Source organism: Pleuronectes platessa, chromosome 15 (genome assembly GCF_947347685.1).
Source record: "Pleuronectes platessa chromosome 15, fPlePla1.1, whole genome shotgun sequence".
Taxonomy (NCBI): domain Eukaryota; kingdom Metazoa; phylum Chordata; class Actinopteri; order Pleuronectiformes; family Pleuronectidae; genus Pleuronectes; species Pleuronectes platessa.
This window is the reverse complement of record NC_070640.1, coordinates 22,446,796-22,590,974: the sequence shown is the minus strand read 5'-3', so window position 1 is coordinate 22,590,974 and position 144,179 is coordinate 22,446,796. Positions and strand designations below refer to the sequence as shown.

Below are 144,179 nucleotides of genomic sequence, written 5' to 3'. Positions count from 1 at the left end.
AATCTACATATTGGGCTAAAATGATCAAAACACTTACTGTTGGAGAGGGACATGTAGTCTGTTGTCCGAATAGAACTTTAGAGCAGACTCCACAACCTCATCCCTGTCTGACATCGTTCTGATGACTGTCAGGGACCCCAATAGCGCCAGATTTGAGGCCGCACTGGCTATAGCAGCATGGACCTCCAGTATGGATGATGCCTGTTGGATCTGTAAGGAAAAGATAGTTATTGAGTCCTTAAGAAATAATGACACAACTCTATGACCATTAAGTTCCATCAAATGGGTTAAAATGTATTAGACAACCAGTATGTTCAAATTACTTGACATATTTTTGAAGGTGGATCCATTAATGATCTGAACTGTGCAAGCAAATTATTATATGGTCTTCAAAAGGAGGAATATTTCTTTCATTCATTTGTAACTTGCCCTCAGGATCTGACTCCTCAGTTCCTCGTCATCGATCTCCATCACATCAACAGGGGGAGCTGGTTCCCCTGTGAGCTGGCAGAGCAGTCTCGCTGAAAAGACATGGGGCCCCACTCCTCCATGGACAATACAAATGGCGATCATCTTGCCAATGGTGACATAGGTCCCCCGGTTAAGTCCTGAAAGTACAAACAACATTTTAAATATTGTAGGAAAGTTTCAAAGTTTTATAATGTACTGGTACCTGAGGTTGAAAACCAATATAACTTTGCTAGGATATCTTATTACCTTGTACATGTTTGGGCCATTTTTTTTATATACGTGTGTGTGTCTGCACTGTCCTGTCGTCAACATACCAATGGAATCCAGGCTTAGGTGCTTGCTGTCTTCTGGTCCTACGAAGAATCTGGATGCCAGAATTGCCCTCATAAGAAGGGTTAGGAACTCCCTTGTTGGTCCCCCAGTGTCGACGGAACCTTCTCTGGACCCGTCTAGTGTGTCCATGAACACCACATCTATTTTAAATGTCGGGTTAAATGCCCTCCTCTGTACTGTTCTAATTGCACTCTGCAAAATGTCTGACCTAACTATGTTAAAACAGTTTGCAGTTGGTGTCAGCTCGGCTACATTTGCACGTAGTGCCTGCAAGATATTTTTGATGCCTTGCAGGGAATCTGATCTGGGTTGTGGGGAGGAGCCGGGTGGAGAAGGGGATCTGGGTGGAGAAGGGGATCTGGGTGGAGAAGGGGATCTGGGTGGAGAAGGGGATCTGTGTTGTGGAGAGGAGCCGGGTGGAGAAGGGGATCTGGGTGGAGAAGGGGATCTGGGTTGTGGAGAGGAGCCGGGTGGAGAAGGGGATCTGGGTGGAGAAGGGGATCTGGGTTGTGGAGAGGAGCCGGGTGGAGAAGGGGATCTGGGTGGAGAAGGGGATCTGGGTTGTGGAGAGGAGCCGGGTGGAGAAGGGGATGCAGCCAACCTCGTCACTGCAATGGGTGAATGCTATAAACATAAAATAATAGTGTGTGGTCAGCAAAATCAGTCACATATATTTGAACAAACAAACCAACTACAGACACTCGCATCTTGACCCATGCAGCGTTGTATTTTTAGGTATATATACTGTATATGCTGTATATTACGGCTGTCAAACAATTAATAATTAATTAATCTGATTAATCACAGGGTAGCTGTGGATTAATCATGATTCATAATGATTAATCACCAGGTTATAGGTTATATATACTAGGTTATTATTGGCTGGGTAAAGTGTTTATAAACTCAACATCTTGTGATTGTTGCAGTATTTATCACTTGGAGCCGGGTGGTGCTTTTCTCCATCACCATGATATTAATAATAATGACTTGCCGGATGTGGGGGTATGGCTCAAACACTGGTGCCTGACTCCACATACGCGCCTTGATCCACAGTACTGCTCGTAGAGTTGGATGAAAAGTGCCTCAAACACACGATTGCAGTCAGGTCACTGTGCTGGGATTCTCCCTCCTGCAAAGTATTTGCAAAGGTATTGAGTAGCATTAGTGTAGTACAAGACATGATGTAATGGCTTGCCTTGCAGTATTGTCATGCTTGCTCAAGAGTATTCATTTAGAATATATTTGTTTGTGAATGTGAGCTTAATTCAAATTGTATTCATGATTGTAATCAGATACTCGTGAAAATCTGTTGATTCTTGGTATTGTACGGATAATAAATTGTTGTGTTGGTAGATCTATAGTCTCCTGTGTGTACAAGGAAATATGAAAACAGGCAAGAGAGGAGATTTAACGCTGGTTATGTTGGCTGCCATTGTCATCTCCTTTATTTTACACCACATCAGATATTCTTAGCATTGTTATCAAAATAAACTACTCAATCAATGAATAATCTACACAATTTCTTCTGTATGACTCTGATTAAATAAACCCAATAACCAATAACCAAAATAAACCTTCAAATCAAATTCATTTATCTAATTACATTAATATAAATATTAAGTATAAATGTGACTCTTAACAGATATACTGTAGTAAAAGATAACACTTTCAGTGGTGTTTAATGCCAAGTCTGTAGACCTACCCATTTTAATTACAGTAAATTACCCAAACAAATTAGCAATTTATTATCTCAACTAAAACAATAATAGGTCTACTTTGAGAGTGAATAACAGTATCAAAACAGGCACCATCAAAATAGCCTACATTTAAACAGCAGTTTATCTGTCCTACACCATTATACATTGCTGTTCCAAGTGATATAAATGTGCTGGTTGTATAAAACACTAGTTAATCGTAAACTACGTCATAAAATCACACTGAAGCGCTTTGTGGCCACATACCTAGTTCAGGCGTTCTCACGGCGACGTAGGGCAGCAGGCGTCTTAGTGGCGACGAACTTATCCACACGTCGAGAGTAGACGTACATTATGTCTGAATTTCCTACCCTACGTCGCCGTGACACCGCCGCCGGTGGGAGGATCTACCATGCCGTCGCCGTGACGTCGCCGCTGGTCTCTCGTCTGTAGTCCCAATCAATCCCATTCAAAATTTCACACGTTCCCACGGCGATGTAGGGTAGGCTGCTCCTTCGCCTCTTCCAGGGAATCCTTAGGTTTGGCACTATCCACTCGCCATACAGGACGGGGTGCAACTGCTCCCGTGCCAAACGTTCCACCGGAGTGCTGCTGTCATTTACTGATTTCTCTTATGAAACTACTTAAATTACTGTTAAAGTAATTAAATACATTATTTTGCACCATACCACATATAGAAGGGGGCGCAAAAAAACTCTGCCTAGCAAAAAAAAAATATATATATATATTTTTATTTTTTGGCTCGGCGCAGTTTTTGGTGCCCCCCTCTGAGTGGCTCCCTAGGCAACCGCCTATGTCGCCTGTAGGAAAGACCGGCCCTGTCCTTACTGTTTCGGCTGTAGCTTCAGCGTTGTCAGAGCTGTCAAAGCGTCTTGGTGTGACGTGTCTTAAAACAGCTGACAGGGCCGGGAAACCTTTCAAAATAAAGTTCCCCAGCCCAGCCGTGCCCGTCCTCCGCCCTCACGCCGCCGGTGGAGAACGGTGTCCCAGGTATGTGGGAGACAAGTTACACCAAGACGCTTTGACAGCTCTGACAACGCTGAAGCTAACTCACCTTCGACATGCAACATCAGAGCAATATTGTGTCCCGACGTCGACACCGAGCGACCGTCTTTTCCAAAGAGAGGAAGGGATGTTCGGATTTGATTGTGTGGTAGGCAGCATTGATGAAAATAAATATGTATGCGAGTTAAAAAGAAGTGGTCTACGTATTTCTGATTTGATTTGGCTTTTCGTGCATTTGGTTTAACACATGTAGTAACAGGAGAGAGAGACAGTGGAGCGAGAGAGAGAGAGAGAGAGCTGGGTGAGCGACATTCACTTTTAACGGGAGAGAGAGCGGCGCACCGCGCTGTTAAAGCTCGTCTACAGCAGATAAACACAAACAAGTCAGGCAGGGATCATATAATAAGTATTATTTTTCCTATTAAATAGTGGCCCATCCAAAATTGAAATCCTGGCGTTACCCATGCCAGTCACTGGCCCATTCGGAAGAAAAAAAATCCGAACGTCATCTCGTTTAAGTTCCACTTAGTTTATGTCCAATAAAGTCCGTGAATGTACACATGTCAGCTGTCTATTACTACATCTTACAGAAACAAACTACACCGATGGCATATAGAAGAGTTTAAACACTCACCGAAGCACCATTGTTGGACATGGCTAGTCACTGTGCTAGCTGACAAGTCAAAGCTGCATTGGTGTCGGTCACTCCCGCTCGCTCTCGTTGCTTGACGCACGCTCCCGATCTTGAATCTGGAATCGATTGCTCCTCCTTGGATCCCCGGATGTTGCAGTTGAATTTTTTGAGGTTGAATTTTTTGAGGTTGAATTTTTGAGGTTGAATTTTTTGCGGTTGAATTTTTTGAGCTTGAATTTTAAACGTTGAAAAACATTCAAATACATAATTTCCATGCATAAATATTCAGTGCTAGAAATTCAATATCTTTTTTGTTTCACATCCCGATGACACAGATTTACTTACATATACATATTCCTTACATTAACCACTTAAAAAAAATGTCCTTTCATAGTGAGTACTTCAACATGAGGAGGATCTGTCTGGGATAAACTGACTGGGTCAATGTTAAGTGGAAAGGCGGTGTTCTGGAACACCCATTTCAGAGAGACGGGAGTAGCTGCGGTGTAATTGTCATCAAAGTAATAAGAATATTTCTTGAAACATCAGCTTTATCTAAATGATCTACATTCATTAAGAATTTGGATCAATTTCTGTTTTATTGCAATTCCACGTCCTTTATTTTGCTGAATAGGAAACTTATGCAAACAGATGCTTTCTTGTGTGTTTAGATGGCAAAGGCAGTCATGGAGGCTTTTCCAAAGAAAGCAGAAATGTCATTTGGGACAGCTCCAAGATTGATGGCAGATGACAGAAAACACTTGGCTCTCGAGCTCCTGGAAGCCTCAGGTGTGTAACAACTTATCTTACATCTACAGTGACACGGTATTACAGAAAACACTTTGTAAACATATTCTCTATACACTAAAACAGGTAAATCATTATTTTATTTATTATAAGTACAGTTGTTAGTGGTGGCAGTAGTGGTAAATCTAATATTTTCAACTTTCTGTTAGTGTTTAACACAGAGACCAGCTGTGCCATGTGCTCAGCAGTCAAACAACCAATTAAAGGGCCTGACTTAACAAACTGGGTAAGTTGTTTAGAATGTTTTTTTCTGCACATTTTGTATGCCTTGTTTTAAAGTGGATGACAGCAAGCAAGAGCTGAAAAGGATGAGAAATGACGACAGACAATCATCTGTGCTAGGACAACCTGAGGTTCACTCCTCAGCCATAGGGATATGCATGTTTTCCTATCAAGAATTCCAAAAAGAAAGTGTGCATTAGATTGAGATTTCAACAATGACAACATTTTGATCAGGTGAATAATCAAACGAAGATAGTCATCAAAAGGTTGTAGAACAGTACATAATTACTTAGTGATTTCCATGAAGAAAGCAAAAACAACGGTTAAGTCAACCCTGTAATTTCATGTCATTCACATTTATAATGTCCTGTTTTACATGGTGGAAATGCATTTCTACAGAGTGAAATATTATGTTTGGACCACATCAACCAAAATATCACACTGTGAAGCCATCACCATTTCTAGAGAAAGATCTACAAATATAAAAAAACTGTATCTGTATTAAGAGTTTCAAAGAAGCAAATATTAGCTCAAAATATTACTTTGGGGATCATGATTATCTGGCTAGATATCAAAGTTTATTCTTGCATGTGCTTAATTTGCGCTTTTACAGATTCAGTGTGACACCTGTTGCAGTTGGTTCCATGAGTGCATCGACATGGACTCGGAAACAGAGAGTAGTGAATGGAATTGTGTTATTTGTGAAAAACGAATAAACAACTTCAACAATGATCTCAGACTATATCTACAGTCTATATTCACCCTGCTCCCACATCCACATTTTACTAGAGAATGATGTTATTTGTTCCCCAAATGTGGAGCTGTGACATGGAGGGTTTGTAATGATGTTTTCAGTTTTCAACTGAGTTTAGTTTTTCCTCTGTGTTTGGAGTTTAAACCTCTTGATTTGTTCAGCTTCATTCTAATTTTGAACAAATAAACAAAACTGATATTTAAAAAAACATCTCTGAGTTTACATAAAAATGTAAATCCACTTATAATCTACCCATCACTATGACAATGGAGGGGTGGGTGAAGTTTTTCTGTCCACAAAGTCTCCAGTTACTTCAATTGTATTGGATTTGGCTGGAATGGTGTTAACCACCGAAACTCCTAAATTTACTATCCCTTTAAACTCAGGCACAGCTGCAATATCCCTAACCTCCAGAATGGAACAGAATTTTGTTATTTCCTAATTTGTCTTGGAGAGTATAGTGGAACAAATATTCAGAGATCCCTGTGACTCTCTGTGTTAATCCTTTCTGCTTAAAGCCCCTATTAAAATAAAATATCAAACCTCCACCTTGGAACATTTTTGTGAAATAGAAGTTTGCCACAGGTGAACAGTTTGTTAACTTTTTAAGATTTTTGTGTGCCTGTAGGAAAAGTAATGCTCACTGCAGATGGTTCTGCAACTCTAGTTGCTTTAAATCGACTTATATATTTTATAATTGAACGGCGCTAATGGAAGCACAAATAACACTGTTGATTTCATATGCATTATAAAGTTGAATTAATAATCAGCTACAGCTCACTCTCTCAGGTTTGCATTTCCACTTTTTAAACTATCTATACAACTGGGTCAGAGTTTGCATAGAAGTTTGCAAGTTTGTCTTCATAGTTCCCAACTTTTGTGAGTACTAGTGTATGCATATTTCAGACCCCATTTTAAACGCAACAGTTATAGATTCTATCTCATTCAATTGCCCCTGATCAGTGTGATAAAGAGGCTTATTTGTTCTCTTTCCTATTCAAATATTTGTGTATATCTAAAAGTGTATGTTCCAGATGAGCGTTGAGTCGCTATCATAGTTGTTACTGATTGGGCCTGGGATTCTTGCTTGTTCCTTTCATTTCTTTCCAAATGAGAATTTTGTTCTGTTTTTCAAATCTTGTATTACTCCTCTTCTTTTTTCCCATTTAAAGTGGATCTGTCAGGGTTCCTTATTGTTTATTTTTGTCTGGGAGTCTTGTTTGGATGTAGAGCTGAGGGGCTGAAACCCTGTTGAGCAGCTGAGGCTTGAGTTGAGCACCCTGTTGATTCTTCCCCTGGTGGGTCAAATCAGTCTGCAAATACTTGGCCTGTCTGATCAACAGTAAATGAGACTGTTGATGTCTGGTCAGCAAAGGTGGTGGTTCGGGCTGCCTGGTGGAAGCCAGAGAGGCAGATTGGAAAATGTCTGAATCCAAAGGCCAGATTTCTCAACATCTAGAACAAGCTCGTACATTGCCTGGGTTTGCAGTATTGGGGGAAATATGCTGCCATTTGTCCGCTCTATGAAGTTATTCCAGAAGATGAGGAATTCCATCTCCTGCCTTCATCCAGAGCCATTACCAAACCTGAAAATGAAGAATATCTCCACATTTAAACTTGCTTCCAAGGAAATCCCAAACCATGACTGCAGGTGTTGACAGTGCAACTGGTATCCAAACTTCCTGAACTCAAAGCTAGTCAAATGTTCACATGTTGTACCCTATACATAATATGACCCCTTTGGGCAATCAGTGAAATCACAAGATGTTTTCTCAAGGCACTTTAGATAGTAAGGAAGAGATCTTATAATATTATTGAAAGACCAAACAGTTCCCACAATAAGCAAACACGCAATGGAGGAGAGAAAAATAAATTTATCAGGAAAAGAGAGAAATGCTCAGGACTAGCCGGGGCCATAAGCTATATCCAAAAGGAAAGTTTAAGTCTAACCTTAAATGTAGAGATGGTATTTAACAGGAGAGGAGCATGGAAGCTGAAGGCTATGAACTACAAACAACCCTACATATAAATAAAAAAGTATTTGGAAAATGAGATACAATGAGTTCTTTAATATATGATGTATGTAGAGACAAGACAAACCAGAGTTTCTTTCCTGATCTTTTGAGTGGCCTACCTTATTGTAAAGTGTCATAACTGTGTCGTTATATGAACTACAATCAGTATTGGCAACATCAAAAGATATTACATTTTAAACATCTTAAAATAAACGTTACAGTTGTGAAGACAAATATAAAATTAATTTTAAAAAAGCACTCAAAGAAAAGAAGTGATTTGTTCCTCCCAATGTTCCCAAATGACAAATCAGCTTTGCTATAAATGTACTCTGTAGTATTTCGAGGCAGCCTCCTGCTGATACGTACCAGTTCCCACCGCCTGTCTACCACACTCCTTCATGCTGCATTACACTGAGTTTTCTGAGAGAAAGAAGCTCCTATTTCATATTCTCTGCAAATCAGTTTGATCCAAACATAATCACACAGTCATCCCTCAAAACAGCCAAACAGGGTCAATACAAATTATTTACTGCTTCTGGGTTGCAGGTTGCTAAGAGACTGAATAATTAAATACAGAGGGAAATGGCACCAACAACAAGAAGAGGTGCTGTATCTTCCTGCTGAGTGATGATGATAACATGGTAATAATCTGCAACAAAAACATTCAAGCTTGAAACAGTGAGCGGAGGCCTGTTATTTCTTTTTTCTTACAGATCAAGTCTGTTTCTAAGAAACATACATTTCTTGCCTAATGACATCAAAAGCTATTTCTGGTGCTTATTTTAATCATAATTACAATCAACATTACCAAGTAGTTTTTGTGACAAAATCCAACTAAACCCTGACCATAAGCTGTGTCTCAATTTAGAGCAGGGGTCACTAACGGGCGGTCCGGGTCCGGACCTAGAAGCCATCCCATACGGACACGGACCTACAGCCAAAACAGAAGGTTATGATTTAAAACCTGACGGGGCGCTTCTATTTTTAACCAACGCAGCTTTTGTAGTAATTATGGTAGCAGTTTTGCAGATAAGGAAACGCATTGACCAATTGCATGCGAGTTAAGCCATCCCTCGTGATACTACTCCAGCCAATCAAAACTGTGCATTCCAGGCAGTAAACATTGCAACTCTACAGTGCAGACAGATGACAGAGTTAGAGGCAAGTTACTAGGGATGAGCGAGTACAGCATTATCTGTATCTGTATCTGTTAACAAGACATGGGAGTAAGTCACTCATGTGCAAGTCACAAGCAAGTCTCAAGTCATAACCTTCAAGTCTCAAGCAAGTCCAAGTCACTGTGGTTAGAATCAAGCAAGTCACAAGTCAAGTCATTGCTCAGGTCAAGCAAGTCACAAGTCAAGTCATACAAAAATCATATTATCTAACCCAGTTTCTACATTTAAAAATCAGTCAAGAGAGTGGTTCACAATCACAAGTTGTTTTATTTCAACATTAACAATCATAATGTCTACACATTAACAATAACTCAAACTATTGAGCAGCCTGCTTACAATTGCCCAACTTACTGAACTGCTTGCGTCCACCTTCAGGAGGGTCACGCAATTTCTCAATGGCCTGTTAAGGCATCTGTCTAAGGTGCTTCTCATTAACATTTCTGTGAACAAAAAAGTATTGTATCATCAACTAAATGGAACATAAAATTAAAATAAATATATCAAAATAAATAAATAAATATTGCCTGAAATGTAAACATTACTGAAATGAAAAAACATTACATCAAACCATGAAAACGTATTCACCATTCCTCCCAGGTGTCAGGCTCCAAATAACAGGGACAGCAGTGGTTGTGTAAGTGGCGTTGCATAAATAAGGTTATTTCATTTTGCACACTTAATAATCAATATTTTAATAATAAATCTTAGGTTAAAATGTAGATAGTGTAAATATGAACAGGACGAAATAACAAGAATAGCATGTGGCATACCAAAGCCATTATGTGAATAGTTTGAAAATGTTTTTTTTGATCATTACCTCCAACCTATGAACAGAATCAATTAGAACCTCTAGGTGGCTCGCTGTATACGAGAACAGATCAAGTCATCAGTCAATCTCCCTACATGTTGTAGAATATTATTTGCAATACATCGACTTACAATGCATTGCATTTGCAAAAAATTAAATTTGAGAGTACTTTGTCACTCAGTTGTGAACGATGGGGTCGCATTATCACCCCACCATGGCTGAACACACGTTCAACAGGTGCACTTGATGCAGGGACTGCCATGACCCTTACCGCCACCTTGAACAAAGAGGGGAGGGTGCGCCTGTTCATGGCCCAAAACTGAAGGCAGCTCTGTCCATCACAAATGTCGAGGTAGTGGTTCAACTGAATTTGGGGAGTGGAATTTGAACTCATCTTCATATTTTTGCGGTATGCTGAGAACAGCCCAGTCTGACGCTCTGGCTCTGACGGTGTAATTGGCTCATCGGTGATTGGACTGGTCGTGGTCATGGTCATGCCAGCATCTCTGAGAATCAAGCCTGATAAACAAGCAAAAACAATAGTCACAAAATATTTCTATAACAATTTCAATTTTGTCCACTTCATTAACATAAATGTGGGAGGGAAAATATTAGGAACACTTTTCAATATATTATTCTCTCCAGTATACCACTATCACCCACTACAACCTCAATAATAACTATAAAGTAGAATTATCACCTTTCTGACAATGTAAACAAAAACTGAAGTGCTCAGTGTGTATATATCAACATACTAAACATTCCTTTTACAGACTATTTCTTCTTAGGTCTGACATTTAAATTGGATTAATACGGAAAAAATAACATACTTTTTATCATCACAGACACATCCTCCTTGACGTTTTCAGGGGCCAAAACATCATGGGCCAACCACATGGTGCCGAATGAAGGATCCAGCAAAGCAGCTTTTAGGTATAGAGGGTCAGAGAACGGCAAGGTTGCTCCATCACTCTGGTCATCTGCCATCCTCACATGTACAAAGATCCCTCTGAATCTTCTTTGGAGTGATTCTTGCAGGCTACGGATCAAACCACCCATGTAGTGCACTCTCTCTTTTTGATTTTCCAAGTGATGATTAAGAGAAAGGATGCAGGGTACCACAGCACTTATAGTGACAATTTTTTCTCCTTGTGTGAGATCCGTGGCTTCTCCAAAGGGTTGAAGAACATCCACCAGTTCCCTTATCTGACTCCACTCTCTAGCTGTGAATACTGTCTCTTTGTGTCCCGCATCTTCAAGAACTGCAGACAGTTTCAGTTGGTCACAGTTAAGCACTGATTTCAGTTGCCTAAGTGTGGAATTCCAGCGTGTGGTTACAGAGGCAGGGATTCCACGCTGTCCAAACTCCATCTCAAATTTGTCTTTGAAAGTGGTGCTCGTGTGGAGCAAAGAGCTCAACCTTGAAGCTTTGGAGAGAGCTGCACTGATTATTTTAGTGTCTTTAAGGCCATCACCTATAGTCAATTGAAGGGTATGTGCAAAACATTGAAGTCTTGTCTGGGACTTTGCACTCAATACATTCTCAAACCTCTCCTGCTCTTCCACTGTCAGGTTGTTCCAAATGTTGAAATCATCATGGTCGTCATCTTCATCTTCCTGTCCAGGAAAACATGTACTGAACGCCTTTTTCATGTTTGCAGCGTTGTCACAGATGATGTGGTCGACCTTTTTCTTCATTTGATATTCTTCACATATTTGCTCAAATTCTTCACAAATTCTTTCCCCTGTATGGGAACCTCTGAAGCGGTTGCATGCGAGCAACTGAGATTTTAACTGAAGACTGTCATCTTCGATGTTGATCCAATGTCCTGTGACTCCAAGAAAGCCTCTCATCCTGCGGTCTGACCATATGTCTACAGTCACTGACACATTATCTGCCTTTGCTAGTTCATTTTTTAGCTTACTTTGTCTATCTCCCACCAGACTGTCAATCTTTGAAGTAATTGTTCTTCGACTGACTGGAGAGTACTTGTTGTCCACTATTGACAAAAACTGATGAAAGCTTTGATGTTCAACGATGGACAATGGCATGTTGCAATTTATTATGAGGTCCGACAGTATTGAGTGTGTAATGGCTTTCTGCTGGGGATGGTTGCAGTTGTATAGTGGCACACTCCTTGATTCGATGAATTGGTTGATTGAAGGCTGTTTAAGATCCAAAGTATCTTTGGTATGGATGTACTCTTCATATCTGTAGACAGTAAAAAGAAAAGAGGAATATATTTACACATTATGATTCATATATTATTCATTGCATAGTAAATCATTAGTTTAGTTCTATGAATGCAAGAATCAAATAAGATTACTTGTTATCCTGGAACTGCTGACCATATAGCTAGGACTCAATCAGTCTGTTCAATTTCTGTGAATTGGCTCTTTTAAAATGCACTGAAATGTTCATACATTTAAACAAAATCTGTTAATATGCAATGTGGGATGCAGTTTTTATAGGGCTTATGACAAGTCAAATTAAAATGTGAGTTAAATTTCCCGAGAGAAATATTGACTTTAGGATAAATGTATAATATTCATATATATATATTCTCCACTCCTCTTTCTTTCTTTACACTGTAAGGTAATAATGTGTTAATAACTTCATCTGCTTGTATTACATATTAAAAAATAAATAAATGTAAGAGTGAAAAGACTTTAAATAAGACAGAAAATAAAATAGAGCCTCAAATCTATCAAACCAAATTCCCTTAAATTCCCTGGCATACAGGATTTTCAATATCAGTGTTACACAACCATCAATCAAACACATAGAAATACACTCTCTTCACTCATAGTTTTTCTCAAACTCTCGCTCTCACACACACACACGCGCGCACACACAGACACACACACTCACTCACTCACTCACTCACTCACTCACTCACTCACACACACTCGCTCTCTCTCTCTCTCTCTCAAAAACTTGAAGTGACACGTTAATCTGCAGTGGCAATCCGCGAGTCGCGGCCGTTAATCAGCGTGCATAAATATGCACTGACTTGCTCGTAATGTTAGCTTAATAAACTACTGTGTTGGAATTCATGTTAGCAACCGTTACCTTTCTAGTTAACGTCTGACCCATTTGACCAGCCAATAAGTTAGCTAAAGACACTTTTACTGCGCATTTTATAGAGAAGACATTAGGTTATAGATAGCCTTCTAGCCACGGTCAATTTAAGATATGTAGGCCTAAGTGTTAGCAAACGTTAGCTTTGTAACAGCCGTACAGCTAGCTAAAAGACACAGTCACGTAGCTTACCTTTTTTTGTGGGTTTTGTAGTGACGGATGAAGTTGGATGTGGTGGCGATCGTGTCACTGATTTTTGAGCTGCAGACCTTGCATACCGCTGTCCTCTTTTTCTTATTCTCATCGACAATGTAATCTTTGAACCCAAATTTAATTATTTTTGGTCTTGCCGCCTCCATGACTGCTGCTCCTGTGTTGACCTGCTCACGCAGCTGCAGTTTGTCCGTGCAGCGCGCGATCACCCGAGATGCGTACATTCATTGCACTGTAAAATCACCCGATCATTTTTCAAAATAAAATAATAAATATATAGGCTAAATATATAAATAAAACATAATTTCTAACTTAATCTAACTTTTAAAAAGTCGAGTCATTTCGAGTCATCTGTCTCAAGTCTAAGTCAAGTCTCAAGTCATGAAGACCAAGTCTAAGTCAAGTCGAGTCTTTTATCAGTGTAATTCAAGCAAGTCTCAAGTCCTCAAATTTGCGACTCGAGTCTGACTCGAGTCAAGTCATGTGACTCGAGTCCCCCATGTCTGCTGTTAACCATATCAATTATCTGTATCCGTATCCGTACTCGGGATGGGCGGGGCCTAACCCGGAAGTGGGTGTGATTTAACCCGGAAGTGGGCCGGGTTGTCTTGAAATGGGCGGGGCTTTAACCAGTATGTTATTTTAAGCATGCAATTGATATGGGTTGATCAGAAATTGTTATATTTATTGCTGATTAGAAAACTATTACAGGACAGCATCAGCATTGAGCTTCAGATCAATGATTTTGATCACAATAGCAAACAAAGTATTTACAGAACAAGTTTTGTAACAATGAATACAACACATGCTGTTGCAATTATGAAGTGAAATGTAATAACAAGTGTTTTCATACTCAACATAACTTTCTTTTTTAACTTTGAATTTTTTTTAATTTATTTCCACACCAGGTGTGTGTGTGTGTGTATGTGTGTGTGTGTGTGTGTGTGTGTGTGTGTGTGTAAGTGAGTAAGAGAGAGACAGAGAGAGAGAGGGGGAGTGTGTGTGTGTGTGTAGCTTAATTTGTAATATTTTTTATACCACTACTACCTAGAACTTGTCAGACACTCAGTGCGTGAAGTAAAATAAAACTGGTTAGAGCCAACTGACGGTTTAAAAAAAGTTTAAACCGTTAAAGTAAAAAAAAAAAAAACTGTTTAAAAAAAAAAAAAAAAAAATCTCCGACAGGCAGAGACGCAACGCGAGTCGCTTTCTACCAGCACCACGTCTGAACGAACCCACGTTTAACAGAACTCTACTGATTAATAAGTAAGTACAAACTGAAATAAAAACAAACTTCAAGCTGAAGAAACCCTAAACGTTAACGGAAAAGACCCGCGAACCTGAGTGACTGAGAGACAGAGAGCTGTTCTTTGAGTGAGTGAGCAGAGCGGTGTGTGAAGGGGAGGAGCGCTGTGACGCTGTGTGAGGATTTTCATTCAGTCCGAGCACAGATATTGACTCGTATTACTCGTATAATACTCGTGCTCGGCAAAAGTGCTTTATCCGTACCGGATACTCGTTTCAGCCGAGTATCCGGCTCATCTCTACAAGTTACACACAAAAAGACGGTAGAAAGACAGCGATACCGGTAGAGAAAACACAGGGAGAGTTACACTGGAGTGAGACGGAGAAAGGGAGAGAAACGGAGGAGTGCCAATGTGAAACGCCATTATGTTGACTTTATTGATAAACTGATTACAAACTTCAGCATCCATTTTGACAGCTTCAGCTTTGGACAGCCGCTCACCATGTTCATTCAGAACCCATTTCTCATCACAGATGTCAGGGGGCTCTCAAAGGAAGTCACACAGCACTTTAAATGGGTACACGCGTGGTCTCTACAGATGCAATTGGTTGATCTCCAAGCAGATGTGGCCCAGAAAGAGCAGTTTGCAAGAACTGACCCTTTAACTTTCTGGCTCCAAATGGTCTCTGAGACAGCCTTCTCAGGTCTGAGGAACGTAGCCCTGTACATCTTGACCATGTTTGGCTGAACATACAACTGCGAGGCAGCTTTCTCCACAATGAACATTATCAAAACTAAATATTGTTCAAGGTGCACTTATGAGCATCTCCACGTGTATGAGAATGGCCCTGACTACATTCCGGCCCAGATTTAAAATCCTGGCAGGACAAGCTAGAACTCAATTCTCTCACTGAGCAAAACAGTGGGGGAGTGGGATATAAGAGGGGAAGAAAGTCATTCTAAAACTGTTCAATTGTTATTATCTGTGAAATTGGTTGGGACTGTTAAGTCAAGTTAAGCACTTTATTTATTTTGTTTTATTTTGATCTGCAGTCCTACTTTTATTTAGTTAATGAGATCGCATTATACATATCTGCAATCATACATATACGTTCAGTTCTATGTTGCGTGACAATAAATATTGTCAAAAAGTTTTTGAAACGTACTGAGTTCCTTTAATTTGACAGTCAGGTATTGAGTACATGCAGTTGCTGATACAACTACTATGCTACCTAAATATATATCACACTAAATAGTTAGAAATTATGATCTTCCGGACCTTTGCTTCAAGACATTTTTCTCAAAATTTTTGTTGAATACCCCTGATTTAGAGGCTGCATCCTTTGTCGACAGCATTCATAGACCGAGCGGGGCGACCAGACTCTGCCAAATCGAAGGCTCCTCCAGAAGTGCCCTTCCACCCTGAGCAACGGAGGCTCCACCAGGTGGATCCTTCCTGGGCCAACATATACCATGACTCATTGTACTGTAGTGACAAACTGTTTTTCAAAAGAGGTAATGCGGCAAAAAGCGAAGCGAAAACGTCATGACTCTTTTAAATGTAAGTACACAACAGTTAACAGTATGATACAAAAATATACATTAACATTTCTAATCAGCTGAAGGGCGTTTTCTCCATAGCTTTGTTGCTAGGTGACTGCTGTAACTGCAGGATAAGCTGGTGACTTAATACGTAGACCAGACCTTCTGATTTCGGTTCGGAGGCGGCCAATGTGTCGGATGCGAAGACAGGGTCCTCGACAGCAGTGGTGTCAAACTCAATCACAGAGAGGGCCAACATTATTATAATTATTATTATAGATGGATTCTCTGGAAAAATAATTTAATAACACAGAGGGCGAGGAGGGGCGCTCGCTCCGTGTGCGTCGAACCAGGTATTGCGCATCGTGGAATGGCCTATGGAGCTTTTTTTTCACAAAAAAGTGTGCCTCCTATTTACTGGCGGGCTGGAAATCAGCCGCTGAATTGAACTATAGAGAGAACACAGAGCAGAAAACCCACAAATCAAATCATTTTTGCTATGGTTGTGTAAGCCACTGACACACAATGCCGTTCCTTTGATAAAGCAGGTCATTTTCGAAAGCAGTAACAAAGCCTACAGTATACTGACATTTATATTTGGAGATTTGTTGTGCTTGGGACACATAGCTGCGTTGTCTGGTTGGTCTTTAACAGGACCAATCCAAGGCCAAACACAGTGGATTTTATGTTTCCTTTGGGAGAGATGGTAGTTTGTGTGAAATACACAAGAAAAAGGTAGAGAGAGTGCAACTGCACAGCAGAGATGTATTGTCCCACAGAAACTATTAAAGTAAATAAAGAAAGATTTAAGCTTTACAAAAGAGACCTTGCACGCGAGAACCTAAAACAAATATGTTAGCGCTTCAAGCAAGAGTAGTGGCAAATAAAGCAATAGAACTGCACTTCAAAAATTGTATATGGGCAATGGGCATCAACATATTTGTGGCTCAAAAGTACAATGTTTTTTTTCTGCACGTGTAACTGTTTCTAAAAATGAAATTATTACTAGGGATGAGCGAGTACAGCATTATCTGTATCTGTTAACCATATGAATTATCTGTATCCGTATCCGTACTCGGAGTGGGCGGGGCCTAACCCGGAAGTGGGTGTGATTTAACCCGGAAGTGGGCTGGATTTAACCCGGAAGTAGGCCGGGTTGTCTTGAAACGGGCGGGGCTTTAACCAGTATGTTATTTTAAGCATGCAATTGATATGGGTTGATCAGAAATTGTTATATTTATTGCTGATTAGAAAACTATTACAGGACAGCATCAGCATTGAGCTTCAGATCAATGATTTTGATCACAATAGCAAACGAACTATTTACAGAACAAGTTTTGCAACAATGATTACAAAACATGCTGTTGCAATTATGAAGTGAAATGTAATAACAAGTGTTACTCAACATAACTTTCTTTTTTAACTTTGAAATTTTTTTATGATTTTTTTTTAATTTATTTCCACACCAGGTGTGTGTGTGTAGCTTAATTTGTAATATTTTTTATACCACTACTACCTAGAGAGTAGTCAGACACTCAATGCGTAAAGTAAAAAAAAAAAACTTTTAAAAAAAAAAAATCTCCGACAGGCAGAGACGCGACGCGAGTCGCTTTCTACCAGCACCACGTCTGAACGAACTCACGTTTAACAGAACTCTACTGGTTAATAAGTAAGTACAAACTGAAATAAAAACAAACTTCAAGTGAAGAAACCCTAAACGTTAACGGAAAAGACCCGCGAACCTGAGTGACTGAGAGACAGAGAGCTGTTCTGTGAGTGAGTGAGCAGAGCGGTGTGTGAAGGGGAGGAGCGCTGTGACGCCTTGTGAGGATTTTCATTCAGTCCGAGCACAGATATTGACTCGTATTACTCGTATAATACCCGTGCTCGGCAAAAGTGCTTTATCCGTACCGGATACTCGTTTCAGTCGAGTGTCCGGCTCATCTCTAATTATTACCCTATTTTCATTCTTAAATATGCGTTCCCCTCCCATTTGCTTACAACCATCTTATTGAGCTTAAAAAAACTGATGGAGATGTAGTCAGGTTTATTAAGAAGTAACGGTGTTAGTTTAATTGGTTTAAATTTCAATTACACCTCATACTCAAAGTAGCGAATCATTACGGATTTTAGATAAAATGATCTGACCTCATAATGTATGGGGCAAAATTTGACAAATCAAATCCATGCATTGTTTTGGGTATTAATGCACAATGCTTCACTATGAGAGTGCAACACATTCATATGCACCGGCCTCACAGTCAATAACACATCTTCACAAAAGCCTCAGTCACTTGCTGTGGATTTACAAAGAATACACAAAAGGCACAGAATGTCAATTACATTCCTAGCGAATTATTATGTGCAATCATCCTGGCTTACATTGTGTTTACCTAACGTGATATGCCACTTAGCACAATATTTACAAGGAGAACAATGATAATACAGCCTTGCACTGTGTCTCACATGAGAACCTGGATTTCCAGTGTAAGAGATGAGAACAGCAATCTCTTTTTCTCTCCAGTGTTTGAGTAAGCATTCATCTTGGCTGCATATTTAAATGTTATAGAAGAGAAATAGACTGCACATGACAGTGCCAAGTACTCTGATATGTTCCATAATCTCCACATTAGGAATGGAACTGCCTTTACAAGACCGCAGAATTTTGCAAAGCAAGATTAGCATAAAAAAAGCGTGTATAAAATGCTTATAGACTATTGATTGTGATTAATGCTCAGGCTTAGGGGAATGAGTTCTAAAACAATAACCCATTACATTGGGTAATTGATCACTTGAAAAATCTATAGCAGTCCTTCCCCCAGGCAAGAATTAATGTTTCTGTGGACCATAATTCATTAACTGCTTGGAAAACTAGTTGGCATTTTTTCAAGACTGAGAAGTTAAAATGCATAAAGAGGTGTTACCTAAAGTCACAGGACTTTTACTGCTGTTTCTCAATGCCATCCTCTATATCCAGCTTTTCTGCTCTTTTCTAATAGTCAGTGATGTCTGAGTTTATTACTGCAAATATTATACACTATATTTATGAAATGATTAAGTGAAATTATGAACTGCAGGAAACAACTTGAGCATCGTCACAGTGATAACTTTGTATATTTAAACCCCTCTTGGCTAAACATTCCAGATACTGTGGTGTTATTTAAGGGTATTGCATCAAATAATTAAAGTATAATGATGCACAGTTTCAATCAGATTCGAAGAAACCTAAAATAAGTTAGTTAACCTCTATAGTGTGGTACCGATTCAACTCACTCAGACTGTGTGTTTGGAACACAGCGATCACATTACAAATGTAGGTCACATCCTTCAACGGGGCTAAAAACATGCTGATTACCCAGCATGTGATATTACGCTGCTGTAAAGAAGACCTTGTGTGTTGATGGTGAAGTGAGTTAAAAAGTTAAGAGACTGCAATGTATCGCTCCTGATGTGTATTTTAAAGTTAATTTACAATGGGAGGATGCTGCATCGGTGCAGGAACACCCCTGCAGACACACTTATCCTTAAGCTTCGAAAATCTACAAGCAGGCCAGACACTTTAATTATCAATCATAGACTCAATATCGACAGTCACTATTAAGTGGCTGTCAAAGGTTGGGTAAGTAATTATATTAATAAAACAATAATTGAGCATTTTGCTAGTTTGATGAATAGCTCAGGAGCCACTGGTTGGATTTAGAAGAAATTGTTTCAGGATGTTCTTGACATGATAGATAGATACATAGACAGACAGAGATTTCTGGAGTTATGAGCAGATGGAAATCTCTTATGATGTCTATTTAATCTACAATTTCCATATTTGAATTAATGCAAAATAATGTATTATAACTTTACGCTCCACAGACTACTTCGGAATTTGTCCTTGTCGTTAGTGAGTCCAGCTCAATAGATTTATTACATACTGTCACGTTTCATTCTCTGTTTAAGTTTAGGGCAAGGTTTGGGTTAGGTTGGTGTTAGACCAAGTAATAATGGTTAGAGAGTCTCCTTCTGTAATGATTAATATTCACCATAACATTGTCTGAAGCTAAGGTGGTGTGGGTGAGTGTGGTCGGCAGGGATGCTCCGTCAGCTTCCTTCTGGGACAGCTGAGACAGAGCAGCAGAGGAAAAAAATCTTGCCAACAGTACTTGACAACAACGCCAGACTGCATTGCACTGTGAAAGGCATGTGCTAGTTCTATATATAAGAGCAAGCAAATTAAATCTACACAAATCTGCTTTCAACCCCTCTTTGAAATTTACAGGCATATTCAAACATGCATCAAACAATTGGTGTTAATGGGCTGCGTCACTCGTGTTGGCCAATCAGAGCAAGCACTATGTAAACTGCCAGTATGACACACCTTCATCTAGCATGTTGTTCTTTTATATGTATATTTCTGAGTAATTCAACACAGATGAATTAATTCACGATTGTTTTATGTGTAAGCGCAATTTCTCAATGTCTTTTCTCTTCTTAATCTAAATCAATTCATCTTTTTATATCACCTCATGATGCATATAATTGAAAGACATAAATATTTTATTTACTTTATGATACTCTGTTAGAATCTGCATGGGATCTTGCAATGCAAATAATTCATCACAATTATTAATAATTTGTATAACTACCAGACTGCAGTTTTAACATGGCTGTTATCTGATGTAAGAACTATAAATAAAATAAAAACTCATCATACATTATTCTTTAGAATGTCTTTAAATATTTGCCCTATATCAACCCTGTCTGAACCATCATATTTGAACTTTGTCAGACTGGTTACACTAGACGAAAAGCAGAAGCAGCGGGGGGTCGCGGAGCGAAGGTGTGATCTTATTAGCATATGACTCGGAGCGAAGCCGCTGGTAAGAGCCTCTCTTGATTCACCATTGGAGGAAACCACAGACCCTTGAAACAAAAAGTCACTCGTGGAGTAAACCCCTCCCACACTATTAATAATAAAAATTAATATATAGTTGTTACTATTTATATATTAATTAATTAATTAATATATATATTATAATTTATTAGTAAGCCCTACACAGCACTACACATGTGGAAGGATGGATCCATGTCATGGTAAATGGCTTTGTATTTATATAGCGCTTTTTCTAGTCTTGATGAGACCACTCAAAGCGCTTTACAGTACAGTTTTACTTTCAACCATTCACACACACATTCATACAGTGCATCTATTCGCAGCACTCTGTTATTCTATGGGGGGGCATTCGGGGTTCAGCATCTTGCCCAAGGACACTGCGGCATGCAGATGACTGAACCTGAAGTCATCTGAAGGTCTGACTGGGGATCGAACCGCCGACCTTCAGGTTGGAGGACGACCATTCTACCCCTCAGCCACAGCCGCCCATCTGTCCCGCTTCAATCAGCTGTAAACACAATCAGTACAATTAGCACAGTTCAATGACAACATACACCTAAACATGTAACTGAAAAATTATTTAATGAATCTAACCTTACCCTCTTTCTTCTCCGACGACTCCTGAACTCCTCAATGCTGATGCAAGGTCCGGTTGAATGTACTGGAAGCTCCTTCATACTGGCTCATAGTGGGTCTTATTAGGTCATAGTACAGGCAGCTGGAGAAATAGCCTCGCAGCATCACCGTTGGAAGATCCTCAGCAAAAAAAAATCCTAAACAAATACTTACGTATAATGGCGTAGTTTTTTCGCACTGAAAATCCGTACTTTCAGCGAGTCTCTGCGTAATGTGCAGTGACTGCCTCCGTGTGTGCGGGAATCAGGCTGTGAAAACACAACGATGAAAAAGATCAGATAAAGTAAACTGGAGGATGTACTTTAAACAGCACATCTCTTCTTAATCTTACAGTCGCTCCGGTTCGTTGCGCCGCCATTTGCATCAGAGCTGTGAAGGAAAAAACAACCCGAAAAAAGTCACGTTTATGGAAAACTTACCGAGAATAAACTGTTGGATTTAACTTCTTGCCTAGCCATGGGACGTGGGCGACCCACAGGTCGGCTGTTTTACCAATAAGCGTCAAACATTGATATATACAGAACTGCATCGTACATCTAGGTAATGATTAGAGATGAGCCGGATACTCGGCTGAAACGAGTATCCGGTACGGATAAAGCACTTTTGCCGAGCACGAGTATTATACGAGTAATACGAGTCAATATCTGTGCTCGGACTGAATGAAAATCCTCACACACCGCTCTGCTCACTCACTCACAGAACAGCTCTCTGTCTCTCAGTCACTCAGGTTCGCGGGTCTTTTCCGTTAACGTTTAGGGTTTTTTTTTATTTCAGTTTGTACTTACTTATTAACCAGTAGAGTTCTGTTAAACGTGGGTTCGTTCAGACGTGGTGCTGGTAGAAAGCGACTCGCGTTGCGTCTCTGCCTTTTTTTTTTTACTTCACGCATTGAGTGTCTGACTACTCTCTAGCGTCTGGCTTCTCTCTCTCTCTCTCTCTCTCTCTTTGTCTCTCTCTCTGCCGGTCGTTGGAGTTTTTTTAATTTTTTTAAACCGTCAGTTGGCTCTAACCAGTTTTATTTTACTTCACGCAGTGTCTGACACTTTCTAGGTAGTAGTGGTATAAAAATATTACAAATTAAGCTACACACACACATTATATATATTATATTATATTATATTACATTTTACTTCATGATTGCAACAGCATGTGTTGTATTCATTGTTGCAAAACTTTTTCTGTAAATAGTTTGTTCAAAATCATTGATCTGAAGCTCAATGCTGATGCTGTCCTGTAATAGTTTTCTAATCAGCAATAAATATAACAATTTCTGATCAACCCATATCAATTGCATGCTTTCAAGACAACCTGGCATACTTCCGGGTTAAATCACACCCACTTCCGGGTTAGGCCCCGCCCACTCCGAGTACGGATACGGATACAGATAATTCATATGGTTAACAGATACAGATACAGATACAGATAATGCTGTACTCGCTCATCCCTAGTAATGATGCAACATATTCTTGGAAAGCTAAGGCTCTTCTGATTCGACTGATGTAAATTATTTCAAGATCCGATTACCACAGCCGGTACAATCAACGTCTCAGTCAGGCCAGCAAATTTTTTTTTATCATAACAAAACGGATGCCACTCACCTAAGAAGCGTCATCGTAATCCACAGAACGATAATATATCAACAACAACGGTCTTGGTACATATAAGGTCCAGACGATCCAATCCATTAAAATAAGTAGTCCAAGACACACTATTACATCAAAGAATAGCCACAGTCAGGTCGTTTCACGACAAAAAATATAATGAGACATGTAGAAAGTCACTGGGCAGCGGTGTACCCCTGGTCCCAGATCCTGGCGCGTCCGTGCGTAAAAGCCAGAGCGCGTTCCTTGTGAGATCCTTGCGCAGAGTTTTGAAGCTACGCTATGGCGAAACATTCAGAAAAACGGATTATTCTCGACCAAAGAAGCCAGGGATCTGTTTCTTTGGCATGACAGCGACAAGTCTGGGGACGACGTGTCGGAGGAAGACAGTGAAATGTCGTTTGACTCCGAGGTAAGGACATGACATTACTCTTGACAAGTACGTATTTTATTATAATATATAACTTATAAATTACTGTGTGTGTGTGCGTGTATTTGTGTTGTTTTTAGGTTTTACTGTTAATTAGTAGAACTGGGAATAGGTGTGGTTTTGGATGTGGGGAGATCCGCGATTGTCTATATTTGACTATTGGAATGTAATAAGGTGTGGTTAATCTGCTGATACATTCTGGCATTCTTCCGGGTGTGCCTTCTATCTCTGAAGGACTCCTCCACCTCATTATAATTAGAAAGGACTTGCTGCCGATGGTTTGTTTCAGTGTAAACTGCAGACCTGTGTCGCTTGGCAGCATCACGTCTGGGAGCCGAATCTTCTTCTGTGTCAGTCGTGAATGAGAGCCTATCTGCTCCGTGCCTAGCAGCAAAATTTGAATCCTGGCAGCGAGCGTCCTGCTTGACCCTGAAGTTCGAAAATGTTGTTGCTTTTGCTCTTCTTCTGTCGAAGCCCTGAGTTTATTCCAAAGGTCACTGTTCAAGTGCTGCTGCTTCCCTGCCTGGAAAGATGTCTGTCTCTTCCGTCCTAGTCTGGGAATCTTGTATCTTTCCTTCTCAGCTTTTAGCTCAGTCACCACCTCCATGGAGCTGGTAGTTCTAGGGTCCCTGTGCATCATCCTCTGCTTGTATAAGGGTGACCTAGATCTTCCTTTCCTACTGATGAACATTTTTCGGAAACTTTTCATGGGAATATTCAGCTCGGGAATTCGGGGAATTTGAAAAAAAAAAAAATACGGAAATTAAGCGCTGAGCAATAAAAACGTTGTTCAAAACTCTATTCTAAAGATGTATGGAATGCAGCACACGCTGCACGTTGAATTCAACCCTGCACTGTGCATTTATCCATCACAAGCACAGATAATTCCCATTATCCTGGACACTACAGCAGGGCTATTGAGGCCTGCTGTAGTGTGCAGGCCTAGTAAGATAAGTTTCGATGATATTACTGGGGAAAATATATTAGCATGCTGATTGAGGATGGTTCATCTGTTCATCTAGCCTATTTCTATTCATTTATCCATCAATTTTAAAATATTTTTTAAGACAAATCCAATTGTTTGGCCAACTATTTATATCTCTGGCATTGCTTTAGTGTTTTTTTACACGATTTTTTCTCATCTTATTCTACAGAACAATGCCACGTTCACTATCTCGTGTGGAGACATTTCACCCCAGCCAATGTAGAAGTAAAGGCTGTGTACATTTGCAAATACTGTGCAATGACCTATGTTAAGAAACACAAAGATGCAGAAGCATATAGTCAAGTGCCCAAAGTTTCCTCAGGGCTCAAATCAGCCTATGACAAAACAAAATGTTTATATTTATGTCTATATGACAAAGTAAATACAGTTAGTATAAATTACCCACACAATTTCCCCTTTTTTCCCGTATGGAAAGTTTCCAACTTTGAAATTTCCCGGAATTTTGCAATCCTTATCAGCACTGAGGAAACCAGATATTAAAATATTGTATACTTAATGTCATTCCAGTTTTACGGTGTATTTACGGCTACGATGGAGTGAACAATAAAGAGCCGTGTGCCATCAGTAGAGAAACTCTGCGTCATGTTTGGGGGAAGCGGGGGGGGGGGCTGTTACATTTACTGTTTCTCTCAAAAATGCTGATCGTGTTGGTAAGCTCTCCGTGTATCCTTAAATTATTTTTACAACCCCGGCAAAAATCGTTTTTACTGATCTTCTTCTACTTCTTCCAGCGTGCGTGCAGTTGAGTTCTGTTGACAACAACTATGCATCGCTTTACATACGTAACATACTACGTTGCTCTGATTGGTTGTAGGTCTATCCAATTGAGCGAAGAGGAATTTTCTGGTTCGGTTGAAACACGCCCCATAATCACAGCCCAATGGAGCGGTATCAGACTCACATTCTGACTAACATTGTGAGTATGACAACGTCAGGCTACCCCCACACCTCAAGGATGTGTTAAATTAAGACATTATATTATATTATACTGCATTACATTGCACATTGCGATTTGACACTGTTCACTGTTTTGCATTTTGCATTTCACTTTTTAATTCACTTTTTATATCTTATCTTTTATATATTTTATTTAGATATGTAATGTCTAAATAAATGTTACTTTGTATAAATATTAGAAAAAGTTAGTAAATAAGAAGTAAATAGTGAGTTATGTGTGTTGTATTTATTGTGTTTTTATGTTTCTATGTTCATTGTATGCACCAATAACCAGAGCAAATTCCTGGTAGGAACTCTACCACTGACTTCCTGCCAAAAGCTGAGATATGGTTTGCACTTTATCTTTATTATTATTTATGTGATTTTATTATGTATCATTTGAGCTGGGACCACAAAACTAGGACTGCGAAATTCCATGTGTGATAGACTACACTCATGCCTTTCCCTTAAAACACAAGTTGGAGACCCTGTTCAGACCTGGTATGAACATCCTTCCTCAGGGACTCAATCACAAGTTCAGGTCTGAACACATCAAAATTATTTTTCTTCAATGCATGTGGCCACATTATTTTCGTTGTGTGGACACAAATGCATCCTGGGACATATATGAAGGACCGCCCAACCAGTTGATGTCTCCGACCTGCTACAATTTCACTTTGAATCAAATTAATTTTTACTCTTTTCAGTGACCATACATTGATTTGTTTGTGGCTACATCAACACTGATCACCACACGATGACCGAGATTCCTTCAGCCCCTGGACTCGTCTCTCTCTCTCTCTTGCTCGTGCCAACACACAAACATTGTCGTCAAACCCATCTGTAAACTCCGACGAGTAAGAACAACTACATAAAGTATTAAGTATGATATTATACATATAAATCTGGGAAGTGACATCTGATCACAAGTCACACATTCAGGACTCATAAATACAAGGTGTGAACCGACAAACTATTCACTTCTGTTATGATCTCTCAGGACAAAGTTGCTCAAAAGAAAGTTAACTTGTAGCTCTTCAAGAAACAAACTTTATTATTTTATATATACAAAACTTTATCAGTGTTATGGAATGCATGAAAGACTTTAACTTGTTCCATTAACACATTAACACATGTTTTCAAATTAAGAGTGTGTATTTACTGCACACATAAAACCAGCATGCATATTAGAGTCACAACATAAAAAACAACAGGAACATATGAAGGTTTGCTACATAGGAAAAAGCTCTGAAAAGCTCTGACGTTAATGAAACAAAAACACCACGTTCCTCTTGTCAAGAAAAGAAGCTGATCTCAGCAAAACAAGGAGTGACATCAACATTTCAATCGATCATTGATAAAAACGGGGTGTAATTGTTTGCTAGGCCTGTCAATCACTTTAGGATCAATTAACCATGTTTTCAATATTAAAAGGGAAGCATCTTTTGATGTTTAAATTTGAATAACAGATTTTTATTTAGAATGTAAACAATGCCAACAAGATCATAGAAGAATTGAATACTCTAAGATTAAAGACATTCTGTGTCTTTGATGTGTAATGCAGCTCTTGACTTAATCATTGCCTATAACCAGCGTTTGATCATTCTGAGCATCTCACAGCTTTGAGAGAGAAGGATTTTTGATAAACAATATCAGGCATCTGCTCAACGACAAAATCGATAAAGATTACTGCTGATTCAACCTAATTCAACACCAGGAAGAAAGAGCAAGTTGTCCCACCATGTCACGATTCAAGTTGACTTCTGAAAAGAGAGAGAGAGAGAAATATTGGTACACCAGGAATGAGTACCAGGGCCTTCAAAAAGAGATCAGACATCTGAAAGACCTGTTGAACAACGAGAGGGACAACGCTCAATATGAACGAGGGTGGAGAGTCCAGGCCTGCAATGACCTGCTGGAGACCCAACAACAGTTGGAAAAAGAGAAATCCCTGAATGAACAGCTCATCCATAGGAAAGGAAGATCTAGGTCACCCTTATACAAGCAGAGGATGATGCATAGGGACTCTAGAAATACCAGCTCCATGGAGGTGGTGAATGAGCTACAAGCTGAGAAGGAAAGATACAAGATTCCCAGATTAGGACGGAAGAGACAGACATCTTCCCAGGCTCTTATCCCAACAGGGAAGCAGCAGCACCTGAACAGTGACCTTCGGAATAAACTCAGGGCTTCGACAGAAGAAGAGCAAAAGCAACAAAAAGTTTCGGACTTCAGGGTCAAGCCGGACGCTCTCTGCCAGGATTCAAATTTTGCTGCTAGGCAGGAAGCAGATATGCTCTCATTGCTGGAGACCCAACAACAGTTGGAAAAAGAGAAATCCCTGAACGAAAAGCTCATCAATAGGAAAGGAAGATCTAGGTCACCCTTATACAATAAGAGGATGATGCACAGGGACTCTAGAACTACCAGCTCCATGGAGGTGGTGACTGAGCTTAAAGCTGAGAAGGAAAGATACAGGATTCCCAGACTAGGACGGAAGAGACAGACATCTTCCCAGGCTCTTATCCCAACAGGGAAGCAGCAGCACCTGAACAGTGACCTTCGGAATAAACTCAGGGCTTCCACAGCAGAAGAGCAAAAGCAACAGAAAGTTTTGAACTTCAGGGTCGAGCAGGACGCTCGATGCCAGTATTCAAATTTTGCTGCTAGGCAGGGAGAAGATAGGCTCTCATTCACGACTGACACAGAAGAAGACTTGGCTCCCAGACGTGATGCTGCCAAGCGAAAGAGGTCTGCAGTTTACACTGAAACAAACCATCGGCAGCAAGTCCTTTCTAATTATAATGAGGTGGAGGAGTCCTTCAGAGATAGAAGGCACACCTGGAAGAAGGCCAGAATGAATCAGCACTGAAGAAACCAGATATTGAAACCCAGCCTAAGAGACTACGTCAATATTTGCATATGAAATTATATTTCATAATAAATCCTGAAAATGATTCCTGCGAGTGAAATCATTCGCACTCAGCTTCATCGTCTCAACCTCGTGTCATCTTTGATCGTACAATAAACAAGCTTGAACTTTCCATTCTGCGTAGTGCTCTGTGTTCTGTCTCTGCGTTGGGGTTTGAACACGCTCTTAAACACGACACCTGTCAAATGTACCTTGTCTCTCATAGTCAGGCTCTGATATGGAGGTACAGTTGTCACAGTAGATGGCGGTTATGCACCTCGACGTTAGTTTCCACCCGCCAATGAAGAAGAGATAATAAGAAGATGATTAATGTGGAATGGTGATCTTTGCTGGATCTTAAGGAACAACATTTTATTATGTCGATTTTTAGAACATTGAGAAGGAATAGGGGCTGGCTTTGTCCACTCTCCAGATCAACCTAGTATTGAATGCACCTTGAAGTTGGTTTCCATCCGCCAATAAACCGAAAGAAAAAGCAGAAACAGAAGACTGGGAACGGATCAAGCAACTGAAGCAGGATATCCGCAGTGGCCTTAAATGGATAGTTCACCCAAAATGAAAATTCCCTCATTATCTACTCACCACTTTGCCGATAGAGGGGGGGTTGGAGTATTGAGTCCACAAAAGATTTGTTCACTGGTAGACAGCGTTGCAGCCAAAGTAAATGGCAACCACTACTTCAGTGCCTGTAGGCCCCGACATTTAAATTGTAGTTTTTTGCCTAAATTCCCTGATATCCTCGACCTAGTAATAAAAACATCAGGCTTCCGTAGTTTGCCGCCGTTCTCAATGGCGGCAAAGGCAGCTTCCATGTTGTATGTGTAGTGTAAAGGGGTACCCCAATCTAACCTCAGCATTATCCCTATAAAAGGATAAGATAATAAACAAAACGCAAGACACAATTAACTGTAGGTAGTTATCCAGAAATTACCTACTTGAAGCCAAAAATTTGTGATTTTTATTGAGAAAAATCTCATAATTGATATTGTCAAAAGCCTATTCTTAAAAATGACACAGGTAAGACGATATATACTTCTTGTGAATTTAATCCAAGAAATTATTTTTCAATTATGCATTTTTTATAGGCTCCATGTCAACAGTTTATTTTGATAACCGGACGTAGGCCCACATGTGTTCTTTCTATTACTTTGAGTACTCCGTTGTCGTCCCCTTTCTGGGCAGTTTGGATGCGTTTACCATAAGTATCAGTATATGAGTGCAGTAGAATTTCTGTGTTGGCTGATTTGACCACAGAGATTTGAGTGTCGGCTGGCTTGACCACCACTCCGGAGATGAAGCGTCCTTCCTGGCCCTGCAGGATGGTTCACTGACAATAGTTCAGAGTGTGTTTCCAGTAGCTCCTGGTTGTGACACAGCGCCACTGACTGAAAATGTCTTTGTCTGATTGGTCTGTGAACACTTGATGCCATAATGTTTGTAGTATCAGTTGGGAGTGGGCAATACACACACGCAAACACACAGGCAAAATCAATACATGGAGTCCCCCATCAGATGGTCTTGGCCCTTAGAGTCAAGGGGTCAGTGGGAACATTTGAAGAGACACAAACACTGAACACGTATTTTTTAAATGTGTGCAAAGGAGAGCGGCTGGTCTCTTAATTACATTTAGTTTTTTTTCCATGACTGATAAATACATACTGTTCATGGCATTATTTCTAGAGGTGCTGAGAAGTACTGTAAAGATATATAACTAAATATAGTATTTGATATCAATTATCAAATACATATTATGAAATAAACGGGGGGGAAAGCTTAAAAGCAGTTAGTTAGTGTTTTATCTCTGTCTGTACAGGATGCCCTCAGATACTGGGCTGACTGTAGGTCATCTGCACTTTGGCCTGACTCAGAGCTCAGTGCACAGAGAGTTGAGGTGTAAATATATGGATGTGTATTTTTATGCAGCACACTTGTTGTAGAGTCACTGAACAAGAAGCTGATCTCAGCAAAACAAGGAGTGACATCAACATTTCAATTGATGGCCTGGCATGTGTGTGTGTGTGTGTGTGTGTGTGTGAGGGGGGAGAGGAGAGGAGAGGAGACAAGACGTGAATGTCGACAGTGGAAAAGAAGAAGAAGAAGAAGAAGAAGAAGAAGAAAGCTCGGAGTCGCCAGGTGCATACCGGCGGACAACCAACGAGAAATATCCAGCCGCTGGCTAGTCACGGCCACGTAACATAATGCAACAACAACAACAAACAAAGAAAAAAAGAAATATAAAGAAAAGAATAACAAAAAGAATAACCTCTGAATGGAACCAGTTGCTTGTCCACGGTCACTTCGGGCCCCGGGTTGTAGAGGAGCGGCAGCCGCGTCGCCCAAGCGTCCCAGACCTCTCGAACTACCGCCAATTTGTCAGAGACGCGTCTCGTCTAGCGGTCGTCGAAGTGCAGCAGTCTGGAGTACGTGTGAAAGACCTTGAGGGGCATCGTGGCGCGGGAGCTTTGATCAGTGTGAGGCTGTGTTAAATATGGCGACGCCTGCGAGCTAGTTCTGGCAGGCAACTCGAGCTGCGCTGCGCCAATCACGTGACATACATCATGTGACATACATCATGTGATATACCTCAATCTCCACAACCATCTATAATACACACCCACCTTATCAGGTGGTCTATTTAACCAGAGAGACATTTCCCATCAACCCCTCTTGCTCGCACTGCTGCTGCAGTATGGCTACCTGTTGCTACAGTCCCTCCACCACCCCAGCATCCACCTGTAGGCCCAGCATCCACCTGTAGGCTCCAATGGGGGGTTACAAGTATTTGCTCATCACTCCCATCATTCTTGTGTAATCATATGGGGGAGTGATTAAGTTGGAGCCTAGACGCCAAACACTAAATCTGTTGTAATAAATATATTACATGATCAAACGTGAGTTGTCTGACAGAAACAACATTTAGTGCATTTTGAGGACAAAGAGAAATGAGAAAAGTATCAGATAATATTTGTTAGTTAATAGATCTGCCAGTGCTAGTTTAATATATTTATTCTCAGTATCAATGCAAAAGAAATGAACAATCCATTCATTGGTTATAACTAGGGGTGCAACAATTAATCAACGTCGTTGACAAAAATCAATGACAAAAATTTTCGCTGACGAATTTACTGGTCGATGATTCGTTCGTTACATCATTCGTGCCGTGCAGCTGCACGAATGAGGAGGAGGCACGTTTGACATTGTAACGTAGACGATGCGGACTCGCCTTGGTAAGATGTTATATATAAACGTAGATAACTATATATACCTGTTTGCAGGATTTTAGAATCCATTTCAAAAATATTGTTTAAACTTTGTTTTAATGAGTTTAAAAGCTTAATGTTATCCTATTGCCTGACAAATGTATTTTTAATCACAATTATGCAGTTCCGAAGAAGACTGTAGTTTTGTTTGCTGATGTTTTTTTGCTGATACTTTCCTTGGGCTGGTCTTGGTTAACAGGAAAAAGGGAAACTCGATTTTAAATTTAATAAAATTATTAGCACTTTACCTGTCCTTCGTTTTAAATAGACAAATACTTGATTTTACTTTGCTTTTGTGTCAACAGTATCCTTATATGCAGCAAAGTTTATTAAAATACTTTTTTTTTAATAAAGTATCTATCTTTATTGTCTTTATTTTCAGTCATCACATGCCTCGAACAACCTCAAGTTAAATTTAAAAGCTGTTGGCTAAATAAGAGCAATTATAAATTTGTGTCATTCATAATCCGATTAGTCAATTAATCGATTATTAATCGACTTTCAGAATAGTTGTTAGTTGCAGCCCTAGTTATAACATTCAATGGCCTGGCTGTGGGTAAGGGGAGAGAGCTCACGTTCTGTAACTAGAAGGTTGGCGGTTCCCTCTCAGTCTTAACCACCTGCATGCCGAACTGTGTCATTGGGCAAGATGCCCAATGACACATATATTATAAAAATAATATATATATATATGTGACTGCATGTCTGAATTGTTAAATGGAAAAAAAACTGTACTGTAAAGTGCTTTAAGTTGTCATCAAGCCTAGAAAAGTGACCATTGAGAGAGAACCTAGAGAAAAGCGACACCATGTTACATTCATGGTGTCAGAATTTTAAATGATTTGGAAACATGGATTCTATAATCCAACACTGACATATATTGAGTGAGAACCTCTGTTCCAGGAGAACATTTCTTGATAAGACATCTACGTTTGAGAAGACTGGGGGGAAGGCTGGAAGTGGTATAAAGACAAACACCAAACCTGTTGCCAGCAGGGCTACTCTTTTTTTGTCCCTTGATAAATAGTTGGATTGACTGGAGGCAGAGCGCATGTTACTGATAGAGGAACACGTGACAGAGGCAATAAGTGCTGCCAGTGTCTGAAGGTAGAGCTTAATCCACAAGGCTAACAGCTGCCTAATATGGAAGACTTGTCGCATAATGAAAATGTGGGCTTCAGTCCAAACACAAGGATTCTACACTTTTGGTGTTTTGCTTCTCATGTTGGCTCAAACTGACTGCATCCCTCAGGCTTTGAATAGTGTCAGTAAATCTGTTAAAGTGTGAGAACTGAGTGAGAGGGGGCTCACAGTTTTTTTGGATGTAAACCGCAAGTTCTAATAAATATAGTGACACCTTTTATGTCTTTGGTAAGAAGCAACTACATTCACTCTTTAAATCATACCATCACTTTCCCCCTTGCATTCTTACTGTACGTTCTAACACAGGCTCTATACCTGCAGCATCGCTGAAGCCTTTAATGACCATTTATCCCATTGATGCACTGAGGAATGTGCTTTGAATTTATAGATAGGACATCAATCAGGGCACATGAATACATACCTCAGACTAGCTGTTTGTATACCCTTTTCAAATAAACACATACACACACCTACATAAGCACACACAAACACACATCTCGAGGGTGTGATGGATCAGGACTCTTGACAGATGAGATAGATGCAGATGGGCCAACACTTGGGCCAACACTTGGGCCAACACTTGGTCTTACCCTCGCTCCCTCCTTCCATTTCTCCCTCTCTTAAACAAGTCATCAGTCAACATGAAGCTTTCACTCTGCAGCATCACATAGACAGCCCTGATAATTATTGTATGGAGCCAATACACACACCAGCACTACATGTGCCCCCTTCCAGTCAGCACTGGAGCCAAACTGAGTTCTGAAGCCCATTCAATTTCAACCTCACCAGCAGAACCCAGTGTGCCCATAAAACCCCCACCACATCACCTGCTCCAACTGTAGATGAACCTGTCTGAGAGCATCTCATATAAGCGTTCCTCATGGTGAGTGTTCTAAAATACACTGTACAATGTGAAAATCAAAACTGGTAAATCACCCCTTCTTGTAAAAAAAGGAAAACTTCTATAAGGCACAAACTGAGCTTCTTTTATGTACAGATTATTCCAGGGGAGTTGGGCATTGTGTCATTGAGTTTGGAAGTGCAAGGAATAGATACTTTTAGAGGATGGGTCTCTATTACTGCACCTTTACTATGGTGATTGTTTGTGGTGTTTCAATCGCGGTTTAACTGAACTTTGTCACTTCCCTTTGAAGGAATCTGTGGCACCACATCATGCACAACAATGCATGATGTGGTGTCTGTGACACCACATCATGCATTGTTGACAGAAGCAGCATTACTGGATACTATCAAACTTTTCAAATATTCCATTGTAGTTTTGTATCCTCATTTGTATCTTCTGTATTTGAAATCACAGCGAATCAAATAAATACAGATTATTTCAAACATTGTTGAGGACGAAATTATGTACTTCAGTCATTGAACAGAAGTCATCACAGTCCGAAAGTCATACCAATAGCTGTTTTCACGATTTCACACTCAATAGCATGTGTGAAGGTTAAGCATATTACATTTTGTATTCCTGCCATTAGTTACCACTCGTGTGACTTATGGTCTTTTGTAATATCAAGTGCAAGTAAATGGAATCCAGGATGCCCAAAGGACCGGTTGTGTTTGGGACGAACTACAGCATTTGATACAACATCTTGTCCAGTGGCATCAGTAAGCTGAAGTGTTTAAAATCTTCCCACCTGTCATAGTGAAGCAGACGATGCAAAAGTCATTGCAAGCACGTGTGCAAATCATGATTAATTGCTCTCCTTTGATATTATCAGTTTCCCTTTTTATATATATATATGGAGATCTTATAATTGCACATATTCTACTTCGTTGTCAGATCCTGCCACCCACAGTGCAACTCAACCACTGACAGTTCAGTATGAGTTTTGGGTGTGTTATCCTAATCGCAGCAAATGTAGCCTGGAGCCTTTAGCCTCAAGCAGAGATGAGGAGCGGACCACAGAGGTCTGCTAAATTCACGTCTGACGAATTCCCCAGTAGATATAAATGTTATTTCATTTTCAGACTCTGTCATTGCTAGGGTTGCAAAATTCCGGGAATATTCAAAGTACGAAACTTTCCATGGGAATTAACGGGAATAAAAATAAAGATAAATTTAAACATTTTGTTTTGTCATAGGCTGATTTGATCCCTGAGGAAACTTTGGGCACTTGACTATATGCTTCTGCATCTGTGTGTCATTCTTAACATAGGTCTTTGCACAGTATTTGCAAATGTACACAGCCTTTCCTTCTAAATTGGCTGGGGTGAAATGTTTCCACACATGAGATAGTGCACGTGGCATTTTTCTGTAGAATAAGATGAGAATAAAGCTTGTAAAAAACAATAATGCAATGCTAGAGAAATAAATAGATGGCCAATTGTAATCGTCTTTAACAATATTTTACAATTGATGGATAACTTAATAGAAATAGGCTAGATGAACAGATGAACAATCCTCAATCAACATACTAATATATTTTCCCCAGTAATATCATCAAAACTTACCTGACTAGTCCTGCACACTACAGCAGGCCTCAATAGCCCAGCTGTAGTGTGCAGGATGCTGGGAATTATCTGCGCATGTGATGGAGAAATGCACAGTGGAGGGTTGAAATTCAACGTGCAGCGTGTGCTGCATTCCATACATCTTTAAAATAGAGTTTTGAATGATGTTTTTATTGCTTTTTCAAAATTCCCAATCTTAATTTTCCCATTGAAAGTTTACGCCCCTTTGCAACCCTAGTCATTGCTGATTTAAGTGGCATCACTCAAGGCAGCTCATCAGATTTGAAACTGCTCCCTCTAGAGACTCAACAGGGTTTACACAACTTATTTTCCACATTCGCAGTAGCACTGGTCAGAACTTGGAAACACTTTGTTGGAACAGGGATTATTTACAGTCTTTGCACCACAGATAAGAGCTTGTGGCACAGAAGGTCTTCAGCAAGACAAATACCTAGAAATGTGAATTCTCCACAGCTTCTTACTGGCTGATCAAAAGATGCAGACACATCCCTGTGTCCTCAGTGATTATTCTCATACATTCATTATGCTCACTCCTACACTGCTACTGGATACCACGGCGAATTACACCTGCAGCAACAATGTAGAGGTCAAACTGTTTCCAACTGTACCACTCATGCAAATGAGTGTAGGCCTCTGACACTCACTTGCCATCACACTCAACAGCTCATGGAGATCTGTACTATGAAGCAAGTTCAACATATCCCTGGATCTCTTTCCGAAATCCAGCTTAACTTAAGCTACAATCACAGTCAGGGTAAGCAGACACACGAAGCTGGTTATCAGCTCGTTAAGTCGACCCAGGGTTTCCTCATTAAGATCTTATGAATGCACATGAAAGGGACGTGTTAACTGCAGCATATGACCAATCACAGGCATTGACAAGTGTACTGAGAGCAGAGCATCATCTATCACAACGCGGTTCAAAATGTTATATTAGATAATATGAGGAGAGCAAACACATTATCCAGAGTAAAAGAAACTCAGTAAGAGCTGCTGGGTCGATAAAATAACGTGTGGGAACACCGTAAATAACTTTCTGCCACAAGATATGAAACTGTTCTTTACTAACAAGACCTGTGGAACTGAAGTGAAGAAGACTCTTGATGAGAGATGAAACATTTCATTTAATCATTTGATGTAGCCTCTATAATGAGCTTTTGTTTGACACACACTTTCCGCACTGACTCTGAGGACACTGTGGTTGAAACGTTTGCAATTACATGTCACTAGACACATATGGACCTATTTTCGTGTGCCATCTAGGTGACAGGATGTGCTTTCCTTATCCTTCCCTTTAAGAAGAATGTGAACTGCACAACAGTGTAGTGTCAATTTGTTCAGGGCTGACAGTCTCAGAGAGAGAGGGGGGGATGGGGGCTATCACAAGGTAAAACTGTAAACTATCTATTCCAAATTAACATCTAATTTCATAGGATAAACCTAGTTTAAGGAAAGAATAAATGTTTTTAACTGTCTAGTTATCCCGCCGCTAACACACCTAGTACATCAATATCAATAATTCAGTAAAGAAATGTAGATCAATGCTGACAGTTTGTGTTACTGTGTGAGCACGTTGCTACTTTGTGTCAGGTTATGTTGGGCTCCAGCAGCTGACAAAGGTGTATCATTCCCTCTCAAGAGAATCTATATCTTTCATTAAGATTCTCATCAGAGTATGTAAGAGGATTTTGTGGGTCTCTGAAGACCCCTGTCCTCCACACCAGCTCCACAGGATCCTCTAAGAACGGTGATGTCATGTGTCAAAGGAATGAATTGGTGAGTGGGTGGAGCTTTTATACAGGTTGATCTTTTATCTCCAACTAAACCTGCTCTGGAGCAGTTAGCTGTTAAGCATAAGTTAGCATGTTGATTTACCCCGATAACAAGTGAACAACCTTCTTAGGACCGGAAACCCTGAATTTAACCTGAAGTTACCCCAATAAGCGCAAATCCGGCTTCGTAGTAGAGGACCCTGGTTAATGATGTACCTGATTAAGCACCTCCGATGTGATGTACACTTTACGACACTGATTGGAAAAGTTCTCTGCTGTGTGTCTCTAACAGTGGCTTTAAATCCTACTACACAGAGTTCTGTATGTGTGATCTGTTAGACTTATTTGACATGTGTTTATATATGTATGCAGCACCCCCACTTCCATGTCCAGGCCAAAAATCTCCATGTTATAACAACAAACAATAACAGTAAGTAAAAATCAAAACATAAAGGGAGGGGAAGGGAGCACAGTGTATCTTATTTAACTGGGGTGCACACTTTGCATGTCGGCACCTGTAAAGATGATTATAAGTCGGGATAGCTAGATGGATACATACACATATAGATAACTAGACAAAAGGGAGACCTCAGGTTGGCGATGTGGAAGAGTGGAATCTTCAAGTATATAATGAGAACTCATTACACAGGGAAGAAACAGGTGTGTTCTTGTGAGTCAATGAAGGATATGTGTACCTGAGCTCACTTATGTCCTGGTCTGAGTCCCTAAGAATGGTGGCGGCCTTTTACATGCTCAAGAGATGTAGCAAGTTCTCCAGCCATCTATCTCTGGAGAAGCACAAGGGCCTTCTAACCTTCCAGTTCATCAAAAATCAAGAGATTGGCTGTAAGTTATACAAGAGCTATCATTCTTTGTTTTCCACAAGGAATATTTTCAGAGGGGGCCCCCAACAGCTATGTCTTGGGAGAGAACTGGAAATCCACTCTGGCCACTCTGACTTTTAAGGCTAGACTTATAACCCAGCTCCTCTCTCAGGCGTTTGACTGCCTTTGACTAAGGTCTTATTTACTTATTTGTGTTAAGCCTGTTTAGTCTATTTCTATGTCAATGTGTTTGATTTGTGAATTCATCTTAAGTGTTTATTAGGTGACTTTTACTATTCTTTCATTTAGTTTTCATCTCCTCTTATTCTTTAGGGTTAGGTGGCAGAGGGTGGTAGAGTGGTCGTCCTCCAGCCAGAAGGTCGGCAGCTATAATCGCACCCCATGCTGAAATGCCCTCGGGCTAAACCCCTCATAGATGTTGAATGCACTAATTGGAAGTCGCTTTGGATGAAAGAGTCAGCTAATTGCTGAATATATGTAATGTAATATACTAGACTCTGACCTACAAATCTGAGTCAAGGTCCCTCAACCTACACCAAACTAAATATTTGAGATGTATTAAGGTATTTCATGGTGTTTTCTGATCTTTTGACGTTGTGCATAGCCTCAGGAGAGACAACGCATGATTCTAATAATAGTAAGTAGTTATGGTGGTAGAGACTGAGCAGTGTGTGTGGTGCATGGAAAAAGTCTGAGTTTAAATGTGAATAACTAATAGAAATAAACTGTATTACTCTTGCGAGGAAGCTCATTGACCTGTTTGTTGGCAGGAAATATCAAGAAGTTCAAAACAGATTTCCAGGGGACAGATAGATGAGAGTAACTGTTTTCTAGCCATAATCATCAGACTAATAGAAGTAGGATTGAGAAAGATTTTATGTTTTCTTTATTTAGCTTAAAATGCATTTAAATAAAAATGAATTAGGCTGTAGAGCAATCCTCCCTCCACCAGAATTAAAAGTACTAAAAAGCAGCAGTATCATGCAGACAGCAAACAACATCAGTACCACAGCTGCTTAGGTCTGAGTGTGCATCTTGTCTCAGCACCTGCAGTTGAAATGCGATGCCAGCTCTCCTCTCAAACAGCCAGCCTATTATTCTGGTACGTGCAGTGTAAATAACGAAATGAATAACTGAGCTGAACTGATACACCAGTTGTTGCACAGTGCTCTGCAGAGGCGGAGAGAGGAGATACGTTTTCACCTTTCGGGACATTATCAGTGTCAAGAGATGACAGCACTGACTGAAACACAATGTCAGCCCCTTCTCCTTCTTTTCCCTGCGTGTCATCCCACATCTGTTCCTGCCGACAGCTGTACTTGACACTGACACCTGAGGTAAGAAGCCTGTCGGTGCTATGATTCAGGGTGCATTGGAGTCAGACTGGAGGTCAGACCTGCCCCGATGCTCTGTAAATGCAGTTTGAATTACACAAAAGGTTTGGAGGAGGGGTGTGCTTCCTGCTGCAGTCGATGATAGCAGTTCTGCCAAGTGAATGTGTGTAAAACATTACAAATTATAACCATAATGCTTATTAACCTAGATTACTTTAGTCGTAGTGAACTCACATTTGGGTCGGACCCTTTCTTCACGTGAAAAATGCTGCATGAAATTATTTTTCTGATTTCCGATTTTCACGTTCGGGTCTGTCGCACGTTAGAAATATCATCAACAAGCCCACATGCTTGTGTTGAATTCTGCAGAGGATCATCTGCTATAACACTGGCTCAGAGTTTTTATAAGGGGGCCGACCAAAGAAGCTACGAAGAAAGGCTGTAGTCTCCCACTCTGACATTTCCATTCTTACATAATTCAAATTCAAAACAACTTTATTTGTGCCCAGAGGGCAATTCTAAATATACATAAAACCCTCTGGAGAACATCAGGATATATTCTGGAGTTCATTGCATGTCTTAATGCAGCTGTGAAGAATGCATATGATAACAACAGGCAACTCGGATGAAGTCCTCTCTTTCCTTGTGAAATCCTGTAGCTGTAATCTCTTTGCAGATTTTTGTAAGAAACTACAACTTGAACTTGAATAGTAAGGGATAACAACTTAGTATGGGTCCTGGAGCAAGGAGAGCAACACAGCGCTGATGTTAACTGGCAAAGAAGCCTTCTATTTTAGTAGTGCCAAATACGATAAACATAAGAAAGTATTAACGAGCATTGAACAGGGTGAGGGACAATGGGTTAGGGGCAGCAGGTGATGCAAAATGATAAAATAAACAAAAACAAGAACCTCTTTCCTATACCCAGTCCCTAGTCCCCTGACTGATGGTCCCTAACAAAAGAACAAAAGAGAAACCTGTCTGGCCAAGCTAAACTGAACTTTCCTGCAAAAAATAAAAATACATCCACACATAAAGCCTTGTGAACTAACATATGGAGTCTGGTTGAGGTGCACAGTGAAATAAACAAACTAAACTATAGCCCATTAAAAACCCTTCACAGAAAGAGTGCCTCGCTAGAACCTTGTGGACACAGTATACTAATAATAAACCTCAGGATTGCACTTCTGCTCCTTATTGAGGAGTTTTACCGTCACAAATAAACCTTGAGTTATTTAAATACAAGTCATTGCTTGCTCTTTCACAAATGCCAGGGATTTTGAGGAAAGAGCCCAATGACTCCCAGCTTACAGATTCAGATATACAGGTGATAGGTAGGTGTTTTCATGCTGCATTTTGTGTACATTTCCTTCAGCAGTGGCAGTGCTTTGTTTGAAGAGTTAGCATTCGGTAATGTTATCTATCTTACACGGCTGAACAAAGAAAAAAGGTTCATTCAGTTCAAACTTGATGAATTGGAAACCTCAGGAAAAACGGCTTTCAAATGTAAAGTGAGCCTTTACACCGCCATCTGCAGATGAACAGCTCACCACGCTGAGAGGGGTCGATGAGGACTGCTGCAGATTTGGCTCTTTTTTTTTTCTTGGACAAGTTTCTCTTAATTAGCTATACCAGCACAAGACGGCCTGAGTGTGTGCTTTATGCTCCATGTGGCTATCACTTTTAATGTAAGGTTCTGTCTTTTATTACATGGCCATCTAAACGAGGAGCCGAGCCGCAGTGGATCAATTGCGTCATGAACCGAAGGTTACCTCAACTGTGCTTAAACGTTTCCTATCAGCTCCTATTTTGCATGCTGTAACCACATGAAACGCTAGCGGCTTGTGACCTTGACTCCTTTTACAGGCAGCAATTGGCAAACCTGTGCATTTGGAAAACAAGAACCTCAAAAAGGCTGGCTTTATTTCTGAAAGCTACTTACTTCGCAAAAATATAAAAATGTCTTCACCTATCACAATGATATGAAAGTATGGTCAGTTTTATTGCAAAAAAAAAACCCTGCCCTCACACCTGCCTCTAACACACTCTGCCATATATACTGCGGAAACAAATAGTTCCCATCTCTAGATTTCCAATGTAGTTGAGTGAGTTGACCTGATTACTGTCTGGATGTAACACTCATCTTCATACACCAGGCGGACAGGAGCGGGCTGAATCTCCCATTTCACTCAATTAAAACCAGGCTTTCATACAAAGGCATCAATCCTATGATTTTTTTTTTGTGAGGAAAGGTGGGGGGGTGCATAGAGTGCAGACGGTGTTGGTGTCCAGCCTGCTGACATGGCCCAATTCAATGAAGATCCCCAGCAGCTCCTTGATTCCAAAAGGCAGTGCTCCAATCACAGCAGCAGTAGCAGCGGCAGCAGCCTCCACACACATACTGACTCTTGGAAATCGGCTGCGGCACAGACGCTTTAACAGACTCTGGCAGAGGAGTCTGGACCTGGTGAAGACCTGATAAGGCTGATTTCAATGAGACTTTATTCTCTTTTGTCTTGATTACAGGAATTATAAATACCGACAGTGACCCCACTTGTGATGCAGCCCTGTATTAATACATTGCTATCAAAACACGGCAGGCAGTCTGGTTTCAGCGCGACTCAATGATGCCCTCAAGTGGCCTGAGCTGGTAAGCTGCAGCCAAGACAAGGACTGCATTGTCACAGGCAGCAGATACTCCTGTGTTTGTCTTTGTGTTAAGTTATCTTCCATTGAGAATATGCAGTTAAAAACATTCATGATCATTATCTGTCTACTGTTTTATCACTCTGTGCCAGATGGAGGAGAGAGGATGGTATCCTGCATGCATGACTGTTCTGACTGAAATCATTAGATATTCTCTAAGGTTTTACAGCAGCATGAAAAGCCTCACCATTGTTTTGACATAGAGAACATCCTAAAAGCTGAAATGGCTTCACTATAAAGTGGTAATTTGCCCGTGACGTCCGGTTTCCAACGCATTGGACACACATCATTAAGTTTTTGGAGTGACATGAAATTCTGCAAAGCTCTCACACATCTTTTGGACTTGCAAAGGGTTCATTAGAAGTCTCAGATCCATATTGCTTTTTGTTGTACACCAGTGGCTCCTCTTAAATGCCAGGAAAGCAGCCTGCCTTTGTGTCTCTGACTACATCAAAATAATTGCATGCTTTACAGTATCGTTGTGCAGAATTATTTCTTGTTATTCAGTAGAATAGTCACACATGGTTACTCAACTGTTTGTTAAATATATCTAAAGAAGGCAGTGTGTCTCCAAATTGTGTCCAGCTCAGAGGGCTTCCGGTTGCTCCAAAGTACTCACACATGCTTACTACCTATTGGATGATTGTAATATTCTCTGATTAATCTATCTACTATTTAACATTCTTTGAGTTTGTTAGGGTTATTCTCCTATTATATTGTTATTTAACTGTAAAGAACGTTGGTCCCCCCCATTTTTTCTAAATATGTGCTTTAGAAGAAAACTTGATATGATTTTATACTAATTCAGGAAATCTCTGTCTCTCTGTGTGTGTGCTCAGCCATTTCCAATTTTATTAGCTTCACACTTCGTATGTGTAATGTTGAGAGAAGGTTAAGTGATTAATTATGTTTGATTTGGAGACGCGATCCGATTGCACTTCGTATAAACAGGTGAACAGCTCTTCAGGTGCCCCTTCAGGGTCCTGAGGACATGCTGCAGGTCTTTACATGATCAGGTCACCTTTACAGTTTCAGAAAGAGAGTTTGAACCAGCATTACCACAGGCCAAGAAAACATGCAGGTGTAGAACGGATATTTAATGTTAGATCTGAATTACAAACACTTTCAATGAAAACATCATGTAATAACTGTGTAAAAATACTAACATATGTTCACACACTGTACATTTCATTTGTGCATTTATGACTGTGATGCCAAGACTTACTCCTGAAAACAATTCTACCAACAACTAAAAACACAGAGTCATTGATTATGGCCTTGATGAGAGAATGTCTGTGGTTTTACCTTTTGTATGTGACACGTCTACACTCAGACACTGCGCCGTCCACCCGACTCTGAAATTATGTACCAAGTACTAAAAATAAAGGCTCTCAGCTGTATTTAAATGGACTGTTCAGTTTGACTTTCTGATGTACTGCCGTTGAAGCTTGTTTGACAACAATTTTGCTTTGAAATGTTAACTTATTCACGTATTAGGAGAAAACTTCGACGCAATGACCAAGGACACAATATTAATTACACCTTTATTTATTCAGAAGTACAAATAATACAGAAAGATTCTTATATAAAAGTAAATAAAAATACAAGGAAGCAAAAAGTGAGTATGTTAATTACAATATTCATTCATTTAACCTTGAGTTCATTAAAAAAAAGTTGCCGGATGTTACAGCTGATAGAATCCATAGTTGCCACAAGAAAAATAAATCCTGTCTCTTGACTGATAAATACAGTGTATGTATATTTTCATAGCACACCATTACTTACAAATGCACATGATACGCAAGTCATGGTGAAATATAGTTAGTTACTGTTTGGTCAGACTTAGTTGAGATTGCCCAGCCTGTCTTCTTGCACTATGATGATAATAGTCACTTTCACTTGCATGCTTCCTTGGCTTCTTAAAATCCAGACAGAAGGAAATGTCTGTGGCAGCTACAGATCTGCAGCTGCTTTAAAATGACAAACCCACTGACATATCCAACCAGAACTATTTGCCCTGTAATTCTAAAAGAGGCCTTTTTTTGTCTCCAGATGGCAAAAACCCATGAATGGTGTCAGCAGTCTTGGTGTACAGTACTCTTGAAAATCTACTGTCTGCTAACCCCCCCTCACTGTTATCACATTGACTCAGTCCAAAAGAGGCCTAGTAATGACTAAATGGTGCTGTCTCCTTCAACTCATGGTACCCCTGGTGGTTTGGCTCTGTGAAGAGACAGAGAGGGCAGTTAGGGCACGGAAGTACCACAGATCTATCTCTTCTATGTCAGCCAGTGGTTTTAAAATACTCTTTTAGAAATGTAGGTGATTCACTTTAATTTGATAAAGAAAGAACAAAAGCAAAAGAACAGTTATAAACAATGTGGATTAACAATTTAACCTAGCAGTTGTATTTTGATTCACTGCCTACATTTCCACATGTTTTTCACACTCTTTCCAAAGATCCACATGGATATGAAATTATTCTGAATTCAGTTATATTTAAAGCACTTTTTATTCATTTTCTGAGCCTGTATCAGTATTCTGGAGGTCACTTAATAATTTTCTGTACATCCCAGATGATGTAGACAAAAATAGCCACTAGCAGTATGCGTTTGAGTGTGTAGATGAATGTTACGGTACCCAGACTCATATTCTCCTCCACGAGAGGCCTCTTCTCGCTGCAGTTTACCACTCGTCCTTGTGCTGCTCCCAGAATAGTCATGATATCCACTAAGTTGAGTTTCCCCTCCTCCTTGGCCTCCTCTACCTCCTCTGCCAGCTCCATCGCAGCCTCTTCACGCTCCTCTATCTCTTCTTGGGTCAACATTGCGTTTAAGCCTTGCCCTGCGGTGGTGTTGCCCACCTGTGGTGGCGCCAGTGAACACAATGCCCTCACTTTTCCGTATGACTTCAAGTGCGCTACGTTGGCACGCAGGAACAGCATAAGGACATTGAGGTCATTCAGTGGGCAGCCAAGCCGGCGGCGGTTGATGAGATCCAGAGCTGGGAGCACCTCATAGACGGAGATGAAGGTGGTGTCCCAAACAAAGAGCCGGATCAAGCTGAAAAGAACAATGGGAGCCAACAGGACATAAATTGCGCCATTGGCCACACTTATCACCTGAAAGACCAGCTGGCCAATCATTTTACACTGAACCAGCTCCGGAACCCAGTTCTGGTCACGCAGCATGCCAGTGCGGACAAAGCAGCTGAACTCGTCCTGCAGGAAGGCGGAGAGGTGGAAGTAGGCCAAGTAGAGACAGGCAGCAGTCATGAAGGTCAGGAGGAGGAAGCCCCGCAAGAAAAGCATGCTAACGAGGAAGTAGGAGTTTTGCTTGCACTGCATGTATCTCTCCAGTAGAGGGTACTCAAAGTATCGCTTCTTCTTGGCCCTGCAATCGGACAAGGAGAGGAAACTCAGCACCATGTTGTCTTTCATGTTCATACAACTTCATACATTTCCAACTGGGGGCCTCCCAACCCTACAGCAGCGTTCTACTTTTGGCTGCTACGAGCTGCACACCACAGCACCCACAACAATCCTTCACTGACACACTTTGATTTTCGAAACCCTGAGAAGACTATATCAAAGGGAGTTGCAAAGGGAGAGGAAAACAATACCCGTCACTTTCCCAGACCACATATCCCAGTTTATCAGCAGATTTAAACCGACAGCATAAATTCTCATCTGTGATCTTTGGGCAATATTTCTTACTGACGGATCATACTTATTTACTACTGCAATGACCCAGTTTCACTATGGGAATCATCAAACGAGGCATATTCTTGTTTGGGGGTGAATCAGCACTCGTAGGATTAGGCTTTTCAAAACATAAAAATAAAAACGGGTAAATGTGTAGCATTTAATTTGGAACAAACATAAACTCGAGCGCATTGAATATTCATGCTAGAAGCCAACAGTCAGCGGCCTCTTACCTCTTCAGCTCAGCCTGAAATGTGAGGGGGTTCTTGGTGTTCTGCCGCATATCTAGAATGTTCTGGGCCATTCGGATCGAACGGTTATATGACTTGTCTAGTTCGTCAATTATGAAGAGCAGGTCTGAGCTCAGTGTGGGCATGACGAGCTGGCGCCAGATCAGAGCTGGCAGGTACATCAGCACCGCCATGGCCATAAGGGAGTAAGGGAACATCTGGTCGGACAAAGAGAGAAAAGGGTGATGGAGAGTAGATGCAGATGGAGACAGAAAAGACAAAGTGGAGGAGAATAAGCTGAGTCACACAAACAGTGGCTCCACAAGCCACCATTACGAATGAATTAACACAAGTCCTGATTGAGTTATAGTGTGTGTGTTTGTGTGTGTGATCCTCAGCTTCTAATTAAAGAGCCCTCACATTTTCAACAGCATGATAATAATTCTGTATTTGTCAATCTGTCACTCATTTGTAGTTGAGAACATCAATTTGAGAGAAGGAGGATTGAAATCTCCTAACTTACTTTGTGAACCCAGAGAGAGCGCTCCTCGAAGTTCCCTTCGCTGTCAAACTCATGATGCATGAGAGAGTCCCAGCAGTACGTGTCGACGTAGCTGGCCTGCTTGATGGTGAAATTGCTGGGAGGGAAACAGCTGATCTGGGGCCCTGCAGAATAAACATATGTTGATCTGTAACATAATCTGCTCATACGGGGAATCAGTTTCTGCAGCTTGCTGTGATCCTGCTTTATCCATGTGCCTAAAAGCAACGTCTGAGCTCTTGATAGCTCACACGCACGCGTGCATGCACTCACTCACACATGCACACAAAGTGCTCAGTACTTGGAGGTCCACGGTCAGACATGTACATGTGCCCTTTTCCTTTGGTTGCAACAGACTTGCGCTCGAGAAATCATATGTTTGCAAATGGCAGCCTGGCATTTCAAAAACCCGTCTGCGACTCCCAAAATTGGGCTCCTCCACCTTATATTTAGTTCACCTTGACATTACCACATATCGTCCGACCACTTGAATCTGTGTGCCGCACCCATCTGTCATTTCCCTATGGTTCTCCACCCTTAAACATAGAGCTTGGGAGGGTGTGCCCCTCCTTCTGCACAGCCTCACCAGAGAAACTTTTTACGAGCGCCTTCTACATCTGCCCTGCTCCCTCAAAGTACAAACATACTGCCACTGATTTACGGTCAGTGAGGAATTACTTGTGCCAGTCTAACGAAATATAGGCAGCCGTTACATTGGTCCATGTCGATGTATGTGAGTTTAATTATTCAGCCACATTTTTATATACTGATAGTATCACCTAACATCTAGTTATGTAAGCTGAAGTTACATTTAATTCTTCATTTTGTCTCATCATTATGAACATGGTAAGAAACATATTATGAAAAAAAGAGCTGTACGAATCAATACATGGAAATTGGTCTTTGTGTGTGTGTGAGATGCATTTGATTTTATTATTGTGCATTACTTTGTCATCAATCACATGTACTGACCCTGTGATGGAAACCGATTTTAAAATAGGCTAACATGGTGAGGACAAGGCAGAAGACAAATGCAAAACAAATGGTCCAAACAGAGGTGGTTCATCATCATCGATTACTCGCAGCCACTTAATGAAATAATGTTGCAGTATTACAAATGTCCTGAAAACTACGAGGCCGTACAAACCATCAGACACCACGGTGGAGCGATTCATATCTATTGCTTTCAATTGTCAAAATGAAATGTTAATACTTAGCAGAATACTGAAAACATTTCAAAACAAATTTACAGAAGCTATAAACTATTTGTGTGTGCCTAGAGAATGAGCCATGACAAAATCATGTTACTGAATGATCCTGTTTGTTTAGTTCCTCCCAAGAGTTTACTCTTTCATTTTGTTGTACACCACAATAATAGGAGCTACGCTTGCTGAGAAATGCTGAGAGCTATAATAAAAACTGATGCTACTGTATGTTCTCATGCAGCTAACTATGGAAATTCAATTTTCCAGATTGCTTGTGAGAGCATGTGTGGGCGCACGTGTTTAAGTCATTCCAAATATTATATATATATAAAAAGAAAGAAACGACAGTACACACCTTTTCTTTAAATCTTGTGAAATATTCTCCCCCTCCGCTCCCAGGCCCAGTGAGCCATTTGGCAAAGCGAGCGGTGCCTAATTTTTCTGCCACTGCTCCTATCTCCTGCTCACACTCCCCAGTCAACACTGAAAGATCATCCCCTCATTTGTGCTTCGTACAAGAATTCTTGGCTGAGAGTCCAGGTGCAAGTAAACCGAATTCCAGACAGCAGCGCAATCAAGCACCGTTGTGCAACTGACAAGCCGACAGATAGGCAGCCAAGTTCCATCAGTGGAGCCACGTACCTCAGCACCATGACATGTTCTACACCCCACCCACCACGGTTAATCAACATATCCTCTTATTTGACTGAAATAGAGGGGAGCCGCCACGGAAGAACTTCTCCTTGTAATTACAGCGTGCCAGCGTTAGTGAACGCTGCTCTCAATCATCCCGCATGGCAATTAGCATCAGGAGCATCAGGGCTGATTGCAGACCAGCCTTGGAAAAATGACGTTTGTTGTAAAGTCAAGGAGTCAGCCTCCTTTGCAACAGACTCCTTTTGGCTTTCAGTTGAGCTTTTTGTGTTATTTGAATGACCATGGGCAGAGAGCCTGCAAGGGTTGTTTCATGTAGAAACACAGAATAGCATTCAAAAAATGTTTTTCCTCTAGGCTTTAAATCTGCTCAGGCATTGAAACAATAAATAAACGGCTGAATGGGGTCTCAAGCCAATTGAGACTTGTGTTTTCAGTATTTTCCATGTTGCCAAACTGCATCATAATTGCCACTCTGTTGTGTTTTGAAGGTCCTGCTTCTCATTGTTGTTGTTCTTAATATTTAATTGTCTTAAGGTTGGACTTTTAAAGGATGAGATGTGTCTGCGTGCAAAGATAAAAATAGCAAACCTGCTGTTTTACAGCACAGACATGAACACAAGCCAAGACTTTTGACTCTGATCTGAAATCAAACACATTAAATCTGAGTTTTCCTTCTTTTGTTCATGATGTTTGTCTGGACCTTTCAGTTCACATTGAATAAGATACCCCGCAGCCAGTGGTGGTATTTGGATATTAGCAGTGTAATATCCCTCCTTATCACAAGCTGAACTCAGTACAGTTTAGAAAAATAAATAGTAAGTGAGGACAGGCAGGACACCATTACTATACAAAGGACAATGCAGAACAATGAAGTGCGGAATAAAAAATAAGCTCTCATTAATATAGAGGATAATTAGGGGCAAAAACAAAACAAAGGTCCGAACACAGTCTAAAAAACAGGATGGAGACAGGGAGTTGCTCACCCAGGGAGATCTCGCGGGCGAATGCCATGCACACCAGCAGCAGTGGAAGGCCGACAGACACAAATTTGATGACCTTGTCCAGAGGAAGCTCCAGCTCCAGGTGGCTGATCCGGTTTATCTCAGAGCCGTGCTGGAGCAGGGCATCAGATAGCATGGCCTTGGCCGCCGCCTGGGCGATGGACATTTTGAAAACCTGGCCCGTGATAAGAAAAATGTTTTTTTTTTCTGAAACAGTCTAGTAGAAACAGAAGATATCGTGTGCTTTCAGCGCTGTAAATACAATCAGGTTCATGACTTTTGTCACATGTCGATGTTTTTCCCTTTCTCTTTCTAATCCCCCTGTCAGTCCTCACCCTATTTGATATAAAATAAAGCATAAATGCCTCAGTAAGAAAACTAAAAACAACCCTTTAATGCAGTGACCTGCTGTTCCAATTAAGGAGAAGTTTGATCAGTAATATAACTAACATTATTAAATAAATATATGCAGCTTATGATAAGCATCTTACCTGGAGTATTCTGGCTTTCTCCAATAGAAAATGAGTTTCAGATCCAGTGATTTCCTGTAAAAGCCTGCACAGTGTTGGAAAGCTTCTTAAGTATTCAGGGAGGGCTGCAGTAAATGAGAGGTTGGATCTGGGCTGGACCAGGCCGAGCCGAGCCTGGCTATAATTACAGAGAAGACATCTGGGACCATGTAGGCACCCAGATGGCACTGACTGCAGCAGACCTCCAGTACTCAACACTAGGCCTTGCAGTTGTGGGTGTGTGTATTCATGTGTGTGCGTGTGTGTGTGTGTGTGTGTGTGCATGTGTGTGTTTCTTTGGCGTATCCATCCTGTGAAGCACGGTGGCAGTGGCCCACTTCAAACAAGCGAACCATCGCCAGTGGCTTTTTCAGCCTCTGTCATTCTACAGCTATTTATACTTCACTTCAGCCCCAGAACTGCTGCTAAACACTGTGCTGTACAACATGTGTCTGACCCCTGCAGTGAATGTTTTCGAGAGAACAACCTGACAAACAGGACGGAATGGGACAAACTCTCTCAGATACTATTCTATACTATAAGACAAATGCAAGGCATCCCATCAAATTATATTTAATATTATAAATTAAGAAGACTAGTGCAGTGCCCATTTAAACCTGCCTGCTTGCAATAATGCCTGCTTGTCATTAGAGAGTCCTCCTCAAACAGTTCAGCGATACTGTCACTTTCTTATTGTTTGGTGCTGAACTATGTGTGCAGAGCTATCTATAAACAGTCTATTGTGCAGTCAGTTTGTGTTCATCCAACCTGGTTTATCTGCATTAAAAGCCGTTGTGTGTCCATGATCAACCTAATTTAGTTTCTTGCTCCGATGTTATAGTCAAAGTTTTTGATACAAATTGAAATGAATTTTTTTTTATCACGTGTGTGGCTCATATATAACTTTGAATCATTTACATACTGACATAATCTCTTAAACTGTCAAAATATAAGCTCTGTAATTAAGCTCAATTTAAGCATTAAAGCAACCAAACAAACAGTTATTTCTGTTTGCAGACAAATTGCTTTTGCCATGGCTGAGATCACACCCCATGACAGCTGTGGGTGTCTGTATTTATTATTAAAATAATAAAAAATTGAAATGATCCGGTGGTGCTGCTGACCCACGGTTTGACCCAGTTGCAGACTCCTGATGTTTATCAAAAACGTAGAGGAATGTTTGTCTGATGTTTAACTCGGTCCAAAGACTGACTCTTAGCACACTGCCCGCCCCCCCTGACTGCTAACAGAGCGCTGGTCGCCTGTTAATTAAATTCTTATTAATATTGAATGTGCCATGTGTACTAATCTTACCAAATTCGGCTTGCAAGATATGTGCTCCACATACAGAGAGACATACGGACAGACATTTGTGGACTTAGTAGGTAGACGCCGCAAAACCTCTTCTGCCATTACTGCAGTCGCTATCAACCAATACCAAAAGTTTGTATCTGCCTCAGTTGAACCAAAGCTGTCGGTATAGGCTGGTATACAGTGGCCTTTTCACAGATAAGTACTGTGCGTTAATCCTTAGTTTTCATCAGTTCACATTGTCCCAGCAGCATTGTCGAGGGTGAAGGTGCTTCCTCTGTGATGCCCTGACCATGGACCCCCCCCCCCCCCCCCCCGCTCCATGCTTTGCTTATATTACACTGTCGTATTTTTAAAGATTTAATGCAGCTGTCTGTCTCTACATTCTGACACGTTGTATTCATGAACTTTGACCCCTGCTGGCCTGAAGCGAACCACTGCATACAGCAACAGCCTGACTGTATAAAAAAAAAATATACAATGGTAAATGATTCATGAGCAGCACTCATGCTGTAGCTAATGCCATCCCATGATAAATGAACACCCACCTCGGGTACTGTATGGTATAGATTATCATATTTACATTTATACCGCTGTCTCTCCAACATGGTGTTGTACTGCTCAGCTGGGGCCACTGGCTGCTCTGCACATCTGACCTGTTCCACATTAACTCCAGTAATAATTACAGAAGAAGTTGTCTTGCCCATAATCTCACTTCTCTAAATATGGCTGAATCTCCTCCCATGTAGGAAAATGTAGGAGCTTTGAGCAGTGCCTCTTCAGAGGCAGTGGACTAGTGGCAGAAACGTGGACTATGGGCAGAAAAGGTCTCTGGTTTGTCTCTGGTTCGACTCCACGGAGAAAAAAACAAAAAGACGAACCTGGATGATCTGTCCAAAAATCCACGAGGATTCTCCCTACCCTGTCTAGTGCCCCTGAGCAAGGCACCTTACTCCCCCAACATCTGCTCCCCGTGCGCCGTACATGGCTGCTCACTGCTCTGTGTGTCCTTCACCAGATGGGTTAAAAGCGGAGGTTAAATTTCCCTACAACTGCATGAGTGTGCCTGTGCATATCTGTGCATGTGTTTGGGACAAATAAATGAGTCCTAATCTTAATCATGGTGTTAACGTGCATGGCCACTGCGCTTCAAACTCCTCCTCCGACCAGAAATTGTGGCTTGAGGGAGAGGAGCAAAAGAGCAGATATTTTATACGCAAATTAAAGTTTGACCTTTTCAGCGAAGGGGTGGGGGTGGAGTGGCAGGGCAGAAAGCAACGCAAGGTTGCAATTACATACAAGCGTACAAGCTGCGCAGAAACAATACAATGTGGCATGTGCAGCAAACACCCACAGCAGTGATTAACATTTATTCTGCGGGAGCAAGAATCCACATTTCAAAAGAGGAAACCCCCGCGGTCAGGAGCTCTGCTGGGTTCTTTTGTGGCAGTCGGCTGAAAAGGTGGAAGAGCATTTTGGTGGGCGTCTTCCGCCGAGTTAAATCACAGGATAGAGTGATAACCAGTGGGTGGGAGAGGAGCCATGTGACAGGAAAATGTGGGATGTTAAACCAATATTTAGAGCAGGAACTCTGTAATCTGGAAATATGTTAGAATAAATTAGGACATGAGAGGGCTCAGAAGTGTCACACACATACACACTAAGGTACGTGTAGCAGAGAAAAGTTTGGGCTTTTATTGTTTTGCTGCATGTTTCTCTATTCTTGTGATCAAATTTGCTATTTGTTAGACGCAACATATGTAGAATGTTCAGAAGTCAAAATCAGTACCTTTACATGTTTAATTATTAAAATTGGTCTATTGAAACACAATAGATTATGACAACAAAGTTTACAAATGAAATAGAAATATTTCCTATTGTCTGTCACTTGTTCTGGAAGATCCATTTTTAAAAAAGCAACTGAGAAAGGAACATCAATGAGCAACATACTTCACAATGAACAATCAGAACATTCAATATAACATGATTTTTGTTTCTCTAGACATCTTCACATTAGAAACGAGTGACTCAATTTTTGTGATTTAGTACAAAACACAGAGCTGAAATTGTTTCACAGTTTCTTCAAAATCCTTCACATAAAATTGAAAGAGATGTTACAACTCAGTTGTTGTTTTTTTCTTTTTAATTCCTCTTTCTCGTCTTCTTCTGTTAAACCATGCTGGCGCTGGCGCTGTCTGTCAGGGATCAAAAGTCATTGGCGATCTTATCGTGATTCCTCTTGCTGATGAGATGCGGCAGAGACAGTCCTGTGGTGACTGGCTGGGCTTGTCATGCTCTTATTTTGTGACGGAAGCGCCCGGGGTCACAGAACGTACACAAGCAATTCTGACAGTTGATGGTTGAAGTCGAGTATGTGCACGGCCACTAAGATTTATTTTTTTAGGTTTGCAAAACCTACAGTGTGCACTGAAGAAACTGTCGTTGTCACGTGGCTCCTTTAGCTTCCGTCTGAGGCCACGCAGGAAAAAAACTGAATAAATATGGAAAACCTTCAACAGCAGAATGCAAACAAATGAAAAATCCAATATACATACTTAATGTGCAGTCAGAATACACTGGTTTACTACAGGTTTCTTTTTTTTTGCCCAAGTTAGAAGACAAAAATAAAGATCATTTCAAAAGTCCTGCCCGAAAAAGATTTGCTAGGGCGATGAGTCAAGTGTTTCCTCATGAGGGAGGAAGAAAAACGTCGGATGAGTGTTGTTCAACCTGAGAACCTATGAGTCACTTAAAAGGCGTGAATGATCTTATGATGTCCTGTACACAGTCATTTCTGTGGATATTTGCACTCCTGTAAAACAGGGTTAGACAAAAAAAACAGGTTTTTTTCAAATGTCCTCTTCTCCCTCACTTTTATTTTAGGAAGAGAAATGACACTTGAACTGCAAAGTTCAGTTGTGGATTGTCAGATGAAATTTTATACTTTCAATCATAAACAGTTTCAGAAAAAGAAGCTGCAGCCCTTTTTTTGCCATCTTGCTAAAATATTTTCCAATTCAGATAAGTAATGGTTTAAACACACAGTCAATTAAGATTTTTCCGCTGATGCATCTTTGTTGCAAAATGTCACGTTTTTCTAAACACATCAATTTTTTTAACCGGGACAGTAAAACAGGGAAAAATATCTTCAATTTCAAACTGACAGTCTCTCTGTCATTTCCTTCCATATAAACTGAAGCTGTCGAGTAGAAAATGTGCAACAGTCCAAACCTTCTGCGTCACTGCATAACAACATATGGTCCTAAAAATGAAACAACACATATTAATCATTGAACTAATATTCATTCTCTATAATCGTGATCATGGTCATTTTGTCCGATTAAGCTCTGCGCGAGAGTCTCTGATGAAAGAGGAGAAAACATGTTACAGCCTTGAATCCTCTCGTGTGTCAGTGAGCATTAGAGTTGTCCTAGTTTGAGTTTGAATGAGACTGTGTTAAGTAGACAACAGTGGCCAAAATTCACGTTGTCTCTGTCCCTGATCCTCTACTCCAGTTCCTCTCTGTGCTCCATGCTCAGATCTCTCCTCGCCCGTCCTCCGCCAGACATTGGCCTCCCCCTATCGTTTTCTTCCTCCCCATCCTCTTCCTCTTCTTCCTCCTCCATTCCTTCCTCCTCCTCCTCCTCTTCTTCCTCTTCCTCCTCTTCATCCTCTTCTGTGCCGTCCATGGAGTCGTCAGCTCCCAGCATGGCTTGCTGCATGGCCAGGGTGGCTGAGTCTGAGGACAGGGACTGGAGGCTGTCCAGACTCAGCGGGTCTGAGGGGAGGCAGGAGAAGAGAGGAGGTGGGGGGGTTAGGACGGGGTGATAAACATAAATCCATTCTATGTGATGCCATATGACTTAATATGGCCCAATTCTGATCACTTAATAATGACTTGTGGAAGTAAAATGGAGACATATTTAATTTTACTATAAGTTTCACCAGAGGTATTTTATCATATGAGCGTACGTGACTGGAAATTTGTTATTTGAAATTACTTACACTGAATAAACAACTTGAATATAAATTAAATGCGGTTTATTATTACCTAGAAGCAGAGCTTTCATTTAAAGTTTACCACATATATGCTCATAAATTGGTTCAGTTAAATTTATGACAGTGAAGTAATTTGGTTTGGAGAAAGCTTTGCTTCTCCACATTACTGAAACAGCTACAGCACAGACAGCAGATAATAAATTACACCCAGCAACTAAAATCTATATTCTTCTCTCGGCCTTGACATGAAAAACAAGAGTCTGTTGCCATGGGTGATGCTATTTACCGCTATTGCTTTTTCTAACTCAACTGAGTTGGAATCCTCACAGTTTTCAACACAGGCTCAGACATGGGTCAGGATTCATGTAGGACAAATGCTTGTTTTTTGTAATAGTCTGATTCTCTTTGTTCGTGACTTTTACCTTATCACATAACAGGGAAGTGACAACAGTGGCACCTAGTGGTTCAGATTTAGACATACAAGATCAAATCCTCTATCTTTTATCCATTTGTATAAATGACAAGTTAAAAAAATGTCGGCATACTGTCTGAGTTGTTTCCTGATTGAGATCTGTGCGTCTGCAGAACCCCAGCCACAATGGAGTCAGGCCAGAAGCGCTGTGTGGGACGGTGCTGGGACTTCATCTTCTTCGCTTTAGGAGAAGGGTCTGGGTTACTGGCATCCAGCATGGGCTGGAGGATGCGACGGCGAGCGTTGATAAACCTAGATCATAGATAAAAACATGGATAAATATAGATTATTAGTTCAGTAAAAGGTGAAAGCATGGAACAGCATAGAACACTTGAGAAAAGACTGAATGCAAATATTGTTCCATCTTAAAGAATGCACACACAGCAGTTTTCCGACCAGTGGGAGCTTTAATGCAAGTCCATCCAAAATCATTCATTAAATCTGTGGATATCTTCTCTTCATCAGGCTGGCGTCTGAGGTTGGGCCTGGTTTCTTTATATACAATCCCTATAAATATAATACAATCTGTTTTGTAGAATTCAACATTTACTCCCACTAAATACAGAAGGTTTTCAGTATAAAGTAGCAAACTCTGCTTATTTGACTCTTATCCAAAGATACAATTCAAACTATTATTGTATTTCGAAAACAATTTTGGTGTACCAGAGATATATGACCAGAAGAGGGCGCCACAGAGCCATCAATGTGCTGTGGCGCTCCATTATGGCATAGGTTCAATTTAAGCAAGGCAACCACTCATATTTCCACTGCAGTGGCATAAATTTGTGTCGTTTTGTCATGGCAGTGGTGACGCTAACATTCAGAACCTTACCAGTTGTTCACTTGCAGAAGGGTTAGATTTGTTTGTCCAGCAATCTGCCTTTTCTCATCTTCTGTCGGGTATGGGTGCTGGAAGGAAGGAGAAACGGCGTCTCAGTCTTTTTAGAATAATGCACACAAACACACACATACGCATGCACGCACGCCAGACACACACGTACAAACACACTCTGCCTCACCATGAGATGCTGAAAGAGCCAGGACCGCATGATATTGGTGGCGTGTTTGGGCAGGACCCCCCTCTTATTCTTGGACTTCTTGTCTTCGCTGTCCAACAGGGACGATAGGTCCACGTTTAACTTTACAACACCAGGCAGGGGGGAGACGGGAAGAAAAGAAAAGCAGAAGGGAGCGGATGCCAGGGCTTAGTTATTGTTGCCACAGAAACAAAGGGAGACTACCAATTACCTATCTTCTTTTCTGTGGCAAGGGCAGAAACACCTCCTCAAGTGTCACCATGGTAACTGAGTTTGAGTAATTATCCTTAAAATATGAAAAAGCAGCACCCTTGACTACATGGAAACACATAAGGGTTAGTGGTCTCTTTGTTGCTTCACCAGGTTGGAAAGGCTGGAGGTTCAGGGAAGCCCCAAGGTCAAAAGTTTGGATTTCAGAGCTTGGAGCTGAATTAGCGAGGAGCTGCTAAAAAGTGTGATTGTATTTGGCTTATTATTTTTTAAATTGATGTAAGAACATTTTTGTGGTCAGTCGGCAATCATTATTCTGATGTTATTGTTTGTCTTTGATAGACGGCAGTGTACATTTGTGTGTGTGTGTGTGTGTGTGTGTGTGTGTGTGTGTGTGTGTGTGTGTGCTTGGTCTGGCTGAGCCATACTTGTGAGGGCTGACTTATTAGAGTGCTATTCTCGTGAAGACATTAAGGGTTGTGATGGTGTTCAGGGTGTATTGCTGTGGTTACAGGTAAGGGTAAGTTAAGGTAAGAAAATAACTTAACTAAATAATTAGTAAATGGTATTTTGTGATATTGTATCAGCAAATCCCATACAAAGACCCAAACCAACAATATATTTATCCAAATTAAAGGTGTACAGATCAAAGTACTGATGCTCCCCTGTGCCAGAGACCTGCCACTGCTCACATCAGTGAGCCACACTGTTTCACTGTTTGACATCTTCCTACATGAACACTGTTTTGAATCAGCTCCACATACACATCCTATTAGGCATCAAATGTGGCTTAATCCTGCACTAAAAGTAGACTCCAGCACATAAACGGTTTCTTGAGCTTGAGGAACATTTGTTCAAAACAGACATGTTGGACTTTATATTTTTAGTAATCGTTAAAATTAGACAAATATAGAATATACAACATAGATTTTCAACTTCCTCTCAAGACATTGAAATGTGAATTGTTTTGGTTCATTTGAAGGCATATTAAGGTTAAGACAAGAGTTAGGGTGAAGCATGAATTACTTAGGGATAGTGAAGTCCCCAGAGAAAGACTGTAGGTTAATGAACTAAATGAAAGAAAAAGACACGTGTGTACTTTATGTGTGTGTGTGTGCACCACGCTACGATATGTGTGTGTTCAATTCACTGTAGAGATAAAGTCTATGTGGGCTCTGAGGCGGATAATATGAAACACAATGAGCCCTCAATAGCAACCATTAGCAAACCCTGTGTGACACTATATGAGAAGAACTATACATCAAAACACATAAAACACACACACACACACACACACACACACACACACACACACACTTGTTTAATGCCTGAATATTCATAAATATGTAAAATGTATGATATGGATGTTTAATATGAGCCAGTCATTTTAATCTGTCACTGTCATTGCACCAGGCAGTAACAGTGCTTTTTTCTAAATGGGGCTAAATGCCGATGAAAATTTCACATGCATAATCATGCCGGACAAAAGCATGCCTGAATAAATAAATAAAGGCCACTGATACAATGCCCATAAATGCACATTCACACCCACTCATCGTCATCCTCCCTACACAAGACTCATTACTCTGCAGCTGGGTGTCATGTGGACCACCCTCCTCTCGTCCCCCCCCCTCTCAGCCCTGGGATCATGGGTGTTCCGGGGGAAAAGCAAGGTTGAATTAATTGGCGGCCCCAAGCTCGGGAGTGTGATTACTCCGGGCTTGTCGGCAAAGTAGTGACGGCGCGGTGTTCAATTCCCAGCCTGCATGTAAGATTCGGCCTCGACTGGGTCGTGGTTATTCAACAAGGCCCCCTCTAACTGTCAAGCACAGAATTACCTGCCTGAAACTGAGACGCTCTCCAGGCACACTTTTTTATTCATATCTATAAGCAAGTACCAAGGCAGACAAATACTGGCCTCACAGGTTAATCTCGGTATCCTGGTGCTTCCCTGATGGATACACAAAGTCTGAAATGTCTTGAAAAAGAACAAAGGGAGCAGTTGTAAAATGGCATCCTAAAAATGTATTTAAATTCAAACTAAATTTAATCTGTAATTCTGAATTCTAATTTTGTTATTTCTTTTGTGGTTCAAAAACTAGTTACAACTTAATTGTCTGCCTCGTATTGCACAGGCTCCAACTCTAAAGAGCAGAATTCAATTTAAAAGGTAAATTGGTTTTCCCTTTCATTTAATTCATTATCCTCTGTTGCATATTTTAATAGTGCATTGCCAGTCCGTTGTGTGGCTCAATAAAAACCTGGTCTTTTATATTCAATAAAGAAACACACCCTGCTTAGGAGTATGTAGATGTTAACATATTTTATGTCTTAATAACGTAGTGCTCCTTCATGTTTGCAGTAAATATATATATATATATATATATATATTTATATATAAATCAAATAGTCCCAGACGTTACAGTGAAGTTACAGAATGGTTAAACTAAATATTTTTTAACAAATTCTTTAGCTGGGAGGATTCACTATGGGACACATTCATCAGATTAACTCATCAAACAGAGATAAAGCACAGTAAATGAATTATATTGGGATGTCGATCAATCAATCAATTATTGTATCGGCCATTTTCACAAATCATAATTTGTCTCATAAGGCTTAACGAGATGTGACAGATCCTCTGTTCTTAACCCTCAACAAGGGTAAGAAGAAACTACCAAAACCCTTTAACAAGTACCTGAGAGAGATACATGTGAGGGATCCCTCTCCCAGGACGGAGATGCCGCGGAGATGCCGCGTGTAACTGAACACATCAACAAAATAACAGTATTTATTAGAAGAAAACAGTTTTTTAACAAAATGGTGAGTCGATATAGAAAATGTTTGATAGAGATGAAGGGAGCAGCATGACAAGTGAAATAGAAGAGTCATTGTCAGTAATGGTAGAATGTGAGTAGACGTATTATATATATAAGCAATATTGATGTGGTCAGAGTCCATGATTAGCTGCCACCACGATCATGATCCACTATCACGATCCACAATCAATATGTAAAGCTTAAAAGTACATAGATGTTTTTCTTACAGTAGCTAAGTCTACTTGGATAGGTGGATGGATGGATGGATGGATGGATGGATGGATGGATGGACGGATGGATGGATGATAATGATATTCTGGTCCCTTCAAAGTAACAATGCTCACTGACAAATAGACAAAGGACACATGGCTGAGCTGATTTCAAATGTCCGGTATTGAGGCTAATTTTTCATTTATTAGGGGCAATGTGCATTTTGAGGTTGACTCGACTCGATTCAAATGACTCTCGTCATTTGAATGATGTACAGTGTCTCTCAGCTAAATAATTATTTGATTAATTGAAACAGGTATGAGGCTCATTCATCTCCAAAACCTCTTGCTCATAAAAAGGTTAAGACCCAGCGAGTGTTAAAAACCTAACACGAAAGAAAGGAAATATTCAAACTACAAATGTGTCCTTGTGTCATAAAAAATCCAATTCCAGGCATTCATGTGGGGTTGACTGTTCTAAACCCTCACAGAAAGGAGATAAAATGTTAGCAGGCATAATATTTCCCGGCCATAACACTTTACTCTCCTGAAGAGTAGTAGTACCAATAAGATGCAACATCTAGGAATCAGTTTGTTCTGTGGCACCTTTCATTTTTATTTCTTGCATCAGGGAAAAATCAGGTCTTTAGAATCCATAAACAAAGTTAGTAGTAAGATAATGACATTTGTCATTTGCCACCGAACCTGACAGGATCATGTCAGCGCCCTGCACAGCATGGGAATAAACAATTTCCATTTTGTGTCTCAGCAGGGGGTCATGTTCAGACAGAGCGAATGAAAAGGCGCCCAGGGGCATTCTGTGAGATGTAGAGAGGCCCCGTTTAATAAGAACAAATTGAGACAGTGGGTGATGAGGGCACGGGGAGGGAGTGTATCGGCCTGAGCGTCAGCAGCCCAGCAGCGTTACCTGTGAGTTCTGGATCTGGATGGTTCCTGGTGGCAGTGCCTGCGTTAACACTTGCCCTTGTGATGTCACCATGGCAACCGGCTGGTACAGGGTCCCACCTGAGGGGATAATTTGCCATCATGAGTATCAAGTGGCTTCGGCAGCTACTGGCAGCCACATCCCGCTCTACCACCAGAGCCTTATTAACTTCCTGTCAGCCCCGCAAACAAAAACAAGGCAAACAAGAGACCAAATGATTAAATTCAAGGTGCATTAGTTCCCCTTAACCCAGGAAAAAGAAGAAGAGGCGAGGTTGTTTTTGCTCCTGGGTTAATTATCCTTGATCGAGACACTCTTATCACAGTCTGTTTGAGCTCTTCAATGTGTAGTGATCAAAGGAAGAGACATTGATTTATTTTGGGTTAAAAGGGATTTCCGCAGGACAGGATTAACATTCCACTGTGGAGGCTTGACATCATAAGAACCTACCAGCCAAGCACTCACTGACAGAAACATACCATGGCTCTCTGATACACGAGAACACAACAAATCTGCCACTATAGCAGAAGATTAACATTTTCTGTAACAGCAGTTAAATGTTACGTATCATTTCTGAAAGCTGTTTACTTGGCTGGAGTGAACCAAGATGCTCACCAAGCGCATTATTGTTTAACATATACTTTATTTCCCATTATCGATTATTCATGAAAAACCAAGAGAGTAATAGGTGTTACTTTTAAACTGAAACATTGCTTTAAATGTTTCTTGCCTCATGTGTCAGTCTGTCTGGTATGATCAGTGCAAAGCCCTTTTGAAGTCGACAGTCTCCCCACCAGCACCCACATTATCTAAATGGCAAATGCACTTGCACCCATATCAGGCCGCATGGATGTGTTGGTCTTGAAATGAGGTGAGAATATTGATAAGTATCCATCCATCCATCATAATAGTGATTTATCATTTATTTAAAACAGATATAAAGATAAGAAAAAACAAAAGTGAATAAATTAGCTAAAATAACCAATTAATATCAAAGAGAAGAGGAATATTATTACATCAAAATTATTAAAAAGTTAAATAATTTATTGTTGATTTATAATAAATTGTGTTAAAATTAAATATAATTTGGCAAGAGTTGAGCGTCAGCATTTGGAAGTATGAATGATAGATGAAATTTGATTGGAAAAGAAGGGTGAAAGAAGGGCCAAATACAATTATCTCTTTAAAATTGATAAATAGCTTAGTTAAATTCTAAAACTTATTGTGACATGCCGTATAACAAGACCTGAAACATATTTGCACCACCAGTGTGTTACAGTTAAACAGGTTTAAATTGCATGTCAAATCTCTGTGAAATTAGACCTGTTAGAAGCATACATAAAGAAAACAAAAGTCGTCCCAAAATAGATCCATGGGGGACCTCACATTCCAGGAGCCAGGTGTAAAAGAAGCCCCTTTATTAAAGACATAATATAAAACAAAACCACTTGTATATCAGTGAATGGAAACTTCAACAGAGTACAATAAATGACCCTAAGGTCATTTATTGACCTTAACCCTAACCCTAACCCTAACCCTACAATAACCCTAACCCTAACCCTAACCCTATAATTATACCAACTGGTAGCGATCATTTATCCTCTAGAGCGTGGAAAAGCGAGTATTAAATATTGTCTATTGAAAGGGAGAGTTAAGAGATTTAAAACCTATTATGTGCTTATAATACTGGAGAGGTGCAAAAATACGGGCATTGTTAAGCAAGTGTGATAATGGAAAACTTGAAAAACAATGAGGAAGCTCCGCAGTTTGTGTGAAATGAAACTTACTGTACCGATGCAACTACCATGAATGTAAAAGTTTTCAAAGAGTAATCGGAAAAATCACAGATTTTGCCTTAAGGTAAAGTGTATTTTTTTTCAGCGCAATACAAATTAAATTGAATATTAAGAAAATTCGAATTTTGTAAGTTTCAGATCATGGTGTTTTCATGTATGTGTGTGTGATTTAATATTTACCGGAAACCAGTTGAGAGTTTATGGTAGTCATGGAGACATTGCCTTGTTGCAGACCCCCGGTGGGCACCACAATCCCTGAAGGGTTAACAGAGCTGGAGATAGAGGTCATGGATGGAGAGGAGGTCTGAATTAGTTCCTGGGGGATCACAGAGAGACACTAGTGAGCAAACATGTAGCACTACTGTTTGTGACTGGAAAAACTCCCAACAGCAAAATCCACCAAGTGATAAAAGAGTGGGCTCTTGGGAAGTGCTACTCAGACAGGGATACCATGAAGGAACATTAACACAGTCCACACAGCCTGACTGACCTGCTGCATGCTGAGACTGGTGTGTGTCGGAGAATAGGGTCCACCCAAGTCATTACGGAGTAGGTTGTCGCTGTGCATCTTGGTCTTCAGGCAGGTTATGTAACGGTTGCAGAAATCCTTACAGAGCTCATTGACCTTCTCTAGTTCCAAGAGGTGGATCCTCAACACCTGAATGGCCTTTACCATCTGAAGGAAACAGACAAATCATGAAACTCATCACATTCACAACATAATACAAAACTGCATCTTTAAAATGTTATAAATAATTCCAATTTGCCCATTTCCTTTGAAATTATTAAGATGTCTTTCATGGAATTCTAAGGGCATTGTTAATAAATAAAAAATCAAGAATTTTGAATGGATTTTGAAGGGTATAAATATTTCAATCAATTTGTTAGCGATACAATTTTTAAAAGAGAGAAGGAAAATCACCTGGATTTTCTACTATTACCAAATATCATGGCATTACAAAGGCTATTTCTTCCATTGAGGAGGAAACTGAGGGATAGCTATAATGCTATTGAGTAAATTCTGACACAATGTTAACATTAAGTAAAACAAAAATCATAACCAGAGTGTCAGGAAAAGCCGACTTGAAAAGTAATCTGAGGTGTTTACAGTCAGTTTTAAAGACTGAGATGTAACGAGAGGAAGTGATGTCTTTTATTGATGAGTGGGGAGAGACATTCAATTTTAATGTTTGTTCCACAGATGCATATATATTGCAAAATTATCAGAGGGGTGAGATGTAATCCTTTCATCCTTCATACTCCAAAAGCCAGATATCAGTACAAGAATCTACTATGTAATGCTGAGAGGTCAAACTTGGTGCTTCTCCCGTGTCTGTCTGCCTGTAATAATGGTTCTTCTGGCTTCAGTGATTAAACAAATAAAATATTTCCCACGGCAACATGATAATGAGGTTGATGATATTTCATGTAGAGTTTAAGGTTTGTCTGCACAATGCATTTCTTTTAATTTGCTGTCATTCATATTCAAGTGAAATGTACTACTGGAGTAATCCACAATGCCAAAGACAGTAAAGACATTTTTAATATTACAATCCTCGCCTTTCTTTTAACTCAGGATGTCATTTATTTTTCTGGGTCTGAAAACTTTTCGGAGCTGTCAGCTATTTCCCATAGACTTCCTCTATAAATGATGAATGTGAGATGCAGTTTTCTTGTAAGATATTGTTTTTTTTTTTCACACTTTGTTCCCAGCAGTCAGGGGTGGTCTTTTTGTAAACTCTCAAGTAAAAGCTACTTACATAGCTATTCGCTAAGCCTCACCACTGCCATCATGTTCACTTAAAGCTTTACTGTACATTAAGCATTACTAGCACAGCAGGGAACAAGACTTTCCATTTTGAAATCAGCACGATAAAACAAACTATTTGTTTAATAGGGAGTCCCTTAATACATGCAAAGTAAAGTTAAAGAGAGATAAACTCATGATAATTAACAAGGAAAGTAAAGCATGTACAAAACTTCAAGGCAGGAGTAACACAAATAACATTTTGTGATTAATTATCCGTTTTGATTTGACTGTCTTCATGCCAAACAATTTCTCCTGATTGCAGGGGTTCAGAATTCTATTCAAAACATGTTCCAAGAGGGGATTCAGACCACAGTCGGGCATCAGGAATTAAGAACGCATGGCCTAAAAGTTTTTTAGAGGGATGGCTCTCAAGCTGTAGAGGAAACTCCACTGCTACAATGGAACTATAGCTCTGCTCCGACATTTTCAAATAAGACTAGTGAATACAGTAGCCGGGGCCAGAGAGGACCTTCTATAATATTAGAGTTAGATGACACTTATGGTCAAATGTCTGATATTTAACAGACCATTTCATTGGAGTGGTGTTGCTAGGAAACAGCTTAGGACCAGTTGTATCCCTGCCATGTATTAAATATAATAAAAACAATTTAATGCATTCTGAATTTTGAAAAACACTAAAACATGATTTGGATTTTCAGATCAAATGATTTCCATCCAGATTGTCCAGGATATTAGGAATGATGTACATCCATATCATTTTGAATTTTCTCTTCTGCAGTTATCTGACCATCTATAGCCTTGCTTTTCTCCACTCTCAAGGCACTCTGTGGTGCACTCCGTCAAAGTCACCACTCAAGGTCAACAGAGTGGACAAGAAAGTGCTCGGCCAAGGAGGAGATAAATCAGCTAATTAAACTGCTCTCGCCTAATCAAGAGACCAGTAACTCTTGCACCCTTCGCAGCCAGTCAAGCCCAGTGTAACATTACTGCCCTGTGGAAGAGTTAGTGCCCTCTGGGAGGGATGCCCACACCCAGTTCCTCATAAAACACACAGATGCAGGGTTAATTGACTGTTCAGCACTTGTCAGCCTGCCATCCCAATACTGTAATAGCAAAAGTGCACTCTTTTCTTTTTTTCCCTCATCTACATCTTTTTCTCTGTCTGGTGGTAGCTCCTCCTTCTCTTAATTACTGCTAGGTGAAGTAATAGGGGAAGTGGAGGATTACATGAAAGAGGAGGGGGTGATTAGGAGCAGTCAGTGATGACGGGACGCACTGCAAACAGAAATATCTACAGCTCTGTCACTTTCCTCTATTATTTGACCGTTTAGACAGGAAGCTTTTTCAAATGAAAGTTGTTCATAATTTCCATGCAGTCTTTGTCACGAGTCACGAGTTGCCTCACCAAGTTGTCGAGCTCTGGATCTTCGCTGAAAAAGGGCTTGTGTTCCCGCTCCTGCTGGTGCACAAAGTTTTCTATGTCCACATCAAAGCTGGCAGACGTGATGCATTCAGATCCCTGTGTGGCCTGCTCACATTTCTCAAACAATAACGCCAGCAGGGGGAACAGTGGATGCCTGAGGAAACAGAAAGAGAGAGCGGGACAATCTTAAAAGTTATATTAGTTTTTATTTTATATTCAGCATAGAATAAGTACTTCTAAATTGCCTCTGGTGTGAATCATTCAATATTGTCCTGCAACCCAATTTTATCCTACAGCAGTGAAAGCCTCACCTACCTTACTCTGCCTCTGATATGTTAGTACTAGTTGCCTTTTTTAGTTGGGTTAGTTGGTTTAGGTAAGAGGATTATCCCTATCCCATTAAAAAAACGCAACAAAATACTGCTTTTAATTAAATTCAAACATGATGCAAACTACCCAAAAAAGTCCTCATGCTGCTACCTTGATGCTGCTAGCCACCAGCTCAGGTAGTGAGTTCACAGCGCCTGCATCTACCCCTGTCAGAGAGGATTCTGATGGTGATAGATTCTGCCTCTAGTGAAGACGTCAACCATGGTGAGCACTTTTTAATGGCAAGAACCTTGTAAATTATGATAATAACATGCACCACAGTTGTTTATAAAGTCATGTTCGTATTATTTGCAACTGCAACATTTGTTCAGAAATATGAGAACTTGCAATATGAATAATTACAATAATTTTCTAATTTACATGTGTGGATGGAATAATTAATAGTCGACTAAAGATCTGAAATTAAAGGAAAATGTATGAATACCATTGGCCAATTTCTAGGTGAACCAAATATTCAAGAGTAGTGTTATACATTTCAATAACATGCAATATATATGTTAAAAAAATAATAATCTGTGGCATAAATTAAAAGTATACCCACTTCTACACCACTCCACCACTGTTTGTTTATCTTTAAATGGTGTGTATCATGGGGGAATTAAATCATTGTTTTACTGCATTTCTACACTTCCTTCTTGTGTGGCAGCCCCTAACTTGTCTCCTTTATGTTTACCTCAGATGTGGATTTCCTACATTTCCCAGAATACCTCTCTACCACCCAAAGGAAACGTTGTAATGTAATCAACGACATCCAAAACATATCTGCTGCTGATCTTGTATACAGAGCTGAAAATTGTATCTCCTTCATAACTTCACTGCATTATTTTGTGCCAGCTTTTGTGTTTGTTCAGGCAATTAAAAGATTGTGAAAAATTGATTATAAAAAATGATATGATGGACTTTACAAGAGAAGAGGTATCCTCGTGGCTTCAGATGACATTGCATTGAATCACATTAATTTCCTTGAGACTATAATCAATCAATCAAATATTTGTATAGCCCATCTTCACAAATCACAATTTGTCTCATAGAGCTTTAACAAGGTGGGACATCCTCTGCCCTTAACCATCAACAACTGAACTGAACATTAGCTTCAACTTAAAACAATTCCTTAGAAATCTAATAGGAAATTGATGTAAAAAAAAGCAGTAATGAAAGCAGATAGCTGAACACAGCACAGAACAGCAGTGGCAAATACTCCCGGCAAATCACATGCTTTTCTCTGTCCTTCTGCGTGATGAGAAGTCAAGAACAAATTGTTCCAGTTCATTTTCAGTGACCATGAGTGACACTATGTTGATGCTTCTCTGTGGCTCTTCTTTTTATTCCTTCACATTTGAGGAAAAGTAACGGTCTCTTTGACAGTGAGGGGCAGACACGATCTTGCATGTACGTTTAACAGTCCAGTAGCTCTGCTGTATCAAATTGTCACATTTTTTAGGGATATTCACTCTGTTGGTTACAACAAGATATCTCTCGTTTCTCTTTATCTTTTTGAAGATTTAGAAATATCTGTGCTTTTCCCTTCTGAAGTGGCAACCCACACAGGACAGTGTAAACTTTATCCCAATAAAAGGTAATTGGCTACAATTGGCTGACAGAAAAGACGTTTGGGCATTAATGATTAGGTTTATTAGGGAAAAGGATGTGAAAAATCATAGAGCTTTGGGATTAACTGACTAGTGCTGTTGAAACTTTACCCACCATTCTGCAGACATCTCTGACTTCAGAATATAATAATTCATACTTATCATCAGCATTCATTAAAAAATCTAATTGGTACTTGTAACATTGCTTCTGTTTTCATTAATAAAGCTATCACTTCTAAGAGTATCACTGCCGCCCCTCCACCCTGAGTCTGGTTTTGTTGCAGGTTTCCCTTATGTTAAAAGTAAATTTAAATGTTTTGTATGCTGTGATGTGGTGCTTAAAAGTAAGACTGAATTGAACTGAATAATAAATCGTTCCAAATGGCAACTTTGGTATTGTTATTTATGAAATAACACAAGTTGCAACCTTTCTTCTTCCTTTTCCAAACCTCTTTTCCTCACTGAACTGTTAATAGTGAGGCAGCTCCATGACTTTCCCTAAAGGACATGCTGAACATACGCACACGGTCGTGCAAGAGATCCAAAAAAGATCTTTAAGTAAATGGGATATGGTCCAGTGGCAGAGCTAGGCTTCACAGTGTCACCTACATTGTTAACATCTGTCTTTTATAGGGAATGTCACTCTTATAAGGTCCCCCAGATACACTGTGCAATGACCCATACTGCACTGCTGTGTGTAGTACATGGCAAAATTATTGAACACTTCCACTTGGAGGAAAGCTGCTGCCCTAATGGCCAGGGTGACTGAACGGCGCCATGAAATCTGAGAAGTTGGACAGGGGGTCGACTGAGAATCAAAGGTTTGGCATGACATGAATATTTCTGCCCCAAAGAGCTGGACTTCACCACAGTGATCTCTGTTCTCAGCCTTTCTATTCCATCCAGTCTATTTATCTACACTCTGCCCCTTTCATCTTCTCACTATCCATTTTGTTACCCTACCTTTGACTGAGAGGAGTCCCAGGGAAAAATCTAAAAGTATTTCCCTGTCAAATCATTATGATACAGACTCTTGGCAGTAAGTTATATAATGCAAGCAGGTTTATGGTGTAATATTTCAACAAATTAAGGGCTTAAGGATGTGCATCATCCTCTGCCCTTAACCTTCAACTTGGGAAACAAATGTAGAAACCTCACAGAGAACCACATCCCTCTCCAAGGACGGACAGATCATTATTATAATAATTCTCAGGTCCAGGTGAAGTAGTTTTGGCTTAAGAGCCATTTTCAATGATTTCTAATCTGAATCTTCTAATCTGAATCTGGGCTAATTCTATTCCATTCCATTGATTTGCACAAGTTTTTTAATTAATGACAGGAAGCCCCCCAGTTGGATCCGTAGGGGAAGCTTCTTCTTTGGCCAGTGTCATACATGTTCTGATTCTACACTAAAGGTTTTAAGGATGTATTGTAGACTGACCTTTTGGTGAGGAAAGGCTCAGTGGCCTTATAGGTCACTTTCACACCTATATTTTGGTTGGAAATCATGGAGATCCTCTTTGGTAGTTGACAATGAGTCACGTGTGTCATATGTTTTACTATCATAGATGTATATTTATGCTCTTTGGTGTTCTAAAGATGTTTTGAAGAATAACTGGCCATGAGTTGTAGTGCAGAGAGCTACTTTAAGTACTCAAAACTGCCTTTTTGATTCATGTGGTCACATACACAAGTCACAATCACAATCACTAAAAAAAATCCTGTGATTGGATGTAAAAGTGTTAAAAAAGCCTAAACCAGAGCTTCTTCATCTTCTTTTTCAGCCAATCACCCCATATAAGATACACCCCCCCCCCCCCCCCCCCCATGTATGTCCCTTGGAATAATTTGCCGAAACCAATTTTGTTATATTTTGACTTGGTTACATGAAATTAGTGAATCCAAGACTTTTTACAGACCCACCTGGCTGTGTGAACGGAACCCCATTAGACAAGAACTTGCCTAAACGTTCACTCTGTTTAACATTTGTTTCAGTGTTAGTAGCAGGTGATAGAATAAGACAGAACAATAGATTCAGAAGTGTGGTTGTTTAAATAAAGATTAAAAATAAAGAAATCATTTGAAGTTAAATGAGTGATAATGATTTTTGCACTTAGCCTACTTGTAGTTGTTTGGTTAATGATGATCATCGAATGGAGGTCATATTTTTTTTCTTGCATTTTCATTTCACACAGTGTCATTGTCTCGGTGAGTGTATATTGCACTGGCATGGAGGCAGACTGGGCCCCTGCTCAGGCTCTAACCCATGGCTCTCAATTGCAGCCTTTAATAGTCGCCTATATTATACTCTAATCTGCCTGATCCCAATTTAATGCCGCTCCCTCAGCCAGACGTGGCAGGAATACTAAACAGGGGGTGGTCACGTGCAGAGTAGAGAGCTTCTGCCTTGTCTATTTAATGTCTGCTTGCGGTGGGGTGGAAAAGAATGTGGGGGGAGGAAAGACGGAATATAACTGAGAGCAAACAGGGTCACTCACCACTGCAGATGGTGCCTTAACAAGTTATTTACTCTCACATTCGGTTTTATTTTTATTACACAGAGTGATTAATTCTGAAAATGAGGAGCGATCATCTAATTGTACAGTAGTTCTTTTCTCCTGTGAGTGTTAACATCTATACACAAGGAAGAAAACAACATGTCAGCCGACTAGAGTCAACTCAAGTGACACTCAAAGAAGTTGATGTGCTTCATAAACATCACAAAAACATAAAAACTAAAAGACTAATTAACCTGTCTACTCAGAGACATCTGCTGTCAAGAAGACAAGGCACCACAGAGCCTGAGGACACAGGGGCATTGTGGGTAGCACTACAGACTGTGTAACACCAAGGCAGCTTAATATAATAGTCATGTGTGCATTACAAAACAAACACAAATAACAAATATATAAACAAGCCAATTTAGCAATTAAAGGTGACAATCCATACGACAGCAGAATGTCTGATGTGTTGAAGAAAACAACTGATGTTTGTTCAGTGTGTGTGAAGGTGTCGCCTCACAAAATCCTGAAAGAGAATCAGACTTGGATTCATGAAACACACAGAGGTCATGTTTGTATGATTTCAAAATAAAATATGAGCCACAGCTATATGTCTTATATGTTTATAGACAGATTTTTTTGTTATGCCGTTGGCAGTTTATCTTCATTCAATAAGAAATGTGTCTTCATGTCACTATATTTTGATAATGATGATACATCCTACTTATTCACAGAATCCTCTCATTACAACAAAACAACATATGACAACAAATGTGTTGCTGTTTTACTAAAAGGGGAAAACCGGACTTATTTAGCCTCACTGGAGCTGCTGTGACTGAATACACAGAGGCATAACTTGTCATGTTCGCCTATTTCGTGCTTAGCTGAGAAATGGTGGCAATAAGGTGGACATGGGTTTTTGAGATTAGCTTTAGTGCTTGTGTTCTATGAGAATTGTGAGCTTCACCTAGTCCTGGTTTCTCATCCGGCTCAGGAATAAATGATGTAAAAGGCTAATGGTATCAAGGCAATCAGGGTCTGTGTGAGGAAACATCTATCCTTGACGACATGCCATTGTGCACAGTTGGACCTCGACAACTTGCAGTGAGGAAAAAACACCAGCCTTCGGGCACTTTCTGTGACCTTTACACAGGAAGTTGGGATTAAGGTAGATGGGGTGTGAAAAGGCATGTATTTTTATGAACGTGAACATAGCCGGATGTGTCTGCCTGTGTGCGCGTGTGTGTGTGTATTTTCTAGTGCCTTCCCCAACCATGCTGAGCTCCCCCATGTTGGCTGCCAGAAGCGGCAGGTTCCATCTGCAGTGCGACGGAGTGGAGATGGCTGGCTGGGGGATCATTACAAGGGCCATAAAAGAGCGATTTACAGGACGGCCAGTGAGTGGAGTCAGCACGGTCCCCGACGAAAAGCCCAAAACGGAGAATCAGAGGCCAGCGGGGATCATGATGACTTAAACATGAAGGTGAGGGACGTGGCAGCTTTAGTGGCATCTGCTTTATGGTCAGTAAATCAGAGGCCGAGGGGGGAAATAATGTGCCACTTGATTTTTGATGTTTGATTAGAGGGAAGTAAACTTCAAAAAGGTAAAACAGGACATGCCTTGGAGGTTGATAACTATTGCAACACCTAAGAACACACTGTGAAGTCATAGTTGTTAAGATTCAGTAGCTGTTTGAGCTGGAATGAGCTTTTTCTGTCAAATAGATTCCAACATCAAAAATGTAGTTTCATGATACTTTTACACTGATAGATTTAAAAGAGTTTTAAAATGAAATCTCTGTTCTGATTATAGCGCTGTATCACTGTACTAACTCACCTGACAAAAGCAGATGACCACACATGTACACTGATCATGCATGTACCGGTGTAAACAGAGAACAGATTGTCTACTCTGCAGCTTGTTGTTGAATGACTAAAAATAATATGAACAAAGACCAGTAGTGTACTGAAAAAAAGGGATTTCTTAGCATGGACCGAAAAATGAAGTGGACATGGGTGTCTGTGTTATCTTTTAAGTTTCAGTGTTAGTGTGTACACCAGTGGTAAATATAGCAAGAGTGATGTGATTTCAAACTTAAACGTATTTGTGTGGACGCAGCCACAGTCTCAACACATGAGCCGACATGGTAAGCAGAGAATCATTTCCAGCAGGACACTGGCTGACTGGTCTTTATGTCACTGTCATTCAACTATTAGCCCTTGCCCTACTGAGCAAAATATGCTTGGCTGTATTATGTTATGGTAATTCAAGCAAAGTTAGGTTGTTACCCATTTTTAGTAATTATTATAAGGAAAAAAGCTGCAATGAGATCACTAAATAGCTGCTTCTGTTACTATTGGTTTGGATATGAATGTGAAACAGTCATGGTTTTGACGTTGTTGAAGTCAACATCAACTGCTTTGGTTGACTTGAATTATTAAAAAATATTTATTTAGAATTACTTTTGCTACATTTAGTGGATATGGTGAACTTGTTAGCTTATTTACATACTCAGTAGTTACAGAGAAACATTGTCATTCTTCTAGAATAATTTGTATGCCCAATTGTTAAATGCAGATACTAGGTCACTACCAAATCCTGAGGGAGATCTGAGTGCTTTTAGCACTTTAATGCTCCACTATGTTCACTAGCTGCTGTGTCTGTTTCTGCAGTTGGCTGCTGAGCATGTAGTGTTCTGTGGCTTTTTAGTTGAACAAAAAATCTGAGCTGGACAGATAAACAATAAACTGAATTCCATAAAGCAGCCAGGGAAACCTTTCACATTACACATGATAATAGCATACAACTGCTAGGAAAAAAATCGTATAACATGGGCTTCTCCATCTGTAGAGGAAGATTCATACAATTAAAATCTCATGAACAGCGACTCAATGGACGTTGCAGTGAGACTGAGATCAACATTCAACTTAAAATCCCACCTGGAGTCAACCCTTTCAATTTGAGTTATGCCACTGAATTTGGTCTTTTCATCCTGCATCTGCTGTTTTAACAGGTAACAACCTGTTAAAACAGCAGATGCAGAACTGCGCATGAAAACAGGCTCAAATCAAGGCAGCGCAGTCATCCAAGGAACAAGACGTGTTTGCCTGTTTTCACAATATTCTGGCAGGCCACCAAGGGGGTACAGAAAGAGGTGGGGGTAGGGATTGAAGGTATGTATTTATATGAGAGAGAGAGAGAGAGAGAGAGAGAGAGAGAGAGAGAGAGAGAGAGAGAGAGAGAGAGAGAGAGATTCTCTGCCTCACTCTCTCTGCTCCCCTGCCTCACTCTCTCTGCTCCCCACTGTTTGCCAGCTAATCAGGCCTGCTGTACCCATATATATTAGAAGCCAGTTTGTGGTGGAGTCCTGCTGCGTTTGCTGCCAAAAAAGGCCCCTGTTTCCTCGGGCTACAAGTCTGAAGCGCACCCTTTGTAGGGCTGGGTATGCATACACACGCATACTGTACACATGTGCACACACAAAGAACCGCTCACACAATTCGAATAGACCCTGTTTCCTCTTCTCTGTTTTCAAACCTGGCTTTACAGTCTCATGTCTGCTCCTAAACTCTTTTTGGAAATTTGTTTCCCTGAGTCCTCCTGAACCTGAAGGCTCCATCCAGTCTTTATACAACCTTACAGCCGCATTTTCACAGCAGGTGTATACAGATGAGAAATGACTATGAACCCTAACGTATGTTGAAAGAGTAGAACACGCCACTGGGTCACAGACCACAAAAACTGTGATTGGTCCACCGCATCTCCTCCTACAATGTCTCCTAGTGACTGGACAAGCACAGAAAATTCACCTCCCATCTGCCTGAGTTGGTTCAATGGTCACACTTATCATCATCATCATCATCTACTTCGTTTCGGTGAAAGTAACTGTTATAAGCTCCATCTCTGACATGATTCGCTCAGTTTCAGTCATCATTGTTTGTAAGAACATGGTCAACACATTAGCTCAGAAACTCCACTGCCAAACATTATAGCAGTATAGAACAACATAGACACAACAGTGCACTAATAAAAATGCTCAGGCTACCATAGGCCACTTGTGCATAGAGCTCATAGGCTCTGCGTTACTTCTGCACATAAGTATAGACTAACCTTTGTTGGACAGCTGTGAAGTTAAAATGGTGTTCTGTTCCCCTCTATGTTTTTCTGAAGGCCAATCTTGAACAAAAAAAAGATACAGCTGATAACTAAGCTGCCCCCCAAAAATAAATGTATACTTTCTTTCTCATCAAAAGTCAAGAGCTTCTGAAAGAAGTAGGCAATAAAACCACTTGAGCTTTCACACACTTTACCGCATTAAGAAGTGACAGTGCAGCAATACACAATAACCTGCTAAATGCAGGAGGAATGGCCTGTTTTAAGCCTGTCAGATGGTGAGAGGTTTTCTGCTGCTGGAAGAGCAGCACAGTGGTCGAGGATGCAGTGCCGCATTGTGGCAGTGAGGATAAACAGACTTTATGGTGCATTACGGAGGCAGACAAACACACAGGCAAGCAAAATGTGGCTAATGCTGTCCATGGATGTGTCAAATTGAAAGTCCTCCCTCCTGCTGTGTATGACACGAGAGGTATTCAAATTTTTACTTCTTTTATGCCATTTACAACAAGTGCATATACAAGCATAAACTCTCCCGAGGCTGAATAAATTCTTATATCAATTGCAGAGTGCTGACTGTTAGCATGACAGCATGTTAACCTTCCCACTGATACACAAAACCCTTAAATCCAGTCCCAATGCAAAATACCCGGGCTGACCAGCATGAGAGAGGCTTTCAGCAAAGACCCACTATGGAGAGAAGTGAATGATAATATGCACCATACAGGGAGCGGCACTGCAACACTGGCATCTTTGTAAAAAGATCCCACCAGTGTCAAAACACAGAATGAATCCAATTTTCTTCCTGTTTACTCCCACTTTCTGATGCAAATAAATCTGTTTCATATCATAAAGTACTCTTTCTTAAGCTAATTTGACGAATAAGTTCTTGTAAGAGAAGAGATATCGAGGTAAAACCTTCCTTTCTGGAATAGTTCCATGAAAATTAACTGAAAAAGGCTTTAACAGTATAAAGCAGATGTGTAATACAGCATGTGAGGATATCTGAAAAACACACTATTCAAGCAGTTAACTCAAGTGAAAAGGGAGACCCGAAAGGTCCAGTGTGTAAGATTTAGGTGAAAAGGATCTATTGGCAAAAATGTTATATAAAATAATCCTAATGATGTTCTTACTAGTTTGAGTCATCTAAATTATAAAAAATGTAGTTTTCTTTACCCAAGAATGGGCCCTTTATATTAAATACTACATTATGAAAAAATACATATTTACATCGGGAGTGGGTCCTCTTTACAGAGGCCATGTTGTTTACAGTAGCCCAGACTGCACCAACTAAACACCTTTTGAGTTTTAAGACAACTGAAGGTTCACTTTCATGTTTAGAAGTGGAGGGTGAGGTGACAGGTATTCAGCTGCCACATGCAACTTCAACACTAGATGTCACTAAATTCTATACACTGAACCTTTAAAACTAGAGGTCGACTAATGTGCATCAATGGCTAAAGCTGATACCCTTATTTAAGGAGCAGCCAATGGCTAACACATGATGCAGATATTAATTTATTTTTGCATCTGTTAAAATAATTTTTTTTAATAACGAATGAGAATCAAATAAACTTAACTCGGAAGAGCTGTTAAATTAAAATGTCCACAAAAAGTAAACTGTAGTTGACAACAAATTTAAAATAATTTAAAATATATATTTATTTCCGGATATTGGCCTGATATAAGGTGGAGTGAGTGATTCTCATGCTGAAAGAAAAGAAACCTGATGTCTTCAAAATATAAATAGGAACACAAAACAAGATCCAAAACAAAATGGAGTATCAACTGGTAGGAAATGGCAGTTTTTTTACAAAGCCATGGTGACATAAGAGTGAGAAGTCAGTTTGTATCAATGGTATCAAGGACGATAACTAGCTAGTATTAACTACAGCATAGATTTTTTAAAATATTAATGCAAATAAATCCACTGTGCTTGAAAACTCATGGTTTTAAACCCACTGCCCATTGTTCAACCAAATGTATGATAAACAAACAAACAGAAAATAATGAGACAGGAACTACTTCCTTGGTTGTGGGTTAGTAAATTGCTGCTTCAGGTGCTCGTCCAAATTGTGCAGAGGAAGACCTGATTTCCTAGAGCCGGTAAATCAACTACAGACATACCGACTCTCCGTCTGCTACAGTACCAACAGCACAGTTTATTTATCAGGGTGGGCATGGCTCAGGAGGTAGAGTGGTGGTCTACGGATCAAGAGGATCCTACTTCCATCCACAGCTGCTTCAGATTGTGTTGCAGTGTCTTTGAGCATGACACTGAACCCGTAACTGCCCCTGACGCTGCGTCATCAGCGTTTGAATTGATGACAAAACATGCCTCACCCCCCCCCGCATTGGATAAAAGCCTAAGAGTAAGCTGAATGTCCGTGGGCCAGCAATGGACAGAGACATTTGCTCTGGTAGCTAGTTTTCACAAACGTTTGCAAACAGGAAAAAATAACACTCTTTAACGAAAACTAATGTTACCAACAAAGCATGTAGAAACACAGCCACTTCAGCAACTGCCTTTTTTTTTTAGCTCTGCAAGGTCTGTCAACCATAGTTGGACTCGCCATCATGGTTGGTAGACCCTCAAAACATCCATAAACGGAAGATTACAAGCAGGTCCCAGTGGATATAAATCAGAGGAATTTCTTTCCCAGTCAAACCAAGCAGTGTCTAACATTGGAGAGCCTGACTGATGTAAACACGTCTTTTCACCTTTAATCATAGCACTTCTTTTTTAATTTGAGTTCAGCTGACCTTCTCCTCTTCTGTTGTTCCTCATCCATTTCACCTTCTTGACAACGTGATTATGTCTTGGAGATACGCCACCGTCATGCTACCAGTGGTTGACATTCCATGACATTTCTTTAACGCTGAACGTGTCTCTCACCTGCAGCCCCAATCAGTAATGATAATAATTATAATAATAATAGTAACTTTAGCACTTAGCTAAACAACGGTACTTCACAAAAAAAATCAAATGGCAAAAAGAAGAATGAATTATAATAAAAAGGTTTTTAATTCAGTTCAATTTTAATGGCCAAGGAAGAGTTGTGCAATCACATTTGAACTCTATAAGAAAATAGAAAAATAATAATCTTCAGTAATCTTGGCGTCATCAGGTGTTTCGGCCTTTTAATCGTAATAACGTTAAAAGCCAAACCTGAGGGTACGCTGAGGCTAAAGGGAAATCTGACTGGCTTGTATGGCAGTGCTATGAAAGTCATGTGGCCGGCTCAGTAGATCAGACGTCATTACCTCTATGCCTTTCTAAACCAAACTAAATACCTATTCGCATAGCAGCAGAGTCAAAAGCTGTCCTATTTAAGAAACTACAAAAAATGTGGTTGCAATAAAAGTAAGATAAAAGGAATAAAGGAGTTAAAACATCACAGTATTATCAGAATTACAAATCTTTCATATAAAAATAGGTTTTGAGCAGAGATTGACTCGCCCTGAGTAGCCAGCCTGGACCTGGGGACAGCCAACAAGGAGAGATTGGTCGGTCTCAGGTTGCAGATGGGATTGCAGGGAGTCAAGAGCTGCAAAATGTAAGAGGGGACCAGCCCATGTTGAGCTTTGAAAGTTATTAAAAATCAATCCTTGATTTAACTGGCAACCAGTGAAGGGAAGCAAGGATTGTCCTGATATGAGACCTGCGGTTTGTTCAAGTTAAAGTACGAGCAGCAGCATTTGGAACAAGCTGCAAATGAGTTACTAAGGTTTGACTAAGGCATGTATACAGTGTGTTGCAATAGTACAGGCGGGAAATACAAAGGTATGTTATAGCTTTTCTAAGTCAGGTAGAGAGAACTGATTTAGTTTTGGAAATATTTCTTGTATGGATCATAGCAGGATTTTATGTTTTTATTAATGTGTATTTAAAAATGCAGATGTAAATCAAATGTGACACCTACATTTTTAGCTTAATATTGATCCTAACTGGCTGTTAGGATGTGGCTAATCCTCACCTTCAGCCAGCGAACGAGCATCAACTCCCTGTTGCTCATTGACTGGAGTAGTGTTGTGTTACTCTGAGCCACATTATTTCTTTGCCATTTATAGACAGAGGGCTGTGGAGGGAACTGATTTTATTTCAGCCAACACACAAAGTGGGACAGCTGAGGACAGTTATTAGATAATCTTTCATTGGCCACCAAATTATAACCAGCACTACTTGACGCAGTATGTCCTGATCAAAACAGTGCATCTACCTGAGATGTCTCTAAATTTACAAGGACATTCATGTTATTAAAAGACAAACAACAAAAGGACTATTATGATGTCTCTTTCAATTAAGTGCCTGTTTCAATCTCGGAGTCGAATCAGCCTCCATCAGCTGTGAACACTACATCCGCAAGCTGAAAAACAAAACCCTTACCAGCTTTTTAATAAGATGCAGAGAATCCAGAGGGATCTTTATAGTAAATGCCACAACTCATTAGGCTAATTACCCTATCACACATTTACTCCGCTGCTAATAACAAAGTAGGCAGAGAGACAGAGTGAGCGAAAGAGGAAACCACACATCCCCTCATAAAGTTGGCATTCTAGCAATTAGTGAAAAGAAACATTAAAGCCCACACACACTTCCTGAGCAAAAATAATTAAAGAAAAATGGCAGAGATACTGATTCTCAGTGCTTTTTTCTTTTCAAAGTCTACAGCCCCCATATGAGCACTGTGTAGAGGCTCGAACTGGCAGATCAGACGGCGATTCAAATAAGAGTGCTATTTGTGTCTTTTTACATAATTTGACTCACTGTGGGAGACTGTGACTTGTGAAGTCAAATTTAATTGTGTTTATAACAAGGTGTGTTAAGTCATTAGCTCCTTGCAAGGACAAAAAAATTCTAAAATTCTGATCTGCTCTGCTTCGTCTAAATACGGAGCAGCGAGGGTTTCACTTAGGAGCTACAAATAATCATATTTAACAGCACATACTGTTGAAGCCTCAACTCCAGTCGCTCCCTGAGCTCAGTGCTGCCGCTGACACCGTTGATCACAACATTTTAATTGGCCATCACACACATTTACAGACTCAGCTGACTCTATAGTCTCTATAGTACCATTTAAGTGGGAAGTAACTCAAGTTGCCATCTTATAACGCTACCCTGTGTCCCTGTTGTGTCACAACACACTGATAATATTACAACTTCATTTACCTGTAAGAGAAAAGGATTCAGACCCTTATGCTCTTCAAAGGCTTGTTTAGACATATATTTAAGACTTAAAAACTTTCATCCACTTAATGACAGCAAATCTGTATTTAAAGTGGCACTCCACCAATTCAACGACTGACAATGTGACATCATGTAGCAGGACAACTAAACAGAAAGTCAGTTTTACAAACTAGAGCTGACTCATGGGTTGGCTAGTACGTCCACAAATGAACCATTTCTTTCCAGCATTGTCCAGTTGGGGCCAGTTCAGCTTTATAAACATGGTGGAGATGCACAAATGTAGTTTTGCTTGTGTAATTTTCCTTTATTTCAGGCTAAGGTGGGTTTATGAAAATTATCGTAGAATTTAGAGTGCGGATGTCAATGCTACCATTAACATGTGCAATATGTGCTGCTTCAAATTCTATAACTCATCAGGAAAAGACTCATGATTAGAGATTTAATCGAGACTGTCCGAACAAAACAAACAGCAGATTTTATTGTTGAAACTGTTGTTATTGCTGCCTTCGGAAAAAACAATACTTTTTTTTCTTAGATTACAACTGTTTGGGTTTGTGAGACAGAAATTTGTTGTAGTCAAATAGGCAAGGTCATGGAATTGAAAGTGTTAGAGTTCAAGGGACAGTTTTATTTAAATTAAATTATATAAATATATATATATGTGTGTGTGCGTGTGTGTGTGTGTGTCTGCGTATATATATATTTACCTATACTGCCATGAATTTCACAGATATGGCTTTTTCTTTCCTACAGAGCAGGGTTTTTTTCTAACCTACCAGGCATGTTAAAAACTGTGAATTACATGAATTAACACAATGGAGAAGGGAGAGAGATCTTAGCTCTTATAGATGTACTCCAACCAAGCAACTCATAGTACATTAGCATTATTAACATTAATTTATTCTCAACAGAGGACTTCAAGAGAGCTGGGTAGCTGAGACCCCATTGAAATACCCATATAAATAATAAGCCTTATATGTCTTTGTTACAATTATTCTTGTTGTGTTTTGTTGCTCCTGGGAGCTTTTTCTCTTCTCCCCTCTATATGAGGTTGAGGGGGGGAAGAGGAGAAAAGCTGAGGCAAGAAAAAAAGAATGTGGAAGTGGAAGAGGGGCTGATTTACTGATGTGGACCACTCCTCCACCCCACCCCCAACCACCAAACCAAGCTGCTTCTAACATGGCTGCTCACATCAAAGGCAGCCGTGTATCTCAGAGGAGCTGCTAAGGACTTTACAGACGCTCGCCTCAGGCCTGAGCGCGGGTGCTCGCACCTCCTCAGACAGCAGTGGCGGATACCCGCGGGTGGGACCCGAGGAGCCGGGACAGGCGGCCCAACACAGTCTGCAGTGTCATCTCGACTTGACGGGCTGCACCAGACTGCACAGCAGCTTGTACCTCATTTGGCTCAACAAATCTAGTCAGTTGTTGGTGCACTGCCTTCACCAGGAGATCACCCAGCTCGATTAAAAATGTCTGTATTTTGAATAATTTGCTTCATAAATAGATAATACAAGCTCATTATAAGGGCGCATCAATATTCTAGTTCTAAGCTTGAGTGTGGAGTGAGGTGTTTTTTTTTACTGCTGTTTTTGATTTCACCCAGCAGTGATTTTTTTTTTCTTTTCTTATTTTCTACACCTAAGAAGGTGATGCCTTGAGGGGTTTCTACATGGTAAATAAAAGCGTAACATTTGAAACAAACCTGTATACAACCTTATATGAAGGATATTGCAAGGAATGAGCTTCTCTACAGATCTGTGTGGAAATTGTCACACGACATGTCACAATGCTTAGTGCAAAGTGATTTAAGAGTCTACGTAAAGAAAGTGCACTAATATTTTTAGGAAGGATAAAGGACCATTTCAAAATTTACACATGGCCGTTGATAAATGGGGAGGGAGTAGTGAATTTACCTAAACTCCTGAATGAGGTCTCTATGATTTGAAGAGTGATGCTTACCTTTGAAAATGACTGTTGGCGTGAAAGAGAAATAAATTATGTTTTAAAATTAAAGTCTGGAACCATGCTGAAACCTTACACATTAAAATATCTGGTATCATATTGACAGTATTCTCTGGTTTAAGTATATTCTGTTTTGTACATGTTATTGTCCAAAAGAACATTGCGAAGGATGTAATTTTAAGGGTTTTAGTTATTCATGTTAATTGCTTTGGCCTAATAATGAGACATAGGAGCTGTTATATCTGCTGCTATGTCAAATGTTTATTTAAAAGTCAATTTATAAAATTCAAAGAGCAAATCGAGCCTCTGCTCGCCTTTGATAAGTGAAAGCATTTGCTGAAGGTGCTCTTTGGTTTAAGAACGACACTGAGTGGAAATTGAAGGATGCACCCTTCAAGTGCAGTTTCAAAAGCTTTTATGTCATGGCTGGTTTAAGAGAACACATTAAAAACAGCACCAGTGCTTGTGGCATTCATTGGCACATCAAGTCAATTAACAATTTCTTAAAGCCAGCACTAGGCTAGGGAGAAAATGCAGTAATCATTCCAAAAGAGGAACAAGTCATGGGTAGAATAATGCTTATTGCCAAAGCTAGCTTGACAAATATTGGTCCAAATAATGACATTTATTCACCAAGAGGCAAATTGATTAACATAATGGCGTTTTGCCTCCAGTTGACCATGTCAAGTGCTCTATGTAGACTGGGATGATCTGGCAACTATTTTGGAATTCAGATATGTGCATCCTTCACACAGAATATATAGGTATGGGCCCTACAATTAAGTTAATACATTTTTTCAAAGGAGACTGAACCAACCTGTAAACAGCCCTCTTGTCAGACTCAAGCTGGGCCTGTGGGTCAAGGGTCGCACTGACAGAGGTATTTCCTGCTGCAGTGGCTGCTGGGATATGGACCTGTGGGGTCTTGGCGTTCTGCTGAGTGGTGCCCGTCATCTGGGGACACAAAATAAAAAGATCCATATGTAATTAATGATTTAAAAACAAAAGTAGTTGTAATATCCTTTGAGAAGTTTCACAGTATTGTCCAGTTGAAGAAAACAGTGCCAGAGGCTATTGGAGGTGGTAGAGTTGTGCTTTGAGCAAATGCTAAAATAAGGATGTTAGTTTTATTACAATTAAAATGCTAGCATGTTCAATTTGGGAGGTATAATGTTGTGTAGCATGCTGGTGCAGCTTTGATAAAAATTTGAATATCTGCACCAAATCTCATAGTAATCCATCTCAACTGCAACTGTTCCTACAGCCATTTGTCACGAGCATGGATTTAGCTACCCCCCCAAAAATGGAGGCGTTAAAGTAACATAAATGAATGCATCTTTTAAAATACATTTGCATTTGAAACTGACTGGATCAAAATCTGGAAAAAATAACAGGATTTGCGTGTAATTAGCCTCAGCATGAGCTTCACACGATCACATGATCACAGCGTTATCCCATGAGCATGAGTGTGCAGCTGCTTGTAAGGTCTAAGTAATTTTTTAATCACTTTTCAAATGCAACGCGCATTTGACACTGACAGACTACAAATGAGGAGAAAGCTGGAATGAATAATTGTAGCTTGACAGGTCAGTAGCCTTGTAATGAAGCTATTAAGCAAAAAGAATGAGACAGGATAGATTAGGTAATTGAACAAGGCGTGCTCAGGTCACATATAGATTCCTGTTAAATGATAAATATTGAATTTTTTGTTAGCAACAGCACAGTGACACTTCAGTAAGTGTGTTCACATCTCATCAACGTGTACTTAGATTATCATACCATATTGCTCGTATGAGACTACTGGTGTTTCAACGCGAATCATGAGAGAATCTGTTCACTTCTCAAGCTGCTATTTGTGCTGTGGGCTGGGCAGAAGAGTAACATGCTTACAAACACAGCCCATTGTCTTCCTTATCCTTTACCCCACTTTCCTCTCTCTCTCATTCGCTCTCTCTGAGGAAATGAGTCGAACAACCCCCCATTTTTTTCCCAGGGTGGGGAGGGAGGAAGCTTCAAGTCTTAATCCTAGCCCCAAATGGAAAATAAATTAGCTTCTTCACACTTAACTAGCTCTCATTTGCATTTGCCGAGTGCGCAGACTGCAGCTCGGGAGCTCTCCCCTGGCACTAATCCTCTGGGTGAAAAAGCAGACAAAGATGGTGTGGACGAGGGAGGAGGGTTACATGGACCTGCTCAACTTCACCTCCGCGAGATGATCCACAGTGTTGGACAACGCATGGGTCCAGCCACAGTTGGGCTACATTAATTACGCTGACCTGTTGGTGGCATCACGTGTCGTGTTGAACAAGGCAGAATGGGGCTTGACCTTTACACGTTTCACGCCTGCACTCTGACACTGTCTTAATTATAACATGCAAATCAACAACATGAAAAATCATGTTCAGGATTGTATAGACACTTATGTTACATTTGTGGTGCAGGTAAAACTATAAATGTCTTGTAATACTGCTATACATGTAACATATGTTCACTATAATATTACATGACAATAATATTCCTATACTTCCATCACAAACGTTAAAAAAAGTTTTTTCCCGCTCGATTCTCTAAGTCTTCGCTCGTTGTGGGATTTGTTGGGTTCCTCAACAATATTGTAAGGTCTCACAGCCTATGTACAATGCCTTTGAGTAATGAATGATATGATTTGGGGCAATACAAATCAAATTCAAGTGAATAGAATGTTTTCCATCTTCACATATTCAATCATATTGTATAAATATAATTAATAATGTACTAAAGTTTTTTTTACTACAAAATCACACAAACTCACCTTTCTCCCAGTTTCATGAGAGCTGCTGACAAACGGATGACACTGAAATCCACTACAGAAGAGGACACATTATTTTTGTCTCAGGGACCCTATAGCTACAGAGGCCCAGTGAATACAATGGATGTACTCTGTGATTCTAATCAAACAAGTCAAGCAGTCAAACAGGATGTGTGACCCCTGTGCGGTCTAGTTGACCCAAAACATCAGTAACAGACATGCTATATATTTTGGTCAGTGGAAGATGCACAGGACATGGAACAAATATCATGAAATACTTTTGGATTTAATGTAATAAAATTACTTTATGGCGATTTATGTATTTTGTCACCTTCATCTAATGTGCAAACCTTAGATATTGTTTTACACATTAGTAGAGGTAGAGCGAGTTGTCAGCTAACCAGTCCGGCTGCGCGACCCCCATCTCCCCCATCACATGTGCTGAAGTGTCCTTTGGCAAGCTAATGATTGCTTTATTGCCTCTGACGTGTGCCAGCAAGCTAATGATGCAGTGCAATATAAATACAGACCATTTACCATTAATAGCAGAAAAGTTAAAAAATATTTATTATCATTATTATAGTGAATAATTTGGATCTGTGATATAGCCTAAGTCCAAATATGGCAAAAGACAAGGGTTCATTCTAACTTTAGTAACACATTCCTATTTCATATTATATTTATAATCTAATTTTACTGCTAATCTGAGATTACTAGTTCAAAATAGCTGAGGTCAATTACTTAATGGTTTCTAGCACAAATGTTCCTAATTGTGTTCACTACAAACCAAAGGTATATTAAATCCTCGTAAAAAACCTTGTTTCAGATTTCAAGCACTTACGTATAGCATTAATTAATCTCAATCTAACAAGTAGCAATCAAAATGAATACATGGGGGTAGAAATATCATGATTCATTACCACTCAGAGGAGATCTGCCTCATCTAACTAATCACATTATGATGATACTTTGCTGTCGCTAAAGTCAGACAAAGCACTGACATCCTCCTCCAGCTGAAGCCTGCAAACAAAGACCTAAACATTGTGTATAGTTCAAACTGCAGGATCTTTCACCCAATTAGCCATTTGCCGAGAAATTCTGCAATTCGTTTAGAAAAGCCCCAGATTTGAGCCTAATCTGTTTTCGATCAGAAGTTGCCAATTGCTGTCATCTCAAATACAATTCAAGACGCTCGCACACATGTCCCCCCCCTCCAACAAACTTTCAAGCGGCCTAAATATCAATATAATTCAGTTAGAACTTCAGCCAATCAGAATACAGGACGGGGTGAAGAGGGTATGAAGCAGGTAGTAGTTTTGAGATGCCCATGAAAATACTTTAATTAAGTAGTCGACTAATTTTAATTAATAATACACAAAGCAGGCATGTAATTATCAATTACTAAGTTTCTATTTCTGTGTAATAAAAAAGTTATTACATAGTCAAGGACAAAGTTGAGAATACTAGCGATGATTTACTAGTTCTATACGACTATGATGTGTCGTCCACTGAACTGTTTCACCTCCTCCTGCAGTGCAGTGCATGACCCAGTTGTCAGTCAGTTGTATGAACTAACAACGAATGAAAGTCCTCTAAACACAAGACAACTAATCATTATGTGAGAACTGCACAGCAATCCGAGGACTTTGAAAGTCATGTAGTACTTGTCATGAAACGATCAAAAATTGTGTTGTTGTGTGAGATGCAGAGACCCAGATTTTCAGGGTCTCTGACATTCGTCAACATTGTTCTTCTATCAGATGAGTTGTATGTCAGGCAATGAGATAAACTGTGATTCGACCTCTGACCTGTTGGCTCTCCTGGTACGATGGTGGAGGAACACTCTGGGTGGCCATCATAGTCACTGCAGGTGCTGGGGACGCATGTTGCATCATGGGATAGCTTCACATTGAGACTGGTAAAGAAACAGGAACAAAAATAAATAAAAACAAAATGTAATCCAGTGCAAGCAGTGATTGTACATTCTTTAATGGCAGCAGCCACCAGGTGCTGCTATGATTGAATAATACGAGATGAGATTCTCAAGCAGCATCTCACTCTCGTCCCTCTCCGCCCACTTATTTCCCTTTCTCTGTTTAATTTATTGATATTTGTATTATTTGTATCATTTCTCCTGTCAGTCTCCCTATGCTTGTATTGCATAGGATGATGTATTCATACTGAGTGATCTACAATGCTTCCAAGCAGAAACACAACATTGCAACACAAACTCAATCATTGAGCCCTTTACAGAAACACTTTACATAGCAGCAGGTTCATAATGACACCGCAAACAAACCCGACTACTTGTTTACCAATTACAGACAGCTATGCTTGTTTACTAATTACAGCTGGCTTTAAAGCAACCCATCGTGGTTGAGTCACCTTGGTCTTCGTCTCTATGTGTTGGCTGCTGCTGTTGTTGTTACGCTGTTACCAAGCCAATCAAGAGGGCTAATTAAGGCTCTTGTTGGTGGGCTAATTGCTATTGGCCGGAACCCCACAGGGCTGAGGGCTGTACCCTGTGGAATGCCACTGTAACCATCGCCCCCAGCCCCCACGGTTGGAGCTAATTGTGTTCACACACACAAATGCACACAAACACGTAGACCCCCGCCATTACCCCAACTTACCATAGGCAAGCACAGCAGGTTCTCCATCCTGAAGCTATATATAACCTATGAGTAGACACCGCATGAAAATGTCTTGTAAATTAACTATTTGACCTGGGGGAGTAATAAATGTGAGGTTATTATCCAGAAATTCTACTGTTTTAAATCCTTGTTTAAAAAAGAGTGTGCCCTGATCTCACCAGTTGATTGATACAGACATTACAGAGTTCAATCTGGTGCCTTAACCACTGATGTGGATAATCAAATGAATATTTCTTCAAAGTCCACATGTCCACATGAATACCTTGAACTGCTGGGCCTATTGCAAAAATGCCTCATAATACCACATAAACCATTGTGCAGTCATTGCAGGCAGGCAACAATTATAATGGACTGGTGCACTTGGACAGAATGGTATAGACCTGGATGAAAACGCCTGATTATAACCTTTAGAGATGTAACTGGAACATTTGAGCAAAATCTCTGTACCAGTTTTAACATCCGTGCAACAACTGCGTCAGGAAGTAAAAAAAAAAAAGGTCATGGCCTAATGAAAAGCAACTACAACAATCATATAATGATTTTTACAAGAATTGCATCTAAGGATTTTATACAAAACACTGCCCAGAATATAAAAAGAGACAATTCAGAAACTGTGACTTAAAATGAGCTGTCAGGACATATGTAACAGCCTTTGCACAATTTGGTTTCTTGTTGCCAGTCACTCATCTACACTCCCATTGGCACCTGGCAACAACAGCAAGGTAGACTGTTCCTTCCCTTTCTAGTGGTAAACCACTCGCCATATTCCACTTTGCTCTGGCTGCCTGCTCAACTTCTTCCTTGCTTATCTCAATGCTCTCGGATTCTGTGGCCACTTACGTTCCCCTGGCTGGTCTCGATGCACACTGCCAATGTGTGGCCTGGAGAGCCAAGTTAAATGACCTCACGCAGTGGATCTGCATAAAGCCAAGGTATAGACAGTCACCCTGACGCCACCTGAGCACAAGGCTCATGTGTGTAGCCCATCAAATTCATTTTCGCAAAGTCTGACCATTGGTATTTGCATTTACTGGTGAAATTTGTCACACTACAGTCGTAGGCTACAATCCATCACCTGTGGTTGGCCTGCCTGTGCGACAACTTTTAAGCCGCTCTTTAGCCTCACTGATTAACATGATCTTGCTAAAGTTCCAGAAGGAAAACTGAGAGAGGAGACGCACAAATACATATTCCTTTAATACCAAAAACGCATGAGAAATATTTGAGGAATATCACAACCGGATTGTGGTTCGTACATTTAAGTGTTACACAGTTTTTGAGCTTTCAATGATATAAAATCCCTTTTTAATGCTCCTCCTGTAAATGTCTGTGCCCCATGCTCCTCGAATAAAAGTAATCTCCTTGGTTGGTGTTCAGGTTCCTGCTTCCAGACAGGAAGTGATGCTTCAGAGTCAGGACGATAAATGGCAGATGTTCCCAGACAGTGAGCTCATCTCACACCGAGACCCAGACTGTGGCAATGTCTCAGTCTGTAAAAGTCAGTGACAAGACAACAAGGCTGAGAGCCAACTCAAATTGAGTGGCATCTGAACCCGCCATCGCTGCCAACATCCTGATGTTGAATGCTTGTTTAGTTTCATTAATGACTTCTAATTTGGGGTTTTAGCTGCACATCTGTGAGTTTTAACGTGTCACACTGGGCGTGTGTCCATGCATCTGTGTGTGTTCATTCAGTGCGGTTATACGAGTATTTGTGTTGCATGTGTTTACATTTGTTAGTGTTCCATGTGCACGTCTGTATGAGTCCTTGTGAGTGTGTACTGATTGCGTTCTGGTTTCTGTTCTCATTCCAACTGGTATCAGCTGAAAGGCATCTTCTCTGTTATCAGTCCTCATTTTAATTGCAAATGCAGCGAGCGTGTTAGTGATTAAATGGAAAATTGCACATTAATTGATGAGACTGAAGATAAAGCATTTCCAATTACTGCACAGTATTTTAGGCGGCCTCTCAAGTTTCGCCATCCCTCGAAGGAATGAGCCACCAAACGCCAAATTTGAGCAGGCAATCGTGCATCCATAAACAAACACAGAGACACGTAAAAATGCACAAACACATGCCCTAGCGGCTGCTGAAGCGTGAATGTACAATCAAGAACAGACAAGATCACTGCAATAACACCAACAAACAAGACATTTGATTTCAAAAGTGAAATTAAACACAACAGAAACAGACCTTACCAGGTGACACTAAATGCACACATTTCTTTGTCAGAAACACATTGAACAAAAAGATACAATAAACATCCCACAACCACTCTTTCTGAACTCACCAAAGGTGTATGGTTACACAATAAGTCATAGAATTCATTTTGAGGGAAAATGAAATGTTTGTTTCTCAACAATGGCCTTTAAATTATTACAGCGTTCATCATGCATATCAATTGAAAAGTGCCTGAAGTCACAATCAAAATTCAAAGCAAGCATAAAATAGAAAATGAGAAGTAGGCATAAAATTATTCCAACAAACATCAAAGGGTTTTATGAATTTGGATTGGAGGCACTCCTACTTTTTCATCGGATCCTTGTGCAGTAAGAAACGCTTCTATTCAGCATTCAATTTTCCAGCAATTCTCAAGCATAGAATGGGTCTCTGCTGTATTGATGTGAAGTTGGTCAATGGCAGAGCTGCAGTTTCACTCCGTTTACCACCAGCATTGAAATGAAAATCCATATCTGGTTACATATGATATAATCACTGCCTCTGGCCTCCACACTTCAACCTTGTCTGCTTTGGTTTGAAGGTGAATTCAATGCACTGTGTAGAACTATTAAATGTGAAATGGGAATGCTTCCTGCGTTGAGCCAAGGTGATAGAAAGGAAAGGGATCCTCCTCATGATTTAAACCCACAGCAGCAGCATTGTGGGGCACATATCTTGCACTCCAGATCGTGACCCAGCAGGGGCTTGGCACGGGATCATTAAAAGAGGACTTGTGTTAGATAAAGATGTGATCCTCTCTCATGTGGGATTATCAACACTTTACTGAATGCAAAATCAGTGTAAAACAGCGGTGAACCGAGGTGCCAGAGCTGACAGTCACCCAAGTTTTTTATTACAGGATTCATTCCTCACAGGTTTAACTGAAAATAAGCATGTTGTTGGTTGACTGATACCTTCTATCATGCAATGAAAAAGCCATTGAAAGTCTGAAAATGTTACAAGAGTGCAATGCATAGTATGGACTGTGTGTGATGCACTTTTATAGGATGTCAAAGAGATTACGATTCATCCTGAGAGGGAACTTGAATGTCTGAACCAAATTTGATTGAAATCTGTACTTCTGGAGATATTTTAATCAAACCCACAAATATCAACCTTGTGGTCTCTTTAGTGATAAAGTCAGGTGATCATCAGAGTAATGAAAGTTTTAAACTGGGCACCATAGATATCTGTAAAAACTTAATGGCAATCGATCCAATAGTTGTTAAGATTTGTCCGTATGGTGGCTCAACTGACCAAAAAAGGAGAACCAAACGACATGAGTTTGTTTGGCCCTTTTTTATTTAAACCCTGTGGATTCTCATTTTTACTTGACTCTCATTAAAGCACTGATCCAACAACTGTACCTTAAAAGGAATCATGTTGATATTTGTGTATGCATTTGTTTACTTCACTCAGTATTGATTACCAACCAAGCTCTTCTTAGGGAATTCAAAATTCTCTGTGCTGTTTTCAACAAAGTAGTAAAAAGCCTCTTAACACCACATGCGAGGCAGTCTATTTGCTTTCATTACCAACAGAATTGCCTAGGAATAAAATAATCAAATAATTTTACAAGGGCAGTCGTCTGCAATTCTGAGACAAATTAGACCAATCCCTGATGCCAATTTCTTGAAAACCACAACAACAGTGCAAAGGCTTGTCTGACTAGTAATCGATTTGATCGGCTTCTCAGAATTGTGAGGTGTTCCATGAATAATATTTTATCTTCAACATATCCATTAACCTGAGATAGTGTGTTCGTTTTTTATTCAAAGTTGGATCAAATTCAAACTCCAAACAGTGAAGCCATGAAAGACTGCAGCACCCATGCTGACACCTGGTTTTATATCACATGTGCAGTACAAGCATAAAGTGGAAAAGCAGATTTTTGGCTGAGCAGTAATTTGCACATGCCCCCATCGAAATCTCATTTGATCTTTACTGTTTGAGTTTGCCGGTGAAGAGGCTGACCTGCAGACGCAATGAATACCATTTGGAAGTGAGCGTGTCACCTTGGTCAGATATTATGCATCTCGATGCCATGCAAGAGAGGAAGATGAATAAATAAATGAGGTATTTTTGAATATGAGTGGGATCTAATCATCGCCTTATTGTCAGGCCTGATTTACAATGCAAACACCAGGAGGCCAGGCCTTGATAGCGTAGAGTAAACTGGTGGAGGGAAGGGCAGAATGGTAATGAGATTGGGACAGGGGAGGGGGGCCCTGTTTACACATTTGTGGTTGGACTCAACACAGAAATCGGAAAACACACAGATCAGAGCGCAAATATCCCCCCTATCACCACACACACACACACACACACACACACACACACACACACACACACACACACACACACACACACACACACACACACACACACACACACACACACACACACTCAGGAATGGGTATGCATGCAAACACAGGCATGTACTGTATTTTAATACTATCACTAAACACAAAGATAGCAAAGCTTTAACTAGTGTCATCCTGAGGGCAATATCACGCACGCACGCACACACACACACACACACACACTGTGTTTTGCCCTTACATACCAGACAGCCACACACACGCACACACTCCAAGGCAGGAGTGCATTCACAGCCAGAGGCAAAGATAGTCTCACCAGTGGTCTTAGGGCTACAAATAACCCCCGGGCTAAAGAGAGCTCCACACATACTGCAGTCAGGACCCAGTCCACACTCCCAGACCACCTCATTAACCTGAGCTGGCAGCCCTCCCTCCGCCCAGCCTCGCAACACCCAGCTCCTCGCCAACCCACACTTACAATTCACACCAGTATCATTTATTCATCTGCTCCTGTTGATTGGATTCATCCTCCTCCACAAGATATGGGAGGCATGGATTTGAAGCTTGGTGAAGGACATTTCAACATTGTTGTGAACATTGTTAACTGCAGGTTCAGCAAGATCACGGGAAAAGTGTCGAGGCACGCTGGATTAATGTAGGCTGTTGTTTGAAAGATTGCATCTCAAGGGTTTAAGGGGAGAGGAGTGATTTCATATCTTGAAAGCGATCTGGAAGTAGCTCAGTGTTGCTCGGCGTGCAAAGTAAGAGGTTCTGCTGTTGAAAAAAGATTCACAAACAAAAAGTGAGCGGGTCTGGTCACCGCTTGGCTCAGTACGTTCAGTCACAGAAAGCCACTTGTGTGATACCTGCTCTCTACTACTACTACTGAGTTAGCTGGTGAACAAGGACTCACAACAGGAACACAAGCTAGTGTCAGAAATTGTAATGCTCAGCATTTGGTCTAACAAGGTTGAACCATCACAACTTCAATTTGCAGCAGCTTGGAAAGGTTATTAAAAAATCCTTAATAATTTGTACTTTTAAATTTAAATTTGTAAATAAAAACCAATGGGCTGTATCACTAGGTTTAGAACATTGAGCTCTACGCTTTCCTCTTCTCATTCATTGGGCGGACTTCACTCCAAAGATTCCACTGACTTTTCCTTATCAATTCCCAATGACATTTTATGCTTGAATTTAAATTTATAACCTTTCCTGTTTATTCTTTCATACTGAACTTCTTAATGAACGTCCTTCACATATTCAAATAGGCTCCACAGCCATAATGAAGACACAAGGATTTCCCCCGGGTGAGACAATTTGCAAGATTCATCTTTTCCTTTCTAACTGCTGACAATGGTGTCAGTGCTCCAATCTGACTGCAATTCTTGTTTTCTTTGTATTTATGCAAATGTTTGTTTGGATATTACAGTTTCGGGTCTGATTGTCTTCCTTTCTGCTTTAAAAAATTTGATTAAAGTCTCAAGTAAAAATGGAGAGTGGTCAAATTACAGGGCAGAGACATTTTTTTGTAATTCTCAGAGGACAGGAGGAAATAACATCAGCATAGCTGAAAGCCCTTATTAAAATGAGGTAAGTTTTTATTTTTTCTGCAATGGGCTAAACATATATTGTGTAGATGAAAACAACAATGTAGCAGCCGGTAAATGAATGTTCCATCTCTAATAATTTGTGTCAAGAGATAAAAGGTTTTTAAACCTATTTGCTTTTACTCAAATAAAAAATTGAGACATAAAGCAAAGAGCAGGATTTTATTTTCAGGTCTCTATTCTGATTGGTTAGGTTTAAATTTGTTTTCATTTTTATATTCATGTCAATATTGACTGACATGTTAAAGTGTGTTTGTCTGTCACCACTCAGACACGTGATGCTATTCTCTTAATTTCAACTGAGATTTCTGATTGATTACTGCACCAGATTATTATTAACTTAATCCAAAATTGACATTCTTGACTTCAGAGAGATCACTCATTAATGTGGAACTAGCTTCCCAATTGGCTACAGCTCAAATATGCCAGAGTGGAGGTTTGTTTGCTCCCAGTAGGCTGCAGCACACTCCTCAATCCTCCCACATAAAAAAAAAAAATAAGAACATGGACACGCGCCGCTGCACATGCGGCACACACATGGCAAACATGGCGAGCAGCGACCCAACGGTTTCGTGGACCTGCTTCAGTGAACTTAGTTTTGTTTTAGCTCTGTCGTGGATAAATTTAAAACCAACTGGCACTGCATCATTTCCTAAAACAAACACACAGACACACAAATACAGGCACATGAACAGTCACTCCTGGGAAGTGGGTGGGGTGGGTGGAGAGTGCCAACAGTGCACTCACTTTCACCAACAAAAATAGCACTGCAACAGCGTCTGAACGATGCAAGGCACAGAAAACCATGGATGAGATGGATGTTAGGTAGAATAAGGATCTCAAGCCTTTTTCATGAAACGACAGGTCTGTTGATATTCTATCACTATCTTGACATTAAATCCAATGAAAACATAAAGAAAAACAATTAATCAATCATTTTACTACTACTGAATGCATTCCCCTTTGCCATACAGCTCTGTTGTTGTCTAGAAACTATTTAAAAAACAAAGTATCCATGTGTATTTTCTCTTGTCCAAGTAACCTTTATGATATTAATTATAGGATTTCCAGGGGGTATGATACAGTGCTTCTCTGCAGAGGGTGCAACAAGATCTGTGTGTGCAGAAAGCAGAGTGTAGCACGATGCACAACTGCCTATGTAGGTGTATATTACTGTCTTGTCAACGCATCATTAAAGTAACAGTGAAATACTGCACCACTGACTTAAGACCAGGCTTTTGTTGGGCCTCGTGTAGTAGTGAGCAGATGCACCTGACTAACTTTAAGACCAATGCACCCATGCATTTAATGGGGTTGCTGGAGGGTAGGATTAAGACTTTCAAGAAGTTTCAAGGAAACAATCCTGAAAGATCTCATCCATCCATCTAAACCTCATCCTGGCTTTGATGCTCTAAATACCATGTCACCTTCTTTGCGTATTCATATGTATTAATGTGCAATAAACACACATGGACAGTTTTGATCTGATGACATCGTAAAAAATAAATAATTAGAGGACCACTAACGTTATTAAAGCTCATTCAGAGGGAAACCTGAACCAAATCTGACAGGAATCAAACGTGACATTTCTCTCCAAACCAAAATTGTTAATGTCACCGTGGTGCTAAAAAACAAACTGATAGTCACCAAAGTCAGTTGGATTAATTCTCTGGGAACCAAAGCTGCCTTGTGTTATGTCTGTGCAAGACCAAGGCCATGGACCAACCAAAAGAGCTAAACTGACTTTCTGTGAGTCTCAATGGGCTTTACTGTAAAGCACTTTGAGTGGTAAGCAAGACTATAAAAGTGCTGTATAAATACAGACCATTTACCATTTAGGCTGAGTGCCACAGCCCGGGTACGGAAGTCAGATAGAGACAAATAACGCAACATTGTGTTAGTGCTTTCATAATATTTATTGACCCGAAGAAAAAAAGATATGAATATTTTCAGCATTATCCTTTAAGACTGGAGTGAATGGTATATGAGGTGACTGCAGACTGATGTTAAGATTTATCAATTATGTCAGCATCAAAAGTCTCAATACTAGGAACATCGAAGAAGAGTGACCTGATGTATTATTAAAGTCGTCCTCTTTTTGCTTCCAAAGAGATTCATGAAAAGTGTGCATTACACATGTTCTCCTGCCTGTCCTCTGTGTTCCATTCAGTTCAGCCATCTCCAAGAATAGCAGCTGGGGCAGTGTTGAAAGGAGGTGCAGGGCCGAGTGTCTGCATCCTGCAGTCGACACACAATTACACAATCACACACACACACACACAAACACACACACACACACATACAGGAGGAGCATTTCCTCTGCTAAGCTGATATCCATCAGAACACTGAAGGTAGACAAATTCAGTTGAAATTGGAACGGCCAAGCTCATGGAGAGGAAATGTAATCTACAAGAGTTTCCCCTCCGAATCCGTTCTAGACACTTTGCTCTTTGCCTCCACTGTCATGTTTGCTGGCACTTACATTGTGCAGCTTATCTGTCGCTGCATCTGCAAGGTCTCTTTTTTAAATGGATACCTTGTCATAGTGAGTGAGTGCCATCCATGTCACTCTGGAACAACTTAAGCTACTGGTGGGGTAACGTGACTGTCAAGTGAATGACTAGTGGATTTTGTTGGTCTTCAAAGGTTTTCATTCACTAGTTGAACATTTTATCCATAGTCCTGGTGACCAGTGTAATAGCTCGACAACTAATTTTTGCAGCTGAAAATCTCCTAAACCCCCCCGAAGGGGTGAATATTCTACATTGAAAATTAGAGATGGTGTTCAATACACAAAGTGACCCACCACAAGCCCAAGTACACACACACACACACACACACACACACACTCACACTCACACTCACACTCACAATGAGATCAGCAGAAGGGAATATTTGAGGAGAGTGGTGGGGGATTAATGAGAGGGGGATTAGCAGGTGGGTGGCTCTCTCTCTATGCGTGTGTGCACTTGTGCATGTCTGTGTGTGTCTGTAGTGTTAGCCACTTGAGCGTTAGCAGAGCTCTGCTTGGGGAGGGGGTTTGGGGGACTATGTCTTGGCGGGAAAAGGCAGACAGGGGGGCGGGAGTCTGTTTAAAAAGAGCTGCTGCAGGTCAGACCGAACCAGGAGATGAGTGAGCAGACTGGCATGTACGACAAGCGAAGAGCCCGGCCCGATAATGACAGGTCTCTTTGAGCATGCAGGGCAGGGAGTGATATCTGGCAACTTGCTTTGATCAAAGTTTGGCTATGTTACTGGCAGCAAAGTTGTCCAATCATTTGCAAACAGCTGAGGCCATGCTGTGTACATACTCCTAAAAATACCTGATGTTGTTGATCACAATAGCTGAACATGTAGTTTCACTCACACATACAGAACTCTACCATGTAGCTAATAGGGGGGCTGTCATTTCATGATGTAAGATTTCAGATTCAACTGTCAATTGTTTAGTAACTATCTGTGCTATTTTCTATGGCACACTAATGCAGAATATATGCAGAACCATCTACAATGTGCTTTGGAGCACGAGGGTCATCAGAAGCTGTGATAATTCCTTCAGTGGTAAAGAACAGCTGAGTGTTTTCAAAACATGTCAATTTAATTCAGGTCTATTCCAACAAGCCATTCGCAACGAGAGACAACTCTATTTGGTCGAGTCAATCATGTTGCCCTGAAAGTACAGAAAAAATTAAAAACCTAAAACATTTAAAAAAAACACCACATCCCCTGATAAACCTTACTGTAGCTTGTTTCTTGACCAAACCAAAAGATCAGTTTTTGAGTTTATTCCAGCAGCAAGGAACCATGGAACTATAAAAAAGTAAAAAATCTACTTAAGTGAAAATATCAAAAGTCACCACTTCACAAACCGATTAGCGTAATGCAATTGCAAAGTTTTGTGAATTTCAGATCCGGAAACAAAATGATTGGAGATGGAAAGATGGACACATTGATCACCACCATCTCAAATTAAATGCCGGCGAATACAAAGTGCAGAGATAATGTGCAGAGTCTCTTGCAGAGTAAGACGTCACAGCTAAATCTGGATTGTGTACGATACTGGTTCTGAGCTCATTATACAAAGAATGTATCCATAGTTGTTCGCATACACAGCAGGCGACATAAGAAGCTGCAAAATGATTCTTAAATGTAACCATATGCTCTTTAGGTACAATATATAAACTGACTGCCATCAGAAAGCTTTTACAGACAGAAGTTTTCACATCAGACATGCAGGTGCAGTGTTTCCACAAGTGAAGCTACAGTATCTGGAAAAGAACTCAAGCAGACGGACACAAACAAAAAATGAAGTGGAGCTGGAGTCGTCTGAAATGCGAAGACCAAATAGTGAGGCCAAGATCAGTGGTGTTTGCTGCTCTTGGCTGCACAGCCTCTGTTTATCTTAGTGTCGGGGGGCAAAGAGAGCCGGCAGCCGAATGGAATTCTTGAAAACACCAAACAAACCCATATTAAATTTCCCCTGAAATGCCATGGGGAGAGGCGAGACGCATGCATGGCAGGGGAGGATGGACTGAGAGGTGGACAGAAGAGGTATAGAGATGTGGGGGAAAGAGAATGCCGTCAAAAGAGAAAAGAAGTGAAGAGAGGCAGCACTAGAAGGAGAGATCAACATGAGAACAGACGTTTAAAGATGAAAGTCTGGCCTCACATTCAGCAAGGTCCTTCCCTTCCAGTTAATTTAAATGCAACACTGGTGTGAGCTGGAGCGTCAAGGTGTCGCAGTGTTTGAAAGAGTGGATTCTGTTAAACACTACCTGTGTTTGTTAGGAAGTGCCAGTATGTAGTCATAGCCCTGCTGTTACAATGACTAACATTACTTTTCGTCCAAAGTCCAAATATCCATTGAAGCTGAATAAAGCGGAGTCATCCTTGGGCGCATCATTGTGTTTACTGCCACCGAAGAAAAATCAATATCTTGCTCATGTCCGTGAAAGCTCCGTTCTGTACACACAACTCCGACAAAGTTACAGAGCTAAAGCCTCTGAAAACTGGCTTTTGAAAATTGTTCTCCCAAGTCTTGGCAATCAGAGGGAAATAAAATAAACATTCAAACCAGGCCGCAAAAACAAGTTTTTCCGTGTTTAATGTGCCCTTAGCTTCTTACAATATTATCCAAATACGCAAAGGATGAATCTACACATTGTCTATTGTATTCAGACAGCGTTCAAGGTCAGAGCTTTCACACACATGCTCCCTCCTCTTGTTGTCACCAACCCAAATGTCCTTCAACTTTCCTTTCCCCTATAAATTCCTGCCTGTATTAAATGTGGGCATGTTTTGATTGTATTCTTTGATTTTAATAAATATCTGTCCAGGTTTGTATATATAGTCTCATTCACTATAGAAACATGACACTAATGTACTGCAGCAACACAACTAGTGGAGATAAAGATAATGCAGACATGTGTTCCCAGCTTTAATTAAAAAAAACGTAGTTTATGAACTAGTAAAGATCAATCAGATTATTATAGCAAGCAATAGGAACAGAACCGGTAATGGACCTGGGTGGATCAGTAAGTATGTTAAGTAAGTAAGTTAAGTGAGTAACGGTCAGTACTGAGGGTATGAGGACACGTCATTCGTTCCTGCTTTTTAAAATGAATGGCCTCTACTTGTTTCATCCTTTAGGTGGTGCACTGGGATAGATTTTTCTGATGTAAATACATCGACAAACATGTACATGTATAGTGCTTAACTGTTGCAAATATAACAACTATTGTTTTATTCTCTGTGATTCAAGTAATAAATAGAAGTTTACTGCTCAAATTTTTTTGGGGGGGGCGACGTTGGCTCCCTAAGGAGAAGGAAGAGGCAACAAAGACAAAGCCACACCAGACTGTAAGAAAACAGCACTCACACTATTTGTCATGATTTAAATGGGGGAAATAAATCCATCAAAAAACACAAAACTGCAGGTGCATCAACAACAACCCCCCTGAGGAGAACAACTGACAAAGCAGAGCCTCACTCTGTGAGCCAGACTCGTCTGCTTTAAGGTGCTCCAGCCTCACATTCTCCCCCCACCTCTCTCTCCCTGTGTCTCAGCTGAAGGGACATCTGGAGCGCATTAAAGCACTAAGGACATTGGATCTCCCCAGAGCGCCTGACTGGATGGGTGGCCCACTGTGGCCCCCTTTCAGCAGCAGGGCCCAGCCTTGCCTGATTGATAGAGGGAGCACCACACACACACTTAACACTCACACACATTGACAAATCCTACACGGTTGACATACACTGTAGACCACTGAAACAGTAGTGGTGCTGCTAACATGGATTAGTACGGACACATGTACTTCCACCTTTCTCTGTGCGCAGCTTGGCCTATCAATCATGCACAGTGCTTGATACACTTAATGTGCTGTACATGTCTACAATGTTCCCCAATATGTTACAGATTAAGTGAGAGCTGAATTGCATGATAATACAAATCTGTAATCAATGAAGTGACTTTAAAAAAAAATTACTCCCAACTAACTTCTAGCCTGTTGTGATAATATGGGAACACTACTACAACTCTGTACTTCATTGGCAATGTGCAGTTTCCCCAATGCCTAGAAACATTGCCTGACACCTCATTCACAGAAATAAGACTCAAATCAAAGCCCATCTTGTATCTCAAAACTGTACTTTTTCATTAAAGTGAGGCATAGACATTTGTATAAGCTTTCCTTTTTCAGCAGATGATCCCTGTGCGATGAGAAAACACAAACTTTTTTCAAATGAGGAAAGTTCAAAGAACCCCCTCGTATCCTGCAAATTGCTTTGCCGGATTTGCCATTTCAAATAAATTGCAGTGTTGGCCAAAATGTGCAATTCACAGGAAGTCATCCCCTCCGCCACACACAAGAGGTTAATCCATATTTCACGTTTGAATATAAGATGGAAGAGGAGAAAAAAGGCAAGGGGAAGGGAAGATAGGTAACTCCTTGCCAGGAGATGAGCGAGGTAGGGAGGGGTGGGTGGAGAAGCTGTGGGAGTAGAGAAAAGGCGAGAAAATGGGAAGAAACAGGCATCATTTAGAGTAAATGGCATCCAAAAACCCTCTCCAATTATCTTTGCCTACCATGCCAGTGAGACTGACTTAATTAAAATGACTTGAGAGGGAGGGGAGAGAGAAAGGAGCTGCCAGTGATTGAGGGGGCAGGCAGGCGACGTATCTGCACAGAAACACAAAGCTCAGGCATCACGCAGGCTGTCGACCACTCTCCCTTTTCATTTCCCGACTTCAAAAGAGAATAAAGAAATAATAATAAAAAGAGAGACGGGGGCTCTCACCATTTGCAGCCATGTAATTGTGCTATTTAAATCCTACATTTTTTCGCATCGTGAGAATATTCATCGGGGGTGGGGGTAGGATTTTATACAGTATAAGAAAGTGGATAATAAAACAGTTTTTTGTCTTTTGTTTGTTCTTGTATGACTCCCCACTCCTATAATCTTTCTGCCTTTTTCTGAGAAAAACCTCTGACAGTGACCTTTTCGCATGAGGTCTGTTACTATGGAAACACCGTCCAGCCCCTCTATGTTTGGTGTTTTCCCGTCATCGGGCAGACAAAACTGGCCCACTTGTAACTGAGAGGAAGAATACATCACGTTTAAATATCTGTCTGTGTGTGTCTCAGGTTTCTACTATGAAGGGGAGCAGGGAGCATCTGCTGGTTTAAAAATATGAAGTCTATAACTGTATATTATATTTAACTTTGTTTTGATGATGTGATTTTAGCTTTTGATGTCTCAAAGCATTACTAACTCAAATGAGACAAACAATTTGATGATGCATATATAAAGTATTTTATACTGTACATAACATTATCATTTTAGAGCAAAGTCGTAACAGAGCAGTATCACTTAAGTTTGTTCTGGTATTGACATCATCATGGATTAATCTGCTCATTTTCCCCTCGGGTTAGGGTTTACTTTCTCTAATAGTTTTGCCTGTTACAGGGGCGGGCAATGTCCAGCCTGTGCTTTGTACCCTGCCCATGGGACAGCTTGATCTGCCCCATGAGGCAAAACACACGCACAAACAAAAAATATCGACCTAGTAATACAAAAGAATTATATGAGATAAGAAAACAGTAAACTATCACCGTATTCCTGTCAGGTCACAGTCAGGGTAAACGCAACACATGGATGTAATGCGTCATCGCTGACAAGCATCATGGCGACTGTCAAGAAAAGTAAAGTAGATGTGGCATATTACAATTTTCCAAGATATGTAGGCTAGACGTTAGTATAATTTTTTTTTGCTAGAGTAAAAGTTTGTGGTCAGAGTGATGAAAAAATCCAGCTTAATTACATTTGAAAACAGCCAAACTGGATTAGCTGCAGTGTCTATCCTCTATGGTCCTGCCCAACAAGCATCTTTCACTAACCCACATTCTGACAGAGACAATGTTACAAGACATCTTTTGTGTGACGAGTGAGCTGATGGATGAGAAGCTGAACCCTCATTCAAATGAAGAATTTGTGAAGACGCTTTATTGTAGCTGTGGAGCTGTTAGAACCAGACAAAGTAAAAATGTTCCAAAAGTGTAACAGAGCAGATACTGATATTACATTGAAGCACACTACACGAAACTGCTTTGTCTCTCTGGTCTATGATGGAACAACAGACATCATCATCATCATCAATAGCATTTCACATCAGATGCCTCACCAAAGAAGAGTAGTTCCAGTCATCCCATTAGAGAGGTTAGTGTCTAGATGTGTTAAAAACTTTAATTTGACCTTTGAAAAGTGGCCATTGCAAGAAATAAAAAGGTTTCCCCCATTCCCGGCCAATAGATTATCAAAATGACAAATAGTCGAAAGCACCTATGTCAATTTCTCACAAACCTATAATGTGTATAAATAGTTCCAGAACTAAACATATTCAATTTCAAGTTGACAGACAACTAAGACAACTAAAGCAAATTTTCACATCGCACGTACACAATATGCATCGAATTGCACACACTGAATAATGCCATTCCCATTTTTTCATCAGGATCCATGCATTATTCTCGAAATCACCCATACAGCATCCCTCCACCAAGTCTTGTGGTAAATCGTCCAGTAGTTTTTGTGTAAACTTGCTTGAGACGAACAAACCAACAACAAACAAACTGACAGGGGGATCTTAAGTGTGTTGCTTTCCAAATAGTTTTACAACTCACTGCTCTAACAAAACAATGGAGAGAATTTACATCCAGTTTGTAGCAAAGTATAGGCAGCTAAATAAAAACTCTCTTCTCTGTAAACCCCCAAACACACACACACACACACACATACATACACACACACACACACACACACACACAGTCCTTCCTCACACCTTGTGCAGCCAATACACACTGGGTGCTCATGTGTCATAGCTAACACCTGTTACTGTGCTTTTGTCTTGCAAGCTTATTGTAATACACTGTACAATACTTCTCACTAAGCACAACAAAAACTCGGGCTGTTTCATCAAATGTGTTTGCACAGAAGGTTGGTGGGCGCAATAATAAGTTTAAGTGTGAGAATACAGTACACTGTATATGATAATTACCAGGATTGAGAAACCACTGTATCCATATACATTGGCTGCAAAGACTATGCAAAGGCGGCTTGGGTGTAAATCAAAGTGAGAAAAAACTTTCAAACGACCTGTTGTTGCATGTGTGAGTAGTTAAGTAAGTAGAGCAAGAAATGATTCAGACTTCTTCAAAACAAAGTGTTGTGCATAACAACACTTTTTTTATTTAATGTTGAAACAACCACTTTTTCTTTATACGTGTATGTTTCAGAGGTTTGGGTTCTGTGTGTCTGTGTGTGTGTGCGTGTATGCGTGTGAGAGAGACAAAGAGAGAAGACGGAGGGTTGAGTTAGCATGACAACCCTTATTTTGATGGGGCCGAAGCCAAGTATCTCCTCATATCCACTTTCCCTCTCCTATTCATCCCTTGTGCGTCCTGCTTTTCCATCTCCTGAGCCCTCCCTCTCCTCTCCTTTCCATCCACCAGTCCCCTTTCTCACTCTCGTCATCTCTCTCTCTTCTTTCTTCATAAACTCCTGTTTTCCTCTCTCTCTCTCTCTCTCTCTCTCTCTCTCTCTCTCTCTCTCTCTCTCTCTCTCTCTCTCTCTCTCTCTCTCTCTCTCTCTCTCTCTCTCTCTCTCTCTCTCTCTCTCTCTCTCTCTCTCTCTCTCTCTCTCTCAGCTTCACATTCCCTAGAGTTGAGCTTGTAGAGTAGAAAAAAGAGGGAGAGACAGAGAATTAATCATTTCAGTGTGGTTCGAATGTGGTTGTTTGTTGGTTTGACCAAAAAAATGACACTTTGGCTGTGTCCCATATTGTCTGTGGGAAACCAGAGTCAAGGCCAACAGTGAATGGTTTGAAAGAAATACAGATAAAGTGAGGATCTACTCAATAACTTAACCCCCAGTACTGTGCTTCTCACTGGCCAGACTGTTCTCCCCACTGCCACGCACGCACGCACGCACGCACGCACACGCACATGCACACACACACACACACACACACACTGTCTCAGCGCCAGTTGCCAGGGAGACCGCCATACCAGGGCTTTGACCCAGGAGGTTTGGGACTGTTTTTCAACCCCCCCATCCTCCCCCAAAAAGCTGGAGAGATGGCAGCTGTAGGACAGCTGTTCCTACCAGGGCCCGGGCCTTAAAGACCACAGCCATCATCCCACCATCAGAGCAGCCTGAGCAGCATTTTAGGGGACAAAAACACCCTGCAGCCCAAATGATTAGACACATGTGCCTTACTTAGTAGATTCTTCAGGAAATGTCTGTGGAAAAAAGAACAGGAGGCCGATTCTGTGCAGTGCAATAAAGACCTGTCTGCGCTCACTGGATGTCTCATGAGCTGCCTTCATTTTCTCCTTCTATATGACACAATCAGACAGATTTGTTTATTCTCTCAGATGCAGTGACTCAAAAGTTCCCCGTCCATAACATTCAGTTACATTAGAGCTCAGCTGGAACTTTAAGACTGTGGCATTAAGGGAGCAACACAGATGTTGAAGATTTTTAATATATTTAAAAAATATTCTTCTAATTCGAATTTTGTTTTTCACTCTGGACTGTTGAAGCCAGACTTGACTATTTTAATGGTGCTTTAATAGTATAATATTAGTAACATTTTAACAATCTCTTTTTCTACCTTAAAATCCTGATAATGTGCTCATAATTAAGTAAGGTATAAATAAGCTTATATTATTATCATTCTACTACTACTAGCACTACTACTACTACTACTACTACTACTAATAATAATAATAATAATAATAATAATTATAAAACAATGTTCTTTTAAATAAAAATGTGAAAAAAAATCGATCTGTCTCACAGTCTTTTATACAGTTCACTCATATTTAGGTCCTATGATGACAACCTTTATTGGTTAAACTTTCTTTTTTATTGTAGAATAACTCTTGTATGCACTTGTTTGTTTGTGGATTATTTAGTCAGAAGTGTTGGTTTGGAGAAATATAGGTACAAATATTTAATTTGGTTTGTGTGGTTTCTTGTGTAACTCACCTAATCTTAATGCCAGACAGTTCTTTCTTTCCTTCAAATAACAATAGTTTTACCTCTGCTCAGAACAGAGAGGCCTATGGATAATTGGCCTAATTTCCACTGTGAGTCCAGACAGGCTGTACAGCTCTTCCTAGTTGCTTATATATCTGAATTTCCCTCGATACAGACTCTGTGATTCTTATTTGCATGCTGTCCCCAATAGACATAATTAGCTGCCCTTTGGCTTCACTGCAAACCCCAAAACTTTTTTACTGACTAATCAAAATAAAAGTCAGCCATTTTAATGTTGTATTTGTGATGTTTGGTATGCAGAAATGTATGTATGCTGTTGAACTTAATCATCAGCTGGATTATATTTATTCTCATTTCAATGAATGAATAAAGCGGTACATTTATTCATGGCAGTGGTGTCTCCAGGATGTGGTTGGGGTGGATGGCAGACTTACAAAGCCCACAACTATGATTCTAGAGACCAGGGTTCACGTCCATGACTGTGGTTACTTTTAGGAAAAACTTTTTGGTTAAGGGTTCAGGAAATATGATGGTTTGGTTAAATATAAATAAACACTGACACCATGAAGTTATTCTGTCATAAACCATCCCACAATCATCCCTAACCAACAGCCTCTAAACATGAACATTTTAATAATGCAGGAGTCACTAAAGGAAGATATTGTGCTGAAAGATCAGATATTTTGGTTTCATTTTTGTGATTAGCCAAATATGTAAATTGACATTTCCTCATTATGTGAATAGAAAATGTAATTCATTATGGTGACTGCAAAATGCATTTTGTGTTGCAAAGATCATTTGTAGGCGATAGGGCTGGTGATGTACACAAACACCAGCTTAATGACTGTCGTCTTTGCCAGGTTTGCAAAAAGTCAAGAGATGTATCTCAGTTGTATTCTAGCTCGATGACCAATAGCTGACACACATGAAACTGCAACAGACTGATTCTCTCCCACGCTCCCATAAACAAACCCGCAGATACTTAACAGCCAGAGCATGAACTCGAGTCAGGGTTGTGGTAGTGATACCCCCACTTTACAGTATCCATTACCTCACCGACTCCATAATACTTTTTGCTCATAGGTGAACACGTTGGTTTATTCAGCGTGTAATAGAATTTGGCAGGCCCTCTCATCTACAGGAGCCAAAGAGGCCACTGAGCTGAAACCAACGGCACCCAAACCGTGTCAGCTTTAAGATGGCGCGGCAAATTAAAGTATAGGGCAACTGATCCTGCAACTGCAGTGCACGCAATGTAGCTATATTCCGTTGGGGAGCAGAGCGTTTACACCAAGATGGATGGCCGCCTTTCAATGCATTTCAAGGGCAGACAGATCAGTATAGGATCATTACTTCTGTGAAAGGTTGGTCTGAATGGAGAACTTTGTTAATGTGGCTGCACTGACTGATTTCTGTTCATTTTTGGCTGGAGTTGTATAAGATACTGTATCTATACCTACCTTTATTTATTCTCAGTCAGAAGGATATATTATTATTGTAATTGAAGCAACGTTGTCATCAGGCAACAACCACAACAGATTGAACTGCTCTGAATTATTTCCTGAGGGTATCTGGTGGCATTTGTTGGCCGTCAACTTGTGCGCAGATTTACAGTATGTATTATTACCATGGTCTCAATGTGTTCAAGCCATGTATTCACAAGTATACATCTATGTTTGCGTGAGTCTAAGTCTCTCTCTGTCTAAATGAAGTGTGAAAAGTGTGGGAGGACTTGGACTGGACTGTCCGCTCATTTCTTAAATATATAATTTATACATTTCCATTCCTGTTACTTTGCCAAATAATGAGCCAGAGACATAAAAATAACTGCTTTTCATGTTCAACTGGACAGTCAGAGGAATTATGCAAACTTATCAATTTATCACTGTGTGTATTCTTCCTCTATCACTGTAGAGACTTTCAGCCACATTGTCTTTCTCTATAATTAGGTAGTAGTCTTCTAGAGGAAGAGTAACCTGTTCTTTTTACATCAGAGTGCCAGGAAAAAGAGCGGGCTAACTTAGAACAGTGGTGATTTGGCTCTCCCCCTCCATCTGTTTTGTTTTCCTTTCCATCTCCCTCTTTTTGATGAGCTGGGTCTTCAGTCCCCCTTATAAAATCCCATTAGCTCTTAATGAAGTCGGGCTCCTAGCCTCTCGGCCTCACCTCATTTAGCACGATTGTCTGGCGGCCATTAGCATGGAGGCAATTACAGCGGCACGACAAGAGTAATTGGAAATGCCGACAGGGACCCTGAGAAATGGGAATAAATAAATATAAAAAAAATATTCTGTCTAATAAGCTTCCATTCAGATGGCGGGGAGCGAGCCGCATGTGTCTAGGTTAAATCAACATAATTACAATTAGGGTTGGTGGGGTAAAGAGCCCGGTTGAGGGAGACATGGATATGGATGGATTGGAGGATGATGGTTAAGCGTAGAGGTAGCGAGTGTGATGGAGGGAAATGTGGGATCACACAGCGAAGCCGATAATGAAGAGCATAAGTGCGACTCCAAAATCATGCAAAGCAGAGGTCAGAGAGACGTGTTGGTGCATGACAGTTTGCCTTTTAACCTTCTTTGATTAAAGGCAGATTTCCCATACTGTTGCCAAAATAGACACTAAGATAATTTCATTACCTTGGATAATTCCCCCTAACCCCAAGACCGGATCGCAGGCTTTAGAATCTGACAAAGTCTCTGTGATATTCACCTAGTCAGCAGATGCTTAAGAAGTTCTGCAATAGGTTCGGCTGCTGCCCTTTGTGGAATTTAAAATGGCAACCTTCGAGACCGCTCAGACCAAAAGACAAATAAGCGTGGCACTGCTGGAGCAGATACAGAAGATCAATATGCATATAAGCAACAGCTCAGCTCTCAAAGTTCCAAAGTATTTATGATAAATATGCACTTCCAGATGTCTTGCTTTGACTGATATCTCACAGAATGAGCACATAAGCCTGGCAGGGCTAAGATCACAACTGCGAAAAACCTGCTACTCTAACTCAGGAGGAAAGGCAAATAAATTTCTCTCTGTGAGTGATGCTAAATGAGGCCCTGAACACTTTACCACCAGCTTTCCAACAGCATCTGATTTGTAATTACATGCTGTGTTTGTGAGATGAATTGCTGTTATGAATTACAGCAGGTTCTATTATTTTGTTTCCACCGTCGGGGAGGTTGTGGTTTTGGTCCAGTGTGTTTGTTGGTGCGTTATAACAAGAAAATAGAAAGTTTAGCCATGCTGGGGCGGTCTGCTGGATTTTTCTGTGGTTAGATCTTCTATGGGCAGTTTTGGGTTTGAGCTTTTGCTCATGACCACTGAACTGTAAGGCAAGTTTATATGTCTTCCGTGTTCATTTCCGCTATTTTCTCATAACAGGATGTGGACATAAACTGTATGACAAACATACACGGTGATGCACAGGAACATTAAAATCAGAAAGCCAGCATCAGAGGTCTCGTGAACTTTTACACAAAGTTAAAACTGTCCTCTTATACTTTTCTGGGTGGATATGCAGTATAAGGAGTAGGTAACAAAAATATCATAGAATGTGCGTAGATTGGAAGAATTGCCAAAGTGGAAAGAACCCTAAAATTGCCCCTGCCGACTGTGGCAGAAGTATGTGATAGTTGTGTGATAGAGAAAGTGTTGAACATACTGTAGATGCATTGAATTAATGTGTGTGTGTATTGCTGGATGGAAAGAACCACATTGTTAAGTGCTTTGAGTGGTCATCAAAAGTGCAACATAAATACAGACCATTTATTTCTTAAATTACTGTAAACACAGTGTAACGGACAGAAATGACCAGTGTAGACAATTAGTTACATGTATTTAAGTTTGTAAGGAAAGTCATTAAACTTTAGTCTTCTCTCGACTGACATTTTATGTGACATATGTGAGTTTTGTTGAGTAATTCAAAGTAAAACGAACAACAAATGACACTATGCATGATGATGTTACTTTGTTATTAGATTAAATGGGGAATGGACCACTGCATGAACTAAATGGACAACTTGAGAAGTCTGGGAGTCTGTACTGAAATATCAGCAGGCTGCAGGCCCGGGGCCAGATTGCCATGGCATCTCTCCTGTTCAACCCCAACCCCCCAAACTTCACCTCGCCCCCTCAATCCCACCACTCACAACCACTCTTGCCCCCTTTCCTGCCTCCTAAGCTGAATGACAGGTGGCAGAAACCCGATCAGCATGGGCCTTCATCAAGGAAGCACTCTCTTCTGAAACGGGCACACTGCCCGCTCGCCCACCCGAGAGCCACAGCACACGGGCTTCTGAGGCTGTACAGAGTGTGTGTGTCTAAATGTGTGTGTGTGCATAAATGAGCCAGGGGGGGAGCTGGGCTGCAGTGGACATGGGTATGGGGGGGTGATGGAGGCCTGGTGTTAGGGGTATAATGGACTTTTTGGCTGAACAACCGAGCAGTCGAGTTGGCAGCGGGTGTCCAGGGCTCAAACGGGAAACGGGAGGCTGGCTCCCACAATAGCCAGCACGGGAGTCCCAGAGGGTCGTTCACAATGGCAGGGCAAGCGGCTACTGTCAACAATGACCTCCAAGGCCTCACTGTTTGAAATGAGACGGCCCCACCCTTCATCACTTCCCTTTTAGCGCTGACACACAGCTAATGCAGGGATTATTATTAGGGACATGTATGTGGAACATGTGTGCATTTTGTCACTGAAGAATTGTCTTGCTTTGAGCATTAGCTTCTGTGCTGCAATATATGCTCAGCAGTCACATAATATAGGAGGTGTTTTTAGGGAAAGATTTATAATAGAATAGTATTGTTTTGAAGAGAAGCCCAAACTGTAACAGAACATTCTTAACGTAAAACGACCTATAAAATATTTCACATGACATCTTACAGACAACTTTTTACACACTCCGCAGCACCTCATCTTTATGTTGCAGACAAATCAAGATGTAGTCGAGAACTACTTCCTGCCCTTAAACGCCAAATCAGATTTGAGAACCTATTGGCTATCACAGGTGCAGCGGAGCATCTTGGCGCGAAATTGAAAATCCGCAGAACAACACGGGTCTGACCTTGTGCAACCCACACTCCCTGATCTTCATGAAAAAGAAGTTTATTTGTCTAAAATTGGTCGACGAGCAATCACTACATGGGCTGGACTGATTGTAAGTGAAAGTGGAAGGGGGGGGGGGGCGCAGTGCGAGCTGGGTCTCCAACAAGGAGGAGATTTAATTAGTGAAATCTCATTAAGTCTAACAAAATTAGGAGTAAAACAATTCTTGGTGGGGGAATCGTGGTGGAAGGGTTTTTTGGGGGTGGGGGAGGGGGGGCAGGAGGGGGCACACTTATAGGAGCTGAGGAGGGGGTATGGAGACTGGCTGTGCGGTTAGTCCTGTCTGCGTGCAGGAAGAGACAAGCGTCTTAGTACCAGCCCTCCTCTGGCAATCATCGAGACACTGGCATGTGTCTGATCCCCAACTGTCCTCGCTCTTATTTTGTCTGTGGCTCCTTTCCAAAGTACAGTCAGGCCATTTACAGAATTTAACTACACAGACCAGACAGAAATAGGATTTAAAAGCCTATTTTCAACAGCATCAATTCGACAAAAAAAAACAAGAACAAAACAAAGGGGTTGATGTAATAAGAGATTAACGACAATCCTGTTTTCAAACAAGAATGTTAGTGCACAACTACATCAAATATATTTTTTTTCTCTCTTCTTTATACACTTTTTACAATTCATGTACATGGTAGCTCTGTCTAGGGCAAGTCTTTCACTATGGCAAATATATTTTGCTTAGGGTTAGGTAACTATGACATGGTTTGTTTACGTCTAATAAACAACTATGTTAGTGACACGGTGCCAGCTTCGTTCTCCAGCATGACAGTCAGAACCACAGCACACACATCCAAACACACTGACCTCTAAACTTCACTACATAAAGTGCACGCACTACTTGGCACTGGGCGTTGGCATTGGTTCATAAAGTGGATAATCAACCAATATAAATACTGAGTTGAAAGTGAATGGGTAACAGCCATCCCTCAACAATGTGAATTTCAGGATGCCCTTGAGAATTTTTTTTTAATGATTCTGTGTAAATCAACGAGCACTGTGTAAGTGGGCAGCTGCCAAACGCCAGTGACAGGAGTTTTTAATGGTTCCAACATTTTTGGAGCCCATCCAAAACAGAACCGTGACAAACTATCGAAGCATTAATTTTTTTTTGTTAAAAGATGAAATCCAAAATTGATCTGAACTCAGTCAGACCTGACCCAAGGACAGTTAGAAACACTCCAATACGGCAAACTTATCAGACCCACAAAAACGGATACTGAGCTTCAATGCTCCTCCATGTTGTTTCTACTATGTATGGAGGCGTGCCAGCAGTATTGATAGATCAAGTAATCGGTACCGGAAACAATAAACAAAACATTTTAAAGTTAAAGTTTTTTGTATTTAAGTCAAGATTGCAGATCTAGAAATTTATTTTTAAATATCCAACATTTTCTGTCTTCAACTGAATAATACATTGGTATTAAATAAAAAACCATATCCCACGTCTTTTAAAGCAATGTTGTGTCATATTTGTTATTTAATTGATTTGATTGATCAGATGCAACACAACAAAATCATATCAACATAAATATCAGCCTTCACACTGTCAAAATATCAGCCCTTTAACCAGCAATTAAAAAAAACATGTCCAACGAGAGCCACAGTGTCTAGTAGGATGAAACCCAGACCTGAGTAGACAGAATATAAACTAGACTTGGCCTGGTTCAGGTTCCAGGCTTATTCTCACTTACAATAAACCAAGCTGACCTCTAGTGTTGTGCAAAATGTGAGCTAAGACATACACCAGTAACAGCTCTGTGTTTTACCTAATAGATAAACCAAGAACAGAGAAACTGAGAAAGACCTTTTGCCTCTGGGAGTAAAACAAATCTGGTATCATTTTGATTTCAGCAGGAACAAGAACAGAAGTTTGCTAGTTGTTCAAATCAATTAGCAATAAGCTCCAAACATAAGGGAGAAGATAAAAATACAAGTCCTTTCAATGATTTCGGTCTATACAGCAATCTCAACTAATATCATCTTGTCTGGAACAACTCAGGTGGAGATGGATATGAGCAAAACATCAGACAATTAGACAACTCCAGCAATCAATAAGTGGTGAATGATCAAACCCTTCCATCCACCTTTTTCTGTAAATGTAAACTGTTCAACATAGATGTGGTTTGACAGCATTGTTGGTTGCTGTGTTAGCTAAAGTCGTCACAGTAGTGGTCATGTTTCCAGCAACATATACACTTGATTAAAACTTGTCTGACAATAGTATTATTATATTACAACTGAAATGTTGTTTCTGTGGCAGAATTTTCCTCTTGTTTGACACATGAAGGTAGTTTGTATCACTCAATGAAAATGACAATTGTTTGCTACCTGTAAAAGTAAGTATAGTGACATGAATACAGCAAAACAACCAAACTTCATTTTATAAAGGCAGACCTGCACTAGTATAATTTACTTACTCTTAGGTGTCATTAGACAAGAATATTTGTTTTAGTTACCTTTGCCTATGATATTTTTCATGAAAAGAACATCTGAGAAAGAGAAATCAGCTTGTTCAAGCTTTTTTTTCTTCCTGGTCCAAGATGCAAATAGTGTGTTTGTTGAGACTGAATCAACAACTCATTAAAACCAACAGAACACAGCTCCAACAAGGACTGAGCACAGAAATTCAAATTCTCATTTAAGGGTTGAAGAGAAAATATGCTCAAGTGATTGAAATGATTGTTTGGTCTCAACCAACTTGAGAGAACTGCAGCAGGGTAATCATTAACTGCGGATCCTGGCATGCCAACGTGTGTATAGCATGAATTGCATTTGATTTTGTGCTCTTAAATTAAATCAAAGAATGGTGCTGGCCCCTGAAGAAACAGATTAACTCTGCCGGATATGTTGCTCCTGAAAGTCTATCTAGACCAAATGAAGATTCTGTTCATTTAGCACTTAAAACTGCACACAGCTCTGTTAATGAAATGAAGAATGAAAGTTGTGCCTATACAATCAAACTCTATCATATGGTTTATAGGATGATAACTGACAACTTACAGTTAGTTTGCCCACAGCAGCGCAGCAGCCTTCAGTGTGTTGTCTGTGCCGTTGGCCGGTATCCAACTCTCCACACAAAACCTGTCAACAAATGACAAGGTCAAAATTAATGCAATTTAATAAAGTCGTCATCATTATTAGTAAAGAAAAAGACCTGCATGGCATGCAAAAGATATTTAATAAAACGTCACACAAGAATATAAAATAAGGTCACTCCACTTTTGTTTGACTGAAATGACAGAACGCTGTTATTATCACCTGATCTGACACTGCTAGCCTGAAGCACTGGTGCACATAATGGCTGGAGGTTAACTGACATATTTAAAGGACAAAATGACCTTATTCTACATTTCTGTTGCAGTCAACAAACTCCATGAAAAGATGAAAACATAGTTAAGGCGCTCGGAGAAATATTAATTTGTTCACAGATACGATTTCCAGATAATATCTGGACTATAGCACACGCACATACATGCCTTTCACGTGGAACAAATCAGCAGGAGATTTTCTGGGTCAGACACGTTTACAACAACAGGAAAATCTGTGCCCAGATGAGAGGCGGCGCCTAGTTAGGGCAAGCAGGAGGTAGGACACACTGTATAAATTCCACTGTTGAAATCCAATGACGCTGGTATCGGTCCTTAACACCAAAAGCTCTCAAATCTAGTTGTCTTTCCAAGTTGACATCTTTGTCAGTCTACTAGATGTGTTGCTCCTCTTTTTCATCCTAAGATATTTGTATTATTTTTGTTCGTTTCAATTTTCCAACTATAATGTGCTGGAAACTCTCTCACTGTGAATTCCAGGCACATGTCCTGCTGTTTTCTAGAGCGAACATTCTCTGGAGTTTCTACCATGGAGCTGGCAGGACAAACTCCTGAAAAAGACTGAAAACAGCTGTAGAGGAGCAGTATGAGTGAATACAAATGCCTGAATTAGCTGAACCAGACATTAAATAGACTTTACTCTGTCAGCTCCTGTAATACAAAGTCAATGTAATGTAATGGCAGAGTCAATTTGAACACAGCAGGTTACTGTCTGGAAACTTGACCGATTGATGATGTTTATATGCTGTCTCCATGCTCTTCCCCCAGTGCCCTGAACAAAACTATTGCCATTAGCTGAGAACCCGTCTCACACAGACAATCTTTGGTTGTGTGTTACATGAAGAGCAACTATGGACAATGTCCAAACCTGATTCTCCAGACATTGAGCAAACCAGTTATAGTCACCCTCTTGATCCTTTGTGACTTCCCTTCGCTGTCTTAGACTCTCAGCTACAAGCCCACATTTTCCGAGCAAAGATAAAAATCTTCAAATATAATTATGTGCTAATATATGTACTTCAAATATATGTTGTATTTTTAAAGGAAATATGTTAGAACTACTATTGGCAACAAACTTTCAGCAAAAGTTATATTCAAACTGGAATAAATGCATTTTCTGGAGACAATTTTCACTATTAATCCACTTGTAGGTGTTCTGCTTGTTTGACAGTAAGCAGTTAGGTTAGTGGGGCCCCTGCTGGACTCAAACAGGAGAGTATGATAACATATGCTTCTGAGATCAAGGCCACAAAAAACTCTTTTGATGAAATAAATCTTTCAAAAGCTTCGTGCAGTCTTTGTCACAGCAGGAATTAGAAAAAAGTTAGAGAGCAAATTTCTGAAACTGAATTAAAGGTATAACTGCGTCAAAGGTTAAGACATTCACTCACATATTTCTTGAAGTAAAGCTGTACAAAGTCAATATGGCAACTGCACTGTAAAACTTATATTGCAAGCACTTCTATTATTTGTAAGTTAGAAATAATTATTAATTTTTAATTGGCAATTGAATAAAATAAGTGAATAATAATAGATTAGGATTTTAGGAAATTCTTACATACAAACATGCTTTTTGCCTCTCCTAGAACCGTCACCTTATCGTGGTGGAGAGGTTTGCGTGTCCCTGTGAACCTGAGGGCTGTGTTGTCTGGAGCCTTGTGCTCCTGGTAGGGTCTCTCATGGCAGAGTGGTCTCAGGTGAGGGGCCAGACTAAGAATGGTTCAAAAAATCCTCAATGAATATCGACGGAAGAGGAGATGTGACCCGGCCTGGAGGAAGCCCGGGGCCCCCGTCTGGAGCTAGGCCCAGACGGAGGGCTCGATGGCGAGCGCCTGGTGGCCGGGTTTGCCACGGAGCCCGGTCGGGCACAGCCCGAACAAACTACGTGGCACCCCCCCCCTTTCTTCATCTCATGGGTCCACCACCTGTGGGAAGACCCGTTGGGGTCGGGTGCGCAGCCACATGGGTGGCAGCGTAGGTCAGGGGTCTCGACGGACCAGACCCGGGCGGCAGAAGCTGGCTCTGGGGACGTGGAACGTCACCTCGCTGTGGGGAAAGGAACCGGAGCTTGTGAGGGAGGTGGAGCGCTATCAGTTAGATCTGGTGGGGCTTACCTCCACGCACAGTCTCAGCTCTGGTACCGTACTCCTGGATAAGGGTTGGACTCTATTCTTCTCCGGAGTTGCCAAGGGCGTGAGGCGCCGGGCGGGTGTGGGGATACTCATAAATCCCCGGCTGAGCGCCGCGGTGTTGGAGTTTACCCCGGTAGACGAGAGGGTCGCCTCCCTGCGCCTAAGGGTTGTAGGGGGGAAAACTCTGACTGTTATTTGTGCGTATGCACCAAACTGCAGCTCAGAGTACTCGGCCTTCTTGGAGACCCTGAATGGAGTCCTGTATGGGGCTCCAGTAGGGGACTCCGTAGTTCTGCTTGGTGACTTCAACGCCCACGTGGGCAACGATGGAGGTACCTGGAGAGGCGTGGTGGGGAGGAACGGCCTCCCTGATCTGAACCCGAGCGGTCGTTTGTTATTGGACTTCTGTGCTAGTCATGGATTATCCATAACAAACACCATGTTCGAACATAACGGTGCTCATAAGTGTACCTGGTACCAGAGTACCCTAGGCCGAAGATCAATGATCGATTTTGTGATCGTGTCATCTGATCTGAGGCCGCATGTTTTGGACACTCGGGTAAAGAGAGGGGCGGAACTGTCAACCGACCACCATCTGGTTGTGAGTTGGATCAGGGAATGGGGGAAATTTCCGGATAGACCTGGTAAGCCCACACGAGTAGTGCGGGTGAACTGGGAACGTCTGGAGGAGGCCCCCGTCCTAGGTATCTTCAACTCACACCTCCGGCGGAGTTTTTCTGGCATTCCTGTGGAGGTTGGGGACATTGAGCCGGAGTGGGCGGTGTTCAAAGCCTCCATTGGTGAAGCTGTGGCGGCTAGCTGTGGCCTCAGGGTCTTAGGCTCCTCAAGGGGCGGTAACCCTCGGACACCGTGGTGGACACCGGTGGTCAGGGAAGCAGTCCGATTGAAGAAGGAGGCCTTCCGGGATATGATATCCTGGAGGACTCCTGACTCGGTTGCAGGGTACCGACAGGCCCGAAGGGCTGCAGCTGCTGCCGTGTCGGAGGCTAAGCAGCGGGTGTGGGAGAAGTTCGGAGAGGCCATGGAGAAGGACTTTCGGTCGGCACCAAAGTGTTTCTGGAAGACTATCCGGCACCTCAGGAGGGGGAAACGGGGAACCATCCAAGCTGTGTACAGTAAGGATGGGACTCTGTTGACCTCAACTGAGGAGGTCGTCGGACGTTGGAAGGAACATTTTGAGGAACTCCTGAATCCGAATAACACGCCCTCTATGTTGGAGGCAGAGCTCGAGGTTGATGGTGTTTCGTCGTCAATTTCCCTGGTGGAGGTCACTGAGGTAGTCAAACATCTCCGCAGTGGCAAAGCCCCAGGGATTGATGAGATCCAGCCAGAAATGCTAAAGGCTCTGGGTGTTGAGGGGCTGTCATGGTTGACACGCCTATTCAACATCGCGTGGGAGTCGGGTACAGTGCCAAAGGAGTGGCAAACCGGGGTGGTGGTTCCCCTGTTCAAAAAGGGGGACCAGAGAGTGCGTGCCAATTACAGGGGTATCACACTTCTCAGCCTCCCTGGTAAAGTCTACTCCAAGGTGCTGGAAAGGAGGGTTCGGCCGATTGTCGAACCTCAGATTGAAGAGGAACAATGCGGTTTTCGCCCTGGACGTGGAACTACGGACCAGCTCTTCACTCTCGCAAGGATCCTGGAGGGGGCCTGGGAGTATGCCCATCCGGTCTACATGTGTTTTGTGGATCTGGAGAAGGCGTATGACCGGGTCCCCCGGGAGAAACTGTGGGAGGTGCTGCGGGAGTATGGGGTAAGGGGGTCTATCCTCAGGGCCATCCAATCCCTGTACTCCCAAAGCGAGAGCTGTGTTCGCGTCCTCGGCAGCCAGTCAGTTTCGTTCTCAGTGGGAGCTGGTCTCCGCCAGGGCTGCGCCTTGTCACCAATCCTGTTTGTGATATACATGGACAGGATATCGAGGCGTAGTCGTGGTGGGGAGGGGTTGCAGTTCGGTGGTCTGAGGATCTCGTCACTGCTTTTTGCAGATGACGTGGTCCTCATTGGATCATCGGCCTGTGACCTTCAGCACTCACTGGATCGGCTGGCGGCCGAGTGTGAAGCGGCTGGGATGAGGATCAGCACCGCTAAATCTGAGGCCATGACTCTTAGCAGGAAACCGATGGATTGCTTACTCCGGGTAGGAAATGAGTCCTTAGCCCAAGTGAAGGAGTTCAAGTACCTCGGGGTCTTGTTCGCGAGTGAGGATACTATGGAGCGTGAGATTGGCCGGAGAATCGGAGCAGCGGGGGCGGTATTGCGTTCGCTTTACCGCACCGTTGTAACGAAAAGAGAGCTGAGCCGCAAGGCAAAGCTCTCGATCTACCGGTCGATCTTCGTTCCTATCCTCACCTATGGTCATGAGGGCTGGGTGATGACCGAAAGGACAAGATCGCGGGTACAAGCGGCCGAGATGAGTTTTCTCAGAAGGGTGGCTGGGAAGCTCAGCCATCCGTGAGGAACTCGGATTAGAGCCGCTGCTCCTTTACTTAGAAAGGAGTCAGCTGAGGTGGTTCGGGCATCTGGTAAGGATGCCCACTGGGCGCCTTCCTTGGGAGGTGTTTCAGGCACGTCCAGTGGGGAGGAGACCTCGGGGAAGACCCAGGACTAGGTGGAGAGATTATATCTCAACACTGGCCTGGGAACGCCTCGGGATCCCCCCTTCAGAGTTGGTCAATGTGGCCCGGGAAAGGGAAGTCTGGGGCCCCCTGCTTGAGCTGCTCCCCCCGCGACCCGACCCCGGATAAGCGGACGAAAATGAGATGAGATGAGATGAGACAAACATGCTTTTTTCCCTTTGATTTGCAGTCAATTCTTCACTTTCATGTAACTCTCCATCCCTGTGTGCAAAATGCTATTGATTATAATTTCCATAGGTGAAAACAGGGAGATTAAAGTGCAGCCATGACTCAAATTCCTCAGAGCAGTTGACTGGCTGGCCATGACTGAGCCACACAGAGCAAACCGCTGCAGAGCCGCAGCGCACATGCAAAAGATTTAAGTTCAATCAAGCATTCAGGGCCGGACACCTGATCTTTCACTTAAAGCTCCACCAGAACAGTGGGAGTGTGGCTGGGCCTCACAGCAGGCCGCCTACCTACAGCAATCCGCTAACAGAGCCTCTGAAGGGATGGTATTTATCCAGTGCTGCACAGCCCAGTGGGGACTACTGTGTGTGTGGTAGGTCGGCACTACCAGAGGCCTCGTGTGGATGGGGGATAAGAATGAAACATTGTGGAAACTTGAAGCCTAAACCTTTGTCCTTTATTAGTGCAAGTCACAAACCAATACATTTTGAGTAAAATGTAATGTCAAGTTATGGGAGATGTAGCAAGTAAAGCAGTCGGTTGAATATAGTTTTCTGTGAATGAACTGTTGAGCCATTTTATTTTTCACTAGTTACTTTACAGGATTTTATTAGTCTTTGGTGTCCACCACTTTTCATCCTTTCAATTGATAGGAACAAAGATGATGATGTTCTTATACAATCATTTAAAAATATGTATAGTATATTATATTATATTAATACATTCATACTTGTAATAAACGTATAATATACATGAGCTACAGCATATGAAGACATTTATGTTGTATTTGATGTCATGGGTCTTGAAATCATTGACATTGGGATTTATTGAATTTATTATACAATATCTCAGTTTCTTTATCACCAAAAAGTATTTCCATTCTCATATTGTCCGTTCAATTGTTTCCATCAAAATTCAAATAAATACTCTTTAACTGTGGGGAAGAGTGTAATCCAGTTACAGTCAAGGCTGAACCTGGGTTTAATCTTGCAACAATAAAAGATTGCTCTCAATAATGTGAAAGTAGGTTATATTGATAGTAAAGACAAGCTTGAAGCACAAAAAAACGAAGACGTCTTTTGGATGTAGCTTGAGTCTCCCTGCCTAACAGCCCCCTTAGAACACAGGGGATTTGGTTGAGAGCATTTCTTGGGTTTCTTTCAGCCACAAAGAAAACATTTTAGCCTCTCAGTAATCCTTCCCGAAGTCCTCCCTAAGCTCCAAGGGGCCTTCCTCCCTCGGCCATCCCTCCGGCCCCGTCTGGGATCCTGGAGGAACGTCTCCGTGTGCTGAAGCCCGGCACACACGCCGTTCACCGTCTCTCCATGACCCCTATGGGACCTGTCTGACCTTCCTGTTGATGTCAAAGTAAATCAGAGCGGGAGCCCGTGCAGCGAGGGGCTCCACCCAGGGGGTTGGAGGTCTAATCACCGTGTTCCTCACAAAAGCCACAGAGGAAACATTAGCATTCCTCAATCTGCCCACCATCACTCACACTGTGCACACTGGTACACACAGTGGAGGAAAGTTATTCAGTTACTCTACTTGTATTTATTTCCCTCATACTTTATACATCTATTACTTTGCTGCATTAATGAGGCAAATACTGTACATTTTACTTGACTACATGTATCTGATACCTGTAATTAATAGTTATTTTACAGATTCTGGCATTTTTAGATGAGATGAGATCTTTACTGCTCCAGATTTGTTGTCATTTGTGAGGATGGAACTTTGTTCCTCTGTTATCCATCATTATAAAATAATATTCTGACATATGCGACTAATTTCTGTCATTTAACAGACCAGACAGGATTCAACAAGAACATTATCAGTGAAATCAGCATTAGATCAAACAGTGGGAGGGTGAGACCCTGCTCTTGGGTTACATTTCAGCTTTAATATTGTTGTAGGAATTGGACTCAGTTGTGCTTCTTGTGAAATGATTGTTTTATTGTTGCACCGTGTACAACATTTGCTCATATCAATAATGGGATATGCTCCAATGCATCAGGCCCCTTGGAGAGAATCTAGACTCATTTGGCTCATTTGATTTCACTGCTCGCATTTGTGGCAAAGCAGGTTTGGATAAGGCACAGACATGATTGAATATTCACAACTTCATGCCTCAACTTTCTCTCTGCTTATATGGAGGCTCTGCACGGCACAGAGAAAACTCCAGATGGACATCTTTAAGATTCCCAAATCCTCCTCTTTTTCGCTAGCAGTACGTTTGGGGTCAAGGTGTGAAGGGAGGACTAAAAGACCGGTTTCCCACATCCCTCCACAGCTATAGCCCCCCAGCTGTTCAAGGGCTTCCATAACAACAGCTGCGCAGAGGTTTAGTGGTTCATGTTGCTATGACAACAGCAGGATCAATTGGCATGCGGAGACTCTCATTGCTAATAGCGAAAGTGACATTATGCCATAATTTCATTTCAATAAAACACAGGCAGTTTTTTTTTTTACGACACTATCATTCAGGAGGACATAAAAAAGGAGGCAAATAATTAATTTTGCATGTTAATGTGAGTGGCTTATGTGCCCAAACCTAGGAAGAATCTTCTACGCATGCTGACAACCAAACCGGCAACAACACACTTCAAATTAATTTCGCTGGAAATGAAGATTAACTCATTCACACAGTGTGACTGCTTTCCACCTCATACAATAGAGGCTAAATAAATCCTCATGCCCGGCAGCTGTATGTGTCACAGATCACTGACCGGCAGGATGTGCAACAATCAGGAATATTTCTGTGCTCCGGACAAACAGGATATCCGGTCACCTGGCTACTTTAACAGTAAGGAATCAAACACTATGGGGGGGGATTTACACTATTGTACCATTCAGATGTACCATGTTTATGTGTGTGGGACAATAGAGTCTCAGGCCGAGTATCACAAGCAGCGGTTGAGGCAAAGGAAATGCAAAAGTAAAGTCGCTGTTCGCTCTCAAGCATTCAACAGTTAGTAAAATATCAGTTCCCACTGCTGTAATCCAGGCAGCCGAACTTCAACCATTTGGGGCTAATTCCTGCGAATTATGAGCGGCTCACGATGACAATGGCAGGTATTCCCACGGGAGTAACCGGAGCAGGCGTGGCGTCACCGTGGGTTTAAGCCCAACATTTAACGAGCATGCAGCTGACACAGGCAGCTGTGCCAGACAAAACACTGCACAAACACATACACTCTCCGTCTACACACACTTCAACATGAGCAATTTGTCCAGCTGCTACAGACACACTCCATCTATAACTTCGACCACGACACAAGGTTCTCTAACTTCGTGTCTATGCCACTCATCGACTCCTGGCTGAAACTTGACATTGATTCTTCCTCCTTGTCTCACAGAATATGATAGCCCCCTGTGAATAATGGCGGGGAAGAAAACAGGAATCCACTGCTAAAAATACCACTGTCGTGATGAGTCAGGATGGATTGAGCAAACAAAAAGAGACGCGCCTAATCTCCTCCAGACTTTTGGAAAAGAAGGTCCAATCCTCAATGCCACCAGTGGATTCCTGTAGTTAATGAATCAAGCTGCATCTAGGAGGAAGAAGAAATGAATGCGTAGACAAGTGGGATAAAACGAGATTATCCAATTGGAGGTTAATGATGTGAAAAAGTCAAATCACAGATTTAAAGAGAATAAAGGTGCAAGAACAATAAAGTGTGCCATGCTGAGACGTTTGGAGGTGTACAGTGACACGGTATTACAGTCGACTAAATCTTCCTTACAAGGAGTTCATCATTGATATGTCAACTGAGGCCTGAGAGCTCACACTAACATCCTCCTCTCCATGTGTCAACCCTTTAACAGCAGTGAACTCAGCATTGATCCAATATTACTCGTTTCTAACCATTCAGTGGAGGAAATATATTTCAAACCAACTTGCAGTTAAACTGAGGTAAGTAGTGAGCTACTGCACATCGGCGTCTATCATCTGAACTCAAACCCCTTTAGAGGCTCTTGCACTCATATGCTCTTTCACTTACACAAAGGCAACTACAAGGATCCTTTTTAGGTGGGCCTCAGCAGGGTCTCTGTCCAATGTTGCTAAGCACTTCAGTTAAGCATGCATCATTACTCATCTCATCTCAAATCATTTAAAATAATACACTTAAGTATGAAAAAATTAACATTCAAGCAGTGGCATTTGATTTTGTTTTTTTACAGACTACAGCCTATAGAACAGAGCCAAATAACCAACCACTTCTAGGATAATCAACTGAGTAATTAACACTAAAGTCCCTTTTCCCCTGGTCAAAAAAAACAATAAAATCCACTAACATTTGGCTTTTGTGGGAAATGGGAATGGATACAATCGGAATTCACTCCTGGGTGAAGTGACTCTGCAGTAGTTTTCCTCAGCTTCCGATACAGTGATGAAAACGCAACGGTGAACGCACTAATTTTGGCAAGACGGTGAGGTGAGAGAGCGCCTCAATTTCATGATCATAATGCACTGGGGGAAAAATGGAGAGGCAGCTCCTCTACTGGCAATGGGACAGGCGTCAATCGCCTTATTTGTGTGTTTACACACATAATAAAAAATATGTGTGTAAAAGAGGTATTACTGACAGAGACACACTGAATCCTGCATTCCCCTCTCTCATTAACAATAAATGCTGCCTCAAACTTCTCAACCCTTGATAAACATAGTGGAACAGATATTAAAATGAGAAGTAAAAGGCAGTGCGAGTTTAAGGCTTGGGTTTCATGTTACATGGTTAACTGTAAATATGTAAATTGTATATGTCTGTAAAAGCTTTGCTTGCAAAAGGAGTTGACATTGACACTTGACTGTAGCTATAATTAGTCACCGTGCAAGGATCTTCACAAATGTCCAAATAAAAATCGGAGAGCTCATATTTATTCAGTCGTGCACATGGGTCTGATGGGATTGGATCTGCTGTCAAGAGAGTATAACTATAACTGGATGGTTAATTTGATCTAAAAGAAGAACAAACGACTGCAGAAAACTGTGTAGTCGATTTACATTTTTCTGGCACTCTGCACTACATCCCACATTTGTTGCTCTTTTTGTCACACATGTTGCCCTGATTGGTTGTAGCTCTGCTCCAAAACAATTGATAACACTGACATTAAATTATGAGAACTGGTCTATGCCAGCTCTCTTGTGTGCAGGGCCGTACTAGTGTTGAAAAAAGTACTTCAGGGCCCCAATGTGGGGGTGGCCTTTTAAAATGCCTGCAATATATGATTTTATCTCAAATCTAGAAATGCCAGTTAAAAGAAATCACAACTCTTTAAGTGAAGTATCCGTGAATGAGGAGATTTTCACCTACATTATCAAATAAATTTGAAATTATGGAAATTTGATATGCAAGAGAGACAAATTAAGTTATAGAGCATGATAGAAGGCTGTATGAAGTTTTAGTATAAACATGTTTATTTAGCTCCTTCGTCTATTCAAGACTGCAATAGTGTAATGATCCTACTACATATAGAATTAAAGATCAAGAAAACAATTATAATCAATACTTCATACATTGTGAGATATTGTGTAATCGTCAAAACATATAAACGCATCAGAAAAGGAACTGGAAGCCTCTAAATTATAAATATCAGATAGATATAACGGAAACACATGCTGTATTGCTTTATGGCACATAACAGGGAGTTCTTCTGTAAACGAGTAACAGTAGCTGTGTCTAAAACTAACGTGTAGTCACTATTTAGTGCACAATACAACACTCCGTTCTCACAAAATAACCATGATTCATACAAAAGTGTGTGAAATCAAACCGAATTGCTCCCTATAGAGTAAACTACTTATTGTCAGTGAACATGAGGCTGATTTTGGACACAGCCTAGGTTTTCCCTCTCTTTTTTTTTTGTGTGGAAATAACTCGCTTCCAACGTGATCCCAAAAAAAGCATATTTTTCTGGAAACACAAAGAAAAGCTTCAGTTGAAGCAGCGTGATCCTCTTTGTGACATGAATTCGAACCGCTACAGTCATCCAATCATTTCCATTACGGTGTTTATATACAGGTATCAGGTTTTTTTCCCTCTCTCTTTCATTGTCTGGGCATGAAACAGACAGGGTAGGCCCGGAAGACAGAAACACAATGGACTTGGCAGAGTCGGCCAAGGCAGAACAGACAGTGAGGAATTCCCCATCAGTGTCTGTAAATCTTTTTTTTTTTTCTTCCTTCTGACTCTTCCCTCCTGGTAAGAGCACAAAGGAAGAAAGTTAACTCTTTCACTGTCCCTCTGGATGTCTGTTTGCTCAGTGTGTTCAGATCCTCATAATAAAGCATCACATCGCGATGGACAGAGCCGGCAGTATTTACTGACGGCCGTGTCATTCTCTCTGTAGTCTCAGCTATGAATTTCCTCAAGTTGGAAATGCACCATGTATTTCACAAGGCCCCTCAGCTCTATATCTGGGTAGTTAAATACTTTCCGTCCCTTTCCCAGGACAGAGAATATAGTGTCTTTAAATTTAAGGTGCTCTGCCATCTGTATTAAATGTCTGGCTGTTTATATAAACTACTGACCGCAGGGGGAAGGAGACAGCAGCGTGCTGCCTTTTCACTGAAATGGAGGAGGACCGAGAGATTCACATAAACACAGAGGCTGAAAAAGACAGAAGGACAAATTCAGACAGTATATTCTCAATCAATTTCTCCCTCCTCACTTGTACACACACTCTCACACACAGAAGCCATCTTCAGACATGATCATGGATTTCTGCACAATTGGGTTTGAACTTCCTCAACAACACAGAAATCTACAGAGCGTTCGGGTGAGGTGAGGCAGAGCAGGCACAGCCAGGACGCAACATATATATTCCACTGCGGACATCACATTTTTTGTTTACATGACATGGAAACCGGTGTAGGCCCTTATCACTAAAAGCTCTCTAGAAATCATCATCGGTGTCTTGTATGTGTATTGCAATGTTTTTCATCCTGAGATATTTGGATTCTTTTTTTCCCCCTTTTTATCCAGTTTCCCCCTTTGCTCATGAGAAATCCGCCAGAGGATCTTCTGTTTTCTCACATTGGCTCATTCGGACATTCCGTTTTTACAAGTGGATCTAGCTGGAGAAACCCAAGAGAAAGTCCAGAGTCTCTATATACAACTCTTCCAGAAAACGTCCGAGGATTAACTTGAGTTCAATGCATGTCCGAAACCAATTATACATTTAAGTCGATCTGTTTTTGAAGAGGGTGTCAAGAAGGCAGGTGCAAGTGATCCCTCGTCCCTTGCCTTGGTATTTCTCACCTTCAGAGTTCAACCTCTCCCTGACAAGCTCTACCACTCATGACTCTTGACCTTATCAGTCAACGACGTTTTTTTTGTTGTTGTGAGATTGGCCGTTTTTTTTTACTTTCAAGTGGCAAAAAAAATAAACATAAAAGTTATGTTAGCGTGTACATTACTTGTGTGTCTCATGAAACCGATATGCCCTTTTTTTTTATCAAATCGAAACAATCTGCTCAGAGTCCAAGACACACACCGCGACGGGACACCCCATGCTCTTTAAACCTCTGAGTCAATTTCATTTTCCTCTGGCACACAAAGTGAAGTGTAAATCTCCACAGGCAGCTGTTCAGATCACACAGATCTCCAGCTGTTGTGAACTTATTAACGGTATGTAAAACGGTTGATCAAGGCCTTTCTGCTCTCACTGTAGGCATATTTCACAATGCCTACAGTGACTCTGAGAATACATAGCTTTCAAATCTGCCCCTTTAGCCTGTCAATGTGATTTTTCCAGTAAATTTGTGACGTTCCTCTGTGTGTATGTCTGATGTTTATCTTCCTCGGAAACTACTTGATGAATGTATAAACAATGAGCGTGGCTCCGACTTAGTTGGCGGCATCTTCTTTTATTGTTTTTTTATTTATCTATCTATTTTTTACAAAAGCATTGGTGTTCAGGTCACATTTGGAGTTATGTGCTGTATAACTGAAGTGTGCGGTAAACTGCTGTCACCTCACAATCTTCACGTGTCAGCATTCAGTGCCATCTTTGAGCGGTCCACTTAGGACGCGGCGATGATTTCACTTAGAAGATAGGTTGACCGACCAGTCCTCCCTCCTTCAAAGCTTGACAAACAAATCTGACCCTCAATAAGCACTATCACATTTCAAACCCTCATTTGCACTACACTGATACTGTAGCAATGCCAGAGTGTTGCCAGCAGGGAGACGGGCACAGGCATACCATGTGGGGTACAGAGACCTTGACCGGAGGAAAGCGAGTGACGGGAGGGGCGGCTGGAGAGCTGTCTCCACTCTCTCAGCGAGAGCCTTGCCACATAATGGCAGACATGACACTGCACCGCCTCCAAGCTGCCGCATTTATCCGCACGCCGGCTCGGCAGCTGTTAAGAACTCACTTTTAGCACAGACCCATCATCACTCTATGGAGATAAACCTTCATGAAGTTGTACGGGAGTGGGAGGTGTGTGTGGGTGCATGGCTATATGTCGTTTTATTTTATTTTTTCATTCTTTTATACAATATTTCTTTAGTCTGTGATAATTAAAATCCTCTAAACTTTGTTAGGAATTCCTTGGAGATGCTTTGTCACACTTTTGGCTGCAAACGCTTGGAGGAATCTAAATGTGGTTTTGATCATTTTCAGATAGTACTGGCATTTCTATTTAGAAATAGTGTGGGTTACAGGAATAACTAATGTATCTGTGGAGACTCAGTGGGAATAACGTGCCCTTACATTGCCATGCTGTGTCTGCTTGGCACAGAGATGTAAAGGAAATATTTGCACTGTGGGTCTTTCTTAAAACACTGTACCTTTCAGTCAACACAAAAAATAAAATAAAACATCTCTGCCTCACTTAAGTAACTTAATTACATTTAGCAGGAATCACGCTGAACTTAATGATATAAACTCTGACAACTGTCCTTTTCTAAACTGCAGTGACTGCCATCACACTGAGAATGTGAGCTTTAATTTCCTCTCTGTCCCTTAACAACTTACTGAATAAATATTTTTTTAAAACATGTCAGTGCTGAAAATAGCTCATTATGTGTTGTGTTTCACAGGCTTTTGGCACAGGTTAGTGAAAGGTGTCACTGCCAAAAATGCTGCAGGACCAAAAAACTGTGACGGAAACATTTGGTGTCAAAGAAGTTGTTCTTGTTATTTAGTGGAGGGGGAGGTGGAAAAAGCAGGCAACTGAGATGCTGCTGGCAGCTTTTGACTCTGTCTCTGTTGGATGACAAATCTACTATATGAATGTTATCTGTGTGGATGATTTATATACAAGTTACAAATCAGTTTGATTTAAAATCAAGCTCAATATGAAACTTTTAAAATAACTGTGGACATGCACATGATTAAATCAAAATCAGTAATGATTTCTCACCAGAGCAAAGAATGACAGGTTGACCTCTCACATTTAATCTATTTATATTGTCATTGGATTTTTTTTTTTTATTCCCTATGTCTTTATAGGCAGTTCACAATAATTCCAAGGCTAGATATTGCAACTGGACTTGATCCTGATTGGCTCCCCTCATTAAAGGGCAACTGAAATGTTTCCAAGCAGCACAGAACTAAGCCAGACACAAATCCAGCAGCAGGTTTGCCTCGTGTGAATTGGTAGAGCCCTGCTGTCGGTCGATAATAGCCATATTAGGACTGCTCCGCTTTAAGTACAGTTTCAGCAGTTCAGCTCAACCTCTGACTGAACCTCATTTACAGTGTTTTTAAATAAGATTTCATGCCTCTTATCTGGAGTTACAGGGCTTTATGTTTTACATGAAAAAATCCAGCACAATTGAACCTGTTCATCATACACAAAATGTGTGTAAAAGTTCCAACGAACACAGACCACGAAAAGCACCACTGAACTGATGCACATCTGTCATTTGGATTGGATAAGATCTCTGCAGCAGACAGCTGCCAAAGTCAAGTCATATACAGCTCTGTCTTGTACAATAGTCTCCATTATGCCCTTATGTCTCCTGCAATGTCTGCTCTAAATCAAAACTAAAATATACATTACTATGTTTTTTTACACAAGGACTTTCCACCAGCATTTATGTAAACATACACACACACACACATACACACCATAAAAAAACAATGAAAAAGAGGAATATTTGTTGAGACACTGCACTGATATTAAATGATCCTTCTTTTGCCTGCGTTTCTCACTTTTCAGGAATGTCTTGAACAATACAATCTCTGAGAGAGCAAACCTCTTATCGTGGCACATATCCTAACATGCTAATTACCCCACACACAGTTTGAGTTCATTTATTATGCATGAAATAATCTAATATGATGACTGTGATAATTATGCGCACATAGATAAGATAAAAGAGTGGTAACCAATTATGGCGCAGGAGTTGGGAAAAGTAATTATTCTTTGTAGTGGAAAGAAGTCTTGGTTTGGAAAAGAGGGTTCAGTCTGTGTTTTTTTTTTCCTCTTCAGTTCACAGTGGTGCAATTACGATGTGGAATCATGCCTGCACTCGCTGATAATGTTTAAGGAATATTTTCTTCATTAGCCGTACAGGAACACAGACACCGTGCCTTGTTATTTTAAGCGTTGGATGTAAAAAAATGTCACTGAGTGATTAACTGGAAAAAATAAAACAATGACCTGCTCAAGTTTATAAAGCCGCTACTCAAATAAAGTGCATTCTGCATAGATTCATTTACAGCAATGTTTCTGTTATGATAATTGTGCACGCTCGCTCCCCGAGCCTCTTCACACACTCCGGAAAGCTGACATGTTTACATTACGACTTGAAAGGCAACACCACTCGATGCCTCAGGTCTCGCCAGCAGCAGCAAATCAGAGGACACTAAAGAGAAGGAGTGGCGCTTGCAAATCAGACGTGTGTTGCAGAGTCATTAAATATTACCACTTCTAAAATCAGAGTCGGCATGTGCGGTTAGCCCGCACCACTGTACAAACACTCTTAACACAGCACAGCTTTCTTTTGACAAATTACGTGCCTGCCACTGCAAATCGCTGAAAACAGAGACCCCACAGTAATTAAATTTTTCTGTGACTGTTTTGGTTCGAATTTATTGTAGTAAATCAAACTTGTGATGGAGTGTGGCAGCCTGAAAACAGAGTTTAATGTGAGGAAGGAAAGAAATGCTTCACGGCTGCTCTTGGAAACTTGGGAGGGATGCAAACTGAGTCGTGCAGAAAATGTAACATTATTAAGAAACACAGCAATGGAAGGTTATCTGAGCACATACAGTATAAACAAATTATAATTCAGAAATTGTACAATATAAATACACATTATCTGAAGGAGGATTGTCTTACTGACCTCTAACTCAAACCACATTTAAGTGACTCAGGGGTACACACGTCATGTTAACACTCAACCGGAAACCTCTGTCACCCATTAAGCAGCCTATGTCTCCCTTGGACTGCTGTAGTTGACTCATGATTACTTACAGACTCTAAGCTTCAGGCCAAACACGATATACTCTGAGACCAGTCAACAAAGAAGAAAAGCTCGAACACATGAGTCACTGTTAACTGTCACATTGTCAAATTCACACCAAACATCAGCACAACGGGGGACATTGGCTCGTTAGAGATGTCTTGATCCAACAGTCATTGCAAAAACGGAAAAACAAAAAATAAGAATATGGATGCATGTTTAAAAAAATCACATTCGTCTTTTCATGTGCTCTGTGGCTGTAAACGTGAGGTTAATGTTAGCCGCACTCATGTTTCCTTACTCTCTCAGCGAAGTCATAATGTTCTGAATGTAATGAAGTGAGGAGAGGAGAAAGGAAGGACGATAAGTGCAGCCGAGAAGGCGAGCGCCGCATCTTACGATGTTCGCCTGGACAGCCGATGTTCGGAATAATGAAGCTACTGTATGATTCTGAAGAAATGACATTTTCACCGACGTGTTTATTCAGATATTAAGAAATGTCCCTCACATCATACACAAAAGAAAAAAGAACAAGCACATGTTTCAAGCTAATTAACTTCCCTTGTGAAACTGTGTAAGTTGTAGAACAAAGGGGTAGGTTTGGGGACAAAGGAGATTTGCTCTAAAGTTAGACAACAGCACAGATAAACTGGACTTTTCCAGTGATCCTTAGATATGATTAAAGCAAGAAATGCAACTGAAATGTTCTTGTTTTCCATATAACTTAATGGTTGTCTATAAAACTAGTTATAGACTTGCACTTTGTTGAAGAGGTGTCAAATACTGTTCACAAATATACCGGCACACAAGCATATATATATATATATATATATATATATATATAAAGGAAGTCATTTGCAGCTAATAATATATATATATATATAGTACTGGAACTCTTAATAGATGACACCCAATGCTTTTATACATGTATACATGTGTAATGTGTCTCTAACCCACACTCTGGTTCACGCTGACTCCCGTGTGTATCTAGGTTTAAACATCACAAGCTACAATAGATCAGATAAGGGAAGGGTTGTTGCTTTGGTGAAATGTTTCAATATTTAACCGTCTTTCTTTAGCTTAAATTGGGTTCTGTGTAAATGTTGACAATTATTTTGTATTCACAAAAGTGGAAACAATAGAAAAAGTAGTGCAACAATTCTGTCATATATTCAGTGATTTAATATTTTATAATTGTTATTTGTTTTTATTTGTGAAGCACTAAGTTGCTTTTTTCGGGTTTGCTATAAAAATAAATAAACAAATAATAATAATAATAAAAATAATAATTGTCTTTATTATTATTGTTATTATTACAACAAGCTGTTAAGAAATGTTTTGCTTATTGTGGAAGTTAAATTTGTCTCATATGATGTTGTTGTTAAAATAAGTCTCTTATGTTTTTATATTAGACCACATTATGTCGCATTAGAAGCATTTTAAATTTAAAAGCTTCTCCCTAAACAGTTAAGCTCCACAGTTGTGTAACAGTATCAGAGGCATTTAGATCCTTAGGGCACTGATATGAACTATTACTAATTCCAGCGATGAGACATCCAGGATGCCAAAAGCCTTAATGAAATATTATACCGGAATAAAGCAGCCGAGTCCTCCTTTAATATTTTAAGAGCGACAAGTCCTGTGAAACACCATAAAAGATGTAGCCTTCCTCTGGAAAATGAAACGCACTTTGACTGAAGCCTGCGCTGTCATAAAATCATGGCACTTTTATAGCAGGGGACAGGACTACATAAAGGAAGTCATTTGCAGCTAATAAGAGCGATCACTAAAATGCATTAGGGCAAATTATTCTGTCCTTGCCACTGTGCAGTGCTTTTACTAAAGTCTGTTGATAAGCTGCTGTTTCACCTAAGAACTTATTCACTAACATGTGTTTCATCAGCCGCCTGGAAAGGCCACTTGGAGATTAACAACGAGGTATACAAATGGATTTGAAGAGAAAGCCACTTTTGGGGAAAGTCTAATGTCAGAATAAAGGAGCAGCGACAGCCTGAGTGAAAATATTGTCCTTCAGATCAATGGTGTCCTGGAGAGCAATAGGCTGAAACATTCAGATGAGATGTGAGTGGCAGAACACTTAAATAATATCTTTGGAGAGGATTCTGAACAATGGAGCTGTGCTCCAATAAATAGCCTTTGGAGGTCACATCTTCAGCGCTGTTTCATTTCTACTTAAAGTGCAGGAGACTTCGATCTGAAAAGGCTTCGAAGTGGATAATTTTCATCGCTATGGCACACTTTTCCTGTGTCGTTTTATGTCTCAGGCACCCAACTGGTCTATTGCTGAAGCTCCTCTGTGTATTACTACAGATGTTTTCAAACTTTGCAGCCACCTCAACTCCCACATGTTGCAGTATTTCCTGTGGTGCTGTAAATTGACCGTTGCAAGTGGTACCATCACTAATCTGTAATAATCACTTCAGAGGTCATGTGACATTTTTTTTATGTAATAATTGTTTTAATCTTTTTCTAACAACTGTCGCTATATCACAGTAATCATTTCTAGATTTAATTTAATTTCTAAGAATCATCCCCCCCCCCCCCCCCCCCCCCCAGTGGGTCCCCGCTTTAAATGTACCCGAGTGAAAACAACAACATCAGGAGGTCATCAGGGATGCAACAGTACTTCACAGTGCTGATATGAGTTAGCTTAGTGTTGACAAAAATAGCCTCTGTTGATGTGCACTTGGCTCTAAAACTCTGTGTGTTTGTCTTCAACTTTGTAATAAGAGTTACTCTGACTCACAGAGGAGGAGGAACAGTTTTCCTGCTGGCAACGGCACTGCAGTGCTGAAAAACAGCTGGTATTGTACCTGCAGTACGGAAAGACTGAATTTTATGCAGAAGAAAAAAAAACTCTAATAGTACAACAGCAGTTCTGCTAAAGGCGTCAAGCTGTAAACTGCAAACAAACATTTGTATGTGGGAAGAGAAAGCCCCTCTCACCTTTATGGTCAACAGATTAATGCATGGCATAGAGTCGGGGCTATTAACATGGAGAAGCAGCAGTGATGACATGAGTTTTAAAGAGTATTACACTGTTGGAGATGTTCAATTGTAGGGACACCAGTTTGGCCCATGCATTTATTCATGTTCAAAGGACGCACAAATATGCTTGCACACAGTGCTTGGTGGGATTTTCTCTTCTATGATCTGCTGTTGAATTCAAATCAAATATTTTGAACCTCACCCAGCTCAGCTGTTACCAGGACTCTCAAATATAATAAATTCAGGATTTACTGGCAGGCTTCATATTTCTCTGTGTGAAGCTCTACTCATTTATTAGGATTATCTACATTCCACCAGAGATAAGAACCAAAGGCACAATGAGGTTTGGAGTCTTGTTAAAGGTCTGTAAATGCAGAATATATAATAAGCAGCTGCTAATTTGATTTTGTGCTTGATCCTTGAATAACAACCACTGATGTCTAAAAATAATGTGTTTTAATTGCTTTTAGTGCAAGAATAATAAAATCAAAAGCAATTTATACTAATGGCATGAATACCAAAGATATAAGAGAATGGAAGAAGCCCAGTTCTAACACATCTTTGAGACAAATTTCAGCCACAGCAAACACTGTATCTGTGTGTGCGTCCTGCGGCTGAAACATCGGAGCCTTATTTGACTCCCCTATTCTGTGCCATGACTTCGACTTCGTTTATGGAATGTGTCCCTGCTGGGTTTTCATTTCCTCTGTCTGAAAAAAGGAAGGCAATCAGAGTACTGATGCTAAAATCATTACCTAATGACTAAAGCCTTTGTATGACTTCCACCATGCTGCGACATTCATTGTTCAGCCGCACATCTCGTATAATTGCACGGAGAGGAGCGATTCTAAAAGTTTGTTTGAGAGCTGTGTGCAGGGCAGGTCTGCACACGGCCTCAGACGTGCTGAGTCCAATCAATCACTCAGACTCCTTCAGAGGAATAACATGGACTTTTTGCACAGAGTGGGATGTTCTGTGAGCAGATATATTGGGATAAGGACCTGCAATCACACAGTAAAGCAGCACAAAATGTGATTTGAACCAAAAGTATTTTGAACATAACACATGCTCATTAAAAACTTGCATTGTTGAGCATATCAATAACCTCACCTGCATACATTTCCTCTGTAAACTGTGAATGTGTTACAGCAGAGGGATCTCTGTGATGAGGCAATACAACACTTATTTTCTTAATAATTTGAGGATGAAACCATATAACTGTTAGATTTACATTCCCAAAATGCTCTTTTTAAGTTTTGTTTCAATTTCAAACAACAGGAAATATATTTTAAAGTCTCCATTTAATGTTTGAGCAACGACACTGACTGACTGCAGTTTTCAAACTTAACCATACCACAGCCCTATGCAGCATGCATTTTCATGACATCTCTATGTCCTTCCGGAATCAAAGCTCCGTGATGTTGACAGTATAGAGGATCATTAAATTTGCCTGCTGCTCCTCTTGGAGCATAAATCAAGCCAATCCATCTCTCTCTGACCAAGCTCCCTGGTGGCTTACTTAGAGCTGTGCCAATGCAGCACTGGCTGTGGAATGAGCAAGGGTAAGCATGCAAGGACTGCGCTTAAGCTGCGCTGTCTGACGGTATAAACAGGCCTATGCCTCGTCTTGAGAGCAATAGGGATCAAGCGGGCTTAGTGGGCATGACCTGTGAGGGCCCAGACAGGCCCAAAACATGCAACACAACACAATTGTCTTAGGATTGCTGCACTATTGAACAGAAGAAAAGTGGCCGGCGTCACTTTGCTCACAGGCCCAAGGACTCCCAAAAGATTTAAGCCTCATGAATAATTCTCAACATCCTCTGCCTTTTCCCAGCCTGGTTTAAGAAAATGAGGCCCTCAAAAACAACGAGCGTCTCAAAATCGAATCGCCACGGAAAGAAATAACGCAAAGTAAGACCTGGTCTTTCAAGACTAAAAAAACCTTAGATCTTCTCAAAAATGATGTACGGCTCTCTGTGATACCATGCAGAGTGGAAATAGAGGCAAAGGCGAAGGAAAAGACAAGACATTTGCGTGTGGTTTAATTTCCTGAATTGCTTTATGGTCATACATAAATGCTTAAATTGGTTTGTAACATATGCTCTCCTCGCTCTGTTTACTTCCTTCATTTAGTGTGACTGAAACACTTTATTAGTGATTATCCCCTCAAAAGCTGCAGGAATGCACAGCATCTCACTTCGTCGTGTAATTTACCCATGTAGTAGGAATGGGAATATGCAAATAGCGTTAGAGTATTTTGCAGCACCAAATATGCCCCTGGGCTGCTTGTCCAATGACACAAATCATCAATTAAGATCTCAGCAGGGTTTGCGGATAAACTAAATTGGCATTATCCCTATCAGACAATATGGAGAGCCATGTGGGGTACATGACAACAAAGAACAAACATCACTGAGGGTGACTGGTGGTGGGGCGTTTCAGCTCACGTGTTTGCGTGTGTGTGTATGTGTGTGTGTCTCAAAAATGTATTCCCAGCAGAATCATCCACTTTGAGACAATGACAAAGGTACCCAGTGATTTAAATGGTGCAAAAGGTAACAGTGCTTCTTTGAGGTCCTCCAACAGCGACTCGCTGCAACAACGAGAGTGTCTTTCAAAGCATTTACTTTCACAGGGGGTGCGAGTCTGGCTCCTCGTGGGATTTCATGCTCAGCACTCTGCACCTGCCTGGTGTGTGTGACTGAAGGAGCTAAAGTGGTCTAAATCGCCATTGTGATTTCTCAGGGAAGCAGATGATTAGTAAACAAATGGTTCAGGCATATTTAATTAGGCTAATGTACCCCCAGTGCTCAGTCTTTGCAGTCAGGGGCCCTGACTTCGTAGTACATAGTTGTAACATTTCACTACTGTCAGATGACAACGAATCTGTGATAGAAAAGTAGCAGTGATTTTCCTGAACGTCAACTTTTTTGCGTAAATATATCATACAACACAAACCAAATAACAGCAAAAGACCTAGAGAGCTGTGCTTTTCTAACTAGCTACCTGAGACAAGCTACCTGACGTGTCCCTGAAAAGTCTCCTCTGAGTTTAACAGTCATTTGGGCGATTGTGGAATAAACCGGTCAGCTGAGAAAGACAGCGGCAGGCGGCACACAAAGAAGGCCAGTGTTCGGCGTGGAGAGGCTTTCGCAGGGCAGGGACGGCTGAGAGTAAACATCAGACCCCGATGAGATGCAGGTAGTTTGACTGAGACACACTCCAAATTAAAGACGAGAGGGATTCCTACAGAGATGCAGACAGCATGAAACTCCCTGTTTGACCTTTAAAACGCTTTGATCTTCTGCTTTACATCACTCTGGAATAAATGCCAGACATTAGTTTTGTAAGATGTTGTTTTACTTTGGAAAAAAAACTGCTGGTCATTAAGTGCAAATGCAATAACATTTTTAAAAAAAACTACACCCAATGTGCTATTTTTTTCCTTTTCAGTTTGACATTTATACGCTGGGGTTATTTTTTATTTAGTCACAGTACACACACATACAGCACACACAAACCGACAACGACACCGACACACACACAAACAAACAGACGCTACAATCTAGAATAAATCGAAAGAATTAGGGAAAACATAAAAATGCTGAATGAACTTGAGTGTAAGTAATTTATTACTGAAAAAATATATGTTTTTTAATGTAGGCCAACCAACACTCAGCAATCAAATCAAAGCCTTTCAGATAGAACACAGCAGGTTAAGTTGGACATGAAGAAACACGCAGCGGCCGTGAAGAGACAACACAACGCGGGAGAGACTCGCACTCGTCGTTCATGTATAAATCATGTGTTATTCCGCCGCTAAGTGTCACAGCCGCCGGAATAAAGGGGCTTCCTGCAGCCACGCGCTCCTTCTGCCCAATCCCTCTCTATTATTGTTATCGCCACAATTACGAGCTTCTGCGCAAAAGCATCCGCCGCCGAACACAACACATCCCGCAGACACGCGCATCACAAACATCAACGACACGTTAATGCATAAAATCCCCAAAACGCCCGCATCAAGAATTAAAACGTAACAAAAAAGAAATCCACTGGTCTTTCAGTCCAGCGCAAAAATGCATCTCCTCGCTTTTCCCTCTCTCTTTTTTCTCCCCCTCCTCTATACTTCCCCTTCCCTCCCTCACTCACTCTCTCTCTCTCTCCCTTTCTCTCTCTCTCTCCCTTTCTCTCTCTCTCTCTTTCTCTCTCTCTCTCCCTCACTGGCCCGGCTGTCTGACTGTATGAATAATGTCCTGCTTTTTGTAATGAAGTGAGGGAGGGAGGGAGAGGGGGGGAGGGAGAGGGGGGAGAAAAGGGGGAAAAGGGGGGGGGAGGCTGAAGTGGAAAAGCCCTGCTCCCATGCACTGACATTGAAAATGAATGACAGCTTACCTGCATGCCAATCTTCATCAGACTGACACTGGGCTGACAGCACAGCCTATACTCCTCCACACAGCCGCTGACGTCACCCGCGCCAGGCCCCTCCCACCTCCATCTCCGCTCTCACCCCCCGTTTTACCAGCGCCGGCTCGCTGATGCCTTCCAGTGTCCGTGGGAAATAAGGCAATCACGCGTGGGCCTGCGTAAAGAGAGGGGAGCACATCAACCACGGGCAAAGAGGAGAATTCACATGTGTCGTGTTCACGGTCGATGGCGAATCGTGTCGTTTCACTGCAACGACTTGGAGGTGATAGAACATAACAAGGAACAAATGTGCCTGAGTGTTCCTTTGAGGGACAAAGATTTGTAAGGATTGAGAAGCAAAAGTGTAAATGTCGCCCACAAATGCCCAAGTAATGTTTTCTAATTTGGCTCGAAGTTAGATGAACAAAAGATGTCAACAACAACCACAAAGAAAAAACACCTCATTGTGTTGTTCGATGAATCAATTTTCATCTATTTTTCTGACATTGAAGCAACAACAGCTCTGATGAAAAAAGAGCAGAATCTGATAAATCAACCTTCAATGACACTTTCAGGTTTTGTCTTGCTTGTTGCCAGAACAACAATGAATACCTTGTTGATTTCGTAATTTTCCAACAACGCAGGCAAATAACCACTCTGTCATTCTTGACTATATTTTACATCACTGAATCCAGTGCAATCACCTGGACAAAACAATGCTGCAGGTCACATGAGTATGGAAGCCTATATGGAAAATAGTTCACCCGTTAAAATGGGTTTATTTTGCACTTAAGAGCAGAGGATGTCACAGAGCCTTATGAAGCAAAGTGTATTTCGTGAAAATGGGCAATGCAACTAACATTTGATTGGTTCCGTCAGTTATTCAGTTAGATCAGGTCTGGAGAGGTTACCACTCAAACGCCTTTTATAGCTTCATATACTAACAATCTCTGTCACTCCCTTTCATCTGGTTGACATTTTTTTGGAGACAGTGACAGCAACACTGCACAGTTGGCTGTGAATGTGTCCTGTGTTTATCTTTCACTTTCAACATTCACCCCTCTAAATAGGACCATCTGGCTTTTTAATTAAGCAAAGCAGCAATTTACACTATATCCAAATCAACCATAACCGCTGGATTCATGAATCTTACGAGGATCTCTTAAAGGCAGCATGTCTTCTTCCAGTTAACTCACTGAGACCCCCCACTTCCAGTAGAACCGCGGCGCACACACGCGGATCTGGCCAGCCCCCTGTTGGTGCGCATAAGTAATCGCATGACTCAAAAAGTCGACTGCGGGATGATGCAGCGCTAGATGCCACTGAGGTTCTGATGAGGCTGGAAAAAACCCACCTCAATCTGATATTTGGAAAAACTGAAATATGAAGTGACTATATAGCCTATCAATAGAGCAGAAGTTTCAGGAGCCTACAACAAAACCCATTTGTTCACATTTACGCATAAGGAGCATGGATGGAGGGAGATTTGGTCAGAGTGAGTTTCAGCCACAGAGGTAGAAAAAGTTAGTAATTCTTTGGAAAGTAAGATCAATCCTCAGCAAGGTCAAATAAATTTAAATATATGGAAAACTCTCGTGTGAGCATGAGTCGGTGCATTATATTAGACTGATATCTAATAATGAATCAATGTGTAAGCAGACGTTTACTGTTTACACTCTGAACCAGAGAGAACAAAAAATTAAGTAATAATTCTGATACATTATGTTCTTCTATAAAAGGAAATGTCTATATTGGGACATCCATATAATAATTTGGGCCTAAACTGATTATTCAAATGAAGCCATGTGAGAGGGTAAGAGGGTAAACCATGCTTAGGTGAAGCTACAAACAACTAAATCTGACAAAGGACACCCAAAAAAATATGATGAACTTTATTACCTTATTCTGTTCCACCCACTCTAGAGGGTATTACAGAACCTCACCAAGTAACAGAATAAATGTAGAGAGTCAAAATTAGATACAATTCCCACTGAGATGTGAACGGGGACGAGAGCAAATTAAGAAAACACATGCAAATAGAAAAAACACGTGCAAATCAAGTGAACAACTTAATCAATTTGACGACACATGCGCTGCAAAAAGTCACAACACATGCAAATACAGCAACGCGCTGCAAAATGTTACAACACATGCAAATACAGAAACGCACCGCAAGTATCGGACTGTTCCAGGAGACCCACAGAAGTGAGGAACCTTGTTGTAGTTCAATGCTTTGTGACATTATGGAAGTCTGCTTCTCGCGAGTGGTGATGGAAATTCACAAAGCACTGAACTACAGCCAGGTTCATCACTTTTGAGGGTCCCCTGGAAACATTTCTGTTGTTGTTATTGCAATTTGCAGTGCGTTCTTCTATTGGCATTTGTTGTGACTTTTTGCAGCGCCTGTGTCGTCAAATTGATGAAGCTTTCTAAATTTCCACATGTTTTTCTATTTGCATGTGTCTTCTCAATTTGCACTGCATTGAGCTCTCTCTACCATCGTAGTGTGGGATACTAGGCAGATTAAGAATAAAGTGGTGTTGCAGAGGGGGATGGGGAATAACACCCGCTCCTCGGGACACTTTGTCAGAAACACACCGCGGTGGTTTTAAAAGTACAACCAGGGGGAAACACGACGATGGTAAAAAGAAAAGATCCGAGCTCAGTATTGGCTACCTACTCCCCCGCGCACAACGGGTTTTAGCAACGACGCCGTGGATTGGCTATTCCCGAGTTCCTTCCTCCAATCAGGCTCTTGTTTGCTGTTACCAGGAAGCAGAAGACGCGCTGGGAGAAGCTTGATTTTCCAACTGAGGTCTCTGTGATAAAATGGACAGCTTAGAAAACTGCGAAACTTAAACATTAAGACATTTGAACCGAGTATCTTCCTGGATGGAACAACTAAGTTACTCTCACCGTTAGCCTCCGAGGCTGCAGCTGTACTACAGTGCTGCTCTACTTTGGCTCGGACATCAGTCGTTATGTGATCTTTTACAAACAGATGAGCAGATAAACCAGCCTGGACTCAACCTGCTGAAAAAAACAAAATGTCGAGTACCGTGCTGGAGGTCGGGACGGGAGTGTTTGTCGTCGTGTTGATTTGGATTGCGGCTCTTGTGTTTGGTATGATGCTGCTGAGAGCATCCGGATCAGCCAAGTGAGTGAGAGGACACACACACACAGGCGCACACACACAGGCAAACACACAGCCACAAACACACACACACACACAGGCACAAACACACACTGCATTTGAGTACAACAAGTGCAGAAGTTAGAGAAGAAGAGCCCACATGTAGTCCACCTCACGAGGGAGTCCTTCAATGCCACATCCCGTTAACATTTCCTCCAAATGAATGTTGGTTTGCTTGATCAGCCTTAATACACAACTCCTGGGACATGAGACACTTTAACTGCATTAAGGTTTTTCTGGTAGATTCGGCGTGTTCAGGTTAAACAAGTTGCATTTTATTACAATAAAAAACATTAACTGGCTCACATACAGTACTTGAGGGAGGAACATGTGCATGCATGTCAAGAAACTGGATTAAGACTGGAGGCAAATTTGTTAAACATTGTGTAAACCATTGTTTGAAGTATAGACAGAAAATCTTTCACAGAAAAATTGCGACTGTCATATCATTTCTTGGCACTTAAACATCTTTAGTGTCTACCCAAGAGAGACCAGCAAAATTTTGTATTTTACTGATTCTTAAATTATTATTATTATTATTATTGTTGTTGTTTTTATTATTATAATTATATTATTTTTATAATTAAATATAGGAACTGATTGCTGGATCCATATACAAATTACCCTCTGTATTAATACAAAAATAATAATAAAATTAAAATTTCACATAAAAGCTTCATACTACAACCGTCAATGTTGTTTGTGTGGATTGCAAAGTGACACGAAACACTGTGCACCTCTGTTAGATGCAGTAACAGTAAAGTTTAAATGGGCGTAAACTTGGTACTTGGTCAGCAAGTTAATTCTGTGTGTGTGTATGTGTGTGTGTGTGTGTGTGTGTGTGTGTGTGTGTGTGTGTGTGTGTGTGTGTGTGTGTGTGTGTGTGTGTGTGTGTGTGTGTGTGTGTGTGTGTGTGTGTGTGTGTGTGTGTGTGTGTGTGTGTGTGTTCGTGTGTGTGTGTGTGTGTGCGTTTTGTCTCGCCAGGTTAGGAGTGATCCCTGTTTTTCTCCTGGCTCTCACCATCACTCTGGCCCTGGTGTTTTTCCCTCGCAGCCCTGAGACAACGCCCCCTTTCAAAGAAGTCCAGGTGAACTCTGCTCACTAATCTCACACACACTCACAAATTCTAATTCTGCCAACTCATGTGTAGGTTTATTCATCTTGATCCGCTATGAGTTGACATTGTCGGCACATAAAATGTGTGCCTCTTTTCCTGCCTACTGTATGAATGAGTATGTTGTACTATATTAAAATGCTAATAGTTGTAGTAGACAGTTTTGGAAATGATAAACAACTTGGTTCAAAAGGTGTTGATACAATGAACTGACATTTTACTACATGAAGCATCTATTTAATGTATACCGCGGCCAGGGCTGCGATAACGAAATATTCCATCATGATTATATCACACTATTCACAGCATTAAAAACACATAAGGCTTGTGTTTTTTTGTGTCTATTATTGTGGCTGGTGCATGGTGAGTTCATAATGTGGTGTTGGAATTAAAAGCAGGCCTGGGATGTTTTATTCTTGTTTTGAGGACATTTGACTTTGATTACCACCAAATGTTTTGGATACAGAGGCCACTGAGTGAAAAACAAGGTTACAGAGCACATGAATTAACAGCTCAATGTAGCTGAATGGATATCTGTTGCTCATTTTCTGTGTTCCGAAACTATACTTAATCACATATACAGTATATGATAAATTAAAGAATAGTATTAAATTTGTTTCATATTTCATGCTTATCAATGATTACAGTAAAACAAACATTTATCTTTATCACTGATGTATAGTTCAAAAAGAGTAACGTGTGTCTGTGTGTGTGTGTGTATGAGCAGAGTTATTTAGAGTCTAAGTTCTGTTCTAACTTCCAGTAAAGTACACATAAGCAGCCTCCTTAATACAACCTTAACTCTAATATAAACCAGCATTAGCCGTACTGTATGCCTATAAATCGCACGCATCATTGTGTGTGCACTTATGTATGTGTTTGTCGTAAAGGCCTGCTCTGCTTTATCTTAGTCCAACAGCAACACAGAACAAACACTCCCCCATGTTGCCTCGGGGTCGTGCCAATAAGCCAGCCAGATCTGCCAAGCAAGCTGCCACCCCATAGAAATAGCAGAGCAGAGCCCCGTTCTGGCCAGCTCATGTTTTATAGCCTTTGTGCAAAGGCAGATACCAGACCAGCAACAGAGAGAGGCGGTGAAATCTGACTTCTTGGATTTCTGTACAAGGCTTACAAGTAAAATGAACCTTTTCCTGCTCCAGAGATTGATTCTAAAGTTTTAAAGAGGTTACATATAAAATTCCTTAAAATAGCAACACCTCATGATGCAAGAAAAAAGAGATTTTCACCCACAGATTTGCTTTATATAGAGTTTTCCACCTTTATTAAATGTCAACAGGACTATTGCTTTTTCAATTGAGGGAGTGGCCCATATGTTGGTAGATTGTAATAATTATAAGAACCCTTTGCACAGTGGTTAAAGATTTATACATGCATTTAACAAAGATTATTTAAACAGGTAATTGCTGAATAGAATTTAACTTTGACTGTGCACAAATGTAAAAAAAAAAGTCTTTGGCTGATCAGGGAATTCAGTTGAATGACAAAAACTATGAACACACATAACCTAACAACAATGCTGACATTATGAATCGTCCACGTGGTAAAATACAGTCAGAGGAAACTGAGCAAGTCAGTTGACTGTGGGATGAATGACCGGCCAGAGGCAGCCAGAGGCCCGGAGCTTCTTGAATCTGTAAACCAGATGATGTGAGGCCTCTCATGTGACTCATCTTTCATATGTTACACTGGAATAAATCAGCTACAATAGATGTTTTCATGCAGGGCTAAAAAAGCTGAAAATACCCTATAAATCTTCATCTGTGTGGTCATAAACAGTATTAAAAGGAACAGTTCACCCAAAAGTGATGATTCCCTCATTATCTACTCACCCCTATGCCGATGGAGGGGTGGGTGAGGAGTTTGAGTCCACAAAACACTACTGGAATTTCAGGGGTAAACAGTGTACCAGCCAGGTAGCAGCCGAATCCAATACAACTGAAGATATTAGGGACTTATCTTCAGATGTGAAAAAACAACAGCAAAAAAAAATAACATGTCTCAATTCTGCTTCTGTGGTGTCATCCAAGTGTCAACATCCCCAGCATTCATATTCGACTCGAAACAAGGTCATTTACACCAAGTCTAAAGCCTCAATGTCTGCTGATATCTTCTTTCGAGGTGCATTCAGGGGCCGTCAGAAATGCTAAAGTCCACCAGTTCAGCCACTTCTGGTGGATTTTTAGGCTTGTATGGTGTCATCCAAGTATCTGCAAGTCCCGACATTCATATTCGACTTGAAACAAGGTCATTTCACCGTGTTTTACCCCTCCATCGATGTAGGGGTGTGTAGATAATGAGTGAATTACCATTTTTGGGTGAACTATTCTTTTAACAAAGGTGTATGTGAAGTCAGAAAAGCTGCTTTACTGAATACAGTCAATGACATTTTGTATTCATAGCATGTTTGGGTGTGGACTCATGTTATTAGTGAGCAAGTGGTGTGTTTGTGTGTGTGTGTGTGTGTGTGTGTGTGTGTGTGTGTGTGTGTGTGTGTGTGTGTGTGTGTGTGTGTGTGTGTGTGTGTGTGTGTGTGTGTGTGTGTGTGTGTGTGTGTGTGTGTGTGTGTGTGTGTGTGTGTGTGTGTGTGTGTGAGAGAGAGAGCGTGTGTGAGAGAGAGAGCGTGTGTGAGAGAGAGAGCGTGTGTGTGTGAGAGAGCGTGTGTGTGTGAGAGCGTGTGTGTGTGTGAGAGCGTGTGTGTGTGTGAGAGCGTGTGTGTGTGTGTGAGCGTGTGTGAGCATGTGTGTGTGTGCAAACTGAGGCAATGTCTAACCTCTTGCTGTTAAACAAAAGTAAAATATCATAGAGCCAATTAAGCCAGTCCCAGATTCGGAGTGGGGGTGGTTTTCTACCAGACCACCCACCCCCCACCCCCTCTTC

At 40.9% G+C, this 144,179-nt stretch overlaps 2 protein-coding genes across 5 annotated transcripts in view; one reads left to right on the top strand and one right to left on the bottom strand.

Annotated features, from left to right (window-relative positions):
* Positions 1 to 43,530: 43,530 nt before the first annotated feature.
* Positions 43,531 to 137,056, bottom strand: pknox2 (pbx/knotted 1 homeobox 2). Of its 4 annotated transcripts, XM_053441902.1 has the most exons (17): positions 136,963 to 137,056; positions 112,853 to 112,933; positions 86,183 to 86,289; positions 82,404 to 82,540; positions 65,820 to 65,991; positions 63,134 to 63,319; positions 62,824 to 62,959; positions 60,830 to 60,927; positions 56,646 to 56,765; positions 56,459 to 56,535; positions 55,700 to 55,878; positions 54,666 to 54,933; positions 51,570 to 51,609; positions 49,318 to 49,510; positions 46,455 to 46,597; positions 45,935 to 46,149; positions 44,244 to 45,390 (listed from the first exon to the last, which is right to left on the bottom strand). In XM_053441902.1, the coding sequence occupies exons 3-17, from the start codon at positions 86,267 to 86,269 to the stop codon at positions 44,547 to 44,549; spliced, it is 2,895 nt and encodes a 964-aa protein (XP_053297877.1). In that variant the 5' UTR covers positions 86,270 to 86,289; positions 112,853 to 112,933; positions 136,963 to 137,056; the 3' UTR covers positions 44,244 to 44,546. The 4 variants fall into 4 exon arrangements, with proteins under 4 accessions (XP_053297876.1, XP_053297877.1, XP_053297874.1 ...); XM_053441900.1 differs by lacking the exons at positions 44,244 to 45,390; positions 45,935 to 46,149; positions 46,455 to 46,597; ... (3 more) ...; positions 112,853 to 112,933; positions 136,963 to 137,056 and adding an exon at positions 84,378 to 84,429 and having other exon boundaries at positions 52,792 to 54,933; XM_053441901.1 differs by lacking the exons at positions 51,570 to 51,609; positions 54,666 to 54,933; positions 55,700 to 55,878; ... (8 more) ...; positions 112,853 to 112,933; positions 136,963 to 137,056 and adding exons at positions 43,531 to 44,221; positions 49,827 to 50,044 and having other exon boundaries at positions 44,639 to 45,390.
* A 2,460-nt stretch (positions 137,057 to 139,516) lies between these two features.
* The window catches only part of tmem218 (transmembrane protein 218), an 8,121-nt gene continuing 3,458 nt past the window's right edge, over positions 139,517 to 144,179 (top strand). Inside the window, exons 1-2 of the mRNA XM_053441898.1 lie at positions 139,517 to 140,131; positions 141,152 to 141,254. Of these exons, the coding sequence (XP_053297873.1) occupies positions 140,022 to 140,131; positions 141,152 to 141,254 (213 nt within the window). The 5' untranslated portion in view covers positions 139,517 to 140,021. The remainder of the gene's footprint in view (positions 140,132 to 141,151; positions 141,255 to 144,179) is intronic.

Bases quoted from the DNA above. Each gene is read 5' to 3' on its own strand.
- pknox2 (XM_053441902.1), bottom strand. From the start codon at position 86,269: ATGATGCAACATGCGTCCCCAGCACCTGCAGTGACTATGATGGCCACC. The intron at 65,992-82,403 runs GTTGGTTCAGTC...CTGTTTCCTCAG, and splicing joins GACAAGAGGGCTGTTTACAG to GCATCCACTGTTCCCCCTGC. The intron at 60,928-62,823 runs GTAAATATTAAA...TTATCCCCTCAG, and splicing joins AAACTCTCAACTGGTTTCCG to GTGGGACCCTGTACCAGCCG.